The sequence below is a fragment of the Drosophila ficusphila genome, unplaced genomic scaffold (genome assembly GCF_018152265.1).
Source record: "Drosophila ficusphila isolate 14025-0441.05 unplaced genomic scaffold, ASM1815226v1 contig_220, whole genome shotgun sequence".
Lineage (NCBI taxonomy): Eukaryota > Metazoa > Arthropoda > Insecta > Diptera > Drosophilidae > Drosophila > Drosophila ficusphila.
This window is the reverse complement of record NW_025064118.1, coordinates 472,819-616,997: the sequence shown is the minus strand read 5'-3', so window position 1 is coordinate 616,997 and position 144,179 is coordinate 472,819. Positions and strand designations below refer to the sequence as shown.

Here is a 144,179-nt window from a genome sequence, read left to right as displayed (position 1 = left end):
GGCATTAAATTTTATATAATTCCCAACTTTTCAAAGTTGTCTAATTCGGAGGTTTGTGCATAATAATTAACATACATATTAAAACAGTTAAAGTATTTTATAAATAACTTACTAGAAAACCATGACAGACCAGAAGAGCATTGTATAATTTAAAAAAAATTGCAGCCTAAAAAGATCTCTTTATAAACTATATGGTCATTAAAAACAATATGTCATCAACTTAAGTTTCCTAATTTCTTAGTTTTAAAGATGATTTGTAATATTACCCAAAGTGGAGATAGTAAGACATAGTACGCAACGAGGCTCTTCAGAAAAATAGATTTTTTTTTTTTATTTTCTATTCTGCAGTAGCTAAAGCAATAAATAATAAAATTCTCAGCTTATAATTAGGTCCAAATATTTTTCATATTTTTTGTTTTTATTCTCACATTGCATCTAACATCTCAAAAACTCTCTTGGTCGTTTGTGTAAAAATGGAAAAAAAAATTAATTTAGACTATTATACTACAATAAACAATTTTGTTTTAAACATTTTAGTATAAGTAGCTCACATGCTAGTTTGTTTTAGAGTGAAGTCAAACATATTTTTGTGTCTTTCAGGTCTGGATTGATGCAGTCACGCAGATATTTTTCTCATATGGGCTTGGACTGGGTACTTTGGTAGCATTAGGCAGTTACAACAAGTTTACCAACAATGTGTATAAGTACGTTTCTTTACGCATTAACAGATTCTTTGCTAATATATGTTTATAATTCAATAACTTCTAGGGATGCACTGATTGTCTGCACAGTGAATTCCAGCACCAGTATGTTTGCTGGATTTGTAATTTTTTCTGTAATCGGATTTATGGCTCACGAACAGCAGCGCCCTGTCGCCGAGGTGGCTGCCTCAGGACCTGGCCTAGCATTCCTTGTTTATCCATCGGCAGTACTGCAGTTGCCTGGCTCACCCATGTGGTCGTGCCTCTTTTTTTTCATGCTCCTGCTTATTGGATTGGACTCGCAATTTTGTACAATGGAGGGTTTTATCACTGCAATTATTGACGAATGGCCGCAACTGCTTCGCAAACGCAAAGAAATCTTCATTGCCATTGTCTGCGCACTTAGCTATTTAGTGGGCCTAACCTGTATTACCCAAGTAAGATGAGTGGTCTTATATGTTCTTACAGTGATTTAAAAAGTGTGTGATGATTTTTAGGGCGGGATGTATATATTCCAAATACTGGATTCGTACGCAGTGAGCGGCTTTTGCTTGCTATGGCTAATATTCTTCGAGTGCGTCTCAATATCCTGGTGCTATGGAGTCGATAGATTTTATGATGGTATTAAGGATATGATCGGATACTATCCCACAGTATGGTGGAAGTTCTGTTGGTGCGTCACCACTCCTGCTATATGCTTGGTAAATATCTTACTAAAATCCCCAGAAACGTCCTTCAATCATATTGTCTGTTTGTAGGGCGTCTTTTTCTTTAATATAGTGCAGTGGACTCCAATTAAATACTTGGACTACAGCTATCCTTGGTGGGCGCACGCTTTTGGCTGGTTTACGGCATTGTCATCCATGCTTTATATTCCATTATATATGGTCTGGCTATGGAGGCGAACTTCTGGGGACCTGAGTGAGGTAACCTAACTTGATCCCTTAAAACTTACATACATATAATTCAATTTTTAAATCTTTTTAAGAAAATTCGTGCTATAGTTCGAATAGACGAGGATGTATCCAGGTTACGTGAGAAAATGCAGAGAGAGGCGTACGCTAAGGAGATTGAATTCAATTCTCTATAGACTTTTAAATTTATCTCATAAAGTTTTAAGACCCTTCTTGTTGACCAATTTATACAGCTGCATTTGATACCAATTAATCTGTTAATCTTTTTCAATAATTTAAACTAAGACAACTTTTACTAGCTCCTAAGAATTATCAATTTAAACCTTAATTTTTGGAATGAAAAGTTTTGCTAATTTCATAAATATTATAATTTTTTTCTTATAACCTAAAATCTAGTCTAAGCAAGCAACACAAGATTCTATGTTTTTAATGATTATTAGAGTATTTTATGTGGTACTTACTCAGAAGTGAAGTAAATCTACATGACCATAATGCAGGATTTAAAAATAAATTAAAAAATTAATAAATTCTTGGCTAGCCTGTGCCAGCTGTCATCCATTAGTGTAGGTTACTTGATACATACATAATAAAAGCAACAGAACTTATATTTAATTTTGAAAATGTAAAAAGCACATATAAGGCAGACTCATAAAGATTTTCATAAACTGATATATTTTCATTATTATCTGAAGATAAGAAGGCATTTTAAACTTTATAAGTGTTTAGAAATAAGAATCGCAATTCCTACAATGAAATTAAATTCGTTTTATTTAAGTTTAAAGATATACATAAATGTATATAAAAATATATTTGCTTGAATATTTATTTATATCATATGTCCTAATAGTGCTTTAAGAATATTTCTGTATTTCATTGATAAAATATCTAAGCCTTGCTATATGTGTCAAATAAAGCGGATATCCACTGAATCTAGCTATGCATTTAGAAGATTTTTTTCCCCTCGGGTTAAAAATTAATTTTAAAAATTAAAAAGCCAAAAAAAATGTTGGTTAAAAATATTTTATGCAATCATTTATTTTAACACGTAATGCAACAAGTTCTCGTTTTGTTATAAGAAACATTTGATCATATTTAGTAACATTCAATTGTTAAAGAAACTGAAGTTTAAAAACTTTAAAACTTACAAAATTTTAAAACTAAGTTGAAATCGCCAAAATAGTTTCACGGAATCTTACACTCACTACAAACTCGATTCAGTTCAGGTCTTTTTTGCTTGTTCATACACCAAGAGGCATATCGTAGTTCTTCAAGAAATTCGATCCAGAAGCAACGCTTTGGTGGGGTGTAAGTCCATTCTTTTTCCAGTGCGGAACAATGGTTGACGCTCTGTTGATTCGGTCTAGATTTCTGTTGGTATCGAAAATTATACCAGAATTCAAAAAACGCCACAACCGCAGCCACCAAAATGCCAGATATTAAAACCACAAACACACCACCTGTGGAATCAAAAAATGTTTAACATTAAAGTAACATTGACTATAAAATTACTTCGAAGTCCGAAGACGTACCAAAGGTTCTTGAAAAAGACTTTTTAGACTTGCTTGAAAAACAACTAAGAAGTATTTAAAAAACAAAAAAGGAAGCTAGGATATTTGGCAATATCATTCATCCTAATCCTCATCGCCATTCTCTGAATATGCCATAAACCAAGGACCCTCGGACATTGATTTTGTGTTGTTTAGTAAATGATAATACCTACCAATACTTTCTAGTCCAAGGGCATTTGCTTTAGATTGTTTGCTAAAGCTTCTGCGGGTGCATGTTTCATCAGTATTTTTCCACCACTTGTCATACAGCATTTGAATATCGCCCTTTTCCTGAAGCTCAAGTATAGCCAACGAAATTTTATCGCGCCAAGGTGAGCCTTTTGGTGTTGCGATACCATACCCTTAAAAAATTGGAAGTATTTATGAACAAGTATTTTGTTATGGTAAGTTTAAAAGAATTAATAAGGAACAAATCAAACAGATAAGTAATAAGAAGTGGCTCTTATCTATTACCAAAATATTTTTTTTTAAAGATCCAATACTATTAATGTTGAAGAGAATTATTTATAAATTAAAAAAACTGTGACTTTTTTAAGGAAAACCTCTGTAGTACTGCTAATAATATACCAATAAAAACAATTTTGTATAAGATCGAAAAATTACCAAAAAAAAATGCTATAAATGGAAATTTGGCTTATTAAAAATTGCTTACCTTTTGTATCCAACAATCCTCCGATTTGTGTCAAATTGCAGTCTCTCTGCACTATATAATCAAGCATCGTAGACTCCATCAAGTACGCATAATTGCCCTGGTTCACTCGTTTTATACCGTCCTCATATGTAGAGGTGAATGCTGAGGGATTCTTATTGTCCATGCTCCTCCACATTTTTTTGTATGTTTCTATCATTGAGTCCTGGCAAGTGAATTCAGTAAGAAATGTTACCAAAGTTTCTATTACTTACCCGAAAAAATGTCATCGTAGATCCGCTATCTAAAGTGCCGTAAGATATCTCCGTTTGAGAAGCCAAATCTTCTGCGTTTTCGATGGGGTTAATCATACGCTCAGTGGTCAAAAAGGCAGCCAAATTAGCCGTGTAAGATGCTACTATAATCAGCGAAAAAAAACCCCAGACACTGCTTATTATTCTTGTTGATAGAGCTCTTGGATAAATATCGGTTGACTGCTGCATAAGTGTTTCAATGGTAAACCAAAAGCTGTCAGTGAGAGAAAACTGGTTGCCAATTGAAATATTATCTAGGTCGCAGGGGTAAATATATTTCCACTCGATAGGCGAAAGTTTTCCCACAATATATATACATATGGATACGAGAAAATACGCAATCAGCACATATATCCAGATTTCTATTGCCAATGGATTCATAAAGGAGAACAGTCTTGTTGGCTCCGGGGTCGGGACCTTAAAAGAAATCTAAATTTATTTATATCCAACAAATATATGACATTTTGAACCTTAAATAAAATACTTATTCCCAAATTCATAAATGGTTTGGTAAAATCAATAACACTTTCTCTTGCATATGTAATAGTCATAGAGCCAACGGCCAAGTCTGCTTTCTAAATATTTATAAAAGGTTAAAGGTTAGTCGACAAACACAAATTACTTTACGAACATATTTCATCAGTTGAGCGACCATTCCATTCCATTCACCAGATTCTGGGTCTTTGGCACCATACTTTCTATCAGGTACCAAGTCCAATATGTAGTCAAAACCAACCTCGTGAGAAATGGTTTCCAATATATCAACACAAAATCCATAAAATCGCTCGTTGCCCGTAAAATTTTTCCCATAATGCATCATTACATAGGGAGTTTCCTGAAGAATAATTCTACAACAATTTAAAAACATATTTTTTATAGTTCTATTTACAGACCAGTATTGTTATGACTACGAGTGTCACATTCATGGACCCAGAATCAAAAAACATTGATGGTTCGGTAATGTTTAGATGCCCATGTGGAGTCCACTCCCCAACTTTTACAACAGAATGTTGTTTTAACTTTATAAGATCCAACTTAAACTGGACTCGCTGTCCTTCCTTAAATTGAATAGGACCTGTAAGACCTCTCCATTCAACCTAAAGGAAAATACGTAAAAAAAAATAGTTAGTTAGTACTACATATACTACATTATGATATAACATAATTAGATTAGATAACAAGAATACGTAAAATACGTCCAAAACCTACCGCATTCAAGTAATTGATTAGGCTGAGGCCACCGTTCCATGGATTTTCCTCTTCACAGTTTAAGTTCGTTAGGTTCAAGGTGTGTGATTGCTCCAATGTCTGCAATCCAATGGCGAACACGTACACTGAATCGAACATTAAAGCTGGTTCTGACTACAATTTTTTCTTATAAATATCGTTCATATATTATCCACATCTTCAATTTAACTCACCTCAAGAAAATCTATGTTTTTAAGATGCTGATTTACATATGGTTTTTGAAAGACATGGTGACTATAGGATCCTATATCCTTCAAAATTTGTTTTACACCGACATCTCCTATGTCGACCAATCTAAACGACGTTATGTTCACAAAGTTATATTTAAAGTCTTCCAGGTCATAAGTCTCCAAGTCAAAGGTAGTAAACAAGTAATGGTATTTGTATTCATTCATTTGCTGCTGTAATATCTATAAATAACGTTCAAAAAAAGCGAATATTAACATAAAAAGCTTAAAACAAACTCTAAGTTCGATCCTGAATAGCGATGCATAATCTGCAGGTAGACCTCGGTACGGTTCTCTTGTTTTATAACATAATTTAAACATATAATATTCACTTACATTTTTTAACATAACTGTTATATCGTCCGAGTTAGTATCAATAATAATATTGTGAATTTCCTTGTTTTTAAATTCGTTTAATGCTGACAGGTAAGACTCTCGAGAAACTTGTCGCATGTGTATTTCACTTCGAACAGACCGGGAAAGCTGATGTAAGTTTATAATTCCTATAAAAATGTTAAAAATCTAAATTTATTTACCTATAAAACTTGCATCCTTAAAATATACTGATTATCGACATAAAAGTAATATTAGAGAAACTAGAAATTTAAAAACATTTTGAGTGCCCCTTTAGTTCTGGTTCCTCCCACTATTTTTATTTAGCATTATAGGCGGACCTTGTCGGCGTATAAATAAATTTCTTAAATTATTCATGTATTCCTATATAACACTGTGCGACAAAAATTAACAAAATCTTTGTTTAAGTTACTTTTTTGATTGTTTTCGGTTAAGGTGCATAAATTATGCAGAAAAATATCTACGCCACCTTTAAAGTGATACGATTTCTTTTCTCATGGTAAATTTTATGAAATTATTATTATGAAAATAATTAACACAAAATATTATTTTTTTTTGAAGTGAAAACTTCTTTAGCGGCGCTGAGCACTTTTTTGTATAGGTAAAAACTTTCAAACTCGCGTCAGAGTCCCGTTATGCGTAAGATCGTGGGAAAGGGAGAGGAACTAGTATCTCCCACTCTTTCTACCGCGCCTGAGTCATGGTACAATTATACAAGGTAGTCTCGACGGCTCGTCAGTCCCCTATCGACACTACAATTAGAGCGAGAGAAAGAGTGTTTTCCTACGAAAACCCGAGCGTTCGGGTCGATAGGGGGAAAAAACCCGAACGATTTTGCAGCCGACGAGACTACCTTGTTGTAAAGTAGTTTCCTGGCTGGGATATGACTCAGTCTGTCCAGGATCGCTTACAGAAAATTTATATCTGCGGGACTATCGGAAATTTTGATAGAGGGTGAGCCGACGGAGATGGAGGAGTCGGACTCACGGTAGTGTGGATGGCAAAGGCGGGAAAATATGGAAAACAACTGAGGCTGGTCGCCGGTAGCAGTTGCCAGGGTAATTGGTAGCGGTTCACTCTCGGGCACAGAGGCTGGGCGCCTGGCTGTGGTCGCCGGAAGCGGCACACACGCGGGAGCAGCGGCAGGACGCCGGGCTGCGGTCGCCGGGGTACACGCAGGGACGGGGCGTGGCACGCAAGCGGGAGCAGAGGTTGTGCGCCTGGCTGCGATCACCGGGTTCCACGTGGGGACGGGGCGTGGCACGCAAGCGGGAGCAGAGGCTGGACGCCTGGCTGCGGTCACCGGGTTCCACGTGGGCAGGGGAAGGGCGTGGCATGCAAGCGGGAGCAGAGGCTGGGCGCCTGGCTGCGATCACCGGGTTCCACGTGGGGCAGGAAAAGGGGGCGTGGCACACAAGCGGGAGCAGAGGCTGTGCGCCTGGCTGCGATCACCGGGTTTCCACGTGGGCAGGGAAAGGGGCGTGGCACGCAAGCGGGAGCAGAGGCTGTGCGCCTGGCTGCGATCACCGGGTTCCACGTGGGCAGGGGAAGGGCGTGGCACGCCAGCGGGAGCAGAGGCCGGGCGCCTGGCTGCGATCACCGGGTTCCACGTGGGGCAGGAAAAGGGGGCGTGGCACACAAGCGGGAGCAGAGGCTGTGCGCCTGGCTGCGATCACCGGGTTTCCACGTGGGCAGGGAAAGGGGCGTGGCACGCAAGCGGGAGCAGAGTCTGTGCGCCTGGCTGCGATCACCGGGTTTCCACGTGGGCAGGGAAAGGGGCGTGGCACGCAAGCGGGAGCAGAGGCTGTACGCCTCTGCTCGGGGATCGATGCTTGCGCTGGCCTCTGCTCGGTTCTCCACGCCGTCGTACTCTCCCCGCTCTTGCTGCCAGTGATGCTCGTTTGATTTGTACTTAGCTTAGACTAAAATACTGGAAAACTTAATGAACTTAATACTAATTCCACGGTCTTAACTCTAAGAAGGAAAAATAAGAAATATATCCATGTAAAAATTGTGGGGCCCAAATTGGGGCGTCACATTGTATAATTCTACCATGGTCGAGACTACCTTGCAGGGGCGCACAGAGGTAGTCTGGGGCCCGGGCTAAAAATTCAATTTTGGGAGATTGTCAATCCTTACATATCATCATATATATCATATATCATATCGCGCGGGGCACCCATAAGCCCGGGCCCGGGGCAAATTGCCACCCTTATGCTGTGTATGGGGTTTAAGGAGGACTTTTATATGACAATAAGAATTAATTGTTTCGTAATTTTTGGTTTTCAATCAAAGCTGCCCTTTAGGACTCGCTCCCATATTGTCCGCCCTTTTATACATTTTTGTACAATAATCTATGTTACGCCTTGTATCTGCTTGTTGCAATTATTGCAAAAAGTATTTTTCATAAGCACACAAGGGTTAACGTTTTGAGAAAAAATCGTCCGCGTACAACCTCTCTCTACGAAAACCCGAGCGTACTGAGGCGATAGGGGACTAAACCCGAACTCATCTGCCGGCGTCGAGACTAACTTGTAGTTATTATACCATGGCCTGAGTCATGGTACAATTATACAGCATATGAAGGGCAGCTTTGTGTAAAAACCAAAAATTTCGGAAAAATGAATACTTATGGTCATATAACAGTCCTTTTTAAGCCCCGTGCACAGCATAAGGGTAAAACGACATCATCTTCTTCTGTTTCTTTCGCACTTACGGGAAAACACCCTCTCACTCGCACTCATTGTAGTGCCCAATAGGGGGAAAAAAAAAGCCGACGAGACTACCTTGTACTTATACTTAAATAGGTTCGAATCAAAACTGTTTGTTTCTTACTTCAGTTATCATAAACCAATTGTATCAGTTGTAAAAATTTGCGATGATGATTCTGATAATTACGATGGTGTAAAAGTCGTCGAAATTATGGATGGAGGTTGATTTTTCTGAGAGATAAAATTTAATGTAATATATAAATAACGAAATCTAATATATAAAATTCTCGTGTCACAGTTTTTGTGACCTTACTCCTCCGAAACGGCTATACCGATTGTCATAAAATTTTGTGAGCGTATTGAGTAAGTCTGACAATTTCCCAACGTCTATTTTTCATCCTCTTAAATCGTGTTCGACATACCAAAAATCGCATATAAAGTGAGTTTTTACCTCATCACACTGACAAAAACACGCTACCATAGCATTTTAAATCAATTAAAACTGGGGCAAAAATCCTTCATCATTAAGTAAAATCATTAATTCTATTTATGAGTGTTTTGTCCAGTGAGCTATGCCAAGAAAACGCAAAGCGGGTACTTTGAGCCGTGATACAAGTAGATCTCGATACATGCGAAATAGAAGATCCGAAAGAATAGAGCAATTGCATCAAGAAGAGCCAGAAGATACACGAGCTGAACGCAATGAAGTCAGAAGGTTAGAACAACGACATCCACGCCGTGTCACAGTCAATAGAGGCAGAACAAATGACCATCAACGACAACAGGTACATCGAGCATTTACATATATATAATTCATTACTGCGTCTAGCATTCCAGTATGAGCCCGATATTGAGTAATATGCTCACTCAAAAGTGGTAATTGGAGCTATGGACAAGGAATGTGCGCATTGTCATGCTCTGAAATTTAAAAATGAGCCAGCTGGGATGTGGTGCGCGTCAGGAAAAGTGCAACTACCAGAAATTGAAACACCACCTGAACCATTGAACGGCTTACTTATCGGCACGGATCCAGATTCTAACGTGTTTCTGAAGTCAATTCTTACATTCAATTCATGCTTTCTACATAAGTCTAGAACTGAGTAAATTTTGCACAGAAATTATAAAGTCATATGGTGGCAAAACAACGTTTGCCGGGGTTTGCTAGTAATACATATTATAAATAACAACATAAAAATTGCCATGTTTGTGTACGATAGCGCAATAAATAAACATTGTATTCTACTTCTCTCATAAATGATAGTACTTTTATATTTATAATTAAACACAATGTTAATATTGAAGTTTTCACTTCTGCCGGCACTCCCGGAGTGCTATCGGTGTTTTTTTTTTTTACTTTTAATAAACTATTATTTTTTTAAAAGTGAATTTTTTTCCTGATTTTTTTGGTTTTTCCAGAGGTATCCTCGCGTAACAAGTTCCATACGTAGTCGCCCAGACTATAGAGCTGGGAGCAGTGGCGGATTTACCGTGTAGCCAACATAGGCAGCTGCCTAGGGCGGCAAATTTTTAGGGGGGGCAAATTTCGACTGTTAACACTACTATGACTGTTAAAGGTGAAAATTAGGCTGCAGTATAGGGCGGCAAAATCAAAACTGCCTAGGGCGGCTAATTGTCTTAATCCGCCCCAGCCTGGGAGAAAAAAATTTTAAAGCATTGTGATAAAAGCCTAACAGTATATTTACTTGATACATTTTAGTTAATAGATATTGAACTTGCATGAACGCTTATAACGATGAAAAAATATTTTCCCAATATGTGATTATAAGGCTGTATAACAATGTTGAACAAGGTGGAAGGCCAACTTTTTAAATCCCAAATAATCTGAAGGAAGTACGCCGCTTGGATTACAGGGTAAATACAGGAAATTATGTTCAGGATATGCGGGGTAAGTGAAAACGATATATAATAACTCAATCCTACTTAATGAGTAAAAGAAATATTGTAGAATATAAGAAGTTTCCTTAGGTTAAGAGACAAATTAGAAGGGCTTGACTAAAGCCCAATACAATAGTAAACTCGGTAATTACGGCAAACTCGAGCCTTTGAGTGACCCAAAGTGCTAAAAGTGTATTGGATGCAAAGCGAAACAATGGAAATTTATAATTAATTCTATTTGCATCTTGGTCCTTTATGCAAACTTTAGGTAAACTTCTCCAGGCAATAACCTAATGTTGTGTAGGGTGGCAGTATGAAAACTTTTGCTACACCAGTGCCAGAAAAAGTCGAAGGAAAAATTCAGTGCATCCTTTGGCGCAATCATCCGGCAAAGTCTACACAAAGTGAATTCTCTATCACTCGCCTTCTCACTCACTCTTTCACTCTATCCCTATCACTTTTCGGCTTTCCATTCGTGGGTGTGAGCCGCTTGTACTTTATAAGGTCGAAAATGCAATCTTGAATATTAAAATAATGACTACCTGAATAATGACTTACCATATTCTCGTTCATGCAAAATTCCGAAGCGGGTCCAATTTAAAAAGTGTATAACATCAATAAAAGCCTGATTTACGTATTGCTGTGATGGGTACAGGTTGATAGAAAAGTTATGAGCGGACCGGCCTATGTTTGGAATGTCTAGGGCATCACAAATTGAATTTATATGAGTCGCCAAAACCGAGTCAGTTGGGCTAAAAACAGCCTGAACACCATCACGTACAAGTTTGCACACTAGTATAAAAGAACGGTGGGTTAATTTTTTTTTAAATTAAAAAACAAAATTTTTTTATTTTTTTTAAATTAGATTACCTTTTTGAACGGTTTCAAATGAGTCAAATCTGTTAACGTATTCAATGTAGTAATCTACGGTAGTCTCTGGTAAGAGACTTTTATCCAGATTTAATCTATGCACCGCGAATCTAAACGCCAATTCCGAGTTATATTTCCCGGGCTGGTTTGAAAATATTGCGCCTTCAAAAAAATGTATTAAAATATTTTTAACAAAACGACTACAGCGTCTCACCAACTCTTACTAAGGGAGGAACTCCAATAGTGTACGAAATCAACTCAAGTAAAACGAAAACGCTTTTTATAGGATACATTACGAGCACTCCTACAGAGCATTAAGAACACGACTGGGTAAAATGTCTTTCTGTTTTCGTTTTTTTCCTACTGCCGAAGCCGGACAAATGTTTATAGAATACAAGGAAAAAAATGTTAGTTGTCATTGCTTTACTTGACTGTGGGATACCCAATACACACTGAAATAGTAAGCTTCGCTGAGTAAAATAAAACTTGAAAGCTTAGGGCACTGGCGACGACTGGCTCCCGCCGCAGCCGTCCCAGTGCATGCTAAAAATTCCAGGCACACTGGGCGGTAGACGACGGAGCTGAGAGATCCAGGGACACTGGAGGTTCGTGGGCGGTGGGCGACGCATGGCACCAGAAGGGGAAGGGCACTGGCGACGACGGCGGGGGTGAACAGGATCCCTCGATCCTCAGCTTCTGGCATAGCCAAAACATCGTTACAACCCTGACATTCAACTTTAAGCCTTTTACCTTCTGCTGGAGAGTTTTCTATTTACTTATAGTAACAAAAAAGTTTTCAAAAAAAAAAATTCAAAAATTTTAAATTATTTATGGATACAGAACATCTAGGCCCGTTTAGCCTTGGTTGGTCAAATTGTATATACCCCTGCAGTCATTAAAAATGTCGAACAAAATACATAAAGGCAGAACAACATCGAACCTTTTACTATTTTTCTATTAATTTCCATATTTTCGCCGATTGTTCATATCACAGCTATACCATATGATATAGTCGTCCGATTTTTATCAAATTTAATTCGAAATTCAAGAGTCGTTAAGTCTTATTTCCAAAAACAATTATGTTATTTTATTCCGTCAATTCTATATAGATTTTTTGATCTTTCTAGAGCATCTGTATGATATATAGTTGTCCGATATTTATGAAATTTTTTAGCGACTCAAGGGTATTTCCTATGGCAGCTATATGATAGAGCTTTCCGATTTTGATCAAATTTAATTCGAAATTTAAGTAGGTAGAAAGCACCATCTGGAAGAAATCAAGACAATCTGATCAAAAACAACTGCGTGAAAAACCAATTGATTTGAAGTTGTCCTCAAAAATATAAACCTTGATCGATCTGTTGCACCAAATATATAACTTTTTTGGTATTTATTTGGATTATCGAGTTTTTTTTTTGTAATTTCGGTCAAGTTACACATAAAGAAACTGAATGAAAAACAGAAATACATTAATACAAAATTAAATACATTAACATTATAATACACCAGCACAACCAGTGAAAATATAAAACTTTAACAAATATTTTGGGTTATTATTCTACAACAATTACAGCAGCGGCTTATCCAGCGTCAAAAGTACATTTTATGTACAGTCAGGAAATTGTGCAGTCACTATGCTGGGGTTCCCCTAAATTTTATTCTCTGGGCATTCTTTTTTTAGGGGGTTTCCCTTGACTTGTAAGTGTCCCAAATTTGCATCACTGGCTTCTATTGTTATATAAATAAAATAATATCAAAGTGTAAAAGGTATATTTTCAAATCTGAAAACCAGATTATCGATAAATTTGCGGTCTCACTGCTACTTCAGTCTGGCCACACATTTAGCATCCGAAAAAATATGTACACAATTAAATGAAAACATACAATGAGTTTTTAGAAATAAGACAGCAATATGAATAGTTGCGTTGTCGAAGTTGAGTACGAATATGTCGTGTTGAAAGTAAGTTTACTATAATATATTATCTGACCCATGAATCATATTTCCTGTCTTGCCTTGTATCTCATTCTCTTTTTTTTAGATTAATGGTTACGATATAAGTAATTTGACATGGTATGAAGCGGTTCAAAAGTTCCTGCAAGCTAAAGAAACCCTGGTAGTTGAGTTATGCAGACAAAAGCATAGTGCTTTTAATTTAGAATGTAAACAAGATGCCAATACCAAACTGCCAGATGTGGACAAAGCCAGTTCAAACGTTTTGCATTCAAATAAATGCAAAAAACAGATTTCTAATTTAACTGAAAAGCCAAAAGACGCAATCATTTCTGCGTCGACAACAACTAACAGTGCCTCTCAACAAGTGAACACCAGCCCGTCAACGACTCTAGCTGCTTCGGGTGAAATTACAACTAAAAATCCAGTTATTTTGACTCTACGGACTCTTAACCATGAAGAAAGTTCAGGATGCTCCACGGTTTATGCCGCATCGAAGGAAACACAAACCCAAGCCTCAGTCGACCAGGACGACGTCTTAAAGGACCACGACTTAGTTCAGACGCTAACCGATCACTTCATTGAGCGAGAACACCACTTGTTTGAGCAGTGTTTGGAACCGGAAATCGACATTGAGGTATATAGCAGATTTTATTAACCAATCGATTTGTTTGTAAAAAAAATTCATCGTCATTATTGATTCATCGATGGCTTATACGCTTTTTATGCGTGTGTGTCAGATGGAATGTGGAGTGTGACGATGGTTTCATCGAGGGCCTTTTGCGAAAATTTCCTTTGTGAAATCTGTAAAATTGTGCTTTAGGGGCTTTTCCTAAAAATGGGCTAAAAAGTTTTTTTTATTTTAAGGAGCTACCTCGGGACCTAAACATTAATAATAAAAAAGTGTCGGAAAGCGTGATTTAATTATTTTTCGACCTTTCATGGGTAGTTAAAGAAAACTCGTTTTTCTAAAACTCATGTTCGTGGGATAAAAAGCAAATATGTTATAACATTTCTATATATTTTTTCGATCTGTCTTATTTTTTGATTCGGGGCTATGACGTCATCATTTTAGATCCATTTTGGGGTCCTAATTCGATCTTAGTACGCATTTGCATTTTTTTCCGAAGTTGTGGTTATTTTATTAGGTTTTTATGTCAAACCGTTTTGCAGGAGATAATATCATAATGTGATCAAGAAAATACATACATATTCGGAATGGGCTTGTAGGGGGTCTCATTATGCCTTAAATTATAATTAAGTATAATAATAATAAGTATAACTATGCAAATACTTCTAACTCATGTATTAAGTTGATTGGGCGATATATCCTCAAAACTAATTATCTTTGTATTCTTATATAACAGGAAGTAACGCTTATAAAAGCTGCTAATAACGCAACCAGCGATCAAATTGGTTTAGTTGTTTGCTCCTCTGGATTTCAGTCGTCAAGCATTGGTACGAATAAAGATCATATTCTGTACAACGACTTAGATCAATGCGAAGACGTATTTATTAGTCACATACAACCGGAAAGTGTAGCTCATCGAGATGGGCGTCTGCGACAGGGTGACCAGATCCTTCGCATTAACGGGATGGACGTTAAAGACCAGGAGGAGGTAGAAACTCAGATAGCGGAAAGTAACAGCGCAGTTACGCTTCTAGTTAGTCGAATAGTGTACCCTGTAAGCTTGGTTTTTCATCAAACAGTACTTAATTAAAATATTTCATTGATTTAAATGTTTTAAACCAGTTTTTCTTTTTGGTGCAGTAAGAATAGCACCATGTCTCTAATTGTATTATTTTTTTAATATACCTGTAACAATATCAACGAATATTAATTAAGCACTGGAAAAGAACTAGAAAAGCTTAGGTTGAAATATATATTTTATCTTCTTTTTAACTGATTTAAACAGGAAGATGACGACGAAGAGGACATTAATTTTGAGTACGACAATACATTTTTACCAGATGATTACACGAATGTTGTGGATAAATTGGATAAGGTATTATTAAGTCACGTGCAGTCCTTAGAAGAAATATCTAATGAAACCGGAGTACATTCATCCAAAAGTAGTCACTCAACAAGTGAACAGAATTTATCAGATTTTAATGTTAATACATCGTCGTTGCCAAAAAAAAAGTTTGAAGAATGTAAAAACTCAACTAGCAAAATAAAGCTTTGCCCAGAGGCAAGTTTGGATCAGCGAAAAACTCTAAATCAATCTTTAAACCAAAACCATATTCATCGTCAATATCAGTATGACGAAAACGAGCACATCTATGAAACCATTCCCGAGGATTCTGAATCTGAACCACTCTACTGTTCGCCGTACCAAAGCTCAAGCGGAAAGAATTCTATAGAATCAGGTGCATCCTCAAAAGTGACGACACCAGCCCAAGCTTTAGAAACGACTATGCAGCAACAAACTCAGCGAGTTGCTCAGTGGTTGGGCTTAAAACCACAGTATCCTAGAACTTTACACACGCTTATTGGTCGCCCCCCTCCACTTAAATTTGCCCAGCAACCAACTTGCAGTCGCGTTTTTACTTTGCGCAGCACGTTAACCAACACTAGCCATTCGAGCAGTAGCGGTGTTCCATATAGCGGTTATGGACCAAATAATATTGCTACCAGAAATGTGGCTCTTGGAGAAGAAGTTGATAACTCATCAAGTGCCTACAATACCGGTGACTCAAATAACAGCGCATCGCCCCATCAAAATACTGGAAACGTAAATGACGACATCTCTGCCATGCACAAGCTAGAGAGCACGTTGATCGATGGACCCAGAGAAGCTTTTGATACAACTGCTGTAAGCAGTATGTTACTGTTACCTTTTGGAAAATCTGGTCGCATCGGCCTCTGTTCGTCCAATTTGGAAACAGCATATGTGACCGGTATGCAAATGTAATTTACTTAACTTAAGTTCATTAATTCGGTTTAAATTAGTGTTATTTAGTTGAAAAATTTTACTAATGATCAATATTTCAGAAAGTCAAAGTAAGGCAAAATACGAGAACATTCAACTTAACGGCGACCTCAAATTATTGAGAGTTAAACATCCTGAGGAATCGTTTAGTCCTTGCCCACAGTTTAACGCACCAAATTTGAGTAGCTACCACTTTGTAAGTAGCCAAGAGGTAAGAGCTGCCCCTCCTTGATCGGATAGCTATTTCGTATAGGAGAGATCGAAAATCTATATAGAATATAAACGGGAAAAAATGTTTTTTTATCAGACAAGCATCATTTTTGGAATATAGAGTTTTCTTATGACTGGAATTTCGAATTTATGATATTTATGATTTTATATATTTTTTTAAATTAAATTTATAAAAATAGGTTAAAAATCAATTCCGAGTTTTTTAAATATACTTGAACCCAAAAAAAAAAAATCATATAAATCTCATAGAAAATATCGAAAGATCTATATAGACTTAACGGAAATCAAGAGAAAAAAAAAAATAACATCGATGTTTTTCGTCAGATAAGCATAATTTTTTGAATATTAAGTTTTTTAATGACTCTCGAATCTCGAATTAATGATTTATATGATTTGATATGTGTTTTAATAAAATTAATTTTATAAAAATAGGTTAAAAATCAATTCCATAGCTCCACCAGTTCAAAACAAAATGCTACACTGCTTAACTGCGAAAATAGTGACGAAATTCCAATGGTATGGAAGGTCAAAAGACGCCCAGATGGAACTCGATACATTGTAAAGCGGCCAGTTCGTAATCGCCCTCAAGTTACTATTCGGAAGAACGTGCGCTGTAACGAAATAGCCACAACGGAGGAGGATACAGTGTCTGAAGTTAAAATTGGTCGTTATTGGACAAAAGAAGAACGAAAGCGACACATTGAACGGGCTCGTGAGAAACGGAATCATCAGACAAATCAGCATCAACAATAGCTACAGTTACATTTTTCTCCTATTTTGTTTAAGTATAGTATAAAACTAATATTTTTAAATACGTTTAGTCGCAACAATTTTAAAACTTGTTTGGTTGTCATGACTAAGGAAACTTAGAGACTACAATTTTAGGGTACATTCTTATTAGTGCATAACCAACATTTATAATTCATAATATTGTAAAAATGTCTTATTTTTTATTGTTTTTTTTTATTTGGACTAGACAATGGTCTAAGTTTTGACAATTTATGAACCGACATGAAATATTGTCATCTTTCTGCTTAGAAATTTCGTTAATAATTGTTCCTATACTAGTTATTTGTTAGCGTAATCCCATTCCTGAAAACAGTTTTCATTGATGTATTAATATGAGCAGCATATAAATAAATTTTAAATAATTTAAAAAAATATTTTGTGGAAGCTATTTATTTTAAATAAAATGTCATAGTGATAGTGATCTCATAGAGCTTTGACATGAATTTGGATAAGACACTTGGGCATTTCTTCAAAGATTGGTGTCCCTACGATGGCTAAGGCTCACTACGCTTCAGTTCTAAAATTACTCCGATTGGCATTGTCAAACGAAGTTCGAAAAACGAATATGAAAAAAATTCTGTCGCCACTCTGCTGCTGCTCTTTGTAGTAGAGCTGGGGAAAAATCGATTCTCAGTGCATCGATTCTTTTCGATTTTTTAGAAAAAAACATCGATTTAAATCGATTAAACCAAAAAAAAAAATTTATTTTTATATCAGTGAGATCAAATCTTAAAAATTATGAAAAGTAAACTTAACTATGAACTTAAAAAAGTTAAAAAACAAAAATAAGAACAAGAAGGAAAATGAATAAAAATAATGGTTTTCAAAATAAGCAAAGCATTTAAATTTCTGTTAGCCATTGGTTTTTGCTTGCAAAAATTAGCTTATCAACTGTTTTTTGGTTTTTTTTTAGGCCTTCTATACATCGATTCCCTGAAAACCAAATCGATGCATCGGCTTAAAAAAAGAATCGATGTAATCGATGTTGACATCGATTTTTTCCCAGCTCTATTGTTTAGTGCTTATTGATGGTTGCGTTCCATCCTTAGTTATAAACAACTTTGCAAATCTGCAGACAATACAATACGAAAACATTAATCACATAAATAACACAAGTATTTTTATGGCAACTATTAGTCGGAAGCAAGCTCAAGCCAAGCTTAAAATTTTGTATGCGATTATTACGCATATCTTTTAAATTGGGGGTAAGAAAATTTATAAAGACTCAGAAATGCACTTGGGTGTTAAACGTAAATACATGTAGTTTAATTCGGTTTTCATTGCACACTTGATACTACGACAATAACCAGATATCTCGTTTTGTTCCGAAATGTTAAGGTTGTATTCATTTAAATTTGCAAGGAAATAAAGATAGATAATTTACGATTTATTAAAGTGATTACAGTACAGTTAAAAAAAATATATGTATACATCTGTTCAGAGTTCTAACACTGTAAAAAACAGCTTGGAATAATTGCTTACAATTCAATAAAGTACTTAAAATCCTGATAAGCATAAACATTTCAATCTATGTACATATGTATGTACATTATATTGTATGTATGTATGTATGTGTGGAGACCATGCCCGCCAATATCCATTGGAGGGTATAACTATACCCTATAACAAATTTTTTCTGTTTTATTTATGTACTAACTTTAAATTAGTTTACTTACAGGTTAAAGATGTCAGCCCATGAAAGATTCCAGACTTACTTCTCACAGCTGAATTCCATTTCTGTAAAAATAACGCAGGATGTAAATCGAGTTAAATCTGCATTCAGTCGAGATGCATGGCTTACACTTACTCTTAATGAACAAGAACAAATACTAAACAGCCAATTAATACATCCTGATATATCTACTAAGTACTACAATATATATAAAAGAGACGGTATATCAGGAAAACCACAATTAGGAAAAGAAACTTCAAAAAACGGAGAACAGAGATCTTTTTATAGTGACTTTATATATTCATTTAATGGTCAGGATTTGCACACATATATTTACCAAAATGTTGGATTAAAAATATTGCATGACGAAAATATCAGAGATTGTCGTGATGAACATTCATTTCCCTTCAGTTTCCGATCAAAATCGCAAATAAACTTACCATCAAAAGAAGTAGCTAATATTTCTCTTTTCAAAGTTCCTATTGATGTAACAAAATCCGCTCATTTAAAATTAACGACGAATAGTCCGAAAAAACAACAAATTGGCTGCCTCCAAAGCCAAGTTAATGACGACGTGAACCAAAGTGGAAATAAATGTAACATAAGTGATAAAGGCAAAAAAAAGTATATCAATTTATAATAATGATGACTATTTTAATTCAACTGAACAGTTGCAATTACTTTTAACATTTGGATCAAAAAGCAGTATTTCAACCGATTTGTCTGATAATGAAATAGAATATAAAGACGTATGTCAAGAAGAGAATGCTAAACTTTTAACGCCCGATTTGCAAGTCCCTAAGGGATTTGACTTTCTTAGTAATTGGTAAAATTTGCTTAATGAATATACAATATAATATACAAAAAATAGCAAATAGGGAGCGAATATATTTTAAGCAAAATCGTTTAATCCTACTTTTTTTAACATTCTAGTTCAGTCTTAATTCTTTTCATTTCACCGTAGTCTGTAAACAAATCTATTAAAAAAAACACAAAGATTCAATATAGTTTCTGAAATCGTTTTATCAAAATACCCTAATGGTAGTCTGTCAAAATAAATAGAACATAGGTTAAAGATTACTTTACCATATAGCTGCCCTAATAAACTGCGAAAAATCTATCTATCTCTTCTTGGGTCTTTGTGCTAATATTTATCTGCCTATTTTCTGATTCTATGTTCTTTATTTCTGCGGGAATTTATTTTTCTCGAAGTTATCGAAATCTGGAGTACCGGCTACGATTTTTAATGCGGAGCCAAATAAGTTGATGCTTCTAGCGTGCCTATGGTGAACATTTACTGTATCTATGAGAGTCCTTATGTGCCGTAAATAAAAGAGTAAAAGAAAAATACAATTTATAATAAATTATTTTTTGTAGTTAAAGCACCGTTAGATTTTGCAGACAGATATGCCGCCTTTTTGACGCTATGCATTATGAATTTGGTGTTTCTCTCGCTGTTATAATTTTATGTTTTTGTTTAATTTTCCTTTAATTTAAAAAAACGTTCAAATGAATGTACATACTTATAATGTTTGTTTAATTTTAATAAAGTTAAATACGTATGTATGTAAAAATGATGTGAAATGTAAAAACCCCGTTTATTCGACTCTTTCATTATTGAGCCCCGTTAAATAGAAATCTCCATAAATCGAATTCCCGTCTAATTCGTAAAACAGGTGATCCCCTTGGCATCTTGCGGAATTGATTGACCAAAATATGATTGTTTTAATTATGATATTATTTTAATTAAATAATTTATTAAGTTTTTTTGCCTTTTCGCACTAATTTTCTTGTGTCTGTGTGAAAACGTTATAATTCTGGTGAACAACACATGAATTAAAATCGATTCCTTTTCGAAAGTATCGATATACCAATACATTAAATTGCTTGGCGTTTTAGATGAAAAGAGAGAGCGAGAGCGTCCTATAGGTACTTACTAACTCAAGATCGTGAGTTAAAATGAATTAGCACTATTCTGGATGTTTTTGTGTGCGTGTAAAAAAACAATCGCTTTGTCATTCAAACAAGAAGCATTGAAAACCTTTAGTACCGCAAGAATATAACTCTCATTGTGTTAGCGCTCTCTTGCAGACCGAAATAAAAAAGTAAAAGAAAGGCATGTATGCTACAAGAATGAACGGTATAGAAACTTGCGTACATAACCTAGATAAGCATAACCTATATGTCTTTAAAATCTAAGCGAAATTATTCGCATACGTGTTTGTGGATAAGTGTGAAATACATTCGTTGTGTATACATGCATTAAAAGTTATGATTATTCACATGTTAATTTGTAAAATATTAAGAGTTGCCACGCTATAAATATTTTATATAACGTATAAGCATCTGTTAAATTTTTAAATTTTCCCCCATAATGTTGCCGTTATTAAAACCAACCTTCATAACAATATTGTACTTATAATATATTAAATGGCTTGCATTGCTAATATAAATTGGTTGTTCACCTAGCACTAAGTTGAAATCCAACGCTCTGATTTCGACTAGGTGGCAATATTGACCGGGCATTATTATAGCTGTATGGGTTCATTTAATACACAATACAGTTTTACCGTCCTCGTCGTTTAACGTGCTCAGAAAAAATATTTTATTGCCAAAAAAAAAGACGAATACTTTTAATTTAAATTAGTTTTTACTTTTCTAAAAACAAAAAAAGGATACAAGTTTAGTGAAATGTGAAACATTGTACTTAATTGTCAAACGAGTGTGTGTTTTTCTACACATACACACTTTGTGAAATCGTTAGAGTGGCTTGGCAAGCATACATACACAATCATACATACGTATATACTTATATAGAGAAAATCAACTTCTCATTTGGTATATGCGAAATTTTCTATTAATCTCCTCCGGTATATTTGCATAAAAAAATGTTGAAGTGCAAAACATTTTAAAACAGTGCCAAATAAAGGATAGCCTTTGGTGGGTTTTTATTCGATCTTCATTTGTAATTTTACATTCAGAGACACGAAAATACTAATTAATAAAAGTGCCTTCGGCACATAGTGTACAGAAAATAATGTGCATACAATGTATATACATGTGTTTGATACTAATAAATTATCTAAAGACATTTTTATAAATTATAAATATATAGCAGGTATTCGTAACATTAGAATAAGCATCAAAATAAAACTTTACGTTGCTCACTGGCGAGTGCAAAGTTAGTTAAAGTAGACTTAAAATTGGGTGATTGCGTCAATAATGGCTGCCTACCAGAGTTGTCAAACAAATTCTACGTATTTTTTTTTTTAACCTAAACAATGGTGTATACATGCGTGAAGTATACGTGTATGTATGTCTGAAATGGCTTATATGTGCTAAAATAATATTGGAATGTGGCCCATTTGTTTTCCATATAAATAAATGTGTACAATTTTTTATTTAATAAAAAAGTATAAATGTATGTTTACAAAAGGGAAAATCTGCCTGTTGTGCAGCAACCCTGGTAGTGCAGCGACATAATGACGTTCATACAGTTTTGAATGTAACTTTTCAATATACATACATACATAAATAGTGTTAAATTGTCTTTGATTAACCACCAATTTATAAATTATAAAAAATATAATAATTGCGTTGAGCTGATGCAGATACACCTTTACACTCTTGCATTTAAAATATACGTCTATAAAAGGAATAGACTCATTACAAAATGTATCGTTACAGTATTTTCCTTAAATTAGTTCGATCATTACGTTTATCAATGAGCTCTACTGAATAGTACTTCTCTATTTTTGCCTATTTTTCCAATAATTTTTTTCATTTTTTACATAAAAATGAAATTAATAACCAAATCGACATAGACCTCTCTGAAATAAAAAAAAATTTTTTTTTTTTTTGTATTTTAAATGTGGTCTAAGAAAAAGACCTTAAAATATGATTATTATAACATAATGGTCCGTGAATGTGTATCTCAAAAATTCATATTTTTAATTCATATCGACTTGATTTCTTCCAGATGGTGTTTTTTAACCACTATCGAATTTCGAATAAAATTTTATCACAATCAGATAACTATTTCGTATAGCTGCCATAGGAAAGATCGATAAATCTATACAAAATTAACGGAAATTAAATAATAGAGTCGTTGTTTTTCATCAGACAGGCATAATTTTTGGAATATAGAGTTTCCTAATGACTACCATCGGAAATATAGAAACTTAATAGAAAAATCGACATAGCTTCGATATTATTTAGCCTTTATGTATTTAAAAAATCTTAATCTTTTTTTTAATTGTCGTCAAAAACTCAATATTCAAAAAATCATGCTCGAGTTATATTAAAGACGTTAGATTTTTTTCAAAAATTTTATATGGATTTTTCGATTTTTCCAATGACAGCTGTATGATTTAGTCCTTCGATTTTCATAAAATTTAATTCAATGTCAAGACTTCTAAGAGAACATCGTCCGCAAAGAATCATGTTAACATAATCACTTAAACAAAAATATTGCAATAGTTACTAATATGAATATTATATTCTCTTATTTGTAGTCTTCACTTAGTTTATATTAATTCTGAAAAAATTCTAAGAAATTATATTATATAGAGGGGATTTAAGGAAGCCCAATAACTGATAAAATAATGTAATGTAAATAAATCGTCTTTTTATGAATTTTCAGATTTAACTGCAAGGTTATTACATTTTTGGTTTGCCGAGCACAAAGGTAACTGTTAAGTCATTCCATTTCTAACCAACCTCGAGTCCAGAAAAATTGCGATAAGTGCTTACGATAATGACGCTGAAAGTTACATCGATGCTGGATTAGTTGGTAATGCAACTTTAGAACCTTACGATCAGTTAGAGCACTTGAGCACTATGCGCGAAGCGCTATTTTCCCAGGATGGCTGGGGTTGTCAGCATGTCAACCAAGATACCAATTGGGAAGTTCCCAGCTCTCCAGAACCAACTAACAAAGATGGTGCAGGACCGCCCATGTGGAAGCCAAGTATTAACAACGGCACAGATCTTTGGGAGTCCAATTTAAGAAACGGCGGTCAGCCAACTACTCAACAAGTTCCAAAGCCGTCTTGGGGTCATACACCTTCTTCTAACCTAGGCGGAACTTGGGGAGAGGATGATGATGGAGCCGACAGTAGCAGTGTGTGGACAGGAGGATCGGGTAGCAACGCAGCATCTGGAGCTACAGTGGGAGTAATCCAAGGTGGAGTCAATGTTGGCCAAGGAGGTGTAGTCTCTTCTGGCGGACCTCAATGGGGTCAAGGTGTAGTAGGCGTTGGACTCGGATCAACTGGTAATAACATAGACCTAAATTGTTTCAATCCGAATCATGCACACAAAAATTAATGATTAGGATGTTATAATAATATTTATCATCTTGTTCTGAATTTATGAAGTAGCTTCTGTCCATCAACGTTTTTTTTTTTTTTTTTACATTTATCAGTCAAGCTAAGTCACTTTAACTTAGTGTTTAATGCATAATTAGTAAGTGTATAATTTTTTCCAGGAGGTAGTGGATCAAACAATTTAACTGGAGCCACGGGTGTCGTCGCCGGTGGTAGCGGAAACTCCAACAGCACTGGAAACGGATGGGGAGACCCTCGAGAAATTCGTCCTTTGCCTGGGGGTGGCTCTATGGATATTCGGAATGTTGATCATCGTGGTGGTGGAAATGGTTCTGGCGGGGCTACCAGCGATCCCCGAGATATTCGTATGATTGATCCACGTGATCCTATACGAGGAGATCCCCGTGGAATATCCGGTCGTCTAAATGGCACATCCGAAATGTGGGGCCATCATCCGCAAATGTCCCATAATCAGATACAAAATATTAACAAAATGGTTGGCCAAAATGTGGCAACTGCGAGCACGAATGTTGGAGGAACATCAGGTCCAGGCATCGGTCCCGGAGGTGCTGGCCCAGTTCCTGTCTCGGCCAATATACCAACACAGTGGGGGCCGGCTCAAGCCGTTGGCGTCAACGTTAGTGGCCCCAAAGAAGTTTCAAAGCAGATCAGTGGTTGGGAAGAGCCTTCGCCACCGCCTCAGCGTCGCAGTATTCCCAATTACGACGATGGCACCTCGTTGTGGGGTCAGCAAACTCGTGTTCCTGGTTCGAGCGGTCACTGGAAGGATATGACTGATTCAATTGGTCGTGGTGGCCATTTGATGCGTGGTCAAATTCAGTCGGGTGGTACCGGAATCGGTAGCACAAGCGTTGGCAATAGTAGTGTTCCAGTGGGTGCCAATCCCAATAATCCTATGAACAGTGTTGTCGGGCCTCAGGCTCGCTTAGCAACCGTGGGCAGCGTGCAACACAAGCCCGATGGAGGGGCCATGTGGGTGCATTCGAACAATGTTAGTGGAAGGAATACTGTTGCTGCCGTCACCACGTGGGGCGATGACAGTCACAACGTCAATGTGGCTGCCTCCAGTGGAGGTGGAAGTGGTGTATCTAGTAGTAACTGGGTGGATGAAAAACCCAACACGACACTGGCACAAAACTCTTGGAGCGAAGCAAACTCTGTTGGAGTAAGTTGGGGAAATAAGCAAAGTAAACTGCCAGCCTCTAGTGTCTCATCGGGATGGAGCAGTACGGCCGGGGTAGGTGTGGTGGAAGGCGTTGACTTGGGATCCGAATGGAGCGCACACGGTGGGATTATTGGAAAATCTCAACAGCAGCAAAAGCTATCGGCCCTTAATGTGGGAATGGTAAACGTTATCAATTCGGAGATGATTAAGCAGAGCAAGCAATACCGCATTCTTGTTGACAACGGATTCAAGAAGGAAGACGTGGAACGGGCCTTAGTGACTGCCAATATGAACATCGAAGAAGCTGCCGATATGCTTCGCGCCAATTCATCTTTGGCAATTGATGGCTGGCGTCGACATGAGGAGTCTCTTGGGTCTTATTCCGACCACACAAGTTCAACGAGCAGCGGTGGATTTGCCGGTCGTTACCCAGTCGGCAGTGGACAGATGACTTATTCTCATGTAAGTGCACTATGTAAAATAACTGCTCTCGTCCATTATACCCTTGCAGAGGGCTTATAATTTTAATAGGACCACATAAAAATATATATATTCTTGATCAGCAGCACCATTAGAATCGATCCCGATGTTTATTTATGATAGCTCCCATAGTAGTTTTTGATAATATCGACTTGATTTCTTCTAGATGGTGTTTTTTTTAACTACTATAAAACTTCGAATTAAATTTGATCAAAATCGGATAACTATATCATATAGCTGCCATAGGAAAGATCGAAAAATCTATACAGAATTTTTTTTTTTTTTTTTTTTGAAATTTTTGTGATTTTTTTTTTTGGGAAATTTTTGTAAAAATTTTTTTTTTTTGGGAAATTTTTATTTTTTTTTTGGGGAATTTTTTTTTTGGGAAATTTTTTCTTTTTGTAAAATTTTTGTAAAAAATTTTTTTTTTTTTTGGGAAATTTTTATTTTTTTTTTTGAAAAAATTTTTTTTGGGGAATTTTTTTTTTTTGGGAAATTTTTTTTTTTTTTTGTTTTTATTTTTTTTTTAATTTCTAAGCGTTTATTTTTGGCATAGTAGCAATGCGTTCCTAGATAGTAAAAAGAAATCACAGTCGATTATATCTGGTTTATCCTTAACCATTTTCTTTTCGCAGAACCCTATGAGTAACATGGGTTGTACTGCTGTTACTGGAGCTGGCAACAATAATACAAACATGTCGGCTTTGCAAGTGCAAAAGTATTTGAATCAAGGCCAACACGGCGTTGCTGTTGGACCTCAGTCGGTTGGAAACTCATCCGGCGTGTCCGCCGGGTTTGCTCAAAACACACCTAACGTAGCAGTGGCAGCCGCAGCCTCTGTAAATATAGCAGGAAACACCAACAATCAACCGTCGGGACAACAAATTCGCATGCTGGGCCAGCAGATTCAGCTGGCCATACATAGTGGTTTCATATCTAGTCAGATATTGACTCAACCGCTAACACAGACAACTCTTAATCTGTTGAATCAACTTCTTAGCAATATAAAGGTACTTTTATCTATCTTTCGAAAAATCGTCATCATTTAATCATTAATCGGATGTCGCTCAATTTTAGCATCTCCAAGCAGCACAGCAATCCCTTGCTCGTGGGGGAAATGCGAATCCAATGGCAGTGAATGTGGCGATATCCAAGTACAAGCAGCAAATTCAGAATTTACAAAACCAAATAAATGCACAACAGGCTGTCTACGTAAAACAGCAGAATATGCAACCAACTTCGCAGCAACAGCAGCCACAACAGCCGCAGCAACATCCCTCAGTACACTTAAACAACTCAGGCAATGAATATTTAAGAAGCCACGATGCAATTAATAACTTGCCAAGCAATTTTTCCGAGCTTAACATCAATAAGGTACGTAAAAATTTCGTTTTAAATTGTAAGAAAAATTAGAAGAAAAACAGAAGAGTTTTTACTGAAACCACACATCTATAGGGTCAAACTAAAGACTTGTATATGATTTTCTTGTCTGTCTGCTTCTATACAAACTTTTGTTAGGAAGGAAGATACTACGGCAGGGTTCGAACGTCTATATCCTATTGATACCATGTGAAAGGTGTAAAAACCATGATTAACATACATTTTTATCAGGATTATATTTTTTAAGTTTCTCACGATCTTTCACGGTCCTAAAAAAGTACTCATGACTTTCGATTTAAATTTCATCAAAATCGGACGACTAAATGATACAGCTGTCATATGAACAATAGTCGAAAATATAAAAAATTAGATATTTAATTTCTACAAGGGTATATCAGTAGGATAAATAATAGGGAATAGGAAGACAAATTGTTCTATCTTCGATATTGTTAACAAGAAATGGATTTTGCTTGAAATAAAGTTATTTATACAAAGATCGGGTTATTATTATCATATAATTTTGAATAAAAATTCTACAGAAGAGAGGGGCTTGTGATAAATCTAGTCGTTTTCAATATTAAACTTTAATGATAAATTTTTGTACATGAATACACACAAATCTACCACATAAGTAAATAATTGTTAAATTAACATCACATAGATAAGCATTGATTTTTGATTTACTTTTTACACACCTATAACTTAAAATGAAATAACTTCATTTCCAGCCAAGTGGATATCAAGGAGGGTCCAATCAACAGTCCCGATTAAACCAGTGGAAGCTTCCAGTATTAGACAAGGATATAAACTCCGATAGTACGGAATTTTCCCGTGCTCCAGGTGCAACTAAACAAAACTTAACGAACAATTCGAGCAACATTAGTTCTTTAGGTCTTCAAAACGATGGGTAAGTACTTATGCATAGCTATAATGAACGGTTTCTTCGTTAAACTGTGCTGCCAATCCGTTTGGGTAGATTCGTATAAGCCCAGTGACCTGTTACTGGCGTTAAGACATTCGTTAAGTATAGTGCAGAAGGCTTTGCATACAATGGGTGTTTTTTTTTCGAGGTATAGAACTTTAAGTTGGCATAACTGTTCAAGATGGTGACAACAACTGTCAAGTGATTTATTCTCAAATGTCTTTTAGGTATAACAGGTATATACAGGCAGGCTCCGGTTTTCACTTTCACAAGATTCTCTCGTTTTCGTTTTCAAAAACGAAAATTGGTGCTCCCGTTTTCACTTTCACAAGATTTTTTCGTTTTCAAAAACGGGCAAGTTTTTTTTGTCGAAATGAAAAGTAAATGCCTTTTTCTACATCAAAACGGTTCTTAATTGCAAAAGTAAAAAAATAGTTGACTCCTTGGTCTATTGATGTTCATTTCACATCATCAGTAGGCCAATCTAATTCGTATTTATTTTTTAAATAATTATTTTCTGACCCCACCTTGATTTCATACATAAAATATTTGCCGTCGGCAACAACAAATTTCGTTTTGCTAAAGGCTCGATAAATCTATTGCCAAAGTTATCGTTAATGCTGCCGTACTTGTAGTGGAACGAAACAACCACTTAAAAATACTTATAAATTGAAAACGAAGAAAAAAATACTTGTAAAGAATAGTTAAATCAGCTTTTTATAAATAAATATGATTAATTTAGTTTCTTAAATGGCAAAAGTGCAGTAAAAAAGTGGTTGAGAATAGTGGAATGAAAGCTGCAAAAAAGGTGGCAGCCCCTTATTGTGGGAAACAGCTGATTTCTGATGGAGGCTTATTTGAACTTTTAAAAATGTAAGTAAGACAACTTAATTTACCGATCGTCAGACATATTAAAAACACATGTGTTGCATCTAAGATGTCTCGATTTTCTTAAATCAATCAATTTCTGCCTTCTTTTGGCTTCAAAACAGGCAATTGAAAATATAAAAGTCATTTTTTCGCTTTGTTTACTTTTGACCAAAAAAAGTCAGCTGTTTGAACCATTCCGATAACGAAACGATGACAAAAAGTTTGTGAAAACCGGAGCACCTAAAACGAAAACGTACGTTTTCGCCCAAAAACGAAAACGAGAAAAAAAAGTGAAAACCGGAGCCTGCCTGTATGTGTAAACATATGTATCTAGCATTGCTTCTTAGGCCAAAAAAGTTTTTTTCCTGTTAATATTGGATTAACAATTTTCCGTATTTAAAACGCACACTAATTAAAACGTAAAATTTGGAGAAAAAACGATACAAATTAATTTACTATAGTTGAGTTAGTTCCATAGAATAAGTTTGGATTATTTTTTTTGTCTACATCGAACCCCTAATGTAGCTTTCTTTATACATTAAATTAATTATATTATATATATTATCGGGTCGCCTAGTACTTGGTCAACTGGTCGCAATATTGGGGACGGATGGCCAGACCCCTCATCCGATAACGAGAATAAAGACTGGTCAGTTGCACAGCCAACTTCAGCTGCAACTGCCTACACCGACCTGGTCCAAGAGTTTGAGCCAGGGAAACCATGGAAGGTAAAACTGTTCAATACGATAAAGCCAAAACACATCCAAGCAGAACTTTGCTTTTAAGGGTTCTCAGATCAAAAGCATAGAAGATGATCCCAGCATTACTCCTGGAAGCGTTGCTCGATCTCCACTATCAATTAATTCGACGCCAAAAGATGCTGACATATTTGCCAATACCGGCAAGAATTCACCGACTGATTTGCCGCCGCTAAGTTTATCGTCGTCCACTTGGAGTTTTAATCCTAACCAAAATTTCCCAAGGTAATTACCAAAATAAAAATGATTAAGCAAAATAATGTTGTTTCGTTCAGTTGGTCTGACAATAGTCAGCAATGTGCAGCCACTTCTGAGCTTTGGACAAGCCCCCTAAACAAATCATCGCAACGAGGTCCGCCACCAGGATTGACTCCCAATTCAAACAAAACAGGAGGAAATGGAGGAAATTGTACTACGTCAACCCCATCTGCTGTCACAGGCGCTTCTAATGGTTGGCTACAGGCTCGAAGTGGTGGTGTTCAAACAACAAATACAACGTGGACGAGTGGAAATACATCTTGGGGCTCCAGTTGGTTGCTTCTCAAAAATCTAACAGCTCAGGTATGTATCAGGATCTTCTTTATTGTGTTCTCTTATGATTCTCCCTACGAACTGAACTCGCTGCTCGCAGGCAGCTAGCTTTCAACCCCCGTTTATGCTTAGCTTCTTACTCTCTCGAGAGAGCACATCCTCTCTCGAGAGATCAGAAGTGTGACCAACGCTTACAATATAATCGAATAATATACAGTCGAGTCCCGATAATTCGAAATGGCAAGGGGATCACTTCTTTTACGATTTAGACGGGAATTCGATTTATCGAGAATTTTTTCAAGGGATTTTTTTTCAAGGGAACAGAATTTTTTACGAATTATCGCGATTTTCGATTTAGCGGGGTACGAATTATCGGGATTCGACTGTAAAATAATGATATCAATAATATAAGTAAGTATACATAATTAATACCCAGCCTGTTACAGGTATGGTTTTCAGTGGCGGATTTACCATATAGGCAACATAGGCAGCTGCCTAGGGCGGCAAATTTTTAGGGGCGGCAAATTTCGACTGTTAACACTACATAAAATACTACTTTTTAATAGACACAAAAAATTTTTACTCTAAGGTCTTCAACTTTAACATATTGTTCAATATACTTCTTTTCGCTGCCGCGAACACGCGGAAATTCAAACGCACAATCATTATAACCGAAAATTACCGTGCGTTTGAATTTCCCGCGCGTTCGCGGCAGCCATCGAGTAGTTCGAGTAGTTCCTTTGCTGAAAAAAGCCAAATTTCAATGTGGAAATTCATGCAACCGTGTAACACAAGGTCAATAAAACAATGATATAAAGGTGAAAATTAGGCTGCAGTCTAGGGCGGCAAAATCAAAACTGCCTAGGGCGGCAAATTGTCTTAATCCGCCCCTGATGGTTTTAAAACAAGAGTAACGATTAATTCATCCTGCTCCTCAATTAGTAATTGCTTTTAGTTTTTTATTATTATAAGTATTAATAACATACTTCGAGGAAGGATAAGCTTTAAAGGTTAAGCTTTAGGCTTTAAAGGCATATCTTCTTTAAAAGTTACACTTTGTAGATAATTAATTTAAATGTGCTTTTTTTTTTATTTTAGATTGATGGACCTACTTTACGTACACTGTGTATGCAACATGGCCCCCTTGTAAGCTTTCACCTATATTTGAACCAAGGAATTGCCTTATGTAAATATGCAACCCGAGAAGAGGCAAACAAGGCGCAAATGGCGTTAAACAACTGTGTTCTTGCTAACACCACCATATATGCAGAATCTCCGAGCGAGAATGAGGTGCAAAACATAATGCAGCACTTGCCACAAACGGCATCCTCTGCAAGTTCCAGTGGAAGCAGTACTGGAACCGGCGGAGGAGCTGTCACCCCATCCAACAGTGGTGGCAGCAGCTCGGGGCCTAGTCTATCCGGAAACAGCAGCAACGGCAACAACAGTAATGGTAATGGAAACACCGGCGGTAGTGGTGTCAGTGGTGGTGGCAACAATGGAAATAGCAGCGCCAAGACCAGTGGTGGAGTCAGTAATCCAACCACCAGTGTGACCACTTCGAATCTACTCGGTTCTAGCGGAGGAGGGTCAGTCTCAAATGCTTCTAGCGGTGGTGGCTCTGGTACGGGCTCTGTGGGAAGTGGTACTGCGGCGAGTAGCAATTCTTCTAACGGTGGACCAGGATCTACGAACAGTGTTGGCTCAAAGAGTACTGCAAGCAACGTAACCATACCTGGTGGTAGTCAGTCTAGCGCTTCTAACCTATCTAATAGCACCAACTCAACATGGCGTCAAACAGGCCAAAACCAAACTCTTCAAGGTCAAAGCAGGACATCGGGCAGAGAAGCTGACTTTGACTATATATCTCTCGTTTATTCCATTGTTGATGATTAAAAGATCTATGATTGGTCGTTGACCATCGACTATCGCATTCTGTGACTCAAGACACACACACACCCAAAAGCTTCAAATGATTTGATACTAAGTATGTATGGAAAGCAAGACCATGTTGTGAAGAATATAAAAGTGGAACGACTGATAGACGAATGGACTTAGAATTTTGTATGCCCGTAGATTTATTTTTCTTCATCGTTCATAGACCTTAACTTGTAACTTGTAAGTTTAAAATTAATCAATATGAAAAAAACAACATCCGACATATAGATATACATAAATATGATGTCAAGCAAAAAAAGATATACTTGATGGTTTGCTATAACAAAAATGCTTACCTTCCTATTTAAGAAAAAGTGTTTTGTCTCTGGCGCCAATAGCAGCTTACCTTTGGGAAAGGGAAAAAATTCTCAACAGTAACACGACGTGTGCATGCAAACTCGTATAAGGTAAAATATACATTAATAATTCAAATGTATCAAATTCTATACATAAATTAATGTGTATGTTAAACAAAATTAAAATTTTCAGTAACGAATGAAATCGAGTGTCGGTAGCACTAAGGGACAATGACTTGTGTAATAATCTCGTTTGAAGCCACTTATCATGTCCAAGTTTGACATGAAGGCAACATATACCAGGTACATATATATGTATATCTTTTGTGTACATATATGTTAGGGTTATGTCCTATTTTGCTGCTTGTGCATATCGATCAAATGCCTACTATTTATGAGTGTTTTTGTGTTTCCAGTATGGAAAAAACCTGTGTTATATTCATTATAGGAAGTTATAATCTTATTACGGTTTTGCTTTCATCAAAGCATTCCCACCGAACAAAATTCGGTTATACATTAAAAATTCACAATAAAAATATCAATCAAGTTAATTTTGGCTTTAAGTATTGAGTCATTGTTTTTCTGGGTGTTAAATCTATAAACACAGCTAAATTCTTTTTAGTAGTATAAAAAGTCAAAGTCGGTCAAGATATGCAGTCGGGCAGTCTTTCTTATTCTAAGTTAACTTCCCTTTTAATCTTACTTTATAGTTTGGTAGCTTTTGCAGGTAGTATATAAGTCGAAAGGACACGGATCAGGCAAGTTTAAAATGGCAAAAAAAAAAAAAAACGGAAAAATAGGGAAAATCAAGAAAAAAAAGCCAGTTTCTCGCTGAGAACCTTTTGCAATAAACCGCTCCCAGACGACTGCAATAATCGGCACATCACATGCAAATACGGTCACTCAGATCCGAATTTGTACTACAAATCGCATCTTTAATTGTTAATAACAAAAAAACGGTGCAAAAATTTCACTCTCCGCCAACGGATTTCGAAGTTTTAGAAAAAAACACCGTTTCCATATTTTACTTTATTTTTTTAACCGCACTTTTAAACAATTACCGAAGATAACAAGCAACGAGAGAGCGATAGAAAAAGGTAGAGAGAGACCGATGGTAGCTATGCCGAGAAGATAAGAGCTCGCATTAAGAGAAACTAATTATCTGCTGCGGCTGGATGACCCGACATAGTAACATAATTTTCTTTATGGAAACTCTTGCAAAAATAAATCTAAATGGACCATAATTTGATCAATTGTGCTAATTTTATTTCTTTATTAATGTACTTATGTTCCTTATGGGTGTTTCAGTGGAGTGATGATATTTAGATCTAAAAGTGATTTAGTGTAAACATAATATTTGGAAGGCACACATTAGAGGTTCCTTAAACTAAATGTTATCGATATTTGTAGTTTCTTGTTGTGAACCGCTTCTGGTTCTGATAGCCGGCAATGTAAATTAGATTGGATCCTGGTGCGCATTATCAACAAAAACATTAATTCTTTTGAAATTTATTGTTAAATAAAAAAGTCAATAGGATCTTGTTCTTAACGATTGTTTAAAGCTTTTTTTTTGTTTCTTGGCGTTTTTATAAAAAAAGGCGTGGCGGAATAATACCGGAATGTATACCTGACCACTCAAGTTTTTTAGTGTACACACGTAAATTTTGGGCCACTTCATTTGGGTGTTAGCATTTCACCTCGGACAAAAAAATATATAAAATAGTACAATAAAAAATATAACTTGATTATTAGGTATATTGAACGAAATCGCATAATTTTTCAAGATCGGCGCAAAATTGCTGCATGTACACAATATATATTGTTTTTTTGCCTCACCAAGGGGTAGAGCAAAATAGAAGTTACAAGGGGTGAGTGACACAAAAGTTGTAAGTTAGGGGTTGGTTATGAGCGCGGTATTCGGTATGTTTTGTGGAACCGCTGGATTGTAAGGGCTTAATAGAAAGGAAGAACATTAATTCTACCCATTGAAAACTGTTAAATAGTTTTTTGGAACGTAAGTAAACGCCTTAGAGAGGATAGCAATAAAAAAAGTGCATAAATGTTCTGGAGTATACTGAATAACCATACTATCCCACATATATAAAGCTTCCCCACCATAAATATGCGTATGTATACCAAGTGCAGTTTCGGTTTTTTATATTTTGCAGAAATTCCTTTACGAAGAGGACCTACCATTTTTGTTGGTACCAACACATAAAGGAATATTTTATTCAAAATTAAATATGTGTTTGCGCAAAAAATATGGCCAAATGAGGACGTCTTGCGGTTAAAAGTTAAATAATCAACTGATATGTCTGCAGCACACATAAGCACGGAATTTACTGGATTTAACAAAGTGAGTTCAGGTCCTGCATCTAGTTGCATCCCATCCTTGAATTTCCCATCGGAAAGTGGTATTGCACAGGAGGCAAGTGCCAGTAGCTACTCGCTGTCCGCCAATTTCAATTCGCTTAAGAAAAAGCACAAAGGTTCTTCTATTGTGATGTCGACTAAAATCTCACCAAAGAGCTTAAACCGTGTGCACTTGAAGGAGTCAATTTACAAAGCGAACGCCGTACAGCATCACGAAATGGCTGAACAACACAAAGTCAATACGTCATCTCTTCAACTGTCCGAGGATCCTCGGGCATTACAATTGGCGCTGGAACTGTCCCTGGTCGGATTTAATGACAGTCAAAACTGTTATACGCAACCTGCTCAACCGCCGACTGCTCAAAATGATTTCGATACAGGCGCCATCAATTGCGTGACAGAGTTCCCTAAAACAGAAAGCACCTTACAGTTATCATCGGCACAGAGTTGCCTTCTATTACCCACTGCCGGCATTGTCAGCTTAGAGGATCGATCAAAGAAGTCCCAAAACATGACTGAGTGTGTTCCAGTCCCCAGTTCAGAGCATGTCGCCGAAATCGTCGGTAGACAGGGTAAGTAATGTTGAAATTTGCATTACACAACAGTGCTGCACAATTTTTATTAAACCTACCTTGATATAACAGTTATTACTATGCCATTAATTTCCAGAGTTGCCTTCAACTTCCCTAGAATTTTACAAAAATACAGGGTTGTCACCATGGTAAACCCGGACTTACATTGTTGATCATATATTTTTTAGGAACTATATTTTGTGGGTGTTAGTGACCTTTCCAATTGAATATTTGGTGTTTTGCCGGCTCAAAGTCTGGGTGATATTTAAAACACAATTTATGTTTTTTGACCAATATATTTCGGTTGCTCATCGGCAACCGTCTTCAACTATATTTGAGAAAAATGCAAATACACAACTATTAAATAGCTACTATGTTAACTCATATTCATCAGGTTGCGATGCAGAGCCCTTAACTGTTCTGGAAATTTAGCAGGTCTTCTTCTTCTTATGTGACTTTTAGTACATTTAGTACGTTTAGTACATGCCCTGGACTCCAAAATTGACCACACACTGTAGTCCATCGGATTGAGATCTGGCGAGTAATTATTACTCTGTTGGTTTTGATCATATCGACTTGATTTCCTCTTGATGGTGTTTGTAACTACTGTCGAATTTGAAATACAATTTAATCAATTTCAAAATTTTCACTTTTCACTACTATGCTACTACTTCTAAAAAAAAAAGCAAGGGTCTGCATCAGAATGACTTATGTAAAACTTCCTCCCCATGATGATGATCATTTTCATTAACACAGCTCTGCCATTTCTATTAGTTAATATTGCTCTCTCCGAAAACTTAGAAATTTTCAAAAATATTTTTCATGTTAGCTTCTCGACTGAAGTTAACTAAACTATGTTTTTTCTTTGGCAACTGAAACCACATCGTATGCGATTCCCAGTAAGGTTTGCGAAAAAATGTATATTTATTAATAACACTGTGCGACAAAAAAATGTTTAAGTTGATTTTTTCTTATTTTTCACTTATACTTATCAAAATAAGAATACAAGTTTGTGGATTTGTTAATATCAATAGCCAATCAGCTTCTACGCACACTCAAATGTCCCAAAACGCGTGTTTTTGCATATTTCACAGCCTTATAATCACATATTGGGAAAATATTTTTTTACCGTTATAAGCGTTAATGCAAGTTCAATATCTATTAATTAAAATGTATTAAGCAAATATACCGTTAGGCTTTTATAACAATGCTTTAAAATTTTTTTCTCCCAGCTCTTTACTCTGGGCGACTACGTATGGAACTTGTTACGCGAGAATACCTCTGAAAAATCCAAAAAAAATCAGAAAAAAATTTCACTTTTAAAAAAAATAATAGTTTATTGGAAGTAAAAAAAAAAATAATATTTTGTGTTAAATATTTTCATAATAATAATTTCATAAAATTTATCATAAAAAAAGAAATCCTATCACTTAGAAGGTGGCATAAATATTTTTGTGCATAACTTATGCACCTTAACCGAAAACAATCAAAAAAGTAACTTAAACAAAGATTTTGTCAAATTTTGTCGCACAGTGTAATAGAAGGCCATTTAGCCTTGATGATGAGGATGATCTTTCACAGGATTTATTTCATCTGCCCTTGATCCTAGAATAAATGATAACATTAATGAAATAATAGTAATAGTTTCTTCGTAATGGCAATAAGATTTTGATATTGGAGAACTTTGAAAAATAGTTTAGTTTTGTTATGGATCCTAGATATAACACGGATTAATTGTAAAACATTTTCTATTGTTCGAAGTAAAAAAAAAAAAGAATTATTATTGCCGAAGCTAGCTTCTTTTCTTGTTATCATAGAAACAAAATTATTTTAGAAACTGAAGTTTTCTAATGACTCTTGAATTTCAAATTTAATTTCATGAAAATCAGTCGACCATATACATGAAGCTGTCATGGAAACAATTTTGGCCGATTCTAGAAAATAAATAGAAAAATCGTAATTTGATACATTTATAGATATTTTAATATTATTTTTATAAAGATTGCACTACAATAGTACAAAATAGTACATTAATAATAGTTATAGAGAAATTTTAAGGATAGAACTAACAACATATTGTTACTATTTTTTTTTTTTTTTTTTTTTTTTTCTGGTAACTTCAAGACTACTTATAAGCTCCTACTCAACGATGCTAGATTTCTTTCTTATTGAATTTCATTATGTTAACTACAAAACAAAGCAAAAAAAAAAAAATACTTTTATAAAATATTCTTGTTCGTTTTCAGGTTGCAAAATTAAGGCTTTAAGGGCTAAAACCAACACCTATATTAAGACACCAGTTCGAGGCGAGGAGCCAGTATTCGTAGTGACTGGTCGAAAGGAAGATGTCAGCAAGGCAAAGCGGGAAATACTCTCCGCTGCGGATCACTTTAGCTTGATTCGCGCATCGCGTAAGCCGATGAGTGACGGACCTAGCAATGGTATAGTAGGAGGTTCAAGTGGCTCCGGAGGTGGTGCGGTCTCCCGCATGCAGTCTGGTCCCCCATGTATGCCGGGACAGGTGACTATACAGGTACGTGTACCTTATCGGGTAGTTGGCCTTGTTGTTGGGCCCAAAGGTGCAACTATTAAGCATATTCAACAAGAAACTCAAACCTACATTGTGACACCGTCTCGCGAAAAAGAACCAATTTTTGAAGTGACCGGATTGCCAGATAATGTAGATACTGCACGAAAGCAAATAGAAGCACACATTGCTCTACGAACTGGCTCTGGATCTGGAAATGGCGATGCTATATTGCAAGGCAGTGAATCGGTTGATTCAAATGATTTCACAGCCTTGCCGACAATAAATTCATTAACTCAAATACTCAATGATGACTTGAATTCAGATATTTTATCGTCGATATACAAACATGAGATTTCAACTGCACAGGAGTATACGAATAATTCAATAAAGATTGTTTCAAACGGGAGCAATTTATTGAAACCCCTGCACGGCCATCATTCCAGCAACTGCTTTCAAAAATCCGAGTTTCTTGACATGGAAGTGTCGGCCACTTTACCGGTGACAGGAGAATCTGATAAACAGATTACGGGAAGGGATGTGTCCATGCCCTTGGCTAAAGCTAATGTGGTACTTCGAAATGCAAACATTAAAAGTCTGCCCTTTTGTCCTCCCACATCGACATCATCATCAATTCACTCCAACTCCAACGCAAATATTTTAACAAGATCTTGTTCATCGGCTTCTTCAACAACATCAACAAAGAGTACAAACAACAGCGCCAATACTCCTCCAGAAATATTAAATATATGGAAAAATATAAGTGATTCAATTGACGTCGATGAGGGTATAGGCGACTCGCCAAGCATTTGGAATCAACCAACAAATCTTGTGCCCACAGCTCACTGCTCACCCACAATCTCTATCAGTCCAACGGACTCTCTGTTAGGTCTGGGCGAACACTCTTCAATTAAACAAAATCTTCACCACACTAAAGAGCCGACTATTTGCAATAATCCACAAAAGGCAAAATCAATTCAACTGCAATCCAACCCAGAGAAATGTTTGATCCATCGTGAGTGTTTTGTTTGCAATGAAAATGATGTAACCACTGCTTTAGTTCCCTGCGGTCACAATATGTTTTGCATGGAGTGCGCCAATCAAATCTGCATTTCCATGGAATCGGTTTGCCCAGTTTGTAATTCTATTGTTTACCATGCCATGCGCATTTTAGGATAATTTTAAAGGATTAATCTAAAGATTTGAAATGCGTTGAATACATAATGACAGGTAAATTTTATTTTGTGTCTTCCGTAAAGTGCATTAAAATAAGATTATTTTTTTTTTAGTTTGAATTTAGAATTGGAGCTTTCGTTGTTTCATGCTTACACGCCGAAATCAAAATATATTTTAAAAAAAGGGTTGTTAAATATTTTAAAATTAAAATGATTAAGATTAGGTAAACAGCTTTTTTGTAAACATTTTTGTTTAGATCTTTTCTTATTTTTAAGATTTGCTCTTCAGCGTTTTTGTAAGCAGAGGGTATTCTAATTTCAATGAAGGAGACTTATAAATATATATATACATATATCCTAATTAGCATCACCATTTGTCCGTCTGTCTGTTTTTATGTAAACTAGTGTCTCAGTTATTGAGCCTACGCGCCGGATTGGACAACAATATCGGCTAGCTCCCATACGAGAGATTGAACAGATACCCTAAAAAATTGTATTCTTCTTCTATTTCTTCTTCCTTACGATAAGATAAAAATCGGATGAGACTATATCATATAGCTACCATTTAAGAGATCGGGGAAATTAATGAAAACTTCGACTGAACTAGAGAATTACTTTACACTTTATTGCTTATCGAACTGGCATTTGAAAAATTTTTGTTTTTATACATTTGTGATGAGCCTAGTCGTTTTCTCCATACAAGTTCTAAGTGCATATTCTTTTTTTTAACTGCCATAGGAAACCAAATTGATCCCGCTCATCGAACCAAAATACTGAAAATGTACCTAATTAATATTTAAATTTGTTATATTATTTATTTATTATAATTTAATTTCATATCCCCAAGATGGTTGGGTATATTCTTGCTCCCTTATGCACCTCGCATTATTTAACCCTTTCGGGACGGGGTTTTATTTCGAAAACCAAGATAGTTAGAGAAAATCCTTTTTCAGATTCTGAAAGATGACTAAAAATAATTATGTACTGCATACTTGGAAATCCTGAATTCGTCCTTTTATCCTGGGACATATAATTCCAATCCGTTTTTTTTGGTGGGATTTAGAATCCCAGTAGTCCCGAAAGGGTTAAGAGTACTAAACTAAACTGCGGAAGCTATATTCTTTTCTTTTTAACTGCCATTGGAAACCAAATCGGTCGCGTTGCCAAACCAAAGTGAATTATTGAAAATGTATTTATTTCATATTTAAATTTGTTATATTATTTATTTATTATAATTTAAGATGGCAGGTTCTCACCTTCTTAAATTAGAAATCCCTAATTTTAAACATCTATATTTGAACTTGTTGGCCAATGTAGTCCTTTTTATACCCTTGCAGAGGTTATTGTAATTTCAGTCAGAAGTTTGCAGTGCAGTGAAGGAGACACCTCAGACCCCACAACGTCTATATATTCTTGTTCAGCATCACGATCTGAATCGAAATCCGTCTGTACGTCTGTCCGTCTGTCTATTTCTATGTAAACTAGTCTTTCCGTTTTATAGCTATCTTGCTGAACTTTACCAAAAGTTGTGTTGTTATTGCACGTAGTATAATATATAAGTCGGAACAGGCCGGATCGGCCGACTATATCGGGTAGCTCCCATACGAGAGATTGAAAAAGAAATCGCATGCCGTTGTTTTTTATCATATCGACTTGATTTCTTCCAGATGCTGTTTTTCAACTACTGTCGAATTTCGAATTAGGTTGTATCAAAATCTGATAACTATTTTAGCTGCCTTAGGAGAGATCGAACAAGAAAGGAAGCTATACCCTTGCAGTCATCAAATATGTCGAACAAAATACATAGAGACCAAACAACATCGCAGCTATGACTTTTTCTATTACTTTTCCATATTTTTGACTATTGTTCATGTGGCAGCTATATGATATAGTCGTCCGATTTTGATGAAATTTAATTCAAGAGTCATTAGAAAACTCTATATTCCAAAAATCAGGCTATAGTCGGCCGATCCTGCCCGTTCCGACTAATATACTGCGTGCAATAACTACACAACTTTTGGGAAAGTTTCAGCTAGATAGCTTTAAAACTGAGAGACTAGTTTGCGCGGATTCAGATCGTGATGCTGATCAAGAATTTATATACTTTATGGGGTCTGAGGTTTCTCCTTCACTGCATTGCAAACTTCTGACTGAAACTGAAATTCTTTTGCTCTGCAAGGGTATAAAAATATATATAGAACTAATGGAAATAAATTGAAAACGGGCATAGTTGTTGTTTATCCTTATCCATAGCAAAGATCGAAAAATCTATAAAGAACTAACGTTTGTTTTTCTTCAGACAAACATAATTTTTTTTATATTCTAATGACTCTTAAATTTTAATATAGCTGTCATATGAACAATCGTCGAATATATAGTAAATGAATAAAAAATCGAAGTAGATTCGATGTCGTTTAGACTTGATGTATTTTGTTCGACATATTCGATGGCAGCAAGGGTATATAATTTCATAATTTGAATGGTACAGCATTTTAAGTTGTTAATTTTCGAAAATTTAATGCAATTATTCATCTGAGAAGTTTACCTGGCACTCGACTCTTACTTGTAAGGGAAGACAGTTTTACGCTAATCCACATTTTCTGAGCAATGCAACACAGTATTAAAAAAATTAATTTTATACCTTGTATACTATATATGATATTAACAAAATTAAAAAATTAGTACCATTTGATTGAGTTTTTATTTTTTATTATTTAAAAACATTGTCATTCTTCAATCCATAGAAATGATCTAACCTAAGAGAAAAAATTAATTGATGGCTATTCAAACAGTTAGAACCAATAATAAAAAATGATTATAGAACGTTTTTATTGAACTGCTTTGACCACGGAAACAGTATAACAACAAACAATATTTATGTTTTTAATAACCGTGATTTTTACTGAAAAACCTTTACGAAAATTACCATTTACAAAACAAAAACGAAAAAGAAACTATTTTTTATGATATAATTGTTTAAATAAAAATACAACTTACAAACCATTTTACCCTAAATCAATATTTTAATAAATACAAAACCCTGCTAAATTTGTTTTCTTTTTTTTAAAGATGGTTGCCTAAACCTGTTTCTTGAAGAATTGTTCATTAAAATAATGAAAAGAAATATAAATATATATTATAAATGTGTATAAAAATATATTCTTATTGAGATGATTAGGCCAGCCGATCTAGCGAAGTCCGACATCGAGATAAATAACCAGATTTACACATTAATTCTATCGACAGTTTTAATAATAAATATATGTCATTTTACATTTCTTTTTGTTTATTGGTTATTTATTTTCGAGGTATAGATTTTAAAGTTGGCCTACTGTTCGAGACGGCGACCGATTTAACAGCATTAATTATTGTGTCTAGATTAGACTTCGTCCGAGCGAGACTTGGGGGTCAAATGACAGAATGCATATTCAAAATGTATTGCCAAAAGATTATCTTTCGGAATGCATTTCAATCGAATAGTCCATGGTTGTTTTATTGCAACTTAAAGTTCTGTACCTTTAACAAAATCACCCGTTATTTCAAAAACACTTAAACAATTTTGCATATCTTAATTTTCAAATAATTTGTTTTATTTAGTTTTGTGATTAGTTTATAACCTGTAAATTAATACATATTGACAACACAATTCTTCATCAAAATTTGGTAACAAAGTCGAAACTCAATCGTATGTCATTATGCCGTTAAGTAAAAAACATTTACAACAATCGTAATTTTAAAAAAGTTTGAGTCTGTAAAGTAAATGTTATGATACCAATTCTCGAAAAAATAAAATTTGACTGATATAATAGCATTAATATTAAGATCGGCACATAAATATATCAATAGAAAAATCAAATACAACTAGTTATATACTTAAAAATACAATATATTATCCACATGTGACAACTACCTTAACAAAGCTTACGAATAATGTGAATAAAAAGACTTATACATTTATAGTCAATCATATTAAATATTTAAAAGACAATGTAAATTGAGTAAACGTTTAGAAAAGCCAATATATTGTAGTACGTATGAAATTCAATGATTATTTTAAACATTTTTAAGAATTGTGTTATTCAAATTTTCAATTGTGACTCAAAATGATCAATCTAGTCAGAATAATTGTAATAGAGGCTCGCTTATATATTTTTAAATGTATATAATTTAATATTTAAATCTGCAGTCAAAATGCAAACGAGTGAGAGTAAATAAAGCATTGATCGCGCAAAACGAACGATTACATTATTTTAATACTTATTACTTGAAAATTAAATTAAATGCAAGATATAACTTTTATATATATTCTATACACTTATAAAATAATATGATTATGAGAAAAGAAATGTGTATATATATTAAAAAAATATATATATATATATTTTTTTTATTATATTCATATATATCTATACATAAATATTGGCATTTACATGGTAAGACATATTATTATTCAACCATAAATATTACTCTGAAAGACGGAATAATATTGTAAGAAATTCAATGCGTTCTCATATAAATATAGAATCAGTATTTAAACATAAAAATAGCTGCTAAAACTACATCGTTTTCGTTCAAGATATTTTTAAACAAATCTAGGCTGCTTTTTAAACGCTTAATCTGGAACCCTAAAAAGCTTTTTTCTGATGAATAAGACGCAGTTGTTTTTTTTTTGGTTGAAAATATAAATTTTTCAAATTTCAGACTAAAAAAAAACAGTTTAATAAATATATTAACCGATCTGAATGAATTCAGGAGAATAAATTTTAGTGCTATACATTTATTAAGGTTTGGTTACAGTTAAAAAATTTACTGAAGTTTTTCTTTTAGTGAGAGAAAGTTTTTAAAAGAAAAAGCTAATATTCTTTAGATATTTCTTAACTCCACAAAATGGTTTTAGCGAAAGGTTGACATAATATCGAAAGGGTTATTAATTAAGAGATGCACTTAAAATTTTGCCATAGCTAATTGATTATAATTCTTCAGTAAGATGTTTTCGTAGTTCTAATTTAAGCCTAATTAGTTTTTGTTATACGTAAAAAATATTTTTATTTAACTTCGTTAAAAATTGTTTGTTATAATTATATACAAACGTACGTAAAAATCGGGAAAAAAATATTTTTGTATACAATTTGTAAGGTTTTTACATTTGACTTATGATTAAAAAATATTGTATTTACAACGAACATTTAGAAAAGCAAACAAAACAGTAATTTTATTATAAAACTAAACTAAAATATGCAAAAAAAGAAATGTAAAAAAACGATGAACATTTAAATAAATGTTTGTCTATATAAAAATATTTATATCTAATTTACTACAAAGAAAAAAATAGATATGCGGTACCATTAATAGTATTTAAATAGAGAATTTCCGTATTGTGTTCGTAAGAAAATATAATATCTTAAAAGTACATTTCATATACAAACTTTAATAGGCGTACTCTTTTTACTGATAAGTACTCACATAAAAAACCGACCTAAAGGCCAAGGCCTTTAAATTTATATGAGAAATATATATGAAAATAAAGAAAAAAAATATATGAAAATAAATATAGTATATATATATATATATATAATATGTATCACAAAACGGTTAAATAAAAAATTTTTCAATAATAAAATTGTGTAATTGTTTATTAGTAACAAATAACATCTATCCATATTGTGACTTTGTGTGCCCTTGCCTAAGGTTTTACGTTATTATGGATTTCATTAATTTTAATTTGATCCGATCCGGAGGGTTCCATCGTATATATTATCTGCAATAGCTACAAGGCGAGTTAAGGATTTGGGAACTTAATAAGGAAATTAGGTTTTTCAGAATTTTGGAACAATATTTATTTTGCCTTGGTTAACCCCTTGAGAATAATTTTAAATCTGTAATAACAATTTTATTTTTTTAAATTAATTTCCAAAATGTGTGTCCCTTTATCTGTTTCGAGTTCATTTATTTTATTCCATTTTTCCTCATCTGTTTTTACTAGCTGTTGATTCAATTTTTTTTTGTTCCCAATTTTGTCCGTTAATGCAAAGATGATCAATATTGTCCTAAGTAAGATGGAAAGAAAAAAAGATAATAAAAAATGGTTAAACCCTTAGCGTTGATTGTTATTAAAGATTGTTCTTGTGGACCACCGTTTGAGGTAACATGGAGAGGTGGAACGTTTGAAATAGTAATACTGAAGTAATTAAATAGAATTGATTTTATAGTTTCCAAATTTTAAGATATTTCGTTGTCACAATAAATTGTCTTATGTAAGGAAAAAAATGTTCTATGAATAATATGGGGGCTTAACGTCGACAATGCGGTGGCGGGAATTTTGAAAATTTATAGACGCATGTTAGAAAGAGTGTTCCGTCTATGGAAAAGAAGCCAATGTTGAGTATTTCCCCCACATACTCTGGTATTGTTTTTTGTAGTAGTACTCTCTTAAAATGGCTTTTTATTTCCTTTTTATCTCTTATGTCTGGGCTTTTATTCAAAACAGCGAAAGTGAGTGACTGGGGGTCGGTAAAAATTTGTAAGTCCTTTACTCCGTAGAGGTAAAACCGAAGATTCCACTTTTATGAACCAGTAAGGATATCTTCTATTTAATTTTGCTCATCAATTCCGAATACCATTTATTTATTCGACATATAATCTTAAGCATAAAATTTTCCTTTTATTTTAAAGTCTTTCTTTATTTTACATCGATCTCAACGATTCAAATTATTTTCAATTTTTACTATCATTGCATAATCAGATTAATTTTAATAATTTATTCATTTGCATCTCAGCAATTCAAAATTCGACTCTAGTTATTCCCACTATGATTTCCTTTTGATTAAGAGCATAGTCCTTTCGTTTTTCACTTGTGCTTGCCCAATAACGCAGTTATCTCCAATCTCAAAATCATATCTTCAAACATTACAATTAAATATTGTCATACAACAACCGCATAACAACAACTATTTCAACTCCACCTATTTCAACTCCATCACAACCATTCCATACTATATATTGACCTTTCATCTTCACATAACATATCCTCTCACACGGATATATTATAACAATTCCAACAAGTCTCAGGCAGGTACTCCAATTCACTCGGAACATAACCATCTGGCATCTTTCTCAAATCTTCATGACAATACAGTAGAATCCGGTTATAGCGACTTTCAAGGGACCGACGGTTTTTCGTCGTTATACCCGGAAGACGCATTAAGCAAAAGGAACAAAAGGTTGCCGTCTTCGTAATAGGTTTTTAAAATAAATCAAATTAGTTTTTTAATTAAAACGAAAAATTTAATAAATTTGATTCAAAAGCATGGGTTTCTCATAATACTAAAAACTGAGTGAGCCATTATTGCATATTTTGCATTTGCCGAATTTACGCTTTTAGTTTTACTCGGAAAAAAGTAGGTAGCATTCATCATTTAATTAATTTATATACATTTATTTATTTATTTCTTGTTTTAAATAGAAACACTTAGTTGTTTTATGGTTTGCTAGGAACAGCTGCAGCCCTCGACAGACATGTTTGGAATAACACTTAGAACCAGATTATGATTGTCGTCAAAATATAACAAACTTAAAGAACTCATTTTTGTCGGCGAGCAACACGGGGTGGCCGATGTCGTCAGAGCTGCTAAATGAGTGTGGGGGTATTGCTCTAGGTACCCAACTTTGCAATCTCCACTGCAGAAATACGCATCGAATGACGTTGGCGCTACTACAAAATGCCAACCAAAGCTTGTAAAGTTGACTTTTAGTGGATAACGACAGCATCTCATGTCATGATCATTTTCTGTGCAATCCATGTATACGTTGCGCCTTCTCCGGTGTTTTTGTTTCGACCCAATTTCTATGTGAACTGTCTGAAAAATAAAGACGGTTATTCAACTTTTCAAATTATTTACCCTAATTAAATATAAATACAGTCGAGTCCCGACAATTCGAAATGGCAAGGGGATCACTTTTTTTTTACGAATTAGACGGGAATTCGATTTATCGAGATTTTTTTCAAGGGAACAGAATTTTTTACGAATTATCGCGATTTTCGATTTATCGGGGTACGAATTATCGGGATTCGACTGTAATAAATGGTGCATAAACTTATATTCAATTCAACTTTATATTTTTTTTAGTTTAAATTTTGAAAGAAAAGTAATATTCAAATTAACGTTGGGCTTAAAATTATTTTTTTTACTTGTTTTTATTTTCAGAGCTTTCATACCAATGGATTCTTTGGTGTGTTATCAGTCGTCACCACCAATGGCTTCATCCAGGATTCTCCTCCTTTTATTAAAATATCTTGGATACTTTTCGACCCGATATCATCGAAAAGCGTTTTTAAATCAACGTTAACCCATTGGCCAAGTCCAGAGGGAATTTTATGACGAAATTCGAACATTTTGACTGTGTGAGTAAAGCTTGTAATATTTGTACGTTTTGCAGCACGGTGAATAGTCACAACAATATCTTTACTCTGCTGAGCGTTTATCTCTTCTAAAAGTTCAGGCTGATTGGTGTTTATCCAGTCCCAGCCACGCAAGTATAAATGAAGGGTAGCATATGATATTTCCGAGTAGCTACTGTCAATTTTAAACCGAAGAACATCTGTTTTCCGATTGTGTCGTACATGTGGTTGAAATTCTAAATGACAAAATTAAACCAAATTAACTTAAAAAATCAATTCTTGAAAAATACTGTTACTTTATACACTTATTTTCAAGGATTATGTTTAGGGTTATATATTATGGGATGTCTAATTGTCTTTACTAGTTCCAAAATTATTAAGTGTCAACGAGATAGATTTAAAACAAAAGGAATAGCCTGCGTAAAGAAATTGGCTTAAAAAAATATACATGTTAAACCACTTTATTATACAGCCTCCCATAAGAAAGATCGGAAAAATAATGAAAAAGGAAATTTGCTTTATCGCACAGGCATGATTTGAATCGGTCGATCGATAAATCGATCGATAAATCAGTGTTGCCTAATAATTTTATAATACGTGAATCAGGCATAGGAATGATGATTATAGTAGTTAAACTTTGTACTTACGTTCAGGAAAAATGTATATACTGCTAATGTGTGAAAGAATACTTTCGTATTCCTCCCCGTCGTTATTAACCGGGCTGTTCGGTTTCTCATCTTTATTTTCGTTAAAATCCATTCCACGCTTTAAATTAAACTCATTAACAGTGTTGGCATCATCTCCTTGCATTTGAGACGACGAACTTTCGTCAAATGGTTCGTACAGGGTATCGTTGCCATAAGTGTAATTTTGGTTTGAGTTTCCCGGAATTGTTGACTTTTGAAATAAGCGAGATTCGACTGTACTCGCCATATTGTTTTTGACTGTGTTTTTGAAGGATGTTTTATAGTCTTTATAAAAGTTATCTAGTATGGTCTGTGGAACTGATATAGGTTTTGTTATATTGGGAAGTTTTTTTAAATTTAATCGCATAAGTATGTGCATTTTAATTGACTCCAAACTATCCACTTTGGCTTTCTCATGTAACTGACGTTGTAGCATACTTTCTATGTTAAGTAAAGTATTGCGGTATAAGGATACGGTCGTAAAATCTTCTGAAACTGATACCTTTGGTAAAGAGGAACTTTTTATTCCAGGCGGCTTGTTTTGTACTTTTATTTGGAATAATGCCGTATTTTCATTAATTTGGTCCACCACGGAGATCGAAGGAGATTCGGAAACGTTGGTACTTTCTTTGCTCACGGAAACGATGTTTGTACTGATGTTTGTTTCGTTACTCAACACTGCATTGGAAGAGTTGCTGAAGCCTTTTCCTTCTGTCTGGGCATAAACGCCGTTTGTGGCCGCTATAATAAAAAGAGCGGCGACTGCGAAGCAACGGCTCACTAGAAAATGGCATCTTGAACGTCCAAATTTGATCATTCGTATGTTTCTTTTTGTTTTCGTTTTGCAGTCACAGAAAACTCTGAACAACACTGGAAAATCGATGTCATTATGTTCATCTTTTAAGTGTATAACTGGGATCGGTTGGTTTTGTTTAGTTTTTTCATTTAAATTCTTAATATCATTAGCTGAGGAGTTATGACATTGTTCGTGACTATTGTATTCTTTCCAACCGTAGCACCCATTGGGCAGCATTTTTGATCAAACCGTGGTTTAATGCTGAAATGGTCTAGTTTTTATAAATATATCGTTAAATAAATTAAGCGCAAGTGTCAGCTGTAGCTGACTTAGTTAAAAAAGGGTTTTTTTTTTTTAATTTCAAACCAGAATTCTTCTGACATGTTTTTGAAAAGCAATATAATTTTGCCAAGCAATTAAATTTTTCCTCAAAGTCAAAAAAAAAAGGGAGAGAAAAGGAAATAGCTATGTATAATCGTAACGAATTGGTAAATGTCGAGCAAAATTTATGAATGCATCAAAATATCTAAACTATGATTATTTCTCAATTAATTTCTCTTGAAGCGCCTTGAAAAAAATTGGTTTGGCGGTGGTCATTCGAAACAAAAAAAAATTTATATGCGTTTTAAATGTTATGTATTTCACAAGATCATCAGGAAGAGTTTTTTAATTAATAAATTGCTATTAAAAAATAGCACAATAAGAAAAAAAGCTCTTCCTGGTTACCTGTTGATTTATGTGAAAAAGTAATGTTTACTCCCCCCTAAAAAGAAGAACTTAATAGCACATTTAGTGCGAGAAAGAGAAAGAGAATCCTTATCTGCTAACCTGTTCTAACAAAAATCCACATCTTTGTTTGTTTGCTAATGCCGGTAGATTTTCTGATGTACATATGTATGTACATATATACATGTGAACTCTAGACGAGACATGGACCACTGTTAGTACTCTCAATTAACAAAAAGGTTGTACCTTTCTGATAGCTTTATTAAGCTAAATTTTTACAATATCATAAAAGCTTAACTTACTCAGAAACTACTTACAGATCTCTGAAGACCTGGCGGCAGCAACGGAATTCTAAAAACCGAAGCTGAAACCCAGATTATTTTGCATTCTTTGGGAACGTCTTGGTCTTGGGAGTAAAATATGTACGTCAATGAGAAACGATCACCCTAATGTGCACACAGCCATGAATGTATGATCGTGTATGTGTGTGTGTATGCAAGGACCGTTTGTAAGAGTTTCACAAGAGCGCCGACTTGATGACCACTCTATTGTATTCAATTAAAATCATTTATTAACATAATAAATTGTTGTGCTCTTGAACTTCAGTTCATCGTCAAAAGTGCAGTATTCCCCCTTACAGACAGAACAGCGCAAGCGAATATCATTTACCTACATAAATATGCATATGTGTTACGTGTATGTATACGTACACTGTATAGTAGCGTTTGTATAAAAATGTGTAATAAATGCACAACTATATTATACCGATAGCAAACATCAAATGGAACACGTACCAATTCAACATAAGAACAAATCTATATAAAATAATAAATTGATATTTCTTTTTGTATTTGTACACATATGCACTTTAATTCTACTTGGAACCACAAGCAATTGTATATGTACATATATTTACATGTACTCTTTAGACGTTTTAAATTAAACTAAACACATATTTCACTTGCTTACATTTTCATTAATTCGAGTAATCATTGCCAAGTAACGCAAAAGTAATTAATTATATGCGAAAAAATTTAACAAAAAACTAATTTAGTGTTTTTTCCAGCACAACAAAACATAAGCCGAAGATTTTGTTCTGTTAGCTATGCTATGCGGTCCGATGACGAGGTGGAACTGAGCAGCTGATCGGAACCGATCAACACATACAAATTATTCAGACGCTTCGCATGACAGTGGCATTTTTAAATGTGTTTTGGGGCAGAACCTTAAGTGAAAACATTTCTTCTATTTTTTTTTAAATTGTTTAACTAATTAAAAAATAACAAGTTTTAATATAACATATGTAGGTATTATCATTACTTCATCAAAAAGAAAATCGAAAAAATTGATGCAGAGTGTTCACACAGTCCAAAATAAATGCAAAATAAGGTGTGGGCACTAAACCGTTTAGTACTTAGATTAAAAAATACGTCCGCAAGAAAATAAAAGAATTATTTATAGAGTGACCAGGTTCTTCAGAATCCACCTACCGTACTCATATTGTCAATCAGCTGGGTTTGTTGACAAATAATATTTGTTTAATAAACAATTTAATTTGCTGCGGAAGAGCCAAAGTCAGAGTACATATGTATGTATATGCTGACGGACTTGAGAATTGGGCGAAAAGGTCGCCTCAGGATTTCATTAAAAAAAAAAAAACAAAACAGAATACCTTGAATATATAAGGAATTTTACAAAAAAATAATGTTTATATTAGGTTGTTTGGTAATGACATACCGGATTTTACATTCAAATTTCGCGCTTCGCTTGTGATCATCACCTTTAAAATGACATATAGTTTGTTTACATGAGTTTCCACGTTAAAAAATTATAATCGATTGAAATGGAGTTCACAAACGCAGAGATTCGGGCAATTTTGAAATTTTATTTCGCTCAGAGAAAAACTGCTGCGGAATCTCGCAGACAGATTATTGCTGTCTTAGGAGATAACAAAACTTTCGATTCAAACCGCCGAACAGTGGTTTAGGCGATTCCGAAGTGGCAAGCCTTCCGGACGACCAGTGACCATTGATACGGATAAAATCATGGAAATAGTGGATCGAGATCGTCATGTGACTATTAGAACCATCTCAGAGGAGCTGCAACTAAGCACGGAAACCGTCCATAGGCATTTTTTTTTTTTTTTTTCTAACCCCTTTATTTATTACATCTATTCAATAGAATATTAAGTAATTGTTTTGGAAGACAACATGTGGGCTTAACTTATTACCAACACCATTGTGTTGGTATAACTTTTTTAATTTTGCTTATTTTTATTTACTTATCTTTATTCTGCGCACCAATGCGCTAATGCTGTGGGAGTTCTCCCTTTTAGTCTTCGTGGTTGTGCTTCTCTTCTCGGAAGGTCTCTTAGGCTATGATTTTGGTACGCAAGTAATTTTTGGATGTGGATAATGCAATTCTGCTTAATTATCTCTGAGATCGTCTGTATTCTTAGCTCTCTGTGGATGTGGTCATTTGTTGTGTATCTGTCTGAGTTAGTTAATATTCTTAATATTTTCGACTGGGCTCTTTGTATTAAGTTGAGGTTGGATTTGCTGGCTGTTTCCCATATTTCTATACCATATGTCCAGATTGGTCTTATTATTGTTTTATAGATTAGTAGCTTGTTGGATACGTTTAGGTTTGATTGTCTTCCCAGAAGCCAATGGAGTTGTCGGAATTTACATAGGCATTTAAAGTCGAAAAATGTAACAAAAAAGCTCGATGTATGGGTGCCTCATGAGTTATCCCAAAAAAACCTTTTCGACCGTGTATCAATCTGCGAATCTCTGTTGCACCGTAATAAACTCGACTCATTTCTGGATCGGTTAGTCACTGTTGATCAAAAATGGATCACATATGACAACATAAAGCGTAAAAGATCCTGGTCGAAGCACGGTGAGTCGAGGGTGCAGCCCTTGGAGCATGTATTCGAAGACCTCCTTATCGAGGGTTTCCGATTTGTATCTGGTGACTCTGGTGGGTAGTCGAGCTCTCGACGGTGGATCATGGTTATTACGGCTTGGTGATCGCTGTGGGTGTAGCAATTACTTATATTCCTGGACGTCCTGGGTACAAGTGTGCTGCTTACGACTGTCAGGTCTATGGCAGAGCCTGCATTACCTCTAATGTACGTGTTTTCGCTCCCGCTGTTCAGAAGGGTTACCCCCAGTGCCGCAAACGCGTCAAGGACTGCTCTCCCTTTCGGGTTAGTGCTGACGCTACCCCATTCGGTCGCTTATGCGTTGAAATCGCCGGGGATTAGGCATGGCTTGTCTCTCGCGTCGGTCACCAGTAGGTCGAGTATGCCTGTGAACTCCTCCAGGCTAAGCGATGGAGCTAAGTAGCAACTATATATATATAGCCAATCTACTTTAGCTCGTATGAATCCCTTTTCAGACATAATGTCTGTAAGAGGGGAAGCGTGTTGTCCGCAGCTCCACGTTGCTGCCTTTCGCAGTTTGTCCCCAGCCCACGTATTGGTGGGTCTTATACGGTAGGGTTCGCTCAGGTATCACTCTGTGATAGCAGGTCTTGCGCTGCTTCGCAGTGGTTCAAGTTGAGTTGGTTGATACAGATCATCTATTAGATCATCAGCGCCTTTTCAAGGTATGGGCACCTACTACTGTAAGCCTTGTGGTCCGTTGCCTTTTCACCTTTCTTGGCCTGCTGGAAGCTTTAGGGACGCGGTCTGGGTGCCGCCGTAAGCTTTCCGGTAAGACACTATGCTGGACCTGGTGGCTTGAATTTCGCCAAACTGGGTTAACAATGCCCCCAATAGTTCCTCCTCCGTGGTGACCTCATCGATGTCCCTGACCTCGACCCGTTTCTGTCAGCGTTCTGACCTCAGCTTTCGGGCTAAGGAAGCCTTTTACGGCTTCTTGCAGTGCCCTTGTATTCGGATCTGACAGCCTTGATAGCTCAAAGAGCAGATTCCCTTTTGCTGTCTTCCGAATTCCCCTCACGTGCTGCGCGAGGTCTTTTATTGACGGTTCGCTCTTCACCGAGCGCAGGATATCCGCGTAGGAGGAGTTTTCGGTCCCCTTCACCACTATCGCATCCCGCTTGGCGGTGTTGGTCCTGGCGGCTTTGGGCTTGGCCTTCCGTCTTTCCACCTTCTTCCAGTTATCCCCTCCCGTGGGCTTTTCAGCCGGGAGTGGCTTGGGAGGCAAATTCTGGGAGGTTGCCGTGGTCTCCGGTTTAGTCTTGGGCTCTATGTGGCCCCTGTGCTTCTTGGGACCCGGTGGCTGTGACGTTGCTTCACTTCTGTCGCTTCTTGGTCTTTTGCCCTCGGATGGCTTGGGTCTCGCAGGCGACTCTCCATCTGCCCTTTCTTCATCTGCCGCCGTGTAGAGGGCCATGATGCTATCGATCAGGTCCCTCATTGGCTGGTGGATCGAGCGCCGTCCTTCCAGCATTTTTCTGAGGGCCCTGATCTTATCGCCCAGAACCTCGAAACTCTTGGTCGATGTTTGGGCGTTCTTGCTTGGAGGAGTCCTCTGACGCTGTGCGTTCAGATTGGCTTCCACCAATGCTCGTCTCGGAGCCCTGTGCACCTTCCTGCTCGCTTGCAGGGAGTTAGTGGTAGGCTCGGAGCTATACCCGCCCTCGGTAAGCCTCTCTCTTTGCTTATTAGCAACTTCGGGCATCTTTGCCACGGCGGCCGCTTTGACCGGTGCCGGGCACGTGGTCTGGGTAGGCTTAGTACCCGGCGCGCGCGTCCTTATCCCTGCCGGGGGGGGCCTGCTCGCCCACTGGCGATCTAAGGATTTTGCTTTTTCTTTGGAATGCAAACTCTTCCTCTTTCTCGTTGGGTGTTGCGTAATTATCGCTCATTCTGTTGGGTCCCAACTCCTAGTCTTTGTCTCTAATCTTTGCCCAGTCGCGTTAAGTGATTCCATGGTTATCTATGCAAAGCAGGGAGGCCATGCTAGGGTTGACATCTGCCCTTATGGGGTTAGATGTACAGAGCCGAATCCGCGTAGATCAGGAATGTTACATCTGAGCCTGCGCCGCCAAATGAATGGTGCCAAATTAGAGAGCGTTCTAGGAGACTTGCCACTTTTAAACGGAACGGGGGCGGTAGCAGCATTAGCCAAGCAGCCATTTCAGCAAGATTTCAAGCTATCGTCAGCCCATGGGTCGTCGTTCCACATCGGGGTCCAGTTTTCAGTCCTATGGCCTTACTCGTCTCGGCCTTAGTCGCCTTCTCGTATTTCCTAGACGCATCACAGAGTGGATGGTCTGTCCGGGGATACCTGACGCCTTGTTGGAGGTTTCGAGCTGCTTCAACTGCAGCAGAGAGGAGTTGATCCGATCGTAACCAACTTAGTGGAGGTCAGAATCGTGCCACCATAGGGGCCCTCTCCGGGCAGAAACATCCCCTTGTCGCCTTTAGTCGCCTCTTACGACAAGCAGGGACGGGCTGTGGGAGTATTCTAAGGCCGCTACCCACACGGCGGTATGTATATGTATGTATATGTATGTCTATGTAGTGTAGGCTCCGGTTTTCACTTATTTTTTCGTTTTCGTTTTTGGGCGAAAACGTACGTTTTCGTTTTAGGTGCTCCGGTTTTCACAATTTTTTTGTCATCGTTTCGTTATCGGAACGTTTCATTTTTTCATCGTTTCTCACTGTTAAAACAGCTGACTTGTTTGCATTTATATTTTCAATTGCCTGTTTGGAAGCCAAAAGAAAGCAGAAATTGATTGATTTAAGAAAATCAACACATCTTAGATGCAACACATGTGTTTTTAATATGTCTGACATTTCATAATTTCATTTTATAAGAAGTTTTAAGTGGTTGTTTTGTTTTAAGTGGTAAAGCTTTGAGAGCCGAAGTGTGGGTCTTTCACCCACTAACACCCTGAACCTACTCTCCGTTTTCCTCTCACGGCACAACCGCAGGGGCTAACCTTGGGTATAACTTCGCGAGGGGGGAGATGGCCTGAAAAGCCGCAACTAGTAATTAAACTAGGTTTGAAGTCGATTGCGCTGACGTTCAGCGCGACGCATGGATTTCATGACAAAGACTGTCATTTTGCTTACGGCAGCCCAATTGTTTTGTGAGCCCAGTTGTGCCTAAAATGGCCAAAAACGATTTTATCTTGACGGGGAAGGTGTTTTCTTTCATGTTTCTAGAGCTATAACAAAGTTGCATACCAGCTTTTTTAAATTTCAGAAAATAAATTTTTTCGAAATTTTTATGGGCTCCCCCCTTACATTTTTTGCAAAATCGGATTTTCTATTTTTTCGCCCTTTCAAAATTTGCACAAAATGGATTTGCAGAAAAATGATCAGATCCCAGCACTTTTTGGCTCATTATTGTTCTAATATTTATTCGATTTACAAGTGGCAAATCGCCCTTATGCATTTTGATCGACTGGAAGGGTATATAAGCTTCGGCTTGCCGAAGCTAGCTTCATTTCTTGTTATAGCTGCCATAGGAATGCTTAAAAAATCTATATAAAATTAATTGAACAAAATGATTACATCGATGTTTTTCACCATATAAGCAGGATTTGTTGGATATAAAGACTTCTAATGACTCTTGAATTTGGGATTAAATTAAGAAAATTATCAGACAAAACCTTATAACATTATAGCAGCATAAATATTACTTTATGTTTTACAATAACGAACAATTTAAGCACATTTAAGTACTACTGTTTGGCCAATAATAATTAAAAGTACGGGGTTCTGTTCCGGTTTATTGAAGAATAGGGCCGAAGATCCCCGGTGTGCGGACTTATAATAACAAAAAACCCACTCCAGCGACATCCAGAAGTTCATTACTTTGGGCAGAACCATAAGAAGCTGGCAACTTCTGTTTTTTGTTATTCCCCGTGGGCAGATTGAACACTTTGATCTTTCTGGCTGTTCCTCACAGTATGCGATCATAGTCTTAGGGAAACTTAACAACTACTCGATCGCGATCTTAGCAATGCAACCCCCTTAGAGGCCGTGAAGGCAAGTGGGGTGGGTCTTGCTATCGATTCTCGTGTGAAAACATGCAATTATGGTTTTATTTGTATTATTTAGAGTTTGCATTTACAAGTTTATTGTTTTTCTTTGTAAGTATTCATAGCAGTCTTGTTTCCTTAGTTGTAGGAACAAGGCCGTTGCCTCGGTCATGTATTGATGGTGTATGTGAGTAGTGTAGTTTTACAAAAGCCAGCCATCTCAACAATAAGTTATACTCTAATTTTTAAGACCTACACATGTGTTTCTTAATTGCACCCCTTTGCAAATGGACAAAAGACCCCATAAGTCAGACCCCATAAAGTGTGCTTATTTTTGATCAGCGTCACCATTTTAAGAGATCTAGTGATTTACGTTAACTAGTCTCTAAGTTTTGAGCCGATATGGCTGAATAGCTAATTTCATTTTTTTTCTGTGACTTACTTTTTCTAACAACAACTTGTTTATTTCGATTAAGTATTTCTTATTTTGGAGTGGTCTATTAATTCATGGGGGACGGTGGCCCAGCAGGTAGAGCACTGGTCTCCGGTCCGGAATGCCCGGGATCGAATCCCAGGCTCACCGAGAAAAAGAAACGGTCTCTTTTTCCAAATCTCCACCGCTTCTATGCTCTATCGCTCACTTAACATTAGTAACAAATTTCGGCTCCCCGGACCCGCACACCCCCTCGTCCACGTGACTATGGACCCAACAATAGAACCTATTGTCACTCCTAGATGGCGCCAGGTGGCAACCCCACCACTAGGATAAGTCGCTACTGGTTTATCACCAGTACGATCGAAAACCAAAGATAAATGAATCCTCTTCAAAACTGTAGAGGCTCTATGCTCCCGGGTGGAGTTAAAGAATGTCATTTTTTTTTATTTCTTGATGTATTCCAAACGCTCGATCGCGTTTGGATCGACGGCTTTACAAAATCAAGATCCTTTTGTCACAAAACTCATAATTTTATTGAGTCGTATCTTTCAAACAGACTCCTCAATGCATGATGAAAAAGCAACCAAAAAGAAACCTTGTCATCCACTAAGACAGGTGATTTACCATAAAAAAAAACAAACAGCAAAGAAGATCTGCCTAAAAATGACGTCTTAGAGTTTCTACTGGCTTATTAACTCCCTCCACTAACCCTCACACCTTCCACTTTATTACTCTACAACTCTGGTTCAAAGCCAATCTGAACCTTATAAATATCCAGATATCTGGATATTTAACAAGGGAACAAGACAGTCAATGTATAATACCAACTAGACAGACATCTCAACCGGCTCTGGCTGCTGAGCCGATTACAGCAAAACGACCATCCCCGTTGAAAAGGTTTATTACGACTCTTTAATTTTGATTTAAATAGTTGCACATTGTTGTCATAGAAACAATCATAGTAATAAGAAACAATAGGAAAACATCTTAATTCTATAAAATTATGACGACTGCAAGAGTACATAAGCTAGGGCTCGCCAAAGGTAGTTTCCTTTCTTGTTTTTAGGAGTACAATATAACAGTGTAATACTGAACTGTACCGTACTGTATAACAGAACTGCATAATAGTATAACAGACCATATCTTATACCCGTTATTCAGATATGGAGATGTACCTCCTATCCGATCTCATCCGGACATTAGACTCTCTGGCGGCATTAATAAAAGACGCAGCCGTCGGATACGGTGACTAAGGTGTCGGTAATGGCATAGGTGCCTGCATTGGCTAAGGTTAAGGTGCCGGGTACGGAGAAGGATGCGCATAAAATCAAATCATCACAGCATTTTTTTGAAAACTCCAGCAGAGGATTCTATAATTTTTAGTCAGAAGTTTGCAACGAAAGGTTTGCTCCCATACGAAAGGTTGAATCAAGATAGAAAGCTAGCTATATAATCTCGTCGTCCGATTTTGATAAAATTTAATCCGAAAGGCAATAGTAGTTAGAAATATGGAAGAAATCAAGTCGATCTGTTATAACTTTATTGCCATCTATTTATTTATTTTTCAATCTTTCCTATGGAAGCTATATAATATAGCTATCTGATTTTTATAAAATTCAATTTGAAGTTATTGCTTCTGACTACAATTATTAAGTCTTCTGCAAGGGGGGGAATTTCTCGAACCTATACAAGTATCGTTGGCATTCTCTAAATTATTTCTTTACCCCCATCGTCATTTTTTCTGGCAGGCAAATTCACATGCACCCCTTATGTAAGGCATGATTAAATCGCATTAAACTCAACCTAGCGAATAAGAAAGTCTTAAAATATTATCAGCGGATTAAAATCAAATGTTCGAAATGAAAGTGGTGGCAAGTGATTGTGATTGTTAGTGCCCTGTGCCCTCGCTCAACCCTGCAAAGTGCTTCTTTGTTACAGTGGCAAGAGAGTGGGCTTAGTTTTTACAGTGAAGATATACCTTTGATATACCGATTTTGCTATTAATTATACCCTTGCCAGCGATATTTATCAAATATGTCGAACAAAATACATAAAGGCTAAACAACAGCGAAGCTATGTCGGAAATGTCAATATTGATTTGTGATAATAGCAGAGCTATATAGCATCGACTCGCCTAAGGTATCTTTATTTCTTGTAAAATTTTGTTAGTGTGTTTGTTGAGTTTTAATCTTAAACGTCTTAAATTGCAGATTTCTTCCCATTTAACAAAAGTATTATATGTTTGAATGGTTGTAATACCTAAATACTAAAAGACAAACACTAAGGGTGCAACGGAATCTGTTTTATCAGTCCCAATATCTAGCTCTTATAGCTTTAAAATTCTTTCTCCCTCACAAAATTATATTATTTTATTTTATAGTTGTGCAAAAAAAAATACAAGACTTAAATAAGCAAAGAGCAAAAGAATTTTATTATTTATTTGATATATTTGATGTACAGCTTTCTTTTTTAAAGCGAGTTTTTACTGGCACAAACTGAACGTCTACACACAAGCCATATTTAGATAAATATGTTTACGAGTATATGTTACCATTGTGCAATATATTATGAAGAGGAATTATGTTTTCCATTAATGCAAAATTGCTTGTAAATACTTAGATAACTCTAAAAACATTGGTAGTAAAAGAAGGCTCAAGGACACTCTCAGATATATATATTCTAAATCTGAATAGACAATTTGAGTCAATCTGTTTCAAAGTATTCCAGTTTCTAAGCTTAACAAAAAAGGAAAATAGCTAACCGAAGCTTATATACACTTGCAGTCATCAAGAGAGTCTAACAAATAAATAAATAAATAAAGACTACCGAAGCTAACGAATTTTCTATTCATTTCCTATATTTTTGACGATTGTTCATATGACAGCTATATGATATAGTCGTACCATTTTCATGAAATTGAATCCAAAATTCCAGAGTCGTTAGAAAACGAAAAAATTATTGTTTAACTTGAAAAAGAAATACGCTAAAATGTTGTTTTACTGATTTTGTATAAATGGCAGCTAAAAGATATAGTTGAAATTGAACTTTTTATGAAATTCTTTTCATGTTTCCAAGGGTAGTGATAAATATTATTATTTATATATAAATTTTTCGATCTTTCCTATTGAAGCTATATGATAAAGTCATACAAAAAATACCAGTTGGAAGAAATGAAATCGATTATTTGTTTAATATTTGTTTTTTATCTTATAGCTGTCATTTTATTTTTGACCTATGACCTATGTATTTTGTTTGACCTATTGAATGACTGCAAGGCTATAATAGCTTCCGCTCGGCGAAGTTAGATACCTTTCTTGTTTGTTTCCCTAAGCAGTCAGTATAAACATAAGTATTAATTACTTAAATGAGAAATGTAAGATATTATTCGAAAGGAAAAAAGCGACCAGTCCTCGCAGCCCAGTGTGGTTTCCTCTCATAACGTACGAGTTTTACACTCTTATTGAGTATTTTGGGTTTGTCGCAGGGAGTGCTTTGGTTTCCTTTTAAGTGATAGTCGTCTGACAGCAGGGAAGGCGATGTAGGTGGTCATGGAGGACGGAGGACGGTGGTCGTGGCGCGGCTTTGGTGTGCTCATAATAATTGAAGCATATTCACAGTGGTTGCCTCGTCCGAAAGGGGCGTATGTGAACCCCCGTGGGCACACAGCACCCACTCCCACCCACTGGCTTCCTAGAGATCCCCCATTAGCCCTTTCCCAAAGGCTCTCATTGTTTATATTTGGTTGGCCATCCAAATGCTTCGCTGGTCATCACCGGTCCGGTCCGGGCACGGGTTTTCAGTTATTGGTTTCGGTGAGTTGAGTCTGCTGCGCTACTTTAATTGTTTAATGGCTCGTTACATGAATTCCCAGCGGGGGGACCCGTGGTGCGACTGTGTTAACTGGTATTTTAAGTGCGATAATTGTAGCGTTTTATTACAGATAAGCCAAATTTTCTGTAAATTATATCTTAGGGACTGTGGCGTCTGTTATGCCAGTTCGAATGGTTAAGTGTATAGTTTAAAAGCTTAGATCCACACTTATGAAGGCTTTTGAGTGTAAAAAGACCTATTGGGTCTTTATACCCTTGCTGAAGGTACTATTACTACACCTCAGACCCCATAAAGTATATACATTCTTACTCAGCAAGGGTATAAAAATATATAATACTACAATATGAAGTTTTTAAATTTTCGAAGATTGTTCATATGAGAGCTAAATGATATAGTCGTCCGATTTTTATGAAATTTTATTAGAAATTATTAGAAGTAAATATATACCCTTGCAGTAATCAAATATGTCGAAACAAATCGATTCCTATGAAGTTTCTGTATTTTCCACGGTTGTTCATATGAAAGCTATATGACATAGTCGTCCGATTTTTATGAAATTTAATTCGAAATTCGAGAGTCATTAGAAAACTCTATATTCCAAAAATTATACTTGTATGATGAAAGACAACGATTTTATCATTTTTTTCCGTTTATTTCCGTTAATTCTATATAGATTTTTCCTGTGGGAGCTATATGATATAAGGTATGCGGAATGAAATACGAACAAATTGTGCAATACAAATAACAAATTTATTCTATGTCCGACAAACTTCAATTTTTTATATTTTTTTTTATTAGACCTTAAGCTATTTTATAAAAAATATTCATGACCATAGCGAGCAGCTTTCCTTAGATTTTCGGGTATTTTGCGCATAGCCTCCTGAATTCTCTCTAATGGCCAGCCACAATAAAATCCTTTTCAGGAAACTTTGTTTTTGTTATTTGAGTAATATTTTCTGGTGGTTGAGTATTAGGAAGCTTAAAGTAATATTTTGGAGTCCATTCATGACCCTCCATTGTAAAATACGTCTCATCGTCCATTATGCAAACTTTAGAACTGCTTGCAGAAAACAAATTTCTAGTAAGCGCACGCAGCCTCTGTTTAATAGTCTCTCTCTGGGCATCTGAGATTTAAGGAAAAGTTTTTTTTTAATATTTTATCACTCCCATTTCTTTTATATATTTTTTTACAGTTTTGTCGCTCACATTGTATTTTTTTGCCAGCGCAAGATACGATTTAGCTGTGCGACCCACAATTTCAGCCTTTAATTTGGCTCTAACTTGAGACTTCTGTAGTGCACATTTTTTCCCGGAACCAGGGGCTCTTTCCATTTTTTTTCCACTCTGTATATCCGAAATAACTTTATAAATAAAAGTTTTCTTGAACCCCATAGCCGAAAAGTAATGAAAAATTGCATTTTTTGGCTGAGATGGGTTATTTGCCTAATATGTGCAAATCAAATTTCGACGCTCTGCTGTGCTCTGAGACATTACCGCGGCTAGTCACACTCAAGAAAGCTACAATTTATTGTAATGAAAGCTGGAATAGTACCGTTAGTTATTGTGTGTTTGGTTTATCTCTATCAGTTCTAATACATTTTTGCGAACATGTTCAATTTTGTTCGTATTTCATTCCGCATACCTTAGTTGTCCGATTTTTCTCGATTCAAGGGTATTTAAAAAAACGATCAAGAATATATATACATTGTGGAGTCTGAGGTGTCTCCTTCACTGCGTTGCAAACGTCTGACTGAAATTATAATATCCTTTGCTCTACTAGGGTATAAAAACATCAAATTGCGAGTGCGATTTACGATTTTTCTATTAATTTTCTTTATATTCACCGATTGTTCCTGTGGCAGCTATGTGATATGGTCGTCCGATTTTCCTAAAATATATTCATGTCGTTAGGAAATATACAAATATTATTTTTGGAAGATTGTGTTTTTTATCTGCAAGTTAATTCTAGAAAATTGGCTTAAAAATCTTGCGATTCTACCTTATAGTTGCCATGGGAAGGATGGAAAAATCTATATAAATTTAAGGGGCAAAATATTTAAATTCACGAAAACCGGACGACCATAGCATATAGCTGTCACATTTACAATCGTTGAAATCAAAGAAAATTAATAACAAATATTTGTATAGCTTCGAAGTTGTAAGACATTGATGCATTTTGCTCGAAATTAAGAAATTAGTTTCGACAAAAGATATTTACAAGTTACTTCTGCAAAGATCGAACTAGAAAGTTAATGGGAAATTCGCAAGCCCAAAGATAAACTTTATAGTATAGTATTTTATCGCTGACGTTGTTAGGATCGAACTAAGAATCGTAAACAATAGGAAAAGATGCTTGTTTATATTTTATTATAATTTTAAAGAAGGAAGTACTGCAGTAATTTTTTGGTTTTGTTTTATATTTTATTATGATTTTAAAGAAGGGAGTACTGCAGTAATTTTTTTAACTCTGTTTAAAGACCGTCAAAAATCGGTTATCAACACAAGTTTTTGTGTGAATCATATTTCGTTGTTGCTGAACTCATTTCTTAAGCCACCCAGTGCCTTGACAATATAAAGGCTGGGCGCCCCCTTTCTTGCTTCCCCCTCCCCCCTTCCCCCCTTCCACCCATTAACACAACTGCGTGACCGTGTGAAGTCTTGCGGACAGGCGATAAGGAGAACGACGCTTTTTTATGTCAGCACAAAAGCAACTGTTGCCGCACACACGCTGCCTGCAAGGAAAACCTATCTGAATTTGAGAGTTTTCTTCATCTCAGATCCTTTTGGGTGGTGGAGTGGTGCCAAGTCGTTTGTGTGGGGAGCCTATCGACATCTTGAGCTGTAATTGTTGGAAAAGTAAATGTAAAAATATGAGTTCTTAACTTGTTAACGATTTTTCTGTAAATAATGGCCAACATTTTCAAATATTATTAAAAAAAAAAATTACATTCTTTGACTCCACCCGGGAGCATAGAGCCTCTACAGTTTTGAAGAGGATTCATTTATCTTTGGTTTTCGATCGTAGTGGTGATAAACCAGTAGCGACTTATCCTAGTGGTGGGGTTGCCACCTGGCGCCATCTATGAGTGACAATAGGTTCTATTGTTGGGTCCATAGTCACGTGGACGAGGGGGTGTGCGGGTCCGGGGAGCCGAAATTTGTTACTAATGTTAAGTGAGCGATAGAGCATAGAAGCGGTGGAGATTTGGAAAAAGAGACCGTTTCTTTTTCTCGGGGAGCCAGCTACTTGCTGGGCCACCGTCCCCCCAAATATTATTAACAAACGGTCAAAATTAAGGAAAAGAGCTAGCTCTGGTGTTTTACCCTTTCAGTTATTACAAATCTATAGTAAAAAGATTTTTTCCTATTTTTTACTATTGTTGGTTTGATCCTAATAAAAGCAGCGATGAAGTCTACTTATTCGAGATTTTCAATTTTTCCATTAATTTTCTCATTTCTATGCCATCTATATGATATAGTAGTTCAATCTTTATAAAATAACTTGTTATACCCTTGCAGAGCAAAAGGGTATTATAATTTCAGTCAGAAGTTTGCAACGCAGTGAAGGAGACACCTCAGACCCCATAAAGTATATATATTCTTGATCAGCATCACGAGCAGAATCGAAATCCGTCTGTACGTCTGTCCGTCTGTCCGTCTGTCCGTCTGTCCATCTGTCCGTCTGTCCGTCTGTCCGTTTCCGCGCAAACTAGTCTCTCAGTTTTAAAGCTTTCGTGCTGAAACTTTCCCAAAAGTTGTGTAGCTATTGCACGCAGTATATAAGTCGGAACGAGCCAGATCGGCCGACTATATCGGATAGCTCCAATACAAGAGAATGAAATAAAAAATTCTCACTCTGTTGTTTTTGATCAGATCGACTTGAATTCTTCAAGATGGCGTTTTTTAACTGTTATTGAATTTCGGATTAAATTTGAACCAAATCGGATAACTCTATCATATAGCTGCCATAGGAGAGATCGAAAAATATATATAGAATTAATAGAAATAAATTGATACCATCGTTGTTTTCTATCCCACGAGCATGATTTTTTGAACTTCAAGTTTTTTAACAATCCTTATATTGAGAAAAAAGTTTCATAAAAATCGGACAACTATATCTTATAGCTGCCATAGGAAAGATCGAAAAATCTATATAGAAATAACGGAAATAAAATTATAACATCGTTGGTTTTTATTTGATAAGCATGATTTTTGAAATTTAAAGTTTTCTAACGACTCTTGAATTACGAATTAAATTTGATGAAAATCGGACAACTATATCATATAGCTCCCATATGATCTATAGTCGAAAATATGGAAAATGAATAGAAAAATCGTCTTACCTTCGATGTTGTTTAGCCTTTATGTATTTTTTTCGACATATTTGACGACTGCAAGGGTATATAAGCTTCGGCTTGCCGAAGCTAGCTTCCTTTCTTGTTAATACCTATTGTCGGTAAGAACTGCTTACGAGTTTTGCGAGTTTTCTATTACTTATCTATAATATGAACGATTGTTGAAACATTTTGAATTTGGGGACCTATTAATATTATGTAAACGATTCTCTACGGCAGCTGATTTTTTTTCTTTTAATCGTCGTACAAAATCTTGATATTCTAATTATCATCTTCGTAATAATCAAGTTATAATTTCTTTACAGATTTTTAGATCTTTCGGTAAAATAATAAAACATTTGTTTGGTATTCATGCTTTTTTCAATTATTTCTTACTACAATAGATAATAAATATGAAAGCAAAAATGGAAACAGTTAAAGAAATGTATTGGTTACATTTATGTTAAATAAATTATTAACAAGAAAGAAATCTAGGAACAAGGATGTTATCATTTCTTTTTCCGATAATTCTATATAAATAAAAAAACTCGATGTTTCAAAAATCATGCATGTGGGATAAAAAACAAGAGCGTTATAATTTTGTACTAGTTTAATATAAATAAATATTTCGATTCAGACCGTGGTGCTGCTCAAGAATATATTATATATACTTTGTGGGGTATGAGATTTCTCTTTCACTTCTGACTGAAATTATAATGCCCTCTGCAAGGGGTTTTTATCCCTAGTTATTAATTATTTAGCACATGAAAACACATTTAAAATAAATAAAGTTAGGAAGCTTGCATTTTTTTAAAACTAATAAATGGTTATAAGCCGTCCCAGAATGAATAACTCTGCGATATTCTGCCTTTATTAATATGTGTCTGGGCGCTGGGAGGAGGTCTGTGATTGCAGCTGAAGCAGACTAAGCTGAAGCGGAAAAACTTTTCACTTCACGAGCATGTGCCGTGTCGCTGGCACGTGCCACGTGGCGATTGCTCGAGCTGCGTTCCAGTGCGGAGATAATATGATGATTGCAGGCTGATTCAGTTTCCTGCGGGGGATTTGCTTTCATGTGCTGCCATGTAGCCTAATAAAACATTTGCTTCCTCAACCTTCAGGCGTTCCATGATGTAATCTGTGCATATTGAATCTTAAATATAACAAAAGTATCTGACAATTAGATAGTATCAAATTGAGTAAGTCTTACCTGCGAAAATGAAACTTAAAATTGCAAAAGTATACGATACCTATATGCCCTAGTATATGATACCTATCCGTGGGGTAAGCAATTACACAAAGTAAAAAACGAAAGTTATATAATACAATATGAACATAGAACTTTAAACTTTAACAAACATTTCTTATTCAGCATCAGCATCTTTATCTATAAATTTTAAAAATTTCTTGTGTTGTTTTAAAAATTACGCTTTTATGACTAGAAACAACGGTGCTTGTGTTAGTTTTATATTTATATATTTTTATATTTGACATGACAGTAATATGAAAAAGACGTCCTGTTCAATTTTAAATCGTATTGCAAAAATGACTAACAACATTTTAGTCAAAAAATCATTAACACAAATAATTCCTAGAAAAAATGATTTGAAAAGTGAACTAATGGCTGAAAGTAGACTAGAAATAACCCAATAGGCTGTCATAATAAAAATATTGACCAGAGGATTGTTCTTGAATTTTGGTCAATACATATTAATCGTCCACTGCAGTTATGTGTGCTGATGTGTTGGTTTTTTGTTTTCTGTAACATTCCCCCTTAGCATTTTGAAACAAGCTAACTTCCGCCACTCAGTCGGCAGTCAGCACTCTTGTTGTCCTTTTCGGGCAAGTGAAAACTGATAGGCTTTCGCTGGCGCAAAGTCAGAACCTACCTTTCTTTTACTTCAGCCTCCAGCTGCCACATGTGAGCCGGTGGGAGTTACCGTGTTTAAGCTTGTCGACATTTTGCTAAACAATCAAACGCCCACACTCACGCCCACTCCCGATTTGTGCGTGTGTGTGTTCGCGTTTGCTTATAAAGCGGAAACGTGCGGGTAGTTAACGGAAATGTAAAACGCTTTTTGTATCGGAATGAAACATTTCTATTGGGCGGCTGTGGCTGTGGTGCCTAGCTACTTATTATCCAATTCGGAAAATGCGAGTTCAAGTTAAATGCAGCATGTAAGTAGACACTGTGAGTGTAAAACCTGAGGTCCTTTTTACAGAGTAAGACGTAGCAAAAGAAATTTGGAGTCGTACTTCTAAATCTGTTCCACGGGCTTATCAGTTCATAACTTTAAAATAATATATGAAAGTGATACAAGAGTCCATGCAGTCCAGCTTCGCGCTAAATTAAAGATTCCGTTGCAACGATATATTTGTCATATGCAAACGCAGTTGTAAAATTGCAGTCTGCCGAAAGAGCAGTCCTGTCCCTCTCTTTACAATTGAAAGAGCGTGAGTGAGAGTGCGACAACCGGTGTGTGTCGGGCATCAGCCAACCACAGCGGTTCCCCGTGGCAAATGGTGGTGTGTCAGCCGGCCACACTGCCCTTCGCCAATCACAGTCGGCTCCCTCGAAGCAATCACGGCTTTGTAAACAGGCGACGCCTGCCTGGCACTGCGAGGTTGTCGGTTTGGGTTTCTAGAACGGATTCGGGCAGGCTGGTCGTCACATTATTAGTGCGTTTTGCGCTCCAAAGGCATATGCAGTTTCGCCGCGTGTGTAAATCCTTGTTTGAGTGTAAATCTATATCGTAAAACCACCTCTACAGAAGAGTCCATATATCGGCACATATTTTTATATTTCGTGAATAAAATATAGTTGATATCATAATACAAATATGTGCAATCAAAAGTGCTTACCGAAAATGAGCAAGTGAACTGAAACAAAGGCGGCTGCTCAGATTAGTTGTGTACTCTGTGAATTCGTGACTCTGTTGTCCCCCTGAATCAATAGATCCCGCTGAAAACAATAGATTTCTGATCGCCACAGGACGCGGCTTGCACCGTCGACATCTGCACATTTTCGCTCTGAGCTTGCTTCGACCTGCAAGAGTTCGCGCAGCGTGTATTCGCCGGAGAACGGAGAGTCTTTTGGATAAAACTTGTATAAATAAAGAAAAATCGGTCGTGATAAGCAGATCTGGTTATCGGAACTCCGCCAAAACGCACAGACCAAGTAATGTTTACTCTACAACCAAACCCAACGGCAATAGGCACCGTAGTGCCGCCCTGGACGGCGGGCACATTGATAGAGCGTCTCCCTTCCTTGGAGGACATGGGCCACAAGGGTAAGGCCCCGAAGTCACACGGCTTTTTATTCCTTTAAGAACGAAACAGCTTTTTATTGGTAACCTTTAACAACCTTTAATAACTACATACAAATGGTGGTGACCAGTTCACCGGTGACCATATATAGCAACCTCAACAAAATGATTGGGAAAAAACCGAACTAGCTGCGCAATTTTTCTTAATCTATTTCAAATTTGCCACATTAATACCCTGATCGAACTTAATATTATTTAATGATTTAAAGCTCTACACTTTCAACATATAATTCTTGGTTACTTATCAGTTCCTAAAGAGTTTTTGGCCGTGTAAACCCCGTCTAAAACTACTTAATTGATATTTTCAGACTTACCAATTACAGGACTCTTTTTTCGGTAATGTAAAATTGATTACTGACTCGCTTGGTGCGGCAAATCTGCAACTATAAGACTTTAGTACTGAAGTAATTGTTAAAAAAATGTATTAGGGAATCGCTTTCCATCTACAAACTCAGAAGCATTCTATAACTGCTTTATCATAGATATTCGATCTTGAAACTCACTTGGTGTCTTTAGAAGTAGCGTCAGAAAATATTTGCTTTTGTACGAGGAAGATACCGCCTACATAAGGTTTAATGCAGATGTCTCATGTTGAAGATCTTCACCTCGGCTCAGTCCCCTTGATCATTAACACTATATACATATGTTGATCTGGACTTCCAAGTCCTGTCCTCCTGTCTGATTCTATGCAAACTAGTCTCTCAGTTTTGAAGCTACTTGTTAAAAAGTTATTGAATAAATTTCTTGTATTATATGGTCGGAACGTCCAGACCAGAAATCGGTATCTAGACAGCTATTATAGCCTTGCAGTTGGAAATCGACAAGACTTATTACAATAATATGTTAACGAGATTTTTCCGATTGTTAACCTGATCCCTACAACGTCAGCAATAATATCAAGATATGTCGCATTTTCTATTGGATTTTGAGTTTGTATACCCTTGCACAGCAAAAGGGCTTTATAATTTCAGTCAGGAGTTTGCAACGCAGTGAAAGTATATACATTCTTGATCAGCATCACGATCTGAATCGAAAAACGTCTGTCCGTCTGTCCGTTTCTAAGCAAACTAGTCTCTAAGTTTTGAACCTATCTGACTGAAGCTTTACCAAAAGTTTTGTAGTCATTGCGCGCTCTATATAAGTCGGAACGAGCCGAATCGAGAGACTATATAGGATAGCTCCCATACGAGAGATAAAAAATTTATTACGCCGATGTGTTTGATCGTATCGACTTAATTTCTTTCGTGTTTCGTATTTTGTCAAAATCGGATAACTTTTTCATATGGCAGCCATAGAAAAGATCGAAAAATTATATAGAATTAATGGAAATAAATCGTTTTATCCCACGAACATAATATTTGGAATATCAAGGTTTTTAACAACCCTTGAATTGAAAAAAAAAATTTCATAACAATCGGAAAACTATATCATAAAGCTGCCATAGGAAAGATCGACTATATAGTCGCCCGATCCAAGGGTATAAAAATGATAACATTGTGGTTTTTCATCAAACAAGCACAATTATTGGAATATAGAGTTTTCCAATGACTCTCGAAATTGGAATTAAATTTCATGAAAATCCGACGACTATATCATATAGCTGTCATGTGAACCATCGTTGAAAATATAGAAACTTCATAAAAACCTTGCCATAAATTCGATGTTGTTAAGCCTTTATGTATTTTGTTGACATATTTTATGACTGCAAGGGTATATAAGTTTCGGCTTGCCGAATACGATACTATATAGAAGTTCGATCGTGCTTATATAATACAAAACAATTATGCTAAATTCATTACAAATTTTTGTTGATTTTTCGGTATTATCTTTGGATGTTTTAAGCCTCGACATTTAAAAATTCGTTACAATATTATTTATTAAAACATTATTTCTATTAAGATCGGACTACTATATCATATATCTGCAATAATAAAATGAAAATAAACTTCGACAAAACTCGATTAGTGCTATGTCTTTCACTTTATCGCACTAAATTTGTGATAAGTCATTATTTAGATTTTTATTGTTTTTTTTTTTTTTAATTTTTAAAAAATACCGATGTTTGTTTATTAAATGTTTTATCGGTTTTTAGATCTTTTGGTGTTAGGATGAGTAACAAGGACCTACATATTGAATTTAACTCTTTAGAAACATCCAATCCTCCAACATAATATATGAATTCGAATTCTAAATGTGCTCTGTTCTTTTTTTTAGACAATGTGATTGCAATGAGAAATTTGCCCTGTTTGGGTGCGGCTGGTGCTAACGGACTGGGCAGTATAGCCGGAAAGCCTTCCCCCACAATGGAGGTCGTGGAGGCCAGCACAGCATCCCAGCCCCATTCGACATCGTCGTACTTCGCCACAACTTACTACCATTTAACCGATGACGAATGTACGTTTTATATCTATCGCAAATCCATTTCCGTCCGCTTCACAGTCTGCTTGGGTATTTAGTTACTAAGTTACAAACAAAATAGATCACTTAAAATACCCTTCAAACTGAAAAGCTAAAGGCTGTCAAAACTATAAACTATATGTAAATTGTTGTTTATGCATTGTGTTTTTTGTTCCCTAAAATTTTTGATTAAAATCCCAAGCCCTGTCGTATTAGCTTTGTTAGTAGGTGTATAAACATATTGTAACGAAAGTTGGTTTCAAATGACTTGACCAGGTGACCAGTACCAAAGCGGACGTCTGGCAACCCTTGGACAGGCCAACGATCGGTCACTCTAGGACCTGTAAAAAGCCTGTGAAAAAGTTTAGGAAAGTTGCGATCACACTGATCGATCTTCTCTCTCTCCTTCCGGTTGTCTGCCAGGCTGCATGCCTGTGTAATTAAGCGGGTAATAAAAACCTAATATAAATCTTAAGAACTCTTGCTTGGTTGTTTGAACGGCGTTGGCATAACGAGGGCTGACCCCCCACCTATTAAACAGTATCCGCTCGGCTGACAGTGGCGAACTTGGAAACCTCGACAGGGCAACTAAGTTTCGTTACAATATGTACCACTGAAGTTACAATTCGAACGTTTCTCTAAAGAACTACTAACTCATTTATACATCTTTTGTAATCCTTATTTTGATAATTTTTCCGGTAAATTCCCAGCCCTTGAATGCCGGAAAACCACACACTTGCCAGTAAATTGTAGTCCGATCTAAAGATAACTCTTTTGTCCATCTGCAACTGTAAGAAACTTTTTAACAACTCCGAAGGTTCAACCTCTTTGATTGCTGCAAACCCAAGAAATAGAGACATTTTTGTAGGGAAACATAGATGACTCAAAATTTCATGGTTGGTGCAAAAGCGACTCGGTGACAGGGTAAATAAAAAGTATACAACTCAATGCCATCGGCAGGGCATTGTTTGGTCCTGACTCCAAATCGCGCACATGCTGCCAATTATTGTGGCACAATGGAGGGAACCGATCATCGGTGACAACTGGGATCGGCCGACTTTCGAGACGGTCATCGAGCGAACAATATTTTTAAAGTAGCTTATAGGCATCCCTCAAATCCCATTGCCAAAGACAAACTCATCCCCAGTCCCAGGCCGTCGAGCTGCTAAGCACTCTCCGCCAGGCTGTCCATTATTTTGCTAAAGAATCAATACAATCATTTTCCACCTTTAATGATCATGAAGTGTGTTTTCGTTGTCGGCGACTGTTTCGTGTCATGTCGTTACAAATGGAAACAATTAATGGCACTGAAAGCCGAAGTCGAGTTAACACAAACACACACAATGCACTCTAAAATGCCAAAATGAGCCTCTTTAGCGGCTGCAGGGACTAGAATGCATTGAACGGGCATTGAACGCGACACCCGGTACTCAGTCTTTGTTAGCACACCCCATGTATTCCATGTATTCCATGTACTCTGCCCCTGAATGAAGTCCCCTAGACGGTCCGGCCGTCCAAAGGGACGGACCCATTGTTTTTCTCGCCGACAGATTTGTGCTGCAATTACATTATTAATCCCAAGCAATGGCAAGATGTTTTGGGAAACTGTGCGCCTCGTCACATTGGCAAATTACATTTTCGGCATGCAATCCAATTTCGCAGGGGATCTGGGCAAATGCATGTCAAATATTTTTACCCGTGTTCATCGTAATTTAGATATCTTGCTTTCCCGATTATGCGATTCTTTTGACCAGTCACTATAGTTATACTACATCGATCCACGAGTATTGTAGTGCTAGTGCATCCATCCCAGTCCCTGTGCTTAAACTGCAAAGGACCACCAATCCTTATACCCTTCCAGAGGGTACTATAACTTCGGTTAGAAGGAGGCACCTCAGACCCCATAAGGTATATATTCTAGATCAGCATTAACATCTGAATGGGTATGAACATGTATGCAAGTCTGTCCGTCTGTCCTTGTCGTGAAAAATATGAACAAACCTATATAAAAATATTGGACAATTATGATAACATTGTGGTTTTTTTTTATCATACAAACATAATTTTTGGAGCATCCAGTTTTTAACGACGATTGAAATAGGAATAGGGTTAGAATCGGAGAGATTGAAAAATCTGTATAGGGGCCGTCCCTCCCCCCTAGGAGCGTCCGAGGTGTATGGACGGCCCAATAAAGTTAATGGATCAAAATGATTACATTGTTGTTTTTGTGATGCAAGCATAACTGTTGGAATATAGAGTTCTCTGCACACTTTAGATTTTCAAGTTAAATTCGATCGAACTGAGTATAAGAACTATAAGAAAATATCTTGTCTTGTGATGACTGCAAGGGCATATAGGTTTCAGCTCTCAAACAAACTCTTTCTAGTGACCACTCAATTTTATTGAGAGTTCAAACAATACCGGTTGGCGATGGCCCATCGATGCTCATCGTTGAAAATCTATCATTAGACGCATTCTTATCCGATTCCGATTCCGAAAAGCAAAGAAGTCAGCCGGATTAGCCCTTTGTCAAAAGTGACTCTCTGATGCATGTATCTAGGTATTGCTGCTGCTTCGCTGATTTCCTTACCAATAAAACAGTAAATTAATACGTAGATTTGGGGATTTTGTTTCAACAAGACCCAATACTCGGAAATCTGTATAAAATCCTTTCGTTCTCATGCTTGACCTAAACTCCGAGTGCCCCTTTTTCCCCTTTTTCCCCGTTTGATTTTGTCTTTTTCTTTTGGCCCTGATTCGTACTCAGGGAAAATACACATAAAAAAAAACCGAATATAGAAATATGTTCATAAAAAATGCGACACTTGTTCTGAAGAAAATCATGCAATCAGTTATCCATTTATTTCATGTTTTTTTAAAAGAATTTTAGTTTTGTTATCTAACAAAAAGTTGTTAGTTAAAGGAGGGAATTCTAGTTTTTTGTAGTGCATCATGGACAGTTATGTAAGGGATCGGCTTATTAACACAAAGTTTTTCAGGCTAAGCAAGACCCAATCTGGTCATCAAACAAAAAACGAGATGCCAAGTCCTGACTTAAACGCACAGAAATTGTTGTCAAAGTGGAAGGGAGCCCTTCCACATATTCATCTCGAATTTGGGTCGACGAATGTATTGTGACGTCTTTAGAAGCGTGACAAACCGTATTATCCGCCTCATTGCCACAAGCTTATATGTGCACATCGGCAGGCAGTCACATCCGAACATTGGCGTTGCCGATTTAATTGAAGCGATAAAAATATAGCTTGGATACTATTAAAATTAGACGACCTCATACTCATACTCGCATAGTGAAAAAGCCTACCCTTCGTTCTATTTCCCTTATTTTTCACAGGTCACAGTGGAGTAAATCAGCTGGGCGGCGTTTTCGTGGGCGGAAGACCATTGCCAGACTCAACAAGACAAAAAATAGTAGAACTAGCCCATTCTGGAGCACGGCCATGTGATATTTCCCGTATACTGCAAGTCTCCAATGGATGTGTGAGCAAAATTCTCGGCAGGTAAGTTCAAACATCCTTGGATCTATGGATGATCCATTTCATCCTGGGGCTTAAACATTAGCAGAACAGATTGTGCCATATAACGTCTGTATTGCCTTTTGGGAACTATCATCCGTCGAGTTAATAAGAATTATCCTTCTACATTGCCAGCCATTGCCTTAATTAGTTATTGCCTTAAATAGACATACTAGCTTATATAGTTTGAAATCGGTTATTTATTATAAAGCTAAAATAGTAAAATAAATAGTAAACAAGAAGGGAAGCAAGCTTCGGTAAGCAGAAGCTGAACTACCCTTGCAGTAATATATTTATAAATTTATGGTAACCAGATTTACTTTTCTGATCCATCGGGCGACTATATCGGGCGGCTTCCTTACAAAAGATTGAAACAAAATTATCACCCTGTTGATACATGATTCTCTTTTTAAAATTAATAAATTTAAAGGTAATCAATGTAATAATATTAATACATATTCTCGAATTTTACCTCTTCTAAAAGAATAAACTCCTGAAAATAATTTTCCATGTTGACTAAAAGAATATAAATATAAAGTATAAGCAGCCTTAAAAAATGATAATAAAGATAGTATAATTATTGAAACTCAAGATCAAGAAACAATTCTATTTTATAAAGAAATTTCTCCTAATAAATTTAAAGTAGGAGATTCACTGCATTGCAAAGTTCTGACTGAAAATATAACACCCTCTGCAGAGGTATAAAAACAACTACCTAATTTTTCGATCTTTCCTATGGCAGCTATACAATATAGTCGTTCAATTTTCATGAAATTAAATTCGCAATACAAGAGCGTTAAAAAGGATTTCCCGTTGTCTACTCCATATTTTTTTAAGACCGGACGAACCTAACATATTAATGGAAACAATATTTTAGTCGTTATTTTTTATCATACCAGCATCATTTTTAGAAGTTTTTGAAGTACTTTTGAATAACAAATTTGTTATCTTTGTTCGTTTGTTATCTAAATAGGAAGGCTTATTCCTATAGCTGTCTTAACTTCGCTGTTGTTAAGCACTCATGGAGTTCGCCTTTACCATTTACCATTACGATTTTTAGATATTCAAGTTATTTCTACCTATACCGGAAACTCAACTTGCCTAGAAGGGGTTTCCAAGGGGTTTCGAACCTTGAGGTTTATAACGAGCCTTTCCGAGCTAACTCAAATAAGCAAAAACAAATTTTGTTCATCTCCAGGAGTAGGTGGTTAAATGTTTACAATTTTGTTACTAGCTTTTAATGTATCATATTGGAACATAGGAGGATACTTCTTATATAACTTCTTATTCATACTTCTTATACTTCTTCTTCCTATATTGATTGTGTACAATGTATTAAATATATATGAAGGTATTTTAACGAAAACAAAAACCTCACTTCAGGTACTATGAAACTGGAAGCATCAGACCACGTGCTATCGGTGGATCCAAGCCGCGTGTGGCTACGGCCGAGGTTGTAAGCAAAATTTCGCAATATAAACGAGAGTGTCCCAGCATATTTGCTTGGGAAATCCGGGATAGACTTCTTCAGGAGAACGTTTGCACCAATGACAACATTCCAAGTGTAAGTGTTATTTTTATTTAGTATGAAACAAACAATACAATATTCCTGTTTTGTATAATTATTAAGAAAAAATATTATTTTATAATGTGTATACATATTTATATATTTCCTTATCTGATTATCGTCTGCAATTTGTAGCAACTCCGTTCCTTTGATTCGATTCGTTTTGGGTCACCATTCACATTTCTCTCTATTCCTCTCTAAGTTTTTTGCTATATTATTTATTAAGTAGTCGAAGAAAGAAAGCCAAATGAATTGTGACAGCGATGCTCATGCCGCCTCCGTGGCCGATGTCGTTGGCTCGGCTGCCTTGGACTTTTACCATTGACAGTTGTGTGGAAAATGTGCTCGTTCGAATGGAAGGGAAAATCTTTTATGCACATTAAGCGACTAAAAGGGAAATCAGTGCTAGAAAAATGTATGAAAAAATACAATATTAAATAAATACGGCCCGCCGCCACCACAAACCGTTAAGCGTTGAAATTCACGCGCCAGTGCAAGGGGGAACTGCTGAATCACGTTTACATCTGGAATTGGATTCGGGTCCTTCTCGATTTTTGGGGTGGGAATCGACCATTTTGAGCACGAATCCACGCAAAGGGATAATACGACAAATATTTTAGTAGCGACTCTGGTTATTGTTTGCCTTAAATGATACTTTTAATAAGTGAGAACTAAGATTAGTTTCTCGGGAAAATAGAGTTAGTATGATTTAAAAGAAACTTATTTGTGGTTCGGTACAGTCAGCAGTCCCAGGCTGAGGCGGAGCCCTTTTCAAAAAAAAAAATGAGTTTGAATGTTGTTCGCATACCCCCTGGCAAAGGACATTCTGCCTAATTTTTCCACTCAACTGCACTTTTCCTTCCTGGCCGTTCTTCCCTGCTCACTCGCTCATTTATGTGTTTGCCCGATTATTCTTTTTCTTCTGCCTTCCTTTTGAATTTGCTTGAAAAGCGTTGTCAAAAGCAGGCACAGCATTTGTACATTAAAAAACTGAATAAATTGCAATCCAAAGCAAAGCAAAAAACGTGCATTGTTTCTAAATGAAACTTTGAGCAGCTCATAGTTTTCGTTTCGATTTTGTTATACTAGCATCTATTGTACGGAAACGCTAATCAAATACAAACTCAAACCTCTAACTTCAGGTATCATCAATAAACCGCGTGCTGAGGAACTTGGCGGCCCAAAAGGAGCAGCAGAGCACGGGAACCAATGGCGCCAACACCTCTTCCGGCAACTTGAACAGCGCCAAAGCGGGGACCACCAATGGATGCGGCAACATCAGCAACGGATCCAACGGCTCCGGCGGATTGAGAACCTCCCTGACCACCTCCGGCGATCTGATGCAAACGGCCACGCCACTGAACTCCTCGGAGAGCGGTGGAGCCAGCAACTCCGGCGAGGGAAGCGAACAGGAGTCCATCTACGAGAAGCTCCGCCTCCTGAACACCCAGCACGCAGCAGGAGCCCTGGACACGGGCATAGCCTCCCCACTTGTGGGTCAATCCCACCCAAACAGTCCGTTTGGGGCCAACTCCAGCAGCTCACTCAACCAGTTGGTGCACGGCAGCCAGCAGGTCCTTCAGCAGCAGCAACCGAGCTGGCCACCGCGTCACTACTCACCCGGCTCCTGGTACCCTCCCTCGCTGGGGGCCAGTGAAGTCCCCCTTTCGTCGGCGGCAACCTATGCCGGGCCTCCTCCACTCAGCCAGCCCTTGAGTCCGCCCAATGACGCCGCCAGCCTGGGCAGCGGCAACCACCTGGGCAGCTGTCCGCCGGAGGACATACACTTGAAAAAGGGTAAGCCCGGCGCACTTTTCCTGCCCTTTTTTCCCAAAACTTAAAACGCTTAAAACGTTTTTCGAAAATGTTTTGAAAAATACCCAAAATCATTCAAGACAAGATTGTATGTTTATGTTTGTCACTGATGAATATTGTCACTGATGAATATTTCTTATACGAAGACTTTTCGTACTCTTTCAAAGGGATATACATATATTATATATATATATATTATATATATATATATTATATTATATTATATTATATTATATTATATATATATTGTATTCTTGTTAAGTATTCCTAAAACAGTTTTGCTGAACCTTTGCCAAAATCTTGTTGCTGTGGCGGGTAGTAAACATTTCGGCATCAAATGGTAGTGGTAAAAACGTGAATTGGTTCTTCATGAAACATTGAGTAGCTTACAGTATCGGGAAAGATCGAAAAATCTAAAAGGAATTGGCGGAAATTAACGGACAAAAATTATAAAATCTTTGTTTTTCATCAGAAAACATTATTTTTAAATATAAGGTTTTCAAATATCCCCTGAATTTCTAAGCCGCAGCTGGCTTCTTTTCTTGTTTTATAAAGATTTGTATCTTTCCTGAAATTTGAAATTCAAGAGTCCTAAAAACTGCAAGTCATGTCAAGGCTTTTTTATTAAAGCTTTTTTATATAGTCGTTCGATCCGGTCGATCTTATCTTATCTGTTCATAGAAACAGGCGACAGAGGCACCGACGGACTGACGTTCATGTCTGGATCGGTTGAAACGGTGATACTTTTTGGGGTCAAGGTGTCTTCTTCTCTGCGTTGCAAATTTCTGAGTGAAATTATAAAGCCTCTTCAGGGTATAAAAACGTATCACCTTCAATCAGAATACGGTTCAAATATTTTATTGTATTCCCAATACGCACGAGCGAACTTCTTGGCATTTGCAAATTTTTTTATTTATCAGTTAGAAAAGTCTACATCTACCCAAAGGTTGATGCTTCGTGCGTAAAAGCGACAAGCACGTGACCAACCTGCTCTAAACTTGTTTCCGAGTGCCTTTAATACCTAAAGTTTAGTTCTTTCCTTCAAGTAACGATAACTAACTCTTAATGCAAACAACAAACATGCATTTCGTAAGCCTGCGCATTTATAAAATGGTTTTAAAAAACTGTTAGCAATTTTGAAAAAATAATCATTTATTACACAAGTTGTTGTCATACTATACGAGTTTTGATCACCATAAAATTAGGGTTTTTAAAGAAACTTTCTAAAAAGGTTTGGCTGCGTATTTATTATTAAATTCTGCACGCTCAATTGTATTTCGAAATGAATAGCTTTCTAGATATCGAGGTTAATAGTTGTCAAGGCAAGTGAATAATTTTTGATAGCCCCATTCGCTGCATATTTATAAAAGAATCTCTACTGTTGTACCACTGAAACTGACAATACTTGGATACACTGTATTCTTAAGCAAGTGAGTATGTAACAGGTCATAAAAAGGACTTGCGGCCTTAAAGAATACCTATGACTGGAGTATCTAGGGATATCCTTGCCGTTTGTACGCATCGCAACACAAACACCCACAAACCGCGAAATTTCGTTTTAAGGGGGGGTAAGGTTTAAAAATTTTTGTTTTTTGTTTTTTTTTCTGAATGACCAATGTGTCGAGAACATTGTGTAAAAATTTTGAGTCAATTAAAGTCAAACTAACAGAGATACAGCGTTTTAAACAACCGTATTTGTACATATTTTCACGTATAAAAATACTACTTTCCGATCTTTCCTATGGCATCATAGTCATTTGATTTCCATAACATTTAATTTGAAATTCAAGAGTTCCTTTCGCTCTGCGTTTCGATACTGCAAAAATTTGTTGCTTTTTTTATGTAAATGATGTGTAAATACAATGTGCAGGAGTCCCGAGAGGCCGAGTTCACAATCATCCACGAGCAGGGCTACAACTTGGCCGTTTGGAAACTAATTGATCCGAACTAATTGAAATCCATCTGGTACAAATCATGCCAATATTAAAGTATATCATGGTTACTGAAAGTATAACTCACTCTGCAAACGAATAAAAATCTGAAGGGCATATTTAGATTCTACTCGTGAATACGAAGCGAATTATCTATTACTCTTGGGAACAAGCGTTCGCCTTTCTGCCTAGGCGTAGATATCTTAAAAACTATTAGTGCTAGATTATTTGGATTATAGATTTGCGTAGTGAATATACAGAAAACAAATTTCAGAAAAGTGCCACGCCTAGTACGCCCACAAACCGCGAAACTTTGTAGCACCCACAGTTTTGATGGCACAGAAACTTTGTTTGAAGACCTGCATCCTGGTTACATATAAATTAATAATAGTCTCTCTTTTATTACTCTGATAGTTTTCTATGGCGATTTAATTATATAGAGATTCACCATATGTAAATTAATTCAGAACTACTATACTCTGGTAAAACAAGAAAGGATGCAGTTAGAACATAAATGTAGAAAACAACTACACTTATCAAAAATCTATAGAGCCTTTTCTGATGCGAAACTACAATGTTTTTTGTTTCATTAATTATATAATCAGCAATATGATAAAGTTATCAGATTCTTAAGCATCTGTTTTCAATCGTTTTTGAAATACATTCAAAAACGATGTTATAAACGTAATTTTAGTATGATAATCAAACAAGAAAAGAAGCTAGCTTTGGAAGGCCTATAAATAAATATTATTATAATAATAATAATAATATAATAACAATAATAATAATAATAATATAATAATAATAATAATAATAATATATTATTATTATATTGCACGCAGTATATAATTATATATTGATTTCTTCCAGTTGGTGTTTTTTAAGTACTATCGAATTTCGAATTAAATTTTATAAAATCGGATAACTATATCATATAGATACTATAGGAAAGATCGATATATATATATTATATATATAATACAGTTCGTTTCATTTGGATAGGACACCTAGCAACTTTTATGGTTAATCGGTCGTAGCGATGACAAAATCGTTGAAAGCTAAATTTTTTTTTAAGTTATAATCTCTGTTATATTGCGATTCTAAAATGCAGTTACATTTTTTCATTTATTTTATTTTAATATTTTTTAATGTTTGGATTATATTTTTCGATGAAAAAAACTTAATTTGAGCCCATCCGGGCCATCCAAATATAATCCAAACATTAAATTTTTGATGGCCCCAAGTGTTAGCAAGTGTGAAAAGTCCGCAAAATGGGGTTTTAGACACCTTGTTGGCCTCATAATGAGCCAAACCGGGGCAGGACATGGGGAAATTGGAGGCCCTTTTCACTAGAAGCCGCTTATCTCGAACGTTTAACTTTGTTTTTTGGAGCCCTTTATAATTTTTTTTATAGTTTTCATTATCTGTTAATAAATTGTGTACAACATTTCGCGATTTTTTTTTATTTTCGTGGCGATTTGGCTCACATTAAGGCCTGAGTCCAAATATGCATCAATTTTCCCCCATAATTTTCCCATCTTTATCCTGGAGTGGCGATCCAAGGCCTATTTTAGTTTCATTTGATCAATAATAGCATAAGATTGGAAAAAAAAACGTTTTAAACAAACTGCGCACTGTACACAAGTGATTTCTGACAAGTGTCCTATCCAAATGAAACGATTTTCAGCATGCAAAAAACCATGCAGCAGTGCAAACGCTTAAATAAAAAAGTGGGGAAAGCAATAATGAAAAAATGTAACTGCATTTTAGAATTACAATAGAACAGAGATTATAACTTTAAAAAAAATTTAGCTTTCAACGATTTTTGTCATCGCTACGAGCGATTAACCATAAAAGTTGCTAGGTGTCCTATCCAAATGAAACGAACTGTATATAAAGAAAATTATAACGTTGTTGTTTTCTACCCCATGAGCATAATTTTTAGAAGATCGATTTTTTACTACCCTTCAATAATATAAATAATATAATAATGGAAAAAAAATTATAACGTCGTTGTTTTTAATCCCACGAGCATCATTTTCAAAATATTCAGTTTTATAATAACCCTTAAATCAAGAAAAAATTTCATTAAAATTCCGACAACGTTATCATATAGCTGCCATAGTAGAGATCTAAAAATATATATAGAAATAACGGAAAGAAATGAAATGGAAAATTAATTGAAAAGTCGTCGTAGCCTATAGCTATAGTATAATATATTGGTCGACATATTTTATGACTGCAAGGGTATATAAGCTTCGATTTTAGGTAGAAGTTGGATTAGAATTTTTAAGACTTTATGATTCACTCCTAGATGGCGCCAGGTGGATAAGTCGCTTCTGGCTAATCACCAGTACGATCGAAAACACCAAGGATCAACTTTCGCCTCTCCTAGATGGCGCCAGGTGGAAACCCCACGACTAGGATCGCTTCTGGCTAATCGCCAGTACGATCGAAAACACCAAGGATCAATGAATCCTCTACAAGTTGTTAAGGACCCTTTGCTCCCGGGTAGAGTGAAGAAGGTACATTTTATAAAAATATTATCAAATAATTAATTTAATTGTATTCTGCTTATTCAAGTCTCACAGTGTTTGAATACACCCAAAAATATTTTGAAAACAAAGCAATAATTACCGCTGCCAAAATGAAATGACATGATATTGTAATTGTTTCACAAATTATTTGTCTTTGATTGTTAGAAGAAATTGTTTGTATATGGGAGTATAGAATGATGTTGATTTTATACTTTTTCAGGTTTTTTTTTTCTACGTATAAATTCAAGACCAAAATTAGTCAAATCGGTGAAAGCGTTGTTATGTTATAGCATAACAACGAAAGTTGATTTCTATATATATATGGATGGTAGACTCGGGTCAGCAATGTTCTGTTTAAAAAGTTGCCTAAATATTATTCTAAAAAACTCGATATCAGGGCAAACCGTCTGGCCAAGAACATGTGTGTCAGTGCTATGGCAATGCCGCCCCTTTGATGCTCCTTCCTCCTGAGCACCACCAAAACCACTGCCGCGCCTGACAGGTTTACCCTTAACCGTGTAGTTTGCTATAATGCGATTTACAGACTCGTTTTACAGGCGATGACACTTCATTAAACGACAAACCGAGGGGGTGGTTGTGGTTAGAGATGGATTCATGGTCGTGATTTGGGTTGGACGGGGTTGGGGGTTGGGAGTTGGATGTTGGCGAAGATGAGGGGGTGTATAAATAGATTACAGAAAATACATATTTATAAAATTGTGATTTAAGTCCCCGCTCTAGAGCTGTGGCCTAACCAAGTATTGTCTTGAACGCATTAAATGCAAGAGTGTCACACCACCGGTCTTGAACTCAGTTTGGACCTCATTCGCCTAGCACACCCATTTCCAGTTTCCAGATACCGTCGCAGAGTTAGTTTGCTGAGCTCATGTTCTCCTGTTTTTGCTGCCTCACATCTGACGCCGTCTGTCATTCGGACGCTGTTGCCGCTGTCAGAACATTGCAATTTGCGGGCTTGTGACATGTACTCCGGAGAGATACAGATACAGACAGGGTCTATCCCGCGGCACATCTCTGGGCTATCAGCATCTATTTGCTTTGTCAAATTCAGTAACATTCAACGTCAATTACACGGCACTGTGGAATTGTTTGGCCCTACCTGACCCGAGCTGACACACAACTAATTATTCCTTGCTGCGGCTTGTGATCCAAATAAAACGGTTGTATTATATCCATACGGTTGTATATCGCTTTATTTTAGAGGGTTTGGAGTTTATATATTCTTAATCAGGATATCCTTTTGAGTACCTCTAAACATGAACGTCCGTCTGTTTCTCTGTTGCTCTCGATGAAACTTTTCTAAAGGTCGTGTACTTATTGCATTCTGGAATATCATTTTTAAGACTTCAATTCCAACTGTTCGAGGAAAGCTTTTATATTGCCTCGAAGCAAGCTTCATTTTTTATTTAAATGACTACTTAGTTTCCAATAGAATAAAAATCATTTGAGAAGAACCCCCAACAGCATTTGTTTTATTACAACTTTGCTGGTTTGAATGATGTTTTCATATGTTCATACACTACTGACGCGCGATTTGCAATGGCATCGAAGGAAACCACAACAACTACTCCGTTTCCCAGCCTTAAAGTATTTGGGAAAATGTTTTAAAGCCAGAGAGAACGCTTTGGCGAAGTGACCCGACAATCAGATAAGTTAGATAAAAGGTGATTCACTGTCCGCTATTTAAAATCCGGCACCTCGTCCGAACCCTATTCTGCACCTTACCCCTTCTAGATAGTGCCTAAGGACCCGGGTAGGGTTCCGGATTTAAAAAATTAAAAAAACAGAAAAGGAAGCTAGCCTCATTGACCCAAAGCTTAAGGCCAAACAATATCGAGACGATTTTTGTATTAATTTTCTATATTTTCACCGATTTTTCCTATGACAGCTACATGATGTAGTCATCCGATGTTCATGAAATTTAATTTGAAGGTTAAAAGTTCGATCTCCCCTACGGGGGCCACCCGATATACCATATAGTATACTGCGAGCAATAGCTAGCCAGGTTTTGGTAAAGCATCTATTGCTTCGATTGTTGATCCTGATCAAGAATGTGTTACATACTTTTTGACAAATTCAGCTAACCTCTCTATAACTCTACGATTAACGGGTATAAACTCACTCATAGCCCAAGTCTACCAATCATAACCCGGAGAGTTGTAATACGTTTTTTATATTTATTACCATCCTCATGCTTGCTCTTACAATTGATTAAACCAACCGACAAACCAGATAACTTTTTAAAAATTAAAATTTTCTTATTGCTAGAAATCGATGGGCATCAGTCCGATGAAACGGGCTCAGCCGAGGGTGAAAACTCCAACGGTGGCGCCTCGAATTTGGGAAACAATGAGGATGACCAGGCTCGTCTTATACTCAAAAGAAAGCTGCAGCGCAATCGGACATCATTCACAAACGACCAAATAGATAGCCTAGAAAAAGGTAAGGACGGACTAAGTTTTATAAAGCCTGCGACAATTTCAACTTTTCTGATCTAGGAGATAAGCAATTTAAGCCTTTGGAGTCCATATAATGAAACATTAGAAAACTCTATATTCCAAAAATCATGATTGTCTGATGAAAAACAACGATGTTATATTTTTATTTCCCGTATTTCTATATAGATTTTCCGAAGCTAGCTTCCTTTTTGTTTTCTATATTTTCGAGGAATGTTCTTGTGATAGCTTGAAGATATAGTCGTCCAAATTTTTATAAAAGTTAATTTAAAATTCAAGAATCGTTAGAAAACTCTGTATTCTAAAACTCGTGCTTTTTTTGATGAAAGACAACGGTCTTATAATTTTATTTCTGTTAATTCTATATCATTTATTCGATCTTTTCTATCGCAGGCTGCGATTGTAATGTTAATGATATGATCAAAAAGATCAACAATATATATACATCAGGTGTCTCCTTCACTGCGTTGTAAACTTCAGAAATTCTAATAAGGGTATAAAAATTGTCATTTCTTCGATGTTGTTTATTCTAATGTCTTGCTAGGCATTGGTGATGACTAAAAGGGTAAATAAACGTCGGCTCGCTGAAGCGAACCTTCATTCTTGTTTCCAATAATTATACATACATATATCTCTCACTTCGATATTTTCTATGGCCTCTATTTAGTATAGTCATCTGATATTAATGAAATTGTATTTAATATTCAAGAGTTTCAACAAGATAGCTTTCAAACTGAGAGACTAGTTTGCGTGGAAACAGACCTACGGACATTCGGCTTTAAATTTTAAGGGCATATTCTGGCTTAGATATTATTTATCGAATGAGAAAATCAAAAACCTCCCTTAAGTGTTCTTTACAAGCATTTGGACTGGTTTCTCGTTGTTGTTACATATTTTCTCTTATTGGAGTTGCCAGTCCGCATACTTAAATGGCTATTTAATATTTAATATTAATATATATTAATATATTTATTGGACAATAAAAACTTAATTTGTATTATTTACTCAAAAGTTGTATACATAGTTTGTTGGGTCAGTAAGCTTTTTTACTAACCATTACCTTTGGTGGTGCCCAAGTAAATAAACCGTACAAATTTCACTTAAATAATGCACTTATTTATTAACTGGCACCAAGGCCTTAAATTTACAGAGTTATTGTTTATGTAGGTTTGAATTAGGAATTAGGCAGGCAGACCGATTTGTCTGTGCCGTTTTAGTCGCGAAAAGGTATTTTAGCAGGCAGACCGATTTGTCTGTGCTTTAGACGAAAGTATATAAGCCGAGAGTTGGCAGGCGATCAGCGATCGTGCCTGGTGGAAGCGAGTATCAAAATCGAACTGGAATGAAGCTTGCCGTGGACTAAGGCCAGGAAGCGATAAGCGAAAGAGTGCAAAAGTAGTTAGAAATGACAATTAGAACAGTGTTGCCGCGCAGGGCAAATAGCAAAATAAAGCAAACTTCGAGAATTTACTTTTACGTTACGATTTGAATATAATCATTGGATTTAGGCTGCGGCATGACCAAACATAGTTATTGCTCGCAGTTTTTGTGATGGCTGTAGATAAGCTTCGGGTGGCCGACGCTGTTTTTTTTGTTGTGATTGATATTAACCTTGAAACATTGCTTTTAGAGTTTGAACGAACACATTACCCAGATGTTTTTGCCCGCGAACGATTGGCTGGAAAGATTGGTTTACCGGAGGCAAGAATTCAAGTTTGGTTTTCAAATCGCCGTGCGAAATGGCGCCGGGAGGAAAAACTTCGAAACCAGCGAAGAACACCTAATTCTGCGGCAGCTAATGGAGCCTCGTCATCAGCTTCAGTAACTGCTTCCCTAACAGATAGTCCCAACAGCCTGAATGTTTGTTCCTCTCTGCTGCCCGGATCGACGGCTGGTCCTTCAGTCAGTAAGTACACCATAAAATGTGGAAAATACAATAAGTAGTGTAGAGTGGAGTGGGAGTTCTTAAACACCGTCATTGCTGCCCCACAGAACTTTGCGGTTTGTGGGTGAAGTTTGACAATATATCAAACTTTCATACTAATAACAAGAGTCTTATAGGTCAAGAGATCTTGACGCTCATACGGTGGGTCACACAGACATAAATCAACTCAATTGATGATCTTTATCAAGAATATATTCCTTTCACCTGTTACAAGTATAGTACTTTATGCTCTACGAATAACAGGTATATTTACTGAACTGAACATTGTTGAGATTACACAACTGCGAATTAAAATAAATAAAATATATAGTTTTCATTAAACAAATAGTGAAAATTACCTAAGAGATTATTGCAAGGGGAGATGATATCCTCATTAGCCCTGTACTACCGCATACCCGTTTCTTAGACGACCAGTTTGAAAAATTGTAAATTGTAAAAGTATATAAAATTTATCACAAGGATCAGGATCCCAATGCGAAATGCTGACTCATCCAAACTGTATTGTTTGGGCGTTGCATACATTAAAGAAAAAGCTTCTACAAACTGAAAATCAAAGTCATTAAAATAAAATCTAAGAAACGTCTACTTTATCTACATTGTCTTTATCTAAGAAACACCGCTTAATTGTAGCTTATTCTAGAGGAATATGGAGCTTATGTTTTTATGACAACAATATACCATGAAAAAGAAGGGAAGCTAGATTTTGTTATGATTTAGTTATAGTTAGTTATGATTTCAGTCTATTAAGTTTTTTTGCGCTGTTTTATCTACTCATACCACGTCAGCAACAAGGTGTATTGTGCAGTACTTCTTTGATTATTTGGTTTTGTTTCTTTTTTTCTATGAATGTTATATGATATAGTAATGCGATCTTTATGGAAACATCTTCTAATAACTATACTGCGTGCAATAACGACACCATTTTTGTTAAAGTTTGATAGAGATAGAGATAGCTTAAAGCTGAGACCAGTTTACACAGAATCTGTCAGTCGGTTGATCAATAATATTTATACTTTACGGGGGTCTGACTATAGTTATAATACCCATTTGCAAGGCTATACAAATTTTCTTTTTGTTCAATCAATATTCATATTACTTGATTGATAAATGATCAACATATAGTTGGTGTTTGTACAACTTTTCACGCTACCAACAAAACTATCTATTTCTAAATATCTATAATCTGAGAGACTTGACTGCATAGATACGGGTAGACGAGCAGGCAATTTTAGTTATCCTTAAGGGGGGGTAAGGTTTTAAAATTTTTTTTTTACATTTTTTTATATTTTTTTTCTGAATGACCAATATGTCGAGAACATTGTGTAAAAATTTCAGTCAATTAAAGTCAAACTAACGGAGTTACAGCGTTTTAAACAACCGTATTTGGACGTATTTTCAAGTATAAAAATACTTTGAATGAATTTTGTCGAAGACGTTATTTTGAAAGTCGGTGAAAATCAGAACTCAAAATATACTGAACCGATCCCTTTCAAATTTTTAACACAAATTCTCAACATAAATACGCTGGTAATCAGGAAGAGTTTTTTTTAATTTTTAATTTTTTTCTATTTTTAAAAAATAAATTAACAGCGATTTTTTAAGCTTAAATCGCACTTTTCACTTAACCCCCCCCTGAATTCTTTTAGCGCGAATTTCTTGCTTACCGTTTTCAATAACTTTAACAACTCTTTGTTTCCCATTTAGATACTGTCAATGGTTTATCATCGCCAAATACATTGTCCGCCAGAATAAGTACCCCGGCAATTGAGAACACTGGCAGCTCAACACCAACTCTCCCCATTCGATCCGGCTGCACTTCTGATGCGATTGCTGGACGTCACAGTGAAGAAAGCAGAAATTCCTGCTCCCCATGCCCGCTCGGCATTGCTGGCCAGCAGAATACACTTCAGAGCAATGGTCATAACCATGTCCACGCACATGCGCTTGTTCCTGCCATTTCTCCGCGAGTCAACTTCAACAGCAGTGGCTTCGGCGCGATGTACTCCAACATGCACCACACGGCTTTATCGATGAGCGACACGTATGGGTAAGCTTCCACTGAAGACAAATTTAAATGAACATGAAATAAGAAAATAGTGTAGGATTTCCAACGCATTCATGACTAGTCAAACAAGAAATAAAGCTAGCTTCAAGAAGTTCAAGCTTATATTAATAATACTGATACGATCTTCAACTACTATTGCTCCGCGAACTATTATACAATATCGTATAATTCCCGTGAAAAAATAGAAAGGAATATAAAACTCGACACTAGTTAGTGTTTCATTTACAGACAAATCTGATAATATACTTCTGCGGTAAAACCAATGCTCTAAAGATGTTTCTTTTCCAGAACTGTTTCGTCGATTCCAAACTTCAACCACTCATCTGTCGGTTCGTTGGCCCCACCATCGCCGATATCGCAGCAGGGCGACCTTACTCCGCCCTCCCTGTACCCGTGTCACATGACGTTGAGACCACCGCCTATCCCACCGCCACACCATCACATCGTGCCTGGCGATGGGGCCGGTCCTGCCGGAAGTGGCAACGTGCAGCCGGCCAGTCTGGGAACAAACTGCAGTGGATCGGGATACGAGGTGCTCTCCGCCTACGGGTTGCCGGCGCCCCCCGTTGCCGTCGGGCAGTACACCGGCCTCCAGCTTCTCAACTCCCTCCAGCTCCATCGGTGCAAGCTCTCACCACCCCATTCCGCAGGAACAATGTCCCTCGCCGTGCAGCTCCAGCTCGAATCACATGGGAGTAGGTCACAGTCACAGTTCAGTGTTTGCGACCGAACCCATTTCATCGTCGGTGAATTCGTACGCACATATGAGCTACAATTATGCGACAGCTGCCAACAATGTAACACAGTCCTCCATCAGCGGAACCACTGCGCACGTGGCTCCGGGAAAGCAACAGTTCTTCGCATCGTGTTTCTATTCTCCTTGGGTGTAGGAAGATCACAACAATCCAGGGTCACTTCATAACGATAACGGACTATTTACGTATTTGTAAGAAGCCCTCTATCTATAAGGAGGACACAATAAATCGAATTTACATATCTCTTTACAAACAATAGAGGTTGTAGAAAATGCATATGTATGTATAAATTTTATATTTCCGCCCATTAAAACCAATCTATAGTTTAGAATAATTGGTGTAAATTAAATGATTTAAATTTAAAATTGTACCACGTTTTATTATTGTTCCCACCCTTATAATAAAATGAACACCAAAAACAAGGTATTAAGAAATTATTGTCTTCAAGACAAGCTCACCAATAAAATTTGAGGTACAATTTTCATACAAATTATTAGGTATTATTATATTTTTATGTTTATTTTTCGCTTTTTAAACGTTTTCGTGATCTTAAATGTAGAGGATAATAAAGAAAATCATCATTCTTATTGATAAACTCAGCTTAGTGTCTCATCGGCATCACTCACTGCTTTATTGATAAGTCATGGCAACGATTTCAAGAACAATATGATTTTTAGTTAAAAAGGATGGATGGGAATTGTAAAAATTTATTCCGAACTAAAAAGGCTTTCAGCTTCTTCTTAAAATTTACTATAATTTATATTAGATAAGCTTTGAAGGGAAGGCTGCCGTTTCTTTCTTCCTTTTCCCTAATGAGTCATCGATGATATGCTGCAGCGGTGACTAGGACTGCCCCCGCTTTGCACTTCATTTATTATTTATTTTTTAGATGTGGGAAAGGTTAATGAGAAAAATGATGGTATTATTATTTTCAATTATTGCCGTCAAGCCAAGTAGAATGGGAAAAAGTTTAAAAGTTTGAATTACACAAAATCAGGTGAGTATATTTTGGACAATCATTTTTACTTCACTTTAAGGAATTGTAACATTCCCTAGAATAGAGAAAGCTATATGATAGAGTTATCCGAAATGAAAAAAAGTTCCCTTGACTTCGCAAACCAATTTAAGCAAGCTTATCATAAAATTGCAACTGCTGGTTTCTCCTTCTTTTCATTACACCTACAATTTTTATTCTCTTATGAAGGATTGACAAAAGGAACGCAAATATGCGCAGCAGCTTTAACTGTTTCCTTGATCAAAGCTCTCTCGTAGGATTTGCCTCTCTCTTTTTGTCAGTCAGTTTTCATCCCTTGCAAGGAGCATCACTTAGCCTCCGTTAAAATGTATTTTAATTCAATTTCCGGTAATTGTTGTGTCAATAAGTTATAAAAAAAAAACAATATTCAGTGCAAGTGAAACTTATACTCGGTTTGGGTAATAAGTTTTATCAAATTCCAATCGTTTTAAAAGTGAAAATAAGTGTTTTTCGGCAATTCAGACCAAGATCCGTTTTTCTTCTTCTTACTGCAAAGCATCCGCCATTTTGTGACGCGCCCCCACGGAATTAAGTCTTTTAATTTATTTAAATCGATCTCTGCAAATGCTAAAAAGGCAATAAAGATTGTAATTTCAAGTAAAACTCGGGAGTTAAATACATTTCGGTCAATGTTTCGCGTTTAAACCAACATTTTCGGTGTTTCGATGCAAAGGTGCTCCTCGGGACAAGTACGTATGTATGTACATAGGTGCATGTGTGTGCACTTGGTGATTTCTACGCACATATCGACATACATATGTACATATTTACAAAATGTTCTTTACAGGGCAAAAAGCGCCAAAAAGGCCAAAGTGTTTATAATATAAAATCCATTAAAAGATGCATTTAAAAACTTTAAATCTATAAAACCAAAGGAAACAAGTGGTAAGTGAACAATAAACAAGAACTATTATCATATGTGTAATTCAATAATCATGCTTGTCTGATGAAAAACAACGATGTTATAATTTTGTTTTCGTTATTTCTGTATAGTTTTTTTATCTTTCCTATTTTTATGAAATTAAATCCCATTAAATCATTTAGTTTAGTGCATAATATTCATAAAACTGTGATTACCTCACGATCACACTTTCAATGGGTATTTATTTCGGAAGGCATGTGTATGGACTTATTAATATTATTTGTTGTTGTGAATAACAACTCGCGTCTGCGCAGTTGTAAGCAGCCAGCTGCTGTTTTGTAGCAGCGCAGTCGTATGTATTTATGATCTCAAGAGCACAATATCTGCAGACCGGCCAGTAATAGACAAAAGCTCGTGGGACTCGCTTCGTTTTCGTAGAAGGTTCAATTTCGTGGAGCGCTCGTTCGTTGTTACCTGTAGCCTTGTTGTACGTAGCAACAGTGTTTTTGATACATACGTACATACATAAGTTAAATAAAGACAAAGTAATGTAAATATGGATATTTACATAATTAATATTCTACATTTTGACAAAGGATCTACATTTGCCTTAAAGTTCATACACACACTCATACATGCGGCGCATCGGGATACCTAATAATTTCATACATATATAAAGTATATGCGTTTATGTAAATACACACGTACATAATTATATACATATGTACTTGAACCACGAAAGGATATGGATTCAAAAAATAAATTCTACATTTTGTGTATAAGGTCAAAAACTGTGCAACCATTTAATAGTTATTTTTAAAGTGAAGTGAAATTAAAACAATCAGATTTTGTATAAATCTCTGCTAACTTACAACTAAACCAAAAAAGGACTAAATGTTATTATGATTTAATTTGAATGAAGGTTTATTTACACGTATGTACGTAACACAAGTAAATAATTGTTATATTATAAATACATATGTACAAAAATGTTGAATCTATTCATGGCATTGTGTAACACGTTGTTGTTTATAAAAATAGATTATGAAAAACCCATAAAAACTGTGATGATAAAATAAGAAACGGTATATATACTATATATATATACATACATACTCTTTTTCTAAAATCAATTTTATTTCCGAATTTCAAAACAATGTTGGGTTACTACATATGTGCAAATAATTAACTTAAAAAAACTTTTAATGGACTACTTCCTTTTGACCTTTTTTTCAATTTTACCCATTTGATTTGTGCAAATCCTCTTAAATGTACATACATATGTACTCAATACGTATGCAGATAAGTACATATTTATATATAGAAATGTATCTATGCATAATTAAGTAAAGATAGGTTTGTTTGTGTGTGTTCTCTATTTGTATGTACAGGTTTTTTTTTTTGCAGCCGGTGACTGCAAACGACTAAAAATAAACTCTCAATACATGAATTTTCGGTTATACAGTAAAATGTTTTCCATCAACAACATTTATGCTGAATGAGAGAAAGGCGATCGAATTTCCAATTTCCAAAACGTGTTGGGACGTGTGCAACTCAAAATACTTAAAACTATGCGTGTGTATGTATGTACATACGTAAATATGTATATTTTCGTGTCACTGCTATTCGATACAGTAAAGTTTTAGTTTGAGTCCAAATAAATATATATTTTTTAATATTTGTTCGATGTTATGTCGATTAGAGTATGTATGGAGGTCTGTTTAGTTTTGGTAACAAAAAAATTCACAAGTTCACAAAATTTAGCCAAAAAATCTTTCACAACCAAAGATGATTGAGCAGGGAAAATATTGAAATGCAAAAGCCATGAAATGTCAAATGTCAAATGTCAAAATTCTGGACGTCATAGCTTCCAGAAAGCACTGTTTTTGGTCGTACGATCACATTGTAAGAACTTCTGGTAAAAGATGTTAATCGAAGAAAACAGTGCACAAAACTTTGACACCCAAACAAAAATTGACATTCACTTGAATTTGGTACAGATGCAGATACAGAAAAGAGTTTCAGAGAGTCAGAGTTACATACATAAGTGTCCAAGTGTTGCCTACTTTTTGAGCACACCCCGAACATACATACATACACATACATATGTAGAATATATTATTATAAGGGGATTTCCCCGTAAATGTAGAGTTCTTTTTATTTTTTAGGAGGACTTTAGGGGAAAAAAAAATTTTGAGGGAAATATAGGGGAATGGGACATCAATCTGCTTAATTTTGAATTTAGCATTTCTTGACAACATTTTACAACAGAAAATCATGATAATATATGTATGCTCTTTGCTAGAGATATAAGTATATTTCATGTCGTGTATGTAACATAAATATTCTTCTGTACGAGAACCCCACAAGAATATTCATATTGTGATTGTTTATCTTGTTGTGTGATTAGAGATTTAAATAGTGTCGCGAATAAAAATATTGCAAAATAATTTTCGTACCATATTAGTGCTTTTTTTTTATTTAGGGAAAAAGGTTTGAGTCCAGGGGGAAATGCTGAACCATTGGGGGGAAGACGCGCTAACGACTTGGCAACACTGTTTTAGCTAGAAGAAGAATTATTTTAAACTTAAACACGAACTTCGGCTTGGCAAAGCTAAATTTCTAAATAAATCTGCATTTTCAACACAAATTTTTATATTTTAGAGCCATAGAGCGATAGCCGTTGAAGACGAACCTTAAGGTAAACCCTCAGCATGGGGGTGGCTGAAGATTTCGCTCCCAGCTTTGTTAAAAAGCCACAACTGCATCAGGAGGATGATGGCAATCGGTTAATATTTGAGTGCCAGTTATTGTCATCCCCGAAACCGGACATTGAATGGTTTCGCAGTGACAGTAAACTTGCAGAGGATGAGCGAACGAAATTCAAAATACAACCCGTTGAAGATAATAAATACACGGTAATATTAGAGCTTGACGATGTTGTTGAAACGGATGCCGGACTTTACAAAGTGAAAGCCAAGAACAAGTCAGGCGAAGTCTCTGCGTCTATTAATTTAAATTTCACGCGTAAGTAGAAAATATTGAAATAGCTGTACTAGTTTTTGAACAAATAAGATTCCAAAATAGCCTTATTTGGGTGTTAAATACATAATAAGCCACCTTTTATAATGAAGACTAGCTCAAGATATTCTAACGGCATAGTGCCGAAAGAAATTCTAACGGCGTAGTGCCGAAAGATATTCTAACGGCATAGTGCCGAAAGATGTTCTAACGGCATAGTGCCGAAAGATTGATTCAAATGTATGTACATTACTGTTCTTATTTATGATATAACCTCCAAATAGTTGTTAGATATGAAAATATAAAGGCTAAACTTGAAAATAAATAAGATTTAATATGTATATTTAACTCCCAGAAAATTGTCCTCTAATGAGTAAAATCTCTTAATAATTCCCTTTTTCATCACTGTATCGTTGGATACATTTTTTAGCTGCTGACGAACCAAAAGAAAAGTAAGCCACTTTTGATGTTTATGGTTCTTTGCTTTTATTAAACAAATATACGAGCCCAAATTAATAAATATTTATTTATCTGCATTTGATCTTGCTAAAGAAAAAAGCGCCTAAGATTAACACCATTAGAATTAAACATTTTTTTTTAACTATTTAAGAAAAAATGCATGTTCAATGCTTAAAATTTTTCAACCGCTTCAATTTTTCTTTCTATATTTTCTTATGGGGTTTTAAATTTAAAACAGAGGGAAAGTTTGTACCTCTGGAAAGCGAAGGGTAAGTAAAGCTTAACACATGTCCTGCTGTTTTATGTGTTCGGCTAAATAGCACACAATATCAATGAAAATCAAATTATTCTTTAACGTTAAGAAACAGTGTGTGCCCTAAAAAAAAGTTTAACGTAATACAAACGTCTAATGTGTACATTAAAATACAGTTATAAACAGAAAACCTAAATATTTAGTGAATACAAAATAGGTATAATTGTAATTGTGGGTGCAGTGAGCAGGACATTTTGCAAAATAAGCAAAATAATCCTTTTTAGTCTCATATTCTGAAACCATTATGTAGATTCTCAGTTCTCGACGTTAATTTCGACAGACAGGACCAGGGTAATCGGCATAACTATATTTTATTTTTTTTTATACCTATAAATGGTCACCATATCTGAAGGTAAGTATTAGCTTACCAAAGCTTATAACTTAGTATTGCAAGTCAAAGAAAAAATGTCAAGATGGCACACTTGACTTGGTTGTTAGCCATGTTTTTTTTTTTAATATTGTAACAAACTTTTTTAATTATAGCTTTTCCACTGTATTTTAATGCTTATGCCGCTACATTTATATTTAGTGTTTGATTCACCGTCTGTGTTTATGTTATGTTTCATTTTGTTATTTTTGAAATAATGCACAAATAACTTTATATATACATTCGACGTTGCAGACAAATCGACGGTTTCGCGCCGACATTCGCGAAAAAACCCGCTATACGACAGGAAGAAGATGGAAAACGATTATTATTTGAGTGCCGCGTTAACGCTGATCCGATGCCAAACATTATTTGGTTCCACAATGGAGTTGCTGTTAAAGAATCGGCCCGACACAAGGTATAAAACTTTCTAACACAACACTGGTGTCATGGGATTCCATGATTGTTTTTATATGGCTTGAAAAAAAATGTTCTGTTTTTAACCAAATCCATTAAATTTAAAAGTGGGAAAATTCTCCAATGAGATTTAATTTTCTTTGGCTTGCTAAAACGATTTAAGGAGTAAATAATATTTTAATAATATTTTGATGATTTTCAGCTTACTGTTGACAAAGAAGTCCACTCATACTTTGCAACACTGGAGATTCAAAATGTTACAGTTGAGGATGCTGGCAAATACAAAGTGAATGCAAAGAACGAATTGGGCGAAAGCAACGCAACAATAAGCCTAAATTTCGACAGTAAGTAATAATTTAATTTAATTTTTCTCTAATTTCGTATTTGTGTTCGAATAAAACTTTTGTTCGTTACCTTACTTAGCAATATTTATGCAAACATTGATGACTTTGTTATTTCTTTTTTATTTATTTTTTATTTATTTTTAATCTTGATTATACACACAAAAAATATAATGATTTTAAAAACAGACAGTTTCGATTCCGATCCATAGAAATATTCATTTACGAAACGTATTTATTCTTAGGAAATGCGGTAACATGCATTTATACTGTAGAAAAATGCTTTTTTTTTTTTTGAAATGTTAATAAAATTGCAAAAATACTAGTGCAACTCAAGCAAACAAATACTTTTTTAAAGTTTTACTAACGGTTATATTTTTTATAAAAGTAAGCCTCGAAGTTAAAATGTAGAATGTTGGAATATGAACAATGTTGTTTATTTCAAATTGTTTCAAGATTCAGCAACAACTCACAGAGATCACGTAATAGCCATAATAATTATGGTGAACTATACTATAAAATTATCAAGACAAACAATAACAACACACAAGTACTTCTATTTTAATGTATGAAATGCGGTTTTTTAAAATGTTAAGAAATCGTGCACATTGGACCAATTTTGAACCCTTTTTATTTTGATTGAATATGAAGGTTGTTTTGTATTTGAACATTGTGCTACATCGATATTTAAACTCTATAGGCGATGAAGCTCCCGTGCCGGAAAGTTCAGAAGGCATTAAGCCAACTTTTACCGAACGACCAGTGATTCGTCAGAGCGAAGATGGCGGAAATGTAACTTTCGAGTGTAGATGCGTCGGAGATCCAACGCCAACGGTCACATGGTACGAAATTTATATAATCAACACATGTATTCATATAATATAATATACCTGATTAACCAAGGAGATCGAAAAGCAATCGAACGGCTAGCATTTGAGCCTACATCAGTTATATTTATAAAAAAAAATATAAATAAATCCCACTTCCACCGGGTTACCGGATTCGATTCACTGTATAAGCTTCAATAAAATTCCTTTTTTCATGTGCAAAAAGGTCACATGGTGAGACTATACTTAGCGAGTCCAAACGCTACAAAATGTCACTGTCAATGGATCAGAAACTATATCACATGGCGTGTCTCGAGATAAGCAGCGTGGTCTCCTCTGACCAGGGCGAATATCGCGCGCAAGCGAAAAATAAGCATGGTTCCGGCGTCGCAACCATTAATCTTAATTTCGAAAGCGGCTCGAAAAAGTAAGACAACCAACCAAGCAATATAAAATTACCGAAAGTTATACTCCTTCCAACTCAATACAGAATTCCGGATGGAAAATCGCCGCGCTTTCCAAAAAAACCAACGATCCGCCAAGAGGAGGACTTGCTCATCATGGAATGCGTGTTGGAAGCGCATCCGGTCCCGGACATTGTCTGGTATTGCTCAGATGCGCAGATCTCTGATAATCAAAGAACAAAAATGACCCGCAAGGCCATAACTAAAGACAGCTACATTCTCACTTTGGAAATTCAAAATCCCACGAAAGAGGATGGCGGCAACTATCGCTGTAACGCAATTAATATGTATGGCGAAAGTAATGCAAATATTGCGCTTAACTTTCAAGGTATTCTTCCTTTCCTCCTTATATCGTGATCTATTTGTTATACTCGTAATCTATAATATATATAAGCATGATGGTAGGATTGCATTCAGCATAGAATTTTTTTCCACTTAAAAAATATAGGTTTTTCAAATGACACTTGACACAAAAAATGATGGAAATGCATTTCGTAAAGTGCCCTTTTTGATTTTACTTTTTAGAAAAAGAAAAGTTAGGGATTCACTTAAATTTATACACTTTTAACCCGAAAATTACTTCTTTGTAAAAATAAGAGTATTATGGCAATTTTAAACCATTTCTAAATCCGACGCTTTGAAAATATTGGCATCTAAATCGTAAAATTTATATAAAATCAGTGAAACAAAGTTAAAGTGTCGTTGTTCTTCGGCTCGCCGAAGCTAGCTTCGTTTCTTGTTTTATTTCAATTAACTCTATATGAAATTTTCGATTCTTCCTATGGCTATATAATATACCTTCTGTCAAAAAAGTACCGGGACTGGGTTAATAACACTCACATTTTCTATTTATTCATCCAAATTTATTTTGTCGCCTTCAAAGTAGTCCCCATTAGAGGCAATACACATATGCCAGCGATTCTTCCAGTCTTCGAAACATTTTTTATAAGCGTTTTCCGGGATAGCCTTCAACTCCCGTGCCGAATTTTGTTTAATGTCTTCAATGGTGCTAAAACGGGTTCCACGAAGCGGCAACTTGAGTCGAGGAAACAAAAAGAAGTCGGACGGAGCTAAATCTGGCGAATACGGAGCTTGTTCGATGGTATTTATCGAGTTTTTGACCTTGTATTCGTTGACAATGGTAGCTCGATGCGGCAGGAAATTCAGCTCTTTTGGAACAAGCCGTGCAGCGACTCGTTTCATACCCAAACGGTCAGTCAAAATGGTACGAATTGACTCGTGAGAGATGTTCAGGACTTGTGCTATCTCTCGTAAGCTGACATGATGATTTTCAAAAATAAATTCCTTCACTGCCTCGATGTTAGTGTCGGTGAGAGAGGTGGATGGTCGTCCCGAACGAGGCATGTCTTCGACAATCTCACGACCCTCTTGGAATGCTTTGTACCACTCAAAAGCACGTGTTCTCGATAAAACTGCATCACCATAAGCCTTCTGCAACATTTTTAACGCGTCAGTACAAGAAATTTTGTTCGCAACACAAAATTTAAGACAAATTCTTTGTTCAATATAGTTGTTCATTATAAAATTCGGCAAGCAATCAGAACATAGACTGACGTAACCAGCGACTGTAAACAAACTACTTCACAGATCGCGATCAAACTTTACTTAGTAATGCAGAACAGTGTTACCAACATAACAAAAAAAAAATTTCCGAAATCGGTTTAGCACAGGCGTTTTAATTAATCCAGTCCCGGTACTTTTTTGACAGAAGGTAGTCATACGAATTCAATAATATTTAACTCGAAAATCAAAAGTAGTAGTTAGTTATCGAAGTAGTAGTTATCGAAAAAATCCGATATGATAAAAAAAAACGGCGTGATAGTTTCTTTTCCGTTATTTTTTCGATCTCTTCTATGGGACCTATCCGATGTAGTCGCCCGATCCGTTCCGATTTATACCCTGCATGATATAACTACACAACTTTTGGTGGTTTCAGATGTAAAATTAATGTAGCAAAAAATGTAACGTCGTTGTTTTTACATAACAAAACTTACATACATACGCTTGCAGTCACCACAAATGTCGAGAAAAATGCATAAAGGCTAAGGAGACTAGTTTACATATGTAGAAACAGACAGACGGACCGACAGACAGGAGTAAATGTCTAGATCGATTCAAATGGTCAAAGAATATATATTATATAGAAAACTTATGACTGAAATTATAACTCCCTAATATGTATGCAAAGTAGGGTTGGTTTTTTTAATGCTCGATTTTAATAATAGGTACTTTAATCATAAATGAATCATTTCGGAAAAAATACTAGATTCAAATACGTGTGAAACCTATTTCTGATATATAAATATCAAATATTGTAAATATCAAAATTTGGTTTGTTGTTACCTGTTTTTGGCCAGTAACAAACCGTCAACTTTTTAATTACACTTTTTGAATGACTTTGATGTGCTATAGAACTTTCTTAAATTATAGTTTTGCTTCAGCGTTTAACTAACTCAACAGGGAAAACTAATTCAACCTAAATTCTTTTTCAAATATAGGTGCGAGCGACGCGAACGGGTTTGCACCATCTTTCATTGAAAAGCCGAGGATTATACCGAATGAGTCTGGCACACTGATCACAATGAAGTGCAAGTGCAAGGCCAAGCCAGAGCCGACAGTCACTTGGTACAGGGGCCAAGATGCTGTTGAAAAAAGTAAAAAGATAAAAATAAACACTGTAGTGATAGCAGAGGACACGTATGAGCTGACGTTGGAAATAAAGGTGATGTTCTTTTGTTGGCTGTAAGCCTAATCGCTGGCTAACAAATGTATTCCCTTTCTTTAGGATCCGGGAGCAAACGATGGTGGTACCTACAGATGCAATGTCAAAAACGAATACGGCGAATCGAACGCCAATCTGAATCTTAACATTGAGGCAGAACCAGAGCCCGAGGGCGAGGGGCCGACCTTTGTGGAAAAGCCACGAATCGTATCGGAAAACAATGGCAAACTGGTGATAATGGAGTGCAAGGTCAAGGCAGACCCGAAACCCGACGTCGTTTGGTTCCGCAACGGAGAAGTTATCAAAGAAAGCAATAAAATTAAGACCTTTATTGAGCAGCGGGGTGATCAGTACTATATCAAGTTGGAGTTATTAGATCCGCAGTTGGAAGACTCAGGCCTCTACAAGTGCAACATAAAGAACACGCTGGGAGAACTGAATGCTAATCTTACACTTAATATAGAAAGTGAGTATTGGTACTACAGGAACAAACTATTTAAAAATGCAAATAATCTCTTCAATCATAAATATTTTTCTTTTTTTTGCAGTTGTTCCTGTTATCAAAGACAAACCAAAAATTATCAAAATCATAAAGAAGCGAACTGTAGTGATCGAGTGTACTGTGGCATCGAAGTTCGAGCCCAAATGTACCTGGTACAAGGAATCGAACACAGTGAAGGAGAGCAAAAGACACGTTTACCTTGTGGAACAGACAAAGGACGGGGAGTTTGCTGTTAAACTGGAGATCAACGAGGTTGAGGAGAGCGACAAGGGAGCTTACAAGCTGGTGGCCAGCAACGAAAAAGGAGAGGCGGTGTCTCAAGTGGTTAACCTCGTTGACATTCCCGAGGAAGAACGCAAACCCAGTAAACCGGAAATCTCCAGAAAGCTCGTTGATCAAAAGGTCACCGAATCAAAGACGTTTGAACTTCTGATCAGCCTCGCGCAGTCAGATCGCAAGTGCAAAATCGAGTGGTACAGGGGCAGCACTTTGTTGCGCGAAACAAAGGACGTCACCACCACGTTTGATGGAACAACAGCAAGACTTACATTTAGCTCTGCCAAAACGGAACACACTTCCAACTATAAAGTTGTTGTATCTAACGAGGTCGGCAAGGACGAGTCATCTTGTAAGATTACTGTGGAAAAAGGTACCAAGAAGCCAGTTGAGCAGCCAAAAGAAAAGGACAAATTAAAGGAAGAAAAAGAAAAGGAACAAAAGGTAATAAGACAAGTCTGAGCCCACATATAATATATACATTTTTACGTAGTACTAAACATTAACATTAATTTAATTTAATTTTTAATTTAAAATGTACACTGGCAGCTAAAGATTGGGTTTTTTATAGCAGTTTGCAACGCAGTGAAGGAGACACCTCAGACCCATGATGGTTTTTGTAATATAGTGTAATATGTAGAATGTAATATGTAGAATGTACGACAGCTGTACGATGTAGTAGTCCAATCCTTACAGAAGAATTTTTATTTTATTTTTAAACCTATTACGAGCAAAGTACTTAATTGTTTAAATACATTACATAATGGTTTAATTATGTACTTTGCTCGACTCTTAGCAATTCGTATTATGTAAAAACTTCGAAGTTTTGAGCACTTTTTTATTTATAAATTTAATACAACATTCAGGAGTTGTTAGAAAATTATACAAACTGTATAAAAAAATGTACCTATATATATATATATATGTACATTGTACATAAACTTTGATTAATACAATTTAAGCACAACAATTATTTTAAGTAAATCAACAAATTTATTAACGTAGCTCTTTTTTACCGTGCAGTCTGACGTGACTTTATTTCAAATACCAAAACTGAAAAGGAGAAGCACACAGAACATATCTCTGGATATAGCTCAGTCAAATGCATCTAAAGACATTTTTGGTGTCACTTTAAAGCCTGTTGGCAACTTTGATACCATAGAGGTTTGCAGTATATTCTCTGATATTCAAATACTTCACTATGATATGGACTCCTTTATTTAATTATTCTTCACTTGGTTTAACGAAATCCTGCAGCCTATCTATATATCTTTACGGAAACTTTTCTAATTTCTATCTTTTTTGTGGTACACATCTCTTAATCAAGGTCGAACACATTTTTATTATTTATTTCAAATATTTTTAATATACTTTCTTACTAATATATTTCTAATATTTTCACGAATTCTCGTTTTGGTAAATAACAATACACAACACTACAAAAACTCAAAACACAAAACACAAAAGGACTCTGAGGAAGCGGAAATTCCTTCAGATCAACCCACTAAAACTGATAAGCAAAATGAAGAAGAACAAGAAAAGAACGGTGTAGAAGAAGAGCCGAAGAAAACTGAAGAAACTAAAGAGCCGAAGAAAAAAGAAGAAACTAAAGAGCCGATGAAAAAGGAAGAAACTAAAGAGCCGAAGAAAATTGAAGAAACTAAAGAGCCGAAGAAAAAGGAAGAAACTAAAGAGCCGAAGAAAACTGAAGAAACTAAAGAGCCGAAGAAAATTGAAGAAACTAAAGAGCCAAAGAAAATTGAAGAAACTAAAGAGCCGAAGAAAGTTGAAGAAACTAAAGAGCCGAAGAAAGTTGAAGAAACTAAAGAGCCGAAGAAAGTTGAAGAAACTAAAGAGCCGAAGAAAAGTAAATCTGAACCGAAAAGTGAGCAACCAAAAACGAAGTCCATTGACAAAAAGGATAAGTCATCTCCACAAGAACCTAAGGCGAAAAAAGAGGAATCAGTTTCAGATTCAACTCCTACTGAAGAGAAAAAGGAAGAGGTAAAATTAAAACATCCTCTATGCCGGGCAACTTCCTGCTTCGAATTTACGCTGACAGCATTAACACTTTAAAACAGAAATACAACACCTAGTACACCTAAGCATGTTTTTACTCAGTTACTATTTTTATCGTTTCTAAGAATTAAAAACACGTTTCTAATATTAATTTAAATTTTTATCAACAGAAACAAACAACTGAGCAGATAGGACTAAAAAAAGTGGAAAGAAAGGTATGAAAAAAAAACAAGTACAAAAATATTACATTTTAATCTTAATATAATATAAATACATATGTATAATTATTACTAAAATTAATGACAAAATAGTATCTATCCAAATCGAAATTTTACGTTACTCCCTTACACGTACAAAACAGAAATGTAGAACAAATGTAGAATTTAAATACTTCAATTAGAAATGCTGTAAAAAATGTGTAAAGTTATTTGTTTTAAAGTAACTATTACGATTTTACTTGGGAATTAGTTACCTGTTTATACGTCTGTTTAGATATATATATATAGTATATTAGTTAATATTACATGTTTTGTTGTTACTTAGGCAAGTATTGTGTCTGTTAAAGAAGAAGTCTCAGAGACACGCCGTCAATCAATCATCGAGGCTCGTGAGGAAATCACAGTCGATAATACGAAGGTATTGTCAAGAAAGTCATCCCTAGCGGTAAGTTAGAATTTTAAATTACCCGTTACTCGTAGATTATTAATCTATAATTTTAAAAATTAAATGCCTATGCGAATCCATAAGGTGTATGGTATAAGGTATATCAACAAACGAGTCAAGTTAGCCATGTCTTTTTGTCCGCACAAATATATCGGGAACTTTAAGAAATAATTAATGAGTTTTAAAAATAAAATTTTTTCAATATTTTTCATTCCTGATTTTACGCCATTACCAGCATCTTCGGGGCTTCAGCCATGTTGTCTATATTATTAATTTTTATTTATAATTATTAAATTATTCTAGTGATGAAATTAAAATTCCTAATCTGAGAAACGGATATGTTATAGTCGGGCATTCGACTATAGCGTTCTCTTTTGTTTTTTTCTTTTACTTTTGAACGTAAAATTTATGTATTATGTGTATTTTATGGTCCAATTAAAAGGTTGAAGAATCTAGTAAAGAACGGCTAAGGTCTTCCGTGATTGATAAAACCCCAATGGAGGTAAGTATTCAAGAACACGTAATGGAATTACTGAAAAGATTAACGAAGTTGACGTAAGCTATAAACTGTTTAACTAAAAACATCTTAAAATGTCATTTACGTAAGGCTAGACTTAATTGCTTTAATCCCAAAAAATACACCTATAAGAAAACAAATTTCCACCGTAGCAGGTTGATAGTAAACAAATTGACGCTAATAAAAATCCACAAGCCCTAAAAGAAGAGATCCCCAAGCTAAAACCTGCTGAAAAACGACGACCTTCAAAGGTGAGCGCTTAAAAAAACCATCGAATGCTCTATAACTATTAATCATCTCTGTTTTCCTTGATATTACTGTTTGTAATTCAACATCTCTATTAATCATCTCTGTTTTCCTTGTTAACACAATTTGTAATTCATTATTTATAAATTAATTAAAGCATTTTTACTCTACTTCCGTTCAGCAACAGATTCCAGGCTCTATAAAGTTTATATATTCTTAATCAGGAACACTACCTCAGGCGATCTAGAAAGATACGAAAGTCAATATAGAATTAATAGAATCCAAATTCGGCTGCCCGGGCTAACTTTCTTTTTTGTTTAATTTTGTTCCTTTTCTTTTCGCTGTCTATAATATATTTTATAAACATTAATTGTCCTAATTGTTGTATAATTTTAGCCAGACTGTTTTATTTCTCTTAAAATATATATAAAATATTTTTCTATTAGTATAATAATGGGTAGACAGGGCCTTACATAATTGAATTGAAAGTTTTAACAAGTCCAAACAAATGTCAAGAAAGATTGGAGGACCAATAGTTACAATCAAGAAAAGAAAATAAATGCCCCGGATCTAAAACTTATATAGCCATACGTTTATATGGTTAAAATGTTTAAGTACTTAAGGATTTTTCTCCGATCGTTCTCATGGATAGAGAGATAGATAGGTTAAACTCAGGTGTTTAAAAAAATTGTATAAAAAAGTTCCAGATGAATAGTTTTTTATTTAGGAAACGGAAATAAAATCAGAGGGACAAGGGTATACCCTCATTGACTTACTAGTGATTCCGATTATAACAAATTTATAATGCCGGATCTCAGCTCTTTCCGATCAAGAATATAGAATCTTTATAGGGTCAAGGAAAAAATATTATTAATGTTTATCATAAAATCATTTTTGTTTTTCTATTAACGCAGTTAAAATATCTTTCTACAGCTTGCAATAAAAATTAGTTATTTTTGTTAAACAGACTTTCAAAGTCTGCAAACAGCCTATAAATCAAATGAATTTCTTTTTCTGCCTATTATTTTTTGTTGTGTACCTATGTTTAAATTTTTTGTTATAATGTTTGTGTGTCCATTTTTTTTTAATATTGTGTTTATCCATGAAATGTGTGGAGCAGGCTATTGAAGAGGCAAAACCAGCTGAAGAACTCCCAAAGCTGCGTAAGACATCAATTGCACAAGCAAAAGAAGAGCCGAAGCCAGAGGTGGCGAAACCAAAGGCAAAACCAAAAGCCAAATCGAAGCCCAAGTACGAAGAGCTTCCAGAAATTCCAGACTACGAGCGTCCGCAACTTGAAAAGTATGAGAAATCTGATTTCACGCCATCTGACTTTGCTCGTGAACTCGACATACCAAACAAAATGGAAAAGCCCTTGCTAGACAGCGGAAAGAAGGAGTCTGAGGCACCTGCCCAGAAGAATGGACTTCCCAAGGTATGTACAGATGTGTTTTGTCCATTGAATTGTTTAGTGTTTCATCACATTTTGTTTAATCACTGTGTATGAACACAGAAGGCGGAAATTGTTGAAAAAACTGCGGAGGAACCAAAGGGCCTAAAATTGGGCAAAGGTAAACTACCCAGTGAAGATGATAGTCGAGATGGCGCTGTGCTCAAACCAGTCATAATTGAACCTGAGGTAATTAAAATATGTTTGTACCATTTTCGAAACAGTGTTACAAGGTAAATTTGAAACTTTTGATGTGCATAGGATAATATTTTGTATGCCAAATGCTTAACTCCTTTTTCGTAAATTTGTCCTTTTGATTGCAATCCTTTTTTACGACGTTTTTCAGGAGAACACCTCGGAGAGCAAAAACAAAAAGAATTCCGAGGTAAGTTCATTTAAAAAAATAAGAAAAACTAAGAAGCTTGAACTAACAAGATAAAATGAATACGAATGCTCTACATTGAAAAGTACCCTTAATAATACTAATTGTAAAAATCCCTTGTAAAAATGCACTTAGCAGGCCGATAAACCATCTGTACTAGATATTATAAAGCAGCGACGTCGATCCTCAATCAGAAATCTGATGACTAAGGAACCAATTCGTAATGAATCATTCCTAGGGGTAGTTTTAAAGCCCGTGATAAAGGATGCTAAAGAGCAGGTTGCGCCTCAGCAAGCCATACAGTTAACGAAGGTAACAGGTTTGAGAACTTTCGTGCCAAGCGACTCTCTTCTAAAAGCGTCTTTACTTTACTGACTAAACAATTTCAAGTTTTCAATATCTTTTGCACTTTTAAAACTCGGGTGATCATTCAACCTGATGAGTGCATTTCGCTGGCTGGCTCAATTTATATTTGTCTCCATTCTCAATGCCATTCTTTCTTTCCCTACTTCTTTTGCTCTATCTCTTTTTTATTTTATACAACGCGTGAAAACAATTTTCTAAACACTCTAAAATTCAATCCAATCAAAGGCAAATGCAGTGGAACAATTCTCTCCTACAAAGGCAACTAAGGCTCAAGTGTCTGACTTGAAAAAGCCTGAAGTTCTGTCTCTTGAAGATGACTATAAGCCGGCTGTATTAGAGAAATATGAACCTGTTAGTATTGATAAAGCAAAACCAGAGAAACACACACCAGCCATTGTCACACCGGACACTAAACCCGCCGAACAAAAGCCGTCTCTAGAAGAACCTAAGGTAAGCAATTAACACTAAAATCAAATTGTGTAAATATTCTGAAATAAAGAAGAAATACCCCGTAAGTTGAAGTACTTCGTATGTACCTAAAAATTCCATGTATAAACACAAAATTATTAATATGTTCACATATTAATTTCTAAAAATTCCTTAAAAATCAAAAGTGTAGTAATGAAAACCCCTTTTAATTAGAATGTGTATGTTTCCCCCATATTTTAGAGGTATTAAAATTTTTGTTTTATATTTATATAAACACATTGTGTACATATATGAATATATAGTTTATTTATATAAATATATATGGTGTATAAGTGTGTGTTTATAAATATACCTTTATATTTAATGTGTTGAAATAAATTTTGTCTGAAATATGCTACGGTTTCTCATAACCTTCTTGATGTTTGTCTCTTCTTGTCGTTCTGTCTGTCCTAACGTTTCCATTTAATTTCAATTTGAATAAGAATTTTGTATTGCACTATATTGTTATCTGAAGGAAATGCTATGTCCTTTTTAGCATTCGGATAATGATACATATACTCTAAAGAAGTCTTTAAGTTATGCCATAAAATGTCAGCATTTAATTTTACAATTACGGTAGGTACATTTTATAATGGATAGTTGAAATCTTTTCAAATATAATCTTATACCCCAACGAAATTTTTAATCAAAGTATGTTACCCAATACATTTTCAAGACAATATATGACAGCGATATAAGGTAGACAGAAAGTAGATAGATAATCATTTTTCGTCTCCTAAAAATTATTTATATTTTTTCAATTATTATTTTCAACAGGAGGAGAAAAAGGTTCCCAGGATGCAACCGCCTGCTCCAGGTGAACCACCCAAGATCGAAGTTATCCGGGAAAAGCGGCCATCCCTTGCTCCGGAGCCGCCAAGTCGCCGGGGATCTCTGATACCACCAGCCGATACAGGTCGCAGACCATCTCTGATCATCAACGACGAGGTAAGCGGTGAAAATGAGGTAAAAGGGTTGACTTCTAAAGGGTGGAGAGAGGTGGTTTTACATATATGCAAGCAGAAGCCGTTGGGTTTTAAAAATTAAATAATACTATTTAGTTGCCACCTTAGTAAATATGCTGTCGGCATTAACAACTTCAAATGAATTAAGTGATGTTAGTCATGGTTATGTTGATCCCAACCGTAGGCATATAGTAAATATGAAAATATAAAAAATATAAATAAATATAGTAAATATAAAAATTCCTTAATATTGGTCATAAGGAAAAATTGAACAAAAGGTTATATTGTTTGAATGTATCATGTGTGGGACGGTTCTTGCATATATGTAAAACACATAATGTTAAAAATATAACTTACAAGTTATATTTATTGATCTTTCCTTTTTATCAATAAAAATATCTTTAAAATATTCATATTTTCATTTAAATACTATAATACTATAAGTCTTTTCTATATGCAAACTTTTAATCTTCATGTATGGGCTTTTTAATTTTGGAGATCTAATTATTGAGTGGCTGGGTAGTTTTAAAAAATTAAAATAAATCATATTGATCATATTTTTTTTTGCCCAAAGTTCAAAAAACCCATTAGAAAAAAATTAATTTTTTTTTAAGTCGGATTAGAAACAAGGAAAGTTACCCAGGGGTGGGATGTTTTTATATACAGATATATTCTTTAATTTGTGGATGCATGAATTAACGTTAAATATCAGTTCGGTTTCAAATCTTTCTCTTTATTTTCATATTGCTCATGAACAAGTGCCCATATCTTTTCACATGCAATTAGGATTAAAAAATTGTTTTCGTGCTTAAAAACCCTCGAAACTAGAGTTTTAAATTAGTTGGTATGTTTAGTGTCCACTTTCAAGCTTTTTGGGTACCCTTAATTACATATATATAGGGGAATGTCGTCAGGGTTGGACACATTTTCGACCCTTGCCCATAATTATCGTTTTAATAAGAATTAAGATCATTTGCGTAAATAGTTTGAAAGGTAAAGGCAATAGGTATGTCTGACAATGAACATTATGTTGTGAAATGAAAAACATAGAAATGGCGAGTATTTAAAAAAAAAAAAAAATGTAGTCAGGCTTGGACACTGTAGTCATGGTTGGACACTTGAATTGCTACTTCAGAAAAGTAGCAATAAAAGAGGACATTATCCATGGATCAGGTGTATTTTATGTCTTTCGACTCTTTTTCATTATGAACAACAAATTTTACAACCAAGTATGAAAAAAAAATTAATCAGATTCGCAATTAGGACAAACAGGACAGCATTATGCAAGTCGACTTTACCTCTTTCCGTCGTTCGCTTGTAGCGTGAACCTCTTCAAAGGGAGAAAATAAATTATTACTCAAAGGATTTATTTTTTTTACTTACTTACTAATTAATTCACTTTTTTTTTGAATCAAGTAATTAATTACCAAATTTATTTATTCATCCAACTCATACTTTATTTTTAGAACTTTAATATATTTCTTTAATTAATATGTAGGTATATTTGTTCACAATATAGAAAACAAATTATTTCATTGTTTGTATTTACATGTTTTGTAGTGAATAACTGTAAAAAACATTGGAAAAATTAAAATATCCTGACAAAAGGGGAAAAACGAAGGGTGTCCAACCTTGACAACAAAAAGTGTCCAACCCTGACAACATGAGTCATAACTCTACCGCACAACATAACTACCAAATCGCTTTATTTAGAACAAATTTTTTTTTAGGATTTTGTTAAGGGGGAACCACTTAACGTATTTTTAAACTTACCCTGCGGATGGCATATTTTCCGCTGAATTATGCCACTTTTTTAGCGCGTTCTCGAATACTTTTTTCTTCACTATCACGACACTATGTCAACAAAACAGGAAAATTAACAGTTATGGGATGCGGCTAGGGATGAAAAGTTTCCCACAGTGATAACCATTAATACCACATTCGCACACAGATGGCGATAGTTGGTTTATTAGAAAAATTGCAAGTGTCCGACCCTGACAACTGTCCAACCTTGACGACATTCCCCTACATATATTTTTTTGAAGTAGTAAAAACTCTTTATTTGCTTTGTCCATTAACTAAATAATCTCAGGTTGATGTGTATGCATACATTTAAAAGTGTAAATTACTCCGACGTAGCTAATTATTTCTGTATTTACTGTGTTCCCTTTTATGTATCTACCATATTGCCATATGTCCTTCAAACTAAACAACAATCAACCCGAACAAACAACAAAAACATTAAATTATCCAACCCTACACATTAAACAACAACATTCGTACACCCACTACGCAAATCCTCCATCAATCAACAACCCAAAACAGAAGAAACTCCGTCCTGGCGAAGTAATGGACACGCGGGTAAGAAATCTCTATATACACCGCCGATTAAAAAGTGGCTTCGCAGGCTATTAAATTCTATAATTCTATAATTTACATGCTAAAAGCGCTTTAAGGGGCTTCAACAATATTTTTATAATCCGTTTTTTGGTCAGGTCCAAGGGGAGACCCGATTACCGATTACCTCATGTGCCATTATTTTATTTTGGGCACTCTCATTTGCCCTCGATCTCGAAAATACATAAAAAATACAAAAATAAATCGCACAAGTGTCGAAAATAGGTCACATGAGCCCAGATATACCCAGCTTCTATTTATTTTTGTGCTACAGTGAAATGTTGACAAACCGCAAGGAATAATAAATGTTTATGGAAAATAAATAATTCTTTATTTTCTAGAAGTACTCGATGTCTTATAGTAAATGTTTTTTTTATAACTAAAAAATGTTGTAATGCTTGTACACATATATACTAAATATGTTTGTACTCTTCATGCAAGGTGATTCTATTGAATGTTCAGCTTATAGAATATATATTTTGGTTTCATATCGGCCATTTCTGCTGCTTAGGTCTACTATATTCTTTTATTAATTTATTGCCAGTGGGCAGACAACATCTAGTTCAATTCTGATACATTCAGAATTCGGATAAATAAAGGCATTCGTTTTTTATACACTCGCAAAAGTTTGACATTAAACACAATACAAAATCACGTTGGTAAATGAATTACCTACCTACAAGTCGTATTCATTCAATGTTGTATGCTAGAGTGAATAATTCCATGTCCAGCATTATAATACTATTTAATAATATTACAGTTGTTAAGGCCAGGCGAGGTCGGTGAAGGACAGGTGAGAGTTAGTTACACGTAGTTGTTGCACAAATAGTTTTACTAGTACAAATTATTGTTACAAATTGGTGACTTGCATTCCATCTCCAAACAACACAAACACATTGTTAAAGAGAATCTTAGAAGACATGTCGAAAACCGATCCTTTGACTTACAACTCGATTAAAGTTACACTAATCATGTTATACCGCTCCCTCATCCACGCACCCGTAGAAGTAAATCGAATTTGTAGTGTTTTAAATAATTTTAAATACCTTTACTTCAAGATTGACCTGGTAAAGATTGTATTGAAAATTCTTCATAAATCTAATCCCTATTGCATCCATTATTTTTAATTGTAGCCGATTAAAATTGTAGTAGAGATCATTGATTTGTTATTTTTTATATCCTAACAATAAATTCATTTTTCATTTAGTTATTGCTCCAGCATGTACACATTTAGAATGGTATCAGAATGGTATCTCTTATTTTTTCGCAGTGTATGTTACTGTTTTACATTTCCGTGTCAGTTTGCATAGCCACACTATATTAATGACAATGCAATTTGAAACAAACGATTAAAATAATCCTCTCTCAAAGATTCAGGTCATTTCAAAAATATAAATATCATTTTAAAAATATATAAATTTGCATAAATCAAATGAAACCAACGTGAAGTTCAATGGCGTACTCACATATTTCCCACTTTTATTTTTCTCGAATACGTTAGCACAAGCAACAACGACCCGGAGATATGGGTGACACGAAACAGGTCTCGAAACAATGGTCCAGTTTACTGATCATTATCTTTTTACTATGTGTTCGCTTGCATTTTAATGATTATGGAGCTGAATGGAATTTATATTTATTTGATAAGTAGGAGTTAAATATTATATATGTGTAACATCCGGTGTAAATACTCATGTTTTTCTTAAATCGTATGCCAGATCGTATGCCATATTCTCCAAGTCCGTGTACCGAAGGATTTTCAACAATTTTTGATAGTTTAAAATTATTTCAATTAATATCGTGGACCTTAACCATGATGAATTTATATGAATACAATATTTCTATTTTAATAAAAAAAATATAAGTTCAATCCAAAATTATATTTGCTGGTTTCTACGTTATAAGAGCAAATAATAATTTTTAAAATTCGACATTTACCATTTTCTGATGAAGTGCGAATTATTTAGGTACAATATTTATTATTTTTATGTGTGCATTGAAAAGGAATTTATGCCTTTACGTTTTTTGATTGAACAGACTCCAATCCTAAGCATATTTAATATGTGCTTAACTATCCATTCTTTAATGGAGTACTGAAGTCCACATGACAAATAGTAACTTGTTTAAAAGTCTGAAGTATAAAAAATTTCATAAAACAACTCGAAAAAAATCAATTATCCATTATTTTCCCATATCCTCAATCGGGACCTTAATTTCAATCATTTAAATAAATAACTCATTTGCTCTGTCAACTATATATTATATTATATATCAGTTAGTGTTAATTTCAAACAAGTAAAAACTGCTTCCAAAGTGGAACAGCTACATACCAATCCAGACTTTTCACCTATACTGCATTGCATGCGTAATCGACAGTGCTGTTTCTTATTTTTTTTTTGTAATTATAAATAAATAATGCACTGGGTTTATGTAGATATATATATATATATTCTTGCCTGGTCTTCATTAATGTACTACACAGTTTTTCTAGGACGTGATTTTATATTTATTTGTATTAACAATGCTCATTCCTTTGTCTAACCTTCTACAAAAAGTAGTATAAGTTCGTAGATTTAACGTTGCCTTGAGAGTTGCTCTACAGTATGGTTAATTGTTCGGACACTGTGAGCGGAATGCCTATTATATTCTTATCTTTTATGTAACAAATAATATAAAAGTCTTATTCAAGCCTTTTCCGATTCCTACAAATTCAAAAATGATTTTTTAAGAATAAATCGGAACATGCCTGACTATTTTTCAGCCTCATTCAATTCAAAGTTACACATATTGAATGTTATCCAGACATTTTAAAATCACAACCTCCTCCCACCATTAACACTTACAATTGTTTTCCTGTTTATATTTTTTGTGCATCTATCACCGTCTGTGTCAATGTAAATGTGTTCGCCCAACAGCGGAGAAGACCGTCGATCGATGTGCGCCGTCCCAGCGTGCAAGATCTAGAAGATCTTATAAACAAGCCTTCTACCCCATTGCGCGATGTCGGTGATGGCGGTCCTCCCTCAATTGTCGATGTCCAAGAGTCGTACTCTGTCGTGGAAGGTATGCATACATAAGTTAAAAAAAATCACTTTGTTGGTGTTAACAAACACAAGGGCTTGTGAGCAAAATTATTTTAATTTTTACTGAGCAGATTGACGAATCTTTATTTGATAAATAAAGTTAGTTTAATAATTTCACCCAGATTCGGCGAGCCGAAGCTTACATATATACCCCTACAGTTAGATCTTAAGACTATAAAACTAGACGTACAACAAATCTGTAGTATCCAAGTGTTTTCCTAATGTTAGTCCGATCCTTACAGAGTCGACAATAAGGTCTACTGTTATGTACTCCTTCGCTACAAGGAAACGACGTTATAATTTCGTGATCTTAATCATTTGTTATATTTTTTGCGGTCCTTCTTCGGATATAAACCTTTGATTTTTGTGATTTTAAATTCATATGAAGGAGACACCTCTGACCTCGAAAAAGTTAATATTAACTCTAAACTGATCATCATACTAGATAAATAACTAGCGGTATTATAATTTCCTATGACTTTATCAATAAAATTCGTTATTTTTTGTGCTTGATATATAGAATATTTTTGATCTAGATCTAGATAGGTTCAGGCGGTGATGCAGATCAAGAATAAATATACTTTATGGGGTCTAAAATGTCGTCTTTACCGCGTTGCAAACATCTGTCTAAGATTATAATATTCTCTGCAAGGGTAATAAGAAATTATAATTTTGTTATCACATAACTAAGATTCTCAGATTATCAAGTTTTGTAACGACTAATAATTTGAGAAACATTTATAAAAAAAAAAGGTGAAGACGAAATTATAATGTCGTTTTTTTTTCAAATTAAATTGTGACTAAAATTTAAGTCACAACTTTTATTCTAAAAATGAAAACTGTTGATTTTTTATTACCTTTGCCTTTCCCAATATATAGAAATTTTCTAATATTACTATACTAATACTGAAATCTACACATTCTGTGATAAGTGACTAACCATTTTGTATTTGTTAACGTGTGCATGCTTTGTATTTGTTTTTTAGACTCAACTGCCTACCTCACGGTTGGGGTCGAAGGCAGTCCAGCACCCACATTCAAGTTCTACAAGGGAGTTAGTGAGATTCTCGAGGGCGGTCGGTTTAAGTTCCTCACGGATGGGCAGACAAACACAATTACCTTGTGTATGCGTAAGTGCAAGCCCAACGATGAGAGCAAGTACAAGATTGTTGTGTCAAACATACACGGGGAGGATTCAGCCGAGATGCAGCTTTATGTATCAGATTCTAGCGGCATGGACTTCCGTGCCATGCTCAAAAAACGACGTTATCAAAAATGGGACAAAGACGAACAGGACCCCAATTGGGGTGACCTAAAAGAAACGGAAAAACCGTTGCCGGCCCTTAAAAAAGTCGAAAGGGTAAGACACAGATTATATGGTTTTATACGACTCGAACGGTGTGGAAATCTCTATCATTTATTGGCACTTCAATTATGGTTAGAATAGCGTTGATTCCTTATTCCTTAGTATGCTCCTCTTTTTTAAACACTTCTCATTTGCTAAAGCTTATACACTGAATCTATACAAATTGCAAACGAACTTTGCCAGCAACCTAAGGTTCATTCTGTCTTTTCAATAATGAACAAAATTATATACAAAAAAATTATTTGAATTCGGATAGCGATCTTACGAGTAAGTCAGTTATATTTCCTTTATTTATTTTAGTAGAAGCAACATTATGAATAAGGTCTTTTAAACTGAAAAATGTATTACACGAATTTTCAAATCAATATGTAGGGTCCAGGATCGCGTAGACCATCTTTAGCTGAACTGATTCCCGATTGGCCGATATTACATCCTTTTCGGCGAGAAGAGGTGCGCTTCGTTCTCTTTTTCTAATTACTTTTTATTTCAAAATAATACTTTTATACATTTTCAGTGACCAAGTCAATTATTGAATTTTGTTGTTTTTTTTTTTAAGAAATAAAACAGTTTTTATTTCGTATTTTTGGTCTTGATTTCGATGTTAACCACAACAAGTTGTCCTACAAAATGCTCAGAAAAAAAGAAGCGATTTCTTTGTATAGATTAAATTTGAATTTTGGTTTCTCGAACTACGTGTCATACCATGAAGAGTTTTCCACGACAACATTTCATCTTTATTGCTTAGTATTTTATTTACACAATGTGCTGAAAATGGTTTCAAATCGAATGCAATTTTTTTTTTTTTTTTAAATACAAAACATTGTACCTAACACCTCGAAATTCGAGATTTTAAATTGGTTTAAGTTTTGTGGTTGGTGATGGAAAGAATTTTTGTCAAAATCATCTACAACAATCAACTGGAAATATAAATTTAACGTGTATTTTTTTTTAATGATTTTTGTTTTGCCGATTAAAAAAAAATATAAAATACGAACCACAGATCTACGTTCCAAAATTGTTATTTACTATTCAAAAATATTTGCCAAGCCGATGATACCATCATTTGTTGATTATAAAACTAAAAAGGAACAGAGATATACAAGAAAAAAATTTTTAATTTAAATTTAAACTTGCGTTTACTATCCTATAAAGTTACTTTCGTTATATATTTTAGTTTATCAACCTTTTACTTGGTGGATATATGCTTTTATTTAATTTCCCCTATACTTTCAAATAAACTCAGATACAATCAATTTACCAAGTGAATAGATAAAAATTAAATAGCGTGGTATTCTGAAATATAGTTTTATTAAGCAATACGTGTGCTTTCTATAAAGTCTGATTTCTAAAAGCATTTAATTGTAACTCCAATGCTTTGCTGTTTTGAATATTTATATTTATGTATTTAAAATACATATTTTGTTTTTTGGAAAACAAAAAGGTTTAACAAAAAAGTAACACATTTTATCAATGTATTTCGTTTATATATATGGTTCTGTAATTAAATCACAAACCTGTATATACCCGGAGTATCTTGATTATTCAAATGTATAATGGAAAATACCGAAGACCGTTTAGTAATCGTATATCAAATTTATATAACTTTTCCCATTTTTGACAACGTAACTACTTACAATCGGTGAGCACAGAAGGTTGAGTCATTTCTCAGCCCACTTATCGACCAGTTTGCAAAAGAGGGAAAGGACAAAAAGGTTGTGTTCGAAGCCCGATTCAGCAAGCCCAATTGCAAGCCCAAGTGGCTTTTCCGAAAAGACGTAAGTATAGGCCCATTTGAGATGAACATCACTGACACTTTTCGCAAAATATATTTTCCAATTTATAACAATTCAATAATTATAGGAGGTGTTTACGGGCAGTAAATTTAAGTTCAAACAAGAAAATGATACTTATCAATTAATTATAACGACCCCGAAAGTCGAGGACACCGGAAAGTATACTATTGAGATCGGTGGTGTTTCAAGTACGGCATTTTTGAATGTCGAGGAAGCTGATCCCACCTACACCTTTACCAAACCTCTTAAAAAGAAACTGGACGGCTTTACACAGCACGAGACCACTCTGGAGTGTTCTGTAAGCAGCAGTATGGCCAATGTGCATTGGTTTAAGGATAACACGAAAATTGAGTCCGACGACCCTCGCTACCTTATCTCCAAGGACATAAATGGCAACCTTAAGCTTATTATCAAAGATTCAGTTCTCGAGGATGCCGGCCTTTACAGATGCCAGTTGGATAAGCAACCTGATAAGACTGAATGCAACCTAAAGGTTACGGAGTACCCATACAAGTTTGTTAAGGTCTTAAAATCCCAGCAGTGCATAGAAAAGGATACCGTGACACTCGCCTGTGAAATAGATGATGCAATGGGTGAAGTGCAGTGGTTCCGCAACGGCGAAGAAATAAAACCCGATAAGAGAATTCAAATTGTAAAGGACGGTCGAAAGCGAAAGTTAGTCATTAAGGACTGTAAGGTAACTGATGCTGGACAATTTAAGTGTACGACAAATGCCGACTCCACAGAGGCAGAAATAATTATTAACTGTAAGTCTTTACTTATCGCAGTTATAATTTATTAACACTCTATCTATCTGAAATTATAATAACCTTTTGCTATGCAAGGGTATAAAAATGGAATTTATTTCAACTTGTGGGCCAGAATTAACTTTATTACGGGTTGCCAGTTTCTTAACAAATATGATTTAAGCGTCGCCTATAATAATTTATTGTAATTCATTTTCACGTTTTTTCATTAACAATTTTAAAGATCAAAACCGTTTCAACAAAAAACTCAAGGACACCGATGCAGTTGAAAGGGAAAAGTTGGTTCTCGAGGTCGAGCTTCAGGATCAGACGGCGCCTTGCGATTGGAAATTCAACGGGGAACCCATCGTACCGAGTGAAAGTGTTGAGATCAAAAACTTGGGTGGCGGCAAGCATCAGTTAATCTTCAACAGCCTAGAAATGTCTAATGAAGGCGAAATAACTTGCGAGTCTGGCCAGCTTAGCTCAAAGTGCAAGCTTTCTATTCGGAAAGGGGAAAGTAGACCGAACATTGATTGTCCTGATGAATTTGCCGGACCTATCAGTGCACCTGTGGTTGTAGAAGTACCATTCAAAGGTAAGAACACTTAAACACTTGAAAAACGTTACGAGGTACACTGCAAAAAAAACTTTCCTGTTTCTATGCTGAAGCACTTTTTTTGGGACCAACAGAATTATAAGTTAAATCACTGATCGCGCTATTTTCTCTAAAATTTTAATTTAAAACAAATCATTAATTTTCTAATGTTAGTTAGAATTTAAACATAACAGTCAAACTATATTATTTACTATAATGTTACTTACATATGAGTCTTTCTATTATTCGTGTCCTGAAATAGGTATAAATTGTTGTCAATCAGAGCTAAGTTCTTAAATGAAGGAAAACTTTTATATTATAGTTATATTTTTCACAAACACTTTCAATCCTTTTTGATACAAAAGTAAATAATTTATTTTCATTATTTAGTTTCTGGTACAAAGCAAACACCGGTAGAGGCAAAATTATTGAAGGACGGCAAGCCATTGCCTATTAAAGACGTAGAAGTTGCAGTAACTGATGACAAAGTCACATTCAAAATAAAGAAGCCGTCTAGAGATTTATCCGGTCCTTATCAAATTAAAATTTCCAATGGCCAGGGTGAAGATACTAAAGACGTACAGATTATTTGCCAAGATGTTCCACAGCCACCGCAGGATATTGATATTACAGACGTTTATCAAACATCGTGTGTAGTTAACTTTAAGCCGCCCACTGACGATGGAGGCAGTCCAATTTCCAAATATGTGATCGAACGACAGGATTTAAGTAAAAAACAAGGCTGGGAGCCTGTCGTTGACGTTCTGCCTTCTGAACCGTGTAAAAAGAAAATCGACGATTTGGTCCCAAAAAAACAGTACAGATTCCGAATTCGTGCTGTTAACAAAATTGGCCCCTCTGATCCAGCAACATTCAAAAATACAATATTAGCGAAAGATCCATGGGATGAGCCTGGAAAGCCCAGGGAAGTTGACCTTACTGATTGGGATAAAGACCATGCGGATCTGAAGTGGGAAGCCCCCGAGAGTGACGGCGGAGATCCCATAACTGCTTATATTGTAGAATACAAAGAAAAGTTCTCCAACGATTGGGTAAAGGGAAAGGAAGTGGACGGCGATGCAAGAGCTGCTACCGTTGATGGACTGAAAGAGGGCCAACAGTACGAATTCCGAGTCCGTGCTGTAAATAAGGCAGGCCCAGGTGAACCTAGCGACAAAACTAAATCCATTATTGCAAAATGTCGTTTCGTAAAGCCCTTCCTTGTCGGGGATGGCCTCAAAAACATAACAGTAAAGAAGGGACAAACTATTCGATTCGATGTCAAATATGACGGTGAGCCGGAACCTACCGCAACTTGGCTAAAGGGAACTGATAACCTAAAGTTCGACAACCAGCGAATTTGCTTAGATCAATTGGAAAGAAATTCATCAATAACTATTAAAAAATCCGTCCGAAAGGATACAGGCAAATACAAATTAGTACTGTCGAACAGTTCAGGCACAATTGAGTCAGAAGCCAATGTTGTGGTCCTCGATCGACCTCTTGCACCTGGGGGGACCATTTGAACCTGAAGAGGTTCGAGCCAGCCATATTAAAATGAAATGGAAGCGTCCAGAGGATGACGGTGGTTGTGAAATAACTGGATATGCTTTAGAACGCATGGACGAAGAGACGGGCCGCTGGATTCCTGCCGGTGAAGTGGGTCCAAACGAAACCTCTTTCGACTTTAAGGGACTGACGCCTAACAAGAAATACAAGTTCCGCGTCAAAGCTATTAACAAAGAAGGCGAATCAGAGCCACTAGAGACATCGGATTCCATCTTGGCAAAGAACCCCTATGACCCTCCAAGTCCACCCAGCCAACCAGTTATTGATGATTACGATAACAAGAGTGTTCTTTTAAAATGGAAGCGACCTCCTTCAGATGGCGGCCGTCCAATAACCCACTACGTTGTTGAAATTAAAGATAAATTTTCACCCACTTGGAGTGAAGTGGCGAAAACTGAGGACCCCACCCCAGAGTGTACGGTGGATGGCCTAAAAGAAAAAATGGTCTATCAGTTCCGAGTGAGGGCAGTAAACAAGGCAGGTCCATCGGAGCCTTCCCAGCCCACCGACAATCACCTTTGCAAGCACAAAAATCGTAAGTCCGCAAAAAATCATTTTATTTTATTTGTATACTTGCTTTGGCTTAACATTTATACACAAGTCGCATAGCATTTCATAAACTATTAAGTATTATTGTTGTCAGACATATTTTTATTAGAATTGTTAAAGTATTGTTTGTAAATTGCAGTGTTCTTTTTTTAATTAAAATAGTTTAAGATCGTACCGATCATTTCATTATCATCGCTACAGAGTCACTTTTTCTGTCCCTATGTACGCTTTAAAAAATTAGGTATAAAACATAAAATTACACCTTTTCTCAAGTATATTATAACAAAAAGTAGACTTTTAATTGTAAGCGTATATTAGCATCGGCTTACCAAAGTTTTCTTCTTTCTCCATATATAATCACATTTATGCATGTGCAATTTAAATTCTTATCAATGCTGCCAATAGGAAACCACGTCGCAAAAACTTGCATCAGCTTTACTTGCAACGCTTTTACTAAGTATCTAATATTGGAAAACAAATATTTGGATTGGCACCAAAGTTAATATAAATGAAACAAATTTTGTGTATTCATAAAACATATAGTTAAACCGCAAATCGATCGATCTACCTTTAAACGAGTAACAATTAAAAGTGGACGTACACATAAATGGTCAGTTGATGTCATCGGGGAACCAATACCAGAACTTCACTGGAGTTGGAGGGATGATGTCCCATTAACCAACGGAGACCGAATAAAGATAGTAAACGTAGACTATCACACTGACTTCAGCATAACAAATGCTTTGCGTAAGGACAGCGGGTTCTATACTTTAAAGGCAGAAAACCGTAATGGCGTTGACAAAGAGACCGTGGAACTAGTTGTGCTGGGAAAACCTAGTGCACCAAAGGGTCCTCTTGCAGTAAGCGACGTCACTGCAAATGGGTGCCAGCTGCAATGGAAGAAACCTGAAGATGATGGTGGAGTACCGATTAAGGAATATGTAGTAGAGAAAATGGACACAGCAACGGGAAAATGGGTTCGAGTTGGAAGATCTGCTGGCGATAAGGAGCCACCGAGCTTTGCGGTGACCGGCTTGAATCCTGGATCAGAGTATATGTTCCGCGTCTCTGCCGTAAATGAGGAAGGGGAGTCGGAACCACTTACCACGTTGGTAGGCGTCGTAGCAAAGGATCCGTTTGATGAGCCCAACAAACCAGGAACTCCTGAGGTTACTGATTATGATAATCAAAGTGTGAGTTTGAAATGGTCAGCACCTAGTAATGACGGAGGAGCCCCGATTCAGAAATACATAATCGAAAAGAAAGATAAAAATAAGCCTGATTGGGAAAAGGCTTTAGAAATACCGGGAGACCAACTGGAAGCCACAGTCGCGGGTCTTCAGGAATATGGTGAATATCAGTTCCGTGTAATAGCAGTAAACAAAGCCGGACTATCACCTCCATCAGATGCTAGTGTCCCTCAGATTGTGAAATATAAAAAATGTGAGTTTAGACTTTGTTATATCGATGTTGCGCAAGTAATAGTTCATTGACCAAAAAAATCTAATATATTTTTATTTTATTTACAGTAAAACCTCGCATCGACCGAACAAACTTAAAACCCTTGTTGATTCGCGCCGGAAAACCTATCAAATACGATGTTAATGTTCGTGGTGAGCCCGCACCTACAATAACATGGTATCAAAATGATACAGAGCTTAAGCCGGAGGAATTACCAAGCAGCAGTGAAATTAAGAACATCCCATACAATACAAAGATTTCTATAATTGATACTGTTCGTAAACATACGGGCATTTATAAAATAGTTGCTGTAAATGAACACGGCCAGGATGAAGCTACTGTTGAGGTCAACATTCTAGCACCACCAGGAAAACCCAAGGGACCTTTGGATGTTAAGGATGTAACAAAAGACAGCTGTAAACTAAAATGGAAAAAACCTGATGACGATGGTGGGAAACCAATTTCAGCATATCAGGTTGAAAAGTTTGATAAAAAACAAGGTCGATGGGTACCGGTCGGACGCACCTCAGGCAATGATACCGAATTTGATGTACGTGGTCTTCAAGAAGGGCACGAATATCAGTTTCGGGTCAAGGCAATAAATGAGGAGGGAGAATCTGAACCTCTGGAAACAGATGGCAGTATTATAGCGAAAAATCCCTATGATGCTGCCACTAAGCCAGGTACACCCAAAATTGAGGATTACAACGAGCATATGGTAAAGTTGAGCTGGGAACCACCCAAGTCTGATGGAGGTGCTCCAATCATTAATTACATAATTGAAAAGAAAGATAAATTCTCACCCATTTGGGATGAAGTGCTTGTCACCAATGTAAGTAATTTTATTTCCGCTTCACAAGCCCTGCGAATGCAAATTGAATCCTAGCAAATTTATTTTAAAAAAATTGTATACTTAGACTTCCGCCCCTGAAGCAACTGTTGAAGGTCTTATTGAAGGCAATGTATACCAATTTCGAGTAAGGGCAGTAAATAAAGCCGGCCCCAGCGAACCCAGCGATGCAACCGAACCTCATTTGGCTAAGCCGAAAAATCGTAAGACTGTTTACTTTAATTTGTCTACAACCAAATTGATGCTATATATATATAAATATATATTGTTTTTATTTTTATATATATCTCGACTGCTTTCATTTAAAAGTTAAGCCAAAAGCATATCTTCTACAATTTCATCGACCGGCTTAGTCCATTTCATTTTACAGCCTTTTGTTATGACATTAAAAATAAAATTTGAACTTTCTTTTTTTAGTTAAGCCATGTATAAACAGAGAAAAAATGAAGCCCATCAAAGTTCGTGCTGGTCAAACGGTTAAATTTGATGTAGACGTTAAGGGAGAGCCGGCGCCTACCTTGACTTGGTTCTTTAAAGAGACCGAACTATCGCCCACGGGGCAAGTACGGTTAGAAAATGAAGACTACAATACCAAACTTACATTACTAGATCCAACTCGCAAGCAAAGTGGAGAGTATAAGCTACGTGCTGAAAATATAAATGGCATAGACGAAGCTGTGGTCGAAGTCATTATATTAGATAAGCCCTTAAAGCCGGAAGGTCCGTTGGAGGTTTCTGATATTCACAAGGAAGGCTGCAAGCTTAAATGGAAAAAGCCAAAGGATGATGGAGGCTTACCCATCACAGGCTATGTAGTAGAAAAAATGGATACAGCCACTGGTAAATGGGTTCCAGCCGGTTCGGTTGATCCAGAAAAGACTGATATTGAAATAAAGGGTTTGGAACCAAATCATCGCTATCAGTTCAGAGTTAAGGCTGTTAACGAGGAGGGTGACTCAGAACCCCTGGAAACTGAGTCAGCTATTACTGCCAAAAATCCATTCGATGTGTCTGCTCCCCCTGGGCTACCGGAGCTTGAGGACTGGGATGAGCACCATGTTAAACTGAAATGGGAGCCCCCCATTCGAGATGGTGGCTCTCCTATTACCAGTTATGTGATTGAAATAATGGATAAAGATTCGGGAGAATTTGTAAAAGCTATCGAAACAGATAGTCCAGTTTGTAAGGGCGTAGTCAAAAAGCTTGAAGAAGGACAGCAGTACAAATTCAGAGTTCGTGCGGTCAACAAGGCGGGTCTATCTGACCCATCGGAGCAAACTAATTGGCACATAGCAAAGCCTCGATTCTGTAAGTTATTTATACTATCATTGCCATACATATTTTAATATTTATTATATCATTATCATTTAGTGAAACCATATATTGACCGAACAAATTTAAAACCCCTGGTCGTTAAAACTGGTTTATCAATTAGCTTGGATATTAACATAAAGGGGGAGCCAGCTCCGAAAGTGGAATGGTTCTTCAATGGTTTGCCCTTAGAAAGCATCGAGGGAAGTCTAAAAATCGATAACGTTGATTACAATACAAAATTCTTTGTTATGCGCGCTCAGAGATCTCAAAGCGGGAAGTATACCATAAAAGCTACAAACGAAGTTGGTGAAGACGAAGCTGAACTGAATGTTACAGTCCTGGGCAAGCCAGGGAAACCAAAAGGTCCTCTGCAAACCAATGATATAACCAAACACAGCTGCAAGCTTAAGTGGGAAAAACCAGATGATGATGGCGGTACGCCTATTGACTACTACGAAATAGAAAAACTTGATCCCCACACTGGTCAGTGGTTACCATGTGGAAAAAGTACTGAACCTGAGGCGAAGGTGATTGGCCTTCAGGAAGGAAAGCCATATAAGTTCCGTGTAAGAGCCGTTAACAAAGAAGGGGAATCTGAAGACTTGGAAACAGAAAAACCAATTATTGCGAAAAATCCCTTTGATGAACCAGACAAGCCTGGCAGACCCGAACCCACTAATTGGGATAAAGATTTCGTCGACTTGTCGTGGGATCCGCCGAAGAACGATGGTGGGGCACCAATCCAAAAATATATTATACAGATGAGAGATAAGTCTGGCCGTGCTTGGGTGGACGCTGCTACAGTTCCTGGAGATAAAAATAATGGTACTGTTACCGGTGTAGAAGAAGGACATGAATACGAGTTTCGAATTGTGGCCGTTAACAAGGCAGGACCAAGTGACCCTAGCGATGTTTCAAAAACAGTTGTAGCCAAACCTCGATTCCTGAAACCACATATTGATCGAAAGAATCTCAGTAAAAAAATTATGCGCAGCGGGCAAATGCTGCATATGGAGGCCGCAGTGAAAGCAGAGCCTCCGGCTAAAATAACATGGACTTATAATGGAACTGAAATAAAATCTTCTGAACACATAAAAATAGAAAACGAAGACTATAAAACTACATTCATTATGCCAAAAGTGAAAAGAGTTGATCGAGGCATTTATATCGTCACTGCTAAAAATGATTCTGGTACCGACACGGTAGAAGTGGAGCTGGAGGTGCTATGCAAGCCAAGTAAGCCCAAGGGCCCGCTAGCTGTATCTGATGTAACGGCCGATAGTGTGCACCTTAAATGGGAGAAGCCTGAAGATGATGGCGGAGAGCCCATAGAGCAGTATGTCGTCGAACGCATGGATACGGAAACTGGTCGTTGGGTTCCTGTTCTTACAACTAAGTCCCCTGAAGCCGATGTGACAGGTCTAACGGAAGGCAAGGAATATCTGTTTAGAGTAAAAGCTATTAATTCTGAGGGCGAATCAGAACCTTTAGTAACTGAAACTCCGACGAAAGCCAAGAATCCGTTCGATGCTGCCGACACCCCTGGTAAGCCGCAAATCATTGATTGGTCAGCTAACCACTGTGATATTAAGTGGAGGGCTCCAGAAGACGATGGCGGAGCTCCGATCACCGGCTATATCGTCGAAAGAAAAGACCCCAATACAGGAAAGTGGCAAAAAGCTCTTGAAACTAATACGCCTGAATGTAAAGCCCGTGTTAACGACCTAATCTCAGGCAACAAGTACCAGTTTAGAGTTCAAGCAGTTAACAAGGCAGGGAAAAGCAAGCCCTCCGAACCTTCAGACCAGATGACAGCAAAGGATAGATTTGCCCCACCCAAAATTGATAGAACCAACATCAAGGATATTACGATTAAGGCTGGACAACACATTCGGTACGACATTAAAGTGTCCGGAGAACCTCCTGCTACAAAAGTTTGGTTGCATAACAAAGTTCGACTTGAAAATGACGATGATGACTACAATATTGATATGGAGTCCTATCGAACTAAACTAGCAGTGCCATTTTCAAAGCGATTCCATTCTGGAAAATACACTCTTAAAGCCGAAAATGATTCTGGACGCGACGAGGCTTCATTTGAAATCATTGTGTTGGACAAGCCAGCGCCACCAGATGGACCTCTGAGAGTTTCAGATGTACACAGTGAAGGATGCAAGCTAAAATGGAACCCTCCCCTAGACGATGGAGGGTTGCCGATAGAACACTATATTGTTGAAAAAATGGACGTCGAGAATGGGCGATGGCTGCCATCTGGTCGCTTTAAGGAACCCTTCGCTGAGTTAAACAATTTAGAGCCTGGTCATGAATACAAGTTCCGGGTACTCGCAGTTAACACTGAAGGTGAATCGGAACCTTTGAATGGAGATCATTCCATTATAGCTAAAAATCCTTTCGACGAGCCTGGAAAGCCAGGAACTCCAGAAGCTGTAGACTGGGATAAAGATCATGTGGACTTGGTGTGGAAGCCACCAATTAACGATGGTGGATCCCCTATCACTGACTACGTAGTTGAAAAACGCGAAAAGGGTACTGACAAATGGATAAAAGGAGCAGAAGTTAAAGCTCCTGGCCTTGGCGATGAGTGCAAAGCGACTGTGCCAAATCTAAACGAAAACTGTGAATATGAATTTCGAATTAAAGCAGTTAATGCAGCAGGGCCCGGCAAACCATCTGACGCAAGCAAACCTGTTATTACCAAGCCAAGAAAATGTAAGCGAATAATAAACTTTTTGTTGTTTTCTTTGTTTGATTGTTATTATTTATTTGCTTTTTTTATTATTTGTTTTTGCTAAATTATTCTTAAATATTAAATTATTTCTTTATAAATTTAAAAGACAGTTTTCAAAGTTCAGATTATTCTTGAATCTGCTTCCCCTCATTGTAAAAAGAATAAAGACATGATTTTGAGACACGACTGGAATAGAAAAACTAATAATTTTTCATTTGTATTCTATTTTTAAAATATGGTATTAATACTATAAATATTATAATGATTTTAAAACGATCCGGTTTCCGTATGATCCAAAAACCTACCATGATCCTTATCCTTAAAGATCCTAGAATTGTATAAGTAACTAGCTAAAACTAAAGTTGTATTTTTAATGTATGCTTATCTTATTTAATAGTGGCTCCGAAAATTGACCGGAAAAATATTCGAACATATAACATGAAGGCTGGAGAACCAATATTCTTGGATATTAATGTCAGTGGCGAACCCGCCCCGGATGTTACTTGGAATCAAAACAACAAATCTATTCATAACACTAGTTATGTGCAGAATATTCCCTATAACACCAAATACGTAAATAACAAACCAGAAAGGAAAGATACAGGACTCTACAAAATCTCTGCACACAACCTTTATGGTCAGGACCAAGTAGAATTCCAAATAAATATTATTAGTAAGTTCTTAAATTCCTTGTTTATATTATAAAACACGTTGTTGTAACTAATTTGAATTTTTACGACTAGCTAAACCTGGCCAGCCTGAAGGTCCTTTAGAAGTTTCAGATGTACACAAGGATGGTTGTAAGCTAAAGTGGAAAAAACCAAAGGACGATGGAGGTGAACCAATAGAGGGTTACCTAGTAGAAAAATTCGACCCAGATACGGGTATTTGGTTGCAAATTGGCAAATCCGATGTACCAGATTTCAACGTTGACGGCCTAGTCCCAGGACACGAGTACAAATTCCGAGTAAAGGCTATTAACAAGGAGGGTGAATCAGAACCATTAGAAACTTTGAGTTCAATTATTGCTAAAGATCCCTTTAGTAAGTATTAAAATTATCAACGTCTTAAATCCTTATTTAACATGTAACATTGAAACTTACTTATAGCTGTTCCATCGAAGCCTGGTATTCCAGAACCTACTGATTGGACTGCAAATAAAGTAGACCTCGCGTGGCCAGAACCTGCCAGTGATGGAGGATCGCCAATTACAGGCTATATAATTGAGGTAAAAGACAAGTACAGCCCTCTTTGGGAAAAGGCGTTAGAAACAGATTCTCCAACACCCATAGCAACTGTTCAAGGTCTGATTGAAGGAAATGAATACCAGTTTCGGGTTGTTGCTTTAAATAAAGGTGGTCAATCAGAGCCCTCAGATCCAAGCAAAGTCTTTATAGCCAAGCCGCGCTACTTGGCTCCCAAAATAGACCGTAGAAATCTCCGTGATATTACTCTATCGTCGGGAACCGCTCTTAAACTAGATGCAACCATAACAGGAGAGCCAGCTCCAAAAGTTGAGTGGAAATTTTCCAATTATCATTTGCAATCAGGCAAAAATGTTACAATCGAGACTCCTGACTACTACACGAAATTAGTTATTCGACCAACGCAGCGTAGTGACTCAGGAGAATATTTGGTCACAGCAACAAACAGTTCCGGAAAGGACAGTGTGCTTATAAATGTGGTTATTACAGACAAACCTACCCCTCCCAATGGACCCCTACAAATATCCGATATACACAAAGAGGGTTGCCACCTTAAATGGAAGCGTCCCAGTGACGATGGAGGTACTCCAATTGAGTATTTCCAAATCGACAAATTAGATCCCGAAACTGGATGCTGGATTCCTTCCTGTCGCTCAACCGAACCACAAGTAAATGTTACTGGTCTTACTCCTGGAAACGAATACAAGTTTCGTGTATCAGCTGTAAATGCTGAAGGTGTATCACAGCCTTTGGTTGGTGAGGAAGCTATAATAGCCAAAAATCCTTTCGATGAACCTGGCAAACCAGAAAATCTTAGGGCAATCGATTGGGATAAGGACCACATTGATTTGTCGTGGTCTCCACCTATTACTGACGGTGGATCTCCCATTACTGGCTATGTTGTTGAAAAGAAAGATAAGTATGGTAAGTGGGAGAAAACAATTGAGGTTCCAGCTGATCAATGTAAAGCAACTGTTCCGGATCTTGTCGAGGGTCAAGCTTATGAGTTCCGAGTTTCTGCTGTCAACGCTGCTGGACTTGGAGAGCCATCTGACGCCACACCACCGATAATTGCAAAGGCTCGAAACAAGCCTCCTCTTATAGATAGGACTAACCTTATCGAAGTACGCATTAAAGCTGGACAAGCATTCGCATTCGATTGCAAGGTGTCTGGGGAGCCAGCTCCTAAAACAAAATGGATTTTAAAGAAAAAAGAAGTGTATACAAAAGACAACATTAAAGTTACCCATGTTGACTACAACACAAAATTAAAGGTTACTGCAGCAACCCGATCAAATTCAGGTGTATACACAGTGCATGCAGAAAATGCCAATGGAGAAGACAGTGCCGAAGTTAGTGTAACTGTTATAGACAAGCCTTCACCGCCGAATGGTCCTCTCAAGATTGATGACATAAATGCAGAGTCTTGTGTTCTGAGCTGGAGCCCACCAGATGATGACGGAGGACAACCAATAGATAATTACGTTGTTGAAAAATTAGATGAAGTAAATGGTCGTTGGGTACCAGCTGGGGAAACCGACGGACCAACCCCGAGTCTTAAAGTTAAGGGTCTTACCCCAGGTCATAAATACAAGTTTAGAGTGCGCGCCAAAAATCGGCAAGGAACATCCGATCCTCTAACAGCACCACACGCGATTGAGGCCAAAAATCCATATGATGAACCGGAAAAACCTGGCACACCAACAATAAAAGACTTTGACAAAGACTTCGTAGACTTAGAATGGAGCAGACCACAGAGTGATGGTGGATCTCCTATCACCGGATACATAATTGAGAAACGCGACAAGTATTCCCCCGATTGGGAGAAATGCGCAGAGATTTTTGATGATGTCCCCAATGGTCACGTTCCAGATCTAATTGAAGGCGTTAAATATGAGTTCCGTGTCAGAGCAGTGAATAAGGCCGGACCTGGAACTCCCAGTGATCCAACTGAACCACACATTGCTCGCCCCAAAAATTTACCACCCAAGATTGATCGTAATTTTATGTCAGATATCAAAATCAAAGCAGGTCACGTATTGGAATTTGATGTCCCAGTTACTGGGGAGCCTTTGCCAAGTAAGGAATGGACACACGAAGGCAATATGGTAATCAATACAGACCGAGTGAAAGTTTCGAATTCCGATGACCGCACCAAGTTACGAATACTTGATGCTAAACGGTCAGATACAGGGGATTATTCATTAATTGCTCGTAACATAAACGGGACAGATAGACATACAGTCAAGGTTACTGTCCTGGATGTACCAAGCGTGCCTGAAGGCCCGTTGCGCAATGGTGATGTAACCAAAAACTCTATGGTTCTGCGATGGCGGCCACCCAAGGATGATGGTGGGTCAGAGATAACGCATTATGTTGTGGAAAAAATGGATAATGAGGCCATGCGCTGGGTGCCTGTTGGTGAATGCGCTGATACCGAGATCCGGGCTGATAATCTAATCGAAAATCATGACTACAGTTTTAGGGTGAGAGCTGTCAACAAACAGGGACAATCCCAACCACTAACAACTTCTCAGCCCATTACTGCCAAGGATCCCTTCTCTCATCCCGACAAGCCTGGGCAACCTCAAGCTGTCGACTGGGGTAAAGATTTCGTGGACTTGGAATGGGCTGCCCCCAAGAGAGATGGCGGTGCCCCCGTTTCTTCATATATCATTGAAAAAAGACCAAAGTTTGGTCAGTGGGAACGCGCTGCCGTTGTTCCAGGAGATGACTGTAAGGCTCACATACCGGATCTTACAGACGGTGGAGAATACGAATTCCGGGTAATTGCCGTGAACCGAGGTGGGCCTAGTGATCCATCTGATCCATCAAGCACTATTATTTGCAAGCCCCGATTCCTTGCTCCATTCTTTGATATGTCACTTTTCAATGACATAACAGTTCATGCCGGAAAGCCTTTGGGATGGACTTTGCCAATCGAGGCATCTCCAAAACCATCTATAAAATGGCTGTTCAATGGAAAAGAAATCGGCACAAACTCGCGTGGAGAGTCAAATCTTTTCCAAAATGAACTTTCATTTGAAATTCCATCATCACTTAGAAGTGACGAAGGACGGTACACGTTAATTCTAAAGAATGAGCACGGATCTTTCGATGCCTCTGCTCACGCCACTGTTTTGGATCGACCATCGCCTCCTAAGGGCCCTCTGGATATAACAAAGATTACCAGAGATGGATGCCACCTTTCTTGGAATGTTCCAGAAGATGACGGTGGTTCACCTATTTTGCATTATATTATCGAAAAAATGGACTTGTCTCGGGGCACATGGTCTGATGCTGGCATGAGTACACATACAGTTCATGACGTAACTCGACTTGTTCACCGCAAAGAATACTTGTTCCGCGTCAAAGCTGTCAATGCAATCGGAGAATCTGATCCCCTAGAAGCGGCAAAGAGTATAATTGCTAAAAACGAGTTTGATGAGCCTGATGCACCTGGAAAACCAAATATTACTGATTGGGATCGTGATCATGTTGACTTACAATGGCCTGTGCCAAAGTACGATGGCGGAGCTCCCATTACGGAATACATAATTCAGAAAAAGGAAAAGGGCAGCCCTTACTGGACTAATGTATTGCATGTTCCTTCAAATAAGAACACGGCTACAGTTCCAGAGCTCACCGAGGGTCAGGAGTATGAATTTAGAGTAATTGCAGTTAATCAAGCAGGACAGTCGGAGCCTTCAGAGCCGTCCGATATGATAATGGCAAAACCACGGTTCCTGCCACCAAAAATAATTTCTCCTCTTAATGAAATTCGTATAAAATGTGGGCTTATATTCCATACAGATATTGATTTTATCGGTGAGCCAGCACCAGAAGCAATATGGACTGTTAATGGCAATGCATTAAAATCCGACGACAGGTCAACCATAACTTCGATAGGACACCACACCGTAGTACACACTGTTAACTGCCAACGGTCAGACTCCGGAATCTACCACTTACTTCTTCGAAATAGTTCAGGAGTAGATGAAGGCAGTTTCGAACTTATTGTGCTTGACCGTCCTGGGCCCCCAGATGGTCCGATGGAGTATGAAGAAATAACAGCAAACTCTGTGACCATATCATGGAAACCCCCTAAGGACAACGGAGGGTCTGAAATTTCATCCTATATTATAGAAAAGCGCGATCTTACGCATGGCGGTGGATGGGTACCGGCAGTAAATTATGTTAATGCTAAGTACAACCATGCCGTGGTTCCCAGACTACTGGAAGGAACAAAGTATGAATTTAGAGTGATGGCAGAAAACCTACAAGGTCGCTCCGATCCACTTACATCCGACCACCCTGTGGTTGCCAAAAACCAATACACTGTTCCGGGGGCACCTGGCAAACCAGAACTTAAAGATAGCGACAAAGATCATATATCAATCAAATGGAAAGAACCAATAAGTACTGGTGGATCGCCTATAATTGGTTATGATATTGAACGCCGCGACATTAACACAGGACGATGGATAAAAATAAATGGACAGCCAGTACCCAATACAGAATACCTAGACGACAGGGTAACTGCAAATCATCAATATCAATATAGAATATCGGCCGTTAATGCTGCCGGTAACGGAAAGGCTTCTGAGCCATCGGCAATACTCGATGCTCGTCCACTGCGCGAAAAGCCAAGAATTTATTTGGATGGTCTGCTAGGAAGGCGTGTTAAAGTTCGTGCAGGTGAGCCTATTAATATATCGCTTCCAATATCCGGTGCTCCTACACCTACAATTGAATGGAAACACAAAGATTTGAAGCTAGAGGAAGGAAAACGTGTATCCTATGAGACTAACTCGGAGAGAACTACATTCCGCATTGACGACTCAAACAGGCGAGATACTGGAAAATACACTGTGACCGCCTCCAATGAGTTTGGTAAAGACACAGCTGATATTGAGGTAATTGTCGTAGACAAACCATCTCCACCTGAAGGACCGTTGAGCTACACGGAGACAGCCCCAGATCACATATCCTTGCAATGGAACCCGCCCAAAGACGACGGTGGCAGCGATATAACGGGATACATTGTTGAATTCACCGAGTTTGGCGTAGATGGTTGGAAGCCAGTGCCAGGCTTTTGTCCCAAGACAAACTACACTGTGAAAGGTCTTACAGAAGGAAAAAAATATGTTTTCCGTGTAAGGGCTGAAAACATTTATGGTGCATCCGAACCTCTTGAAGGCAAGCCGGTATTAGCCAAGTCTCCTTTCGATCCTCCAGGTGCCCCATCTCAGCCAACCATTGCAGCATATTCGCCGAACTCGGCCACCTTGGAGTGGCATCCACCAGAATACTGTGGTGGTAAGCCTATATCTGGCTACATTGTCGAGCGACGAGAGCGCGGCGGTGAATGGATTAAGTGTAACAATTATCCCACACCCAACACAACATATACCGTGCCAGATCTTCGAGAAGGAGCTCGTTACGAGTTCCGCATAATCGCATTAAATGAGGCTGGACCTGGCCAACCATCAAAACCATCAGAGCCAATGACTGCTGAACTTCAGCGCTATCGTCCAGATCCACCTGAGCCACCAAAACCAGATCGTATCTTTAGGGATAGTGTAACATTGTCTTGGCGACCACCTCGCAACGATGGAAAATCTAGAATTAAAGGATATTATATCGAAATGCGACCCAAAAACAGTAAAGATTGGAAAACAGTTAACGATTTACCTATTAATTCAACCGTGTACACTGTACCAAATCTAAAGGAAAAAGAGGAGTATTCATTCCGTGTTATCGCTGAAAACGAAGTTGGCCGATCTGATCCATCCAAGCCCTCGCAACCCATCACGATTGAGGAACAGCCAAACAAACCTTGCATGGAATTAGGCGGTGTTCGAGATATAGTGTGCAGAGCTGGAGACGATTTCAGCATTCATGTTCCCTACATAGCTTTCCCCAAGCCTAGCGCCACTTGGTATTCCAACGATACTGTGCTAGATAACGACAATCGGGTTTATCAACATTTGACTGATGAAGCAGCATCGTTTGTGGTAAAGAACTCAAAACGTTCAGACTCAGGCCAATATCGACTACAGTTAAAAAATCCATCCGGGTTTGATACAGCCACCATTAATGTTAAGGTATTGGATAAACCATCCCCGCCAATGCACTTACGTGCTGATGAGTTTGCTGGAGATTCTCTTACATTGTATTGGAATCCACCAAAGGATGACGGCGGCTCCCCTATTCAAAACTACATTATTGAAAAGAAAGAATCTCGCTCGCCCTCTTGGAGCAAGGTAAGCAGCTTCTGCACAGTTCCATTTGTTAGAGTTCGAAATCTTACAATCGGTAAAGACTATGAATTCCGCGTAATAGCTGAGAATAAATATGGGCAATCAGATCCGGCTAATACATCGGAGCCCATAAGAGCGAGACATCCGTTTGATGTTCCTAATGCTCCCGGTATACCTCATGGCATTGATTCAACAGAGGATAGTATAACAATAGCATGGGCAAAACCAAAGCATGATGGTGGTTCTCCTATAACCGGCTACGTTATAGAGAAGCGCTTGCTAAGCGATGACAAATGGACCAAAGCAGTTCATGCTCTTTGCCCAGATCTAACTTGTAAAATACCAGGCCTTATTGAAAATGCTGAATACGAGTTCAGGGTAGCTGCAGTTAATGCAGCCGGACAATCGGCTTATAGTGGCTCTAGCGACCTTATTTATTGTCGCAGGCCACCTCATGCTCCCAAGATTACTTCCGATTTATCAATTCGTGATATGACGGTAATTGCAGGAGATGAGTTCCACATAACAGTACCTTATCATGCAAATCCGCGACCTACGCCATCATGGAGTGTAAATGGTATTGATGTTGTTCCCGACGAGCGGATTAGGTTTGACACTGACGATTATAGTTCGGTTTATTACAACAAATCAGCAAAACGAAGTGAGTCTGGCTCGTACACTATTACACTTACGAACAATAAGGGATCAGATACTGCCTCATGTCATGTTACTGTGGTGGACAGGCCAGGACCTCCTCAGGGTCCTTTAAATGCCTACGACATTACCCCAGATTCTTGCACCCTATGTTGGAAAACGCCACTCGATGATGGTGGTTCACCGATCACAAACTATGTCGTTGAAAAACTGGACAATAGTGGCACTTGGGTTAAGGTAAGCAGTTTTGTTCGTAATACTCACTACGATGTTATGGGCTTGGAACCTCAACACAAGTATCACTTCCGCGTGAGAGCAGAAAATCAATATGGCTTGTCCGATCCTGTGGACATTGACGAGCCCATCGTTGCCAAGCATCAATTCACAGTCCCAGATGAGCCTGGTCAACCAAAGGTTATCGACTGGGACTCTGGAAACGTTACACTAATCTGGACTCGACCAGCCAGTGATGGCGGGTCTCGCATTCAAGGTTACCAAATTGAATATCGAGACATTGTAAACGACTCTTCTTGGAATACTTATGACTATCTGATAAAAGACACTAAATACCAGCTCTATAATTTAGTCAACGGTAGCGAATACGAGTTCCGTATAAGGGCGAAGAACGTTGCCGGCTTAAGCAAGCCTTCACCCCCATCGTTGAGATTTAAGCTAAAGGGAAAATTCAGTGTACCCTCGCCACCTGGTACCCCGCAAGTGACAAGAGTCGGTAAAAATTATGTGGATTTGAAATGGGAAAAACCTATACGTGATGGAGGCTCTCGGATTACGGGCTACATTATTGAACGAAGGGACATAGGTGGAGCCGTATGGGTGAAATGTAATGATTACAATGTTTTGGATACTGAATACACCGTTATAAACCTGATCGAGATGGGAGACTATGAGTTCCGTATATTTGCTGTCAATGCCGCTGGGCGCTCGGAAGCAAGTTTGGGTACGATGCCGATCAAGGTTTGCGAGGTTCTTGGTGGTGAAAAACCAGAATGGGTTTCACGACTTCAAGACAGAGTCGCACCCTATGGAAAGGATTATACATTGCAATGTGCCGCCTCAGGTAAACCCAGTCCAACCGCTAGGTGGCTTCGCAATGGAAAGGAAATTCAAATGGGTGGTGACCGTATTACTTGCGATAGTAAGGAAGGTGTTTTCCGACTGCACATATCTAATGTGCAAGCTGGAGACGATGGTGACTACACATGTGAGGCAATGAATTCTCTGGGTTTTGTGCACACCTCAGGTTATCTGAAAATTGGATCACCACCAATTATTAACAGATGTCCCAACGAACTCTACTTACCTGAAGGAGACAATACAAAGATAAAAGTCTACTATTCTGGCGACCAGCCAATTACTGTGATATTAAAAAGAAACAATGAAGTCATATCTGATAGCAACGATGAAACGCATATAAAGGTAAACTTATTTGACGATTATATAGCGATTTGTATTCGTGATATTGTTAAAAGTGATGCCGGCCAATATCAAATTGAAATTTCAAATGACTCTGGTAACGCGACCGCTCAATTTGATGTACACATAACTGGCTTACCCTCAGCGCCCACAGGGCCTATGGGAATATCTTACATTACCAAAAACTCCTGTTCGTTGGCTTGGCGTCCACCTTCCTACGATGGTGGTCTTAAAGTGACTCACTACGTAGTCGAGCGGAAGGATGTGGCGTCACCACATTGGATTACAGTTTCAAGCACCTGCAAAGATACCGCCTTCAATGTCCAAGGTCTTATCGAGAACCAAGAATATATCTTCCGTGTAATGGCTGTTAATGAGAACGGAATGGGTCCACCCCTTGAGGGCTTAAATCCTATCCGAGCCAAGGCACCAATTGATCCACCCTCACCACCAGGCATTCCTCAAATTACTGAGATTGGAGGAGACTTTGTGCATTTGGAGTGGAGTAAGCCGGAATCGGATGGCGGTGCTCACATTCAAGGCTACTGGATCGACAAACGGGAAGTTGGTATGGATACGTGGCAGCGTGTTAACGCTACTATTTGTGCAGCCAATCAAGCAAACTGTATCAATCTAATCGAAGGCCGGCAATACGAGTTCCGAGTCTTTGCTCAGAATGTCGCAGGTCTTTCAAAAGAATCTTCCGCTTCCCAAGCGGTCAAAATAATTGATCCAAAAGCGGCTTCGCCTCCATTGATTGTGAAACCGCTACGCGACGCCAATTGCATTCAAAATCACAACGCACAGTTCACATGTACGATAAGTGGTGTTCCTAGGCCAACTATAACATGGTATAAGGGTGCTCGCGAAATCAGTAATGGAGCACGATATCACATGTACTCAGAAGGTGACAATCACTTCTTAAATATCAATGATATATTTGGCGAAGATGCTGACGAATATGTTTGCCGCGCAGTGAACAAGGCTGGAGCGAAATCAACACGAGCGGCTTTGGCCATTATGAGTAAGTATATTAAAAACATTTTTTTTATCTATAATATTATTTTTTTAATTTTTTAGCTGCCCCTAAATTAAATGTTCCACCGCGATTCAGAGATACGGCTTACTTCGATAAGGGCGAAAATGTTGTAATCAAAATACCCTTCACTGGCTTCCCAAAGCCACGCATACATTGGGTTAGGGAAGGTGAAAACATCGAGTCCGGTGGTCATTACAATGTGGAAATCAAGGAGAGACATGCTGTTCTCGTAATTCGTGACGGATCACGTTTGGACTCGGGACCATATAGGATAACAGCAGAAAATGAGCTGGGTTCGGATGCAGCAATAATACAAGTGCAAATAAGTGATCGTCCAGATCCGCCGCGATTCCCCACAATTGAAAGTATTGGTGCTGATTCATTGTCTCTCAGCTGGAAAGCACCTGTCTGGGACGGTGGCAGCGACATAACAAATTATTACGTTGAGCGTCGTGAACATCCGCTATCTTCATGGATACGTGTGGGAAATACTCGATTTACATCCATGGCTGTTAGCGGATTAACTCCAGGAAAAGAGTATGATTTCCGCATATTTGCTGATAATGTCTATGGACGCTCAGAACCTTCTGAACCTAGTACTCTGATCAAAACTAAGTCTATTATTAAAAAGAAACAGGAAGAACGTAAATGGGAGCTAGATGCAAATGGCAAAAAAGTACGCGGCAAAGCAGACGGCCCAATTAAAGACTACGATTCGTATGTGTTTGACATTTACTCCAAATTTGTGCCGCAACCAGTTGAAATATCTCAGCAAAGTGTCTACGACAAATATGATATCCTTGAAGAAATCGGTACAGGCGCTTTTGGGGTGGTGCACCGCTGTCGTGAAAGAAGCACTGGAAATATTTTTGCTGCCAAGTTCATTCCAGTATCTCATTCAGTCGAAAAGGATTTGATTCGTCGAGAAATAGATATAATGAATCAACTGCACCATCAAAAGCTTATTAATCTGCACGACGCTTTTGAAGATGATGATGAAATGGTTTTAATCTTGGAATTGTAAGCGAATTTAGAAATTAGAATTACTAAAATTCCTCTTAATTATAAAATTTTAATTTATTTTTGTCGTAGCTTATCTGGTGGTGAATTATTTGAACGCATCACTGCCGAAGGATACGTAATGACTGAAGCTGAAGTTATAAACTATATGAGGCAAATTTGCGAGGGAATCAGACATATGCACGAGAAGAATATTATTCACTTGGATATAAAGCCAGAGAATATTATGTGTCAAACTCGCTTAAGCACAAATGTTAAGCTCATAGATTTTGGATTAGCGACAAGACTAGATCCGAATGAAGTTGTCAAAATTACAACAGGTACAGCGGAGTTCGCTGCTCCGGAAATCGTCAACAGGGAGCCTGTGGGCTTCTATACTGATATGTGGGCTACTGGAGTATTGGCTTATGTTTTGTAAGTTTGTCTTCTAGATCGTTGCCAACTTTATTTTAAACACTAAAAAAAATATTCACACAAATCTTATTTTACTTTAGGCTAAGCGGATTATCACCATTCGCTGGCGACAATGATGTCCAAACATTAAAGAACGTAAAAGCATGCGATTGGGATTTCGATGCAGAATCATTTAAGTACATATCTGAAGAGGCGAAGGATTTCATAAGGAAGTTGCTTATTGCCAACAAAGAAAAGCGTATGACCGCACATGAATGCCTTATACATCCTTGGCTTACTGGAGATCACAGTGGTATTACACAGGCAATTAACCGCGATCGTTACCTAGCCTACCGTCAACAATTAAGAAAGAAATACGAAGACTTTGAAAGGTATCTGCTACCAATAGGACGGCTGTCAGAATACTCATCTCTTAGAAAATTGCTGATAGAGAAATATAAGATACACGATGCTGTTTTTGATAGACGTCAGGCGGCTCCACGCTTTGTGATTCGACCATCGTCTCAGTTCTGCTATGAGGGCCAAAGCGTCAAGTTCTACACACGATGCATTGCGATTGCTACACCTACTCTTACCTGGTCACATAACAATATTGAGTTACGGCAGAGTGTCAAGTTTATGAAACGATACACTGGAGATGACTATTACTTTATAATCAACCGAGTGAAGTTGGACGACCGAGGAGAGTATATTATTCGTGCAGAGAATCATTATGGTTCCAGAGAAGAAGTCGTTTTCCTGAATGTTCAGCCGTTGCCGAAGGAACAGCCAAGGTATCGAACGGAATCAACTCCGGTTCGCAGACGTGAGCCCTTGCCATACACCTTCTGGCAAGAAGAGTCAGAGACGGCACCCAGTTTTACATTCCTTTTGCGGCCACGCGTTATGCAGGCCCGCGACACATGCAAACTTCTTTGTTGCTTAAGCGGAAAACCAGTGCCAACTGTCAAGTGGTACAAAGACGGTCGAGAGCTTAGCAAATACGAGTATGCGATGACCCACTCTGATGGAGTTGTTACCATGGAAATAATTGACTGCAAGCCATCCGACTCAGGAAAATACAGCTGTAAGGCAACAAATTGTCACGGAACAGACGAAACCGAGTGTGTCGTTATTGTTGAAGGTAAGTTAAAAAAAATGTTTCGGTTATAAGTTAGTTAGTTATAGAAAATTCACTGTTTATTTAGGTATATTTTTCATGCGAAAGGTTGGAATTTTTTTAAATTAATTTGTTTTATGCCTAGTAATGTTTATTGCATACTCTTGCAGTCATAAAATGACAGCTGTTGTCGTCCGATTTTAATGAAATTGAATTCAAAATTCGAGCTGTTATCATTTATTCCCGTCAATAACTGTTAATTTTATATCGATTTTTTCGATATCGATTTGTCCGATTTTTAAAAATTTTTTCTCTATTCAAGGGTAATCAAAACAGGCGTTAAAACGACTTATCATTTTTTCAGTTATTTATGTTAGTTATCTTTAATTCTAGTATAATGCGTCTTTATTTTTTATACCTGCTTACATTTTGCTATACTATATTTTATAATTTAACTTTTCCCAGGAGAATGGGTTACGCCTGAGCAGGCTCGCCTTGCCCACAATTTCCTTTACTCAGGAGGTAATTTTGATAACAATGAAATGAAACAAATATAAACACACATTACCTTTAGCATGACGTTAAAACTTTAATTCAACTTTATTGTTCTTAAAACAAATAATTATTAAAAATGTTATAGCTTAGTTTTAGTATCACCAAATTGTTGTTTACGTGTAGTATTTTATAGTAAACTAGATGACTTATACATATTTACGTTTTATAAATAATAATGGCAAACGAATCTGAGTACTAAAAATCGAGTTAATGTGATTTTAGAGTAATACTATATTTAGAAAAATTTGGTTTTTTTGTCTTAGGGCTTATCCGATTGTTTTAAGATAGAAGATCTTTTTTAAATCGGTTAAAATATGAATACATTTTTAGTTATGTTCACGCTTTTAAAGTCAATAAATTTGAATCGATTATACGTAATATAATACCTAAATTCTGGACCTGTTGTGCAAGAAAATCTAAATATAATATATGTACACAGTATAGGCTTTTTTAAAATAATTTTATTAATTAAAGTGCATATAGGAAAGTCAACCAAAATGCCACCCTTGGTAAATAAGTTAGCGCACGAATAGGTTTAAATTTTTTTCTTAGATAAACCAAATACAGCTTGATATATAAATACTAATGCACAATTTTCCCAAAATAATAAATTAATGTGACCCATTATTAGACCATACAAAATTAATTTTAAGCACATTGTAAACGTAATATTAATTATTTTTATTTTCCAAAAACAGACAGGAAATATATAGAGCAACCAATCAAGCCGGCCCCGCCCCCAATAGTAACAGCCCGCCAAATAACTTCTACTTCAACACCTGAATCTACGGCAAGTATTGAAAATAATGTGTCCTTATTCCATACTTATTTATAAACTTTAGGCCAACAAAATAACTTCAACCCCGCAAAGTAGCAATTCAAGCAAAAAGAAATATGCGTCCAACAGTTTACAAGCTCCTGGTAGCCCATCTCGATCAAGAAGTGCGACCAAAGAACTTATACGTAAGTATTGGCATTATTAATTTTATTTTGTATATCAATATACATATTTGTATTTTTATATAACATTGGCCATTTCCCTTTACAAACATAGTTCCCCCCGATGATTCGTTAATGTGCAAGCCCGAGTTCACCAAGCCTCTTCACGATCTTACTGTCCGCGATGGCGAGCAGTTGATACTTACCTGCCATGTTAAGGGCGATCCAGAGCCTCAAATCACTTGGTCGAAGAATGGAAAGTCTATATCGTCTTCTGATATTATGGACTTGAAGTATAAAAACGGAATCGCAACTTTAACCATCAACGAAGTTTTCCCAGAAGACGAGGGAGTGTTCACTTGCACGGCCACAAATTCCATACGAGCTGTGGAAACTAAATGCAGGCTAACAATTAAGCGTAAGTAGTAACATAACATTTTTCCTCAGTGCTTGGAGAAGAAAAAATTTATTAACTCAATTCAATATCAGGTGTTGCCTGACTCACCTTAGTTTATATTAGGTTTTATGTGACACCGTGATCGGTTAATCTATCTGATTGCTTCAATTTATGGCATCGGATTTTCGGGACTATAGCTTTTTTTCTTGTTTTTTTTTTTTTTAACAAAATATATTATTTTCATGATATTTTAGATTTGTAAAAATTGATCTTATATTTATCTTATATCTAATCTGGAAAATCCTATATATAACGTGTAGATACTTGTTGGCATTTTTAAAAGCGCACCAACAATAGGAAAACATCTATTTGTCAAGGATTTCAGAAACAGCTGATATCTATTTAAACAGTGATGATCTCTGTTTAAATTTTGGTTTGGTAACTTTTTAGATTAATGATAAAAAAAAGTACAAACACTTCAACTTATGACTATAAAAACCCAAACAACAGAAAGGGCATTGATACAGTTACCTAAAGTTATGCTCTGTTACCTGCTCTTACTTAAAAACTAAAAATAAATCTTTTTTTTATTTTAGCACTTGATAAAAGCTCTACCAAACGACAAATGGTTGCCGGCGACAAAGCACCTAAAATAGTTAGTCATTTGGAGTCGAGATCCGTTAAAGATGGCGATGCTGTTACTCTGGCTTGCCGCATAATAGGAGCGGAACACTTCGATGTGGTGTGGTTGCACAACAACAAGGAGATAAAGCCAAGCAAGGACTTCCAATATACCAGCGAGGCTAATATATATCGTTTGCAAATCGCCGAGATCTTCCCCGAAGACGGCGGCACCTACACGTGCGAGGCATTTAATGATGTTGGCGAATCGTTCAGTACCTGCACCATAAACGTAATAGTGCCCGGGGACGAGCCTAAGCACCCAGTCTTTGTGAAATTCCCCCTATCAGCATCGATACTGGAAGGCGAGAGTGCCACATTTGAATGTGAATTGGACTCTGAACTGCTCAATTTGGTGTGGGTGAAGGATGGAAAGCCCATTGACGAGACCCTTTCGCGATACTCATTCACCAAGGAGGCGAACCGATACGCTTTCTCAGTTGCCAAATGTAACATGGACGATGTTGGCCAATACCAGGCTAAGGCAGTGACCAGAAAAGGCGAAAGTATATGCGCATTTTCAATGAATGTTATCAACGCCGAATGCTAAGCCAATTTCGACTATTCTACTTTATTGGACAAACTATAAAAAGCATAAAAATATATATTACAAATACAATACAATACAATGTATTAAAAGCGTGCCAAAATTAGACTGCTCATTAAAAGTTGTAATTGTCATTAAAGTTTTAATGCGGTATATGTACATAAGCGTTTATGTATATAAAAATATATAAAGTTTATGCATTTCAACCATATCATGTATTCATAATTCTGCAATATCAGATTTTCACGTGCACATACATAACTTACGCTTTATATGTAGAAATACTTTTAATCGAACAAATAATTTCTAAGAAAAATGTAATTTAATTGGCTGCAAAACGTTTATATGAATGGCAACGAACTCAAGATACCAATCGAAATTTAGGAGACCTCCGCTGCTTGGTTGACTGCTGGCATCCTCAACAAAAACATCTTAAACTCATTAGCCAATCAAGTAGTTGAAAATTCCTTCTTTTCGATTGTATTTTGTTTAACTTACAAATAATAAAGACAAATGTATAGTTTGCGGGCAGTAATTGGTTTCAAAATAAATACAATATTTAAAAAAAAAACGTTGTTTTTCTGAAAAAGTTTGAATTAAAATGCTAGGTAAGTTCAAATCAATTTTCTGGTTGTAATTAATTTGATTGTTTAATTATTTTTAAGCAAGCTTATCATAAAATTGAAACTGCTGGTTTTTCCTTCTTTTCATTACACCTACAATTTTTATTCTCTTACGAAGGATGGACAAAAGGAATGGCAAATATGCGCAGCAGCTTTAACTGTTTCCTTGATCAAAGCTCTCTCGTAGGATTTGCCTCTCTCTCTCTCTTTTTGTCAGTCAGTTTTCATCCCTTGCAAGGAGCATCACTTAGCCTCCGTTAATTCAATTTC

General features: G+C 36.5%; 9 protein-coding genes across 23 annotated transcripts in view; 7 read left to right on the top strand and 2 right to left on the bottom strand.

Annotated features, from left to right (window-relative positions):
- LOC108095034 (sodium- and chloride-dependent GABA transporter 1) overlaps positions 1-2,544 on the top strand; it is a 6,547-nt gene extending 4,003 nt beyond the window's left edge. For both annotated transcript variants that reach the window (XM_017195916.2, XM_017195917.2), the window contains exons 5-10: positions 1-51; positions 601-704; positions 769-1,138; positions 1,199-1,402; positions 1,460-1,627; positions 1,690-2,544. The exon at positions 1-51 is cut by the window's left edge and continues 217 nt beyond it. In XM_017195916.2, coding sequence (XP_017051405.1) covers positions 1-51; positions 601-704; positions 769-1,138; positions 1,199-1,402; positions 1,460-1,627; positions 1,690-1,791 — 999 coding nt within the window. In that variant the 3' untranslated portion in view covers positions 1,792-2,544. The remainder of the gene's footprint in view (positions 52-600; positions 705-768; positions 1,139-1,198; positions 1,403-1,459; positions 1,628-1,689) is intronic.
- A 77-nt stretch (positions 2,545-2,621) lies between these two features.
- LOC108095033 (glutamate receptor ionotropic, kainate 2) lies at positions 2,622-11,227 on the bottom strand. Of its 3 annotated transcripts, none has more exons than XM_017195913.2 (10): positions 11,120-11,227; positions 5,547-5,783; positions 5,335-5,487; positions 5,019-5,222; positions 4,757-4,960; positions 4,596-4,700; positions 4,087-4,542; positions 3,836-4,037; positions 3,336-3,524; positions 2,622-3,072 (listed from the first exon to the last, which is right to left on the bottom strand). In XM_017195913.2, the coding sequence occupies exons 1-10, from the start codon at positions 11,132-11,134 to the stop codon at positions 2,798-2,800; spliced, it is 2,040 nt and encodes a 679-aa protein (XP_017051402.1). In that variant the 5' UTR covers positions 11,135-11,227; the 3' UTR covers positions 2,622-2,797. The 3 variants fall into 3 exon arrangements, with proteins under 3 accessions (XP_017051402.1, XP_017051403.1, XP_017051404.1); XM_017195914.1 differs by lacking the exon at positions 2,622-3,072 and adding an exon at positions 5,937-6,103 and having other exon boundaries at positions 3,081-3,524; positions 11,120-11,190; XM_017195915.1 differs by lacking the exons at positions 2,622-3,072; positions 3,336-3,524 and adding an exon at positions 5,937-6,103 and having other exon boundaries at positions 3,843-4,024; positions 11,120-11,190.
- A 2,037-nt stretch (positions 11,228-13,264) lies between these two features.
- Positions 13,265-17,707, top strand: LOC108095049 (slo-interacting protein 1). 4 transcript variants are annotated; one of them, XM_017195952.1, is made up of 6 exons: positions 13,265-13,391; positions 13,471-14,019; positions 14,750-15,067; positions 15,299-16,283; positions 16,378-16,526; positions 16,979-17,707. In XM_017195952.1, the coding sequence occupies exons 1-6, from the start codon at positions 13,344-13,346 to the stop codon at positions 17,297-17,299; spliced, it is 2,370 nt and encodes a 789-aa protein (XP_017051441.1). In that variant the 5' UTR covers positions 13,265-13,343; the 3' UTR covers positions 17,300-17,707. The 4 variants fall into 4 exon arrangements, with proteins under 4 accessions (XP_017051441.1, XP_017051442.1, XP_017051440.1 ...); XM_017195953.1 differs by having other exon boundaries at positions 15,299-16,293; positions 16,382-16,511; XM_017195951.1 differs by having other exon boundaries at positions 15,299-16,293; positions 16,382-16,526.
- Positions 17,708-18,339: 632 nt separating this feature from the next.
- On the top strand, positions 18,340-20,127 carry LOC108095052. Its single transcript, XM_043207610.1, has 2 exons — positions 18,340-18,540; positions 19,014-20,127. Exon 2 carries the CDS (start codon positions 19,021-19,023, stop codon positions 19,645-19,647), a length of 627 nt encoding a protein of 208 aa, XP_043063545.1. The 5' UTR covers positions 18,340-18,540; positions 19,014-19,020; the 3' UTR covers positions 19,648-20,127.
- A 770-nt stretch (positions 20,128-20,897) lies between these two features.
- LOC108095016 (protein Gawky) lies at positions 20,898-33,246 on the top strand. 5 transcript variants are annotated; one of them, XM_043207608.1, is made up of 10 exons: positions 20,898-20,936; positions 23,650-24,282; positions 24,496-25,982; positions 26,636-27,010; positions 27,078-27,374; positions 28,109-28,287; positions 29,750-29,900; positions 29,959-30,155; positions 30,206-30,491; positions 31,560-33,246. In XM_043207608.1, exons 2-10 carry the CDS (start codon positions 23,847-23,849, stop codon positions 32,355-32,357), a joined length of 4,206 nt encoding a protein of 1,401 aa, XP_043063543.1. In that variant the 5' UTR covers positions 20,898-20,936; positions 23,650-23,846; the 3' UTR covers positions 32,358-33,246. The 5 variants fall into 5 exon arrangements, with proteins under 5 accessions (XP_043063543.1, XP_043063542.1, XP_017051370.1 ...); XM_043207607.1 differs by lacking the exon at positions 20,898-20,936 and adding an exon at positions 21,538-21,947; XM_017195881.2 differs by lacking the exon at positions 20,898-20,936 and having other exon boundaries at positions 29,968-30,155.
- An 865-nt stretch (positions 33,247-34,111) lies between these two features.
- LOC108095051 (RNA-binding protein MEX3B) lies at positions 34,112-40,814 on the top strand. Of its 4 annotated transcripts, XR_001771604.2 has the most exons (4): positions 34,125-34,709; positions 34,864-35,640; positions 37,887-39,397; positions 39,457-40,814. XR_001771604.2 is itself a non-coding variant. In XM_017195957.2 (3 exons), exons 2-3 carry the CDS (start codon positions 35,007-35,009, stop codon positions 39,344-39,346), a joined length of 2,094 nt encoding a protein of 697 aa, XP_017051446.1. In that variant the 5' UTR covers positions 34,112-34,166; positions 34,864-35,006; the 3' UTR covers positions 39,347-40,814. The 4 variants fall into 4 exon arrangements, 3 of the variants coding, with proteins under 3 accessions (XP_017051446.1, XP_017051445.1, XP_017051444.1); XM_017195957.2 differs by having other exon boundaries at positions 34,112-34,166; positions 37,887-40,814; XM_017195956.2 differs by having other exon boundaries at positions 34,125-34,563; positions 37,887-40,814.
- A 5,939-nt stretch (positions 40,815-46,753) lies between these two features.
- Positions 46,754-51,205, bottom strand: LOC108095039. 2 transcript variants are annotated; one of them, XM_017195931.2, is made up of 4 exons: positions 50,918-51,205; positions 48,388-49,493; positions 47,558-47,976; positions 46,754-47,198 (listed from the first exon to the last, which is right to left on the bottom strand). In XM_017195931.2, the coding sequence occupies exons 2-4, from the start codon at positions 49,457-49,459 to the stop codon at positions 46,830-46,832; spliced, it is 1,860 nt and encodes a 619-aa protein (XP_017051420.1). In that variant the 5' UTR covers positions 49,460-49,493; positions 50,918-51,205; the 3' UTR covers positions 46,754-46,829. The 2 variants fall into 2 exon arrangements, with proteins under 2 accessions (XP_017051420.1, XP_017051419.1); XM_017195930.2 differs by having other exon boundaries at positions 48,388-49,483.
- Positions 51,206-68,160: 16,955 nt separating this feature from the next.
- LOC108095041 (paired box protein Pax-6) lies at positions 68,161-90,447 on the top strand. Its single transcript, XM_017195934.2, is given in 10 exon segments — positions 68,161-68,805; positions 71,056-71,235; positions 74,591-74,756; positions 76,155-76,335; positions 77,481-78,135; positions 84,908-85,081; positions 86,726-87,001; positions 88,745-89,087; positions 89,394-89,676; positions 89,678-90,447. Coding segments are annotated over 10 exon segments (2,685 nt in total). The 5' UTR covers positions 68,161-68,696; the 3' UTR covers positions 89,996-90,447.
- A 2,131-nt stretch (positions 90,448-92,578) lies between these two features.
- On the top strand, positions 92,579-143,857 carry LOC108095003 (twitchin). Its single transcript, XM_043207609.1, is given in 47 exon segments — positions 92,579-92,696; positions 94,423-94,785; positions 95,477-95,507; positions 96,174-96,336; positions 96,538-96,679; positions 97,377-97,518; positions 97,730-97,930; positions 97,994-98,295; positions 100,487-100,710; positions 100,774-101,176; positions 101,259-101,932; positions 102,956-103,492; positions 103,678-103,722; positions 104,051-104,170; positions 104,613-104,672; positions 104,840-104,938; positions 106,054-106,368; positions 106,447-106,572; positions 106,730-106,768; positions 106,901-107,077; positions 107,357-107,581; positions 108,377-108,547; positions 110,890-110,925; positions 111,722-111,754; positions 113,877-114,024; positions 115,031-115,404; positions 117,060-117,185; positions 117,271-117,970; positions 118,194-118,547; positions 118,938-120,058; positions 120,060-120,651; positions 121,209-122,108; positions 122,195-122,958; positions 123,044-123,179; positions 123,394-124,284; positions 124,348-127,020; positions 127,437-127,712; positions 127,783-128,082; positions 128,149-137,619; positions 137,676-138,654; positions 138,727-139,068; positions 139,149-140,191; positions 140,633-140,689; positions 141,421-141,512; positions 141,565-141,685; positions 141,777-142,079; positions 142,655-143,857. Coding segments are annotated over 46 exon segments (26,976 nt in total). The 5' UTR covers positions 92,579-92,696; positions 94,423-94,472; the 3' UTR covers positions 143,290-143,857.
- Positions 143,858-144,179: the final 322 nt, after the last annotated feature.

Bases quoted from the DNA above. Each gene is read 5' to 3' on its own strand.
- LOC108095049 (XM_017195951.1), top strand. From the start codon at position 13,344: ATGAATAGTTGCGTTGTCGAAGTTGAGTACGAATATGTCGTGTTGAAA. The intron at 14,020-14,749 runs GTATATAGCAGA...CTTATATAACAG, and splicing joins AACCGGAAATCGACATTGAG to GAAGTAACGCTTATAAAAGC. The intron at 16,527-16,978 runs GTAAGAGCTGCC...TTATAAAAATAG, and splicing joins ACTTTGTAAGTAGCCAAGAG to GTTAAAAATCAATTCCATAG.
- LOC108095039 (XM_017195931.2), bottom strand. From the start codon at position 49,459: ATGCTGCCCAATGGGTGCTACGGTTGGAAAGAATACAATAGTCACGAA. The intron at 47,977-48,387 runs GTAAGTACAAAG...TTTGTCATTTAG, and splicing joins TATATACATTTTTCCTGAAC to AATTTCAACCACATGTACGA. The intron at 47,199-47,557 runs GTATGAAAGCTC...TTTATTTTTCAG, and splicing joins ACACACCAAAGAATCCATTG to ACAGTTCACATAGAAATTGG.
- LOC108095051 (XM_017195957.2), top strand. From the start codon at position 35,007: ATGTCTGCAGCACACATAAGCACGGAATTTACTGGATTTAACAAAGTG. The intron at 35,641-37,886 runs GTAAGTAATGTT...GTTCGTTTTCAG, and splicing joins CGAAATCGTCGGTAGACAGG to GTTGCAAAATTAAGGCTTTA.
- LOC108095033 (XM_017195913.2), bottom strand. The intron at 5,223-5,334 runs GTAGGTTTTGGA...ATTTTCCTTTAG, and splicing joins TAATCAATTACTTGAATGCG to GTTGAATGGAGAGGTCTTAC. The intron at 3,073-3,335 runs GTAGGTATTATC...TTGATTCCACAG, and splicing joins CCTTGGACTAGAAAGTATTG to GTGGTGTGTTTGTGGTTTTA.
- LOC108095016 (XM_017195877.2), top strand. From the start codon at position 23,847: ATGCGCGAAGCGCTATTTTCCCAGGATGGCTGGGGTTGTCAGCATGTC. The intron at 24,283-24,495 runs GTAATAACATAG...AATTTTTTCCAG, and splicing joins CGTTGGACTCGGATCAACTG to GAGGTAGTGGATCAAACAAT. The intron at 30,156-30,205 runs GTAATTACCAAA...TGTTTCGTTCAG, and splicing joins CCTAACCAAAATTTCCCAAG to TTGGTCTGACAATAGTCAGC.
- LOC108095052 (XM_043207610.1), top strand. From the start codon at position 19,021: ATGTCAGCCCATGAAAGATTCCAGACTTACTTCTCACAGCTGAATTCC.